This window comes from Schistosoma haematobium, chromosome 1 (assembly GCF_000699445.3).
Source record: "Schistosoma haematobium chromosome 1, whole genome shotgun sequence".
Taxonomy (NCBI): domain Eukaryota; kingdom Metazoa; phylum Platyhelminthes; class Trematoda; order Strigeidida; family Schistosomatidae; genus Schistosoma; species Schistosoma haematobium.
The window spans coordinates 55,201,665-55,345,843 of NC_067196.1; the positions used below are offsets into that span (position 1 = coordinate 55,201,665).

At 35.1% G+C, this 144,179-nt stretch overlaps 5 protein-coding genes across 8 annotated transcripts; 2 read left to right on the forward strand and 3 right to left on the reverse strand.

The window, feature by feature from the left end:
* Positions 1-3,034: 3,034 nt before the first annotated feature.
* Positions 3,035-14,118, forward strand: PSMC1_1 (26S proteasome regulatory subunit 4). Of its 2 annotated transcripts, XM_051209106.1 has the most exons (8): positions 3,035-3,172; positions 3,208-3,252; positions 3,284-3,502; positions 3,536-3,721; positions 3,761-3,986; positions 5,203-5,392; positions 11,863-12,169; positions 13,080-14,118. In XM_051209106.1, the coding sequence occupies exons 1-8, from the start codon at positions 3,170-3,172 to the stop codon at positions 13,212-13,214; spliced, it is 1,311 nt and encodes a 436-aa protein (XP_051074534.1). In that variant the 5' UTR covers positions 3,035-3,169; the 3' UTR covers positions 13,215-14,118. The 2 variants fall into 2 exon arrangements, with proteins under 2 accessions (XP_051074534.1, XP_051074533.1); XM_051209105.1 differs by having other exon boundaries at positions 3,035-3,252; positions 5,203-12,169.
* A 61-nt stretch (positions 14,119-14,179) lies between these two features.
* MS3_00001638 (uncharacterized protein) lies at positions 14,180-30,586 on the reverse strand. Its single transcript, XM_012942940.3, has 6 exons — positions 30,429-30,586; positions 22,341-22,525; positions 22,149-22,303; positions 19,091-22,114; positions 16,352-16,397; positions 14,180-16,214 (listed from the first exon to the last, which is right to left on the reverse strand). The coding sequence occupies exons 2-4, from the start codon at positions 22,519-22,521 to the stop codon at positions 19,106-19,108; spliced, it is 3,345 nt and encodes a 1,114-aa protein (XP_012798394.2). The 5' UTR covers positions 22,522-22,525; positions 30,429-30,586; the 3' UTR covers positions 14,180-16,214; positions 16,352-16,397; positions 19,091-19,105.
* A 299-nt stretch (positions 30,587-30,885) lies between these two features.
* On the forward strand, positions 30,886-33,514 carry MS3_00001639 (uncharacterized protein). Its single transcript, XM_051209107.1, has one exon. It carries the CDS (start codon positions 31,873-31,875, stop codon positions 32,401-32,403), a length of 531 nt encoding a protein of 176 aa, XP_051074535.1. The 5' UTR covers positions 30,886-31,872; the 3' UTR covers positions 32,404-33,514.
* A 4,462-nt stretch (positions 33,515-37,976) lies between these two features.
* MS3_00001640 (uncharacterized protein) lies at positions 37,977-107,361 on the reverse strand. The gene is made up of 4 exons (XM_051209108.1): positions 107,337-107,361; positions 106,640-106,749; positions 49,659-50,266; positions 37,977-40,318 (listed from the first exon to the last, which is right to left on the reverse strand). The coding sequence occupies exons 2-4, from the start codon at positions 106,743-106,745 to the stop codon at positions 39,101-39,103; spliced, it is 1,932 nt and encodes a 643-aa protein (XP_051074536.1). The 5' UTR covers positions 106,746-106,749; positions 107,337-107,361; the 3' UTR covers positions 37,977-39,100.
* A 6,012-nt stretch (positions 107,362-113,373) lies between these two features.
* AGO2_1 (Protein argonaute-2) lies at positions 113,374-128,243 on the reverse strand. Of its 3 annotated transcripts, XM_051209110.1 has the most exons (20): positions 128,149-128,243; positions 126,983-127,067; positions 125,795-125,869; positions 124,953-125,015; positions 122,227-122,289; positions 121,472-121,597; positions 121,356-121,382; positions 121,025-121,252; positions 119,433-119,658; positions 119,214-119,399; positions 119,029-119,176; positions 118,835-118,986; positions 118,635-118,804; positions 117,533-117,743; positions 115,006-115,149; positions 114,801-114,933; positions 114,429-114,721; positions 114,093-114,304; positions 113,876-113,969; positions 113,374-113,837 (listed from the first exon to the last, which is right to left on the reverse strand). In XM_051209110.1, the coding sequence occupies exons 2-20, from the start codon at positions 126,991-126,993 to the stop codon at positions 113,568-113,570; spliced, it is 2,832 nt and encodes a 943-aa protein (XP_051074538.1). In that variant the 5' UTR covers positions 126,994-127,067; positions 128,149-128,243; the 3' UTR covers positions 113,374-113,567. The 3 variants fall into 3 exon arrangements, with proteins under 3 accessions (XP_051074538.1, XP_051074537.1, XP_051074539.1); XM_051209111.1 differs by having other exon boundaries at positions 113,376-113,837; positions 118,635-118,986; XM_051209109.1 differs by lacking the exon at positions 125,795-125,869 and having other exon boundaries at positions 113,876-114,933; positions 117,533-118,804; positions 119,433-121,252; positions 121,722-125,015; positions 126,983-128,243.
* Positions 128,244-144,179: the final 15,936 nt, after the last annotated feature.

A 144,179-nucleotide genomic window follows, 5' to 3' on the forward strand; every position in this document is an offset into this window, starting at 1 on the left:
GTTCCGAATTTTTATTGTGAATGTTATTTTATGAGTTCGTCTAACCAAAGTTTGGAACTTGATCCGATTATAATTCTCACTTCAAACTTTAGGTTTCTTCGTAATTCGAATTTGCATTTCTCAACATTTGCTCTGAAACTGTAGACAATTAAGGTTTGCAATGAAAAAAGTTATCATAATTATTGTTTAAAACAATGTATGGTAAGTTGGTAATTTACGGGTGAATGTTTGAAGTTCGAAACTTGAAATTTTGATTTTATCGTCATTTGTTTGAAGCTGCGATCTTATCAATCTGTTTTTCCGCAAGAGAGGACCAGAATAAGAGTCGTGAATAAAATAAAGTGCTCCCTAGTCCGGTGTTATGTCAATCACACTAAAAATCTACTTGAACGAGAATTAACTGTATTTGAAAAACAATTGTTAATCCTTTCTTCCAATAATAAAAAATTCACTTCATGGTTCATTGGTAACCTCAGATCACATTTAGCACAAGTCTAAAAATTTCCGTTACGCCAATCACTTAAAATACCGTTGGCTATTTAAGAAAACTACTACTTGGGAGGTCGCCCATGAATTCATGGAGGTTTTTATTTAAAGCACAAAACCGTGGGCAACTTGTCGACAGAGAGTGAGACCTGGTCCCTAGACTGATATCTTGAGCTGAGTTTGACAGCACTAAAAGCAAAAAATCTTGTGGCGTGGTGTAGAACTATGGTCTACTATGATATTAGTACTGCTCTAATAATAGACCCAATCCTAAAATTGTAGATTTGTCATGATATAACTGCCTAATCTATAAGATCTTACGTGGAAGTCACACCATCGACTACACCAACTCACTGTATCGTATCAATTACCAATACATGATGTAGAACAAGGTTAGGCTAGAGAAGGAACAATATATTTAATATGAATAGAAGATATAAGGTAACATGCAGATGGACCACGCCTGAATGGCCGAGTCATGCCATCCGATCAACTCCAATTCATTCAATTCCTTGTTCGCGCCTCCTCCATCGTTGTGTATTTCTCCGCGTTAAATATTGAATACCTATTTTCCGAGTAATCTCGTATTCAACTTTGAGGATTGTGTGGTTATGGTCCAATGCCACTACAGTGTTTTCAAAAGTTGACTAGCATTTAGCAGCGCGGATACAACCATCGATATTGGGGTGTGGATAATACGTTTAATCAGCCCAAACTTGTGATACAGCTCAGTTGATAGACTACAAATCTTTATTCTGTCAGGAACGCTAACCGATGATAATAACTGATAACCAGGCCATACAATATAAATTTCGCCTTAACGGCTATAATGTGAGTCTTGGAAATGAGAAAACAATTAATGGAACATTGAATTCCATCACTGTCCTTGTATTCCGCTTCAGTAGCTGTTGAGTTGGCTTTCCAAGAACTGCAACGGAGCCTCCAGAGGCCCTAAAGGAGCCGAAGAGTCCTAGCCAACCAGAGCATGATGAAGCTTCCTAGAATATCAACATGGCGTGCTACTATTGGTCAGTAGCATAATATGTCTTCTAGCGCACTGGACAAAATATGATGTTGATTTAACAAATGTTAACATTTATAAATACCCGTGTTTTTCTATACAAAAATGAACCTTTGGAGTAAAGTGTTTTTCGCTTATTTTGCGCTTTTTCTCTTGAATTCAGGTCACTGAGTAGTTCTAGCTTGCGGGTTACCAGAATAGCTTAGGAACCGAATAAAGCGTTCAGATTAACAAGACTTATCAGTAACTATGCAAGCGTCAACTGTTAATTAAATTACAAGCGTCAAATTACTAAGAAGTGTCCGCGCCAACTAATGGTAACTGCACGCGACCAAATTATAGTCAGTGATTTCAATATTCATCTTTCTTTAATCAAAAGGACGGTTGGAAACATTAAAATGATCGTCTTCTAAATTATGAAGACGTGAATTTGGGAAGTAACTCGCTAATTTCTACCCCTAGTTCCTACAAACATCATTTATCCACTTACTGGAAAACAAAACAAAAGAATACTACATTGATCGATGGTACATTCATGTAGCTGTTTGTGAAGTGAGGAAGTGGAACGACTTTTCATGAACCCTGAGAATTTGTATGCTATTCATCAGATGAAAGTCGGAAATCTGTCGACGAAGTATAGGAGCAGATGCGCCCCCATCATACAGTCACTTGTTCTATTTGCTGTTATGGTTGTACAATACGACATAGCAGATAGCACAGAGATTCTTAAGGCCGAGAAAACGGCTATAGAATTTTCTGTCGTTGGCTGATTTTAAAGTATTCAAGACCATGTACAGTTATAGGTGTTGTGAACAGGGAAAAATATAACGATACCATCATCGGTATCTTTAGGTATGGTAGTCATATGTTTGGACCGCCAATATTCTTAGCTTCACATGGTATAAACAAGCATATTTTTCGAACTTGGGCTTGGGTAACCAACGGAGTCGTTTCAAAAATACTTACCATAAAGCCTAATACAAGTCACCCGACCTAATGTACTTGTAGATCTTCAACGTTGGTGATCTCTGTCGAATGATTGAGGGCCTACTACAGTAAGACGGGAACCAGCTAACTTCGAAGTCGCCTCGCGGTCAGCACCTAACGTAGATTAACCTTTCAATGCATCAAAGTGCTAAGTCTGCTCTGAAGATCGTATAGCATAAAGGACGTTATTATGGAAATGTATTAGTAAGAATGCGTACAGAAAAGAAAGTGAGACCACCACCTCATGGGCCAGTCCATGGTATACGATCAACTGATGAGCGTCGGCTGTCCTGGACGGGGATCGATAAACTGTTAGATATTCATTGACCCAACTGCTAAATTATTTGGTTAGGGCTCAGTGAAATTTCACTGGCCCCACTTACTCATCACAAAAAATGAACTGACTTTTCCCTAATTGACCTCACGGTTGTTTCATTTTCTCATTTCATTCGGAAATTAATTATTTATTTATCAATTCTAGGCGCAAAACTATTAGGGGTAATGAGTGTTCTCTTTGGTAGGCGACAGTTCGGACATAATGTAACATTGAATGTAGGCGCCCAGTACAAAAAGTTTTCTTAGTGTGTCAGGTTGCTTCGATTAACAGTTGACTGTTCATTCTTCCCCATACCAAGGCTCGCGGAAACGTTTTTCTCCAGACATTTTGCGTTCTCAATGGTTTGTGAATACTTCCTTCATAATTCTGTATCCAGGGTCAGAAGCAATCTAGTCAAGAAGGAAATAAGAAAGATGATAAGGTATGAGACACTATTGACTTTTTATTCCCAGACTAAACGAAGAGAATTCGATCCGCCAGTACCTACTAGAATGGGTAAACACAAACGATCTAAAGGGCCAGATAGTGCCAACAAATTACCTCAAGTCACACCTCATACACGTTGTAAACTTCGTTTATTAAAAATGGAGAGAATTAAGGATTTTCTGCTTATGGAAGAAGAGTTTATCAAAAATCAGGAGCGTCTTAAAACAGATGAAGAGCGTCACGAGGTATTCCTAATCTTATTTTTAAACTGGTCTTAGGAGGAACGGTCAAAAGTTGATGATTTGCGTGGCACTCCAATGTCCGTGGGGACCTTGGAAGAAATTATCGACGACAATCACGTTGTAGTATCTACCTCTGTTGGTAGCGAGCACTATGTTAGCATTCTTTCTTTCGTCGATAAGGGTATGCTTGAACCTGGGTGTTCTGTCTTGTTAAACCATAAAGTATCCGTCGTATTTATTGCCGTTACCTGGATTATTTAGGTTCATGCTGTTGTTGGTGTCTTGACAGACGAAACCGATCCTATGGTTACAGTTATGAAGTTAGAAAAGGCTCCACAAGAAACATACGCTGATATTGGCGGACTCGATGTACAAATCCAGGAGATTAAAGAATCAGTTGAACTACCTTTAACTCATCCAGAACTTTATGAAGAAATGGGTATTAAACCCCCTAAAGGCGTAATCTTGTACGGTGCACCAGGGACAGGTAGGATTGTTTTCTATTTTTGCATATTTATTGTTCTGTACTAAGTGGACAGCACATTAGGTTGCCTGTCTTTCACCTCAAGCCTTTCCAAGGCGTCTGTTAGCATATATCTCCCCCTCCCCGCTTAAATCTAACTACCAGTTTGAAATTATTAAGACAATGCAAACTTTATGATCGAGATGCTCGAAAGCTTTAGTTATAAACTATGTGACGCTTTAAAACTAAGTTCTAATAGATCAGGCTCATTTATTCTTCATTTCTAGTGAACCTGGCGAATAGTGACTCATAGTTTTTGGTTTCTTCTACTTTTCCATTGCTGTCGGTATCACCATTTTTACTCATTTCATTTTGCTATTGTGAATTGCTTTATCTGCTTCAATCACCCACAAAAGTCCTCCACCTTAGGTGACCTAGTCCCCATAATTAACAGTAATTCAACCTACTAGTTAGGTATGGTTCCCATCTTATGTGTAGAGTCGTTCCCGAATTAGGGCTTATGAGTCGCAGTTCCAGTAAAAATGATTAGGGAGACCATAATTTATGACGACCTTTTAAACGACACCAAACTGGTCTTTTGGAAATCACCTAATCACTAGGGTTTAAGGAGTGTTATAAATTAGTATGAGAAATCATAACCTGGATTTAGAGTTAGAAGTTACTATCATGAATTAGAGTTGTGCTCTCATTGTGAACCGATATCATCCCAAAATGCCATTTAATCATATAAATGAATGAATTTCGCTCCAAAATTCAGGGCTCGCCCTAGATCTGATTGATTCGTCTACAAATTATAGCCCTGCTGAATAATTTTTACTGAATTGTGATTCTTCTGACTTGTTATTAATGTGTGGTATGTAGGTAGTGCGTGTGTACACTTGTATTTGTGTAAATTAATGAATCGATAGTCCAAGCACCTATCTAAAAACAGATGGCAGATGAAAGTTTCATTCTGTATAATTTGGTCAGTCCAACTGAAATTTGAATTCCTCTCTCAAGCTGATAGACCTGGAGATTGCTTTTTTCCTGCCTCTGAAATAGACACTACAGTTCCGCTTAATTCAGTGCTCAACTCCAAAATTCTTTTAAATTCTAACTGCGATATTTATGTAACAAGTTGCTCAATAAAGGGATTTGTCCACTAAATAATTTACCGCTAGTTTATATTATTAATGGGTTAAATATTCTCTCGCGTTGGCACAAATATTTCTTTTTACAGGCAAAACATTGCTAGCTAAGGCTGTTGCTAACCAAACATCAGCTACCTTCCTTCGGGTTGTCGGGTCAGAATTAATTCAAAAGTATTTGGGTGATGGTCCAAAATTGGTTCGTGAGTTGTTCCGGTTGGCAGAGGAAAATGCACCTAGTATCGTATTTATTGATGAGATCGATGCGGTGGGGACAAAAAGGTTTGTGGTGTTTTCAAGTACTGTATATGCGGTTGGGTAACTCCTAGCAAATGTAAATGCATAAACATTAGAGATACGTTTCTCCTCTAAATTCAAAGTGTTCCAAGAATAGTTCGCGTTAATCCTAGTTCGACGATAGAGTAAAATAATTAGATGCTTTGGTAATTTCACTTAAAAATCTTAGTCCTTCTACATGTCGGTGGAAAACGAAGTTTTCATACTGGTATAGCAATAGCTCTTAGCTTTTACTCATTTGGTGGGTTGAGGTTAATTATTCTGCTTTGCTTTTCATCTTTTTAATTTACTGTATTGTATAATTCACTGCATAAATAGATTAATTTGGTGCTACTGAGCTGATTATTTGTCCACATTTTTGTGTTTGGGGCTACAGTGGGTTAAAAATACAGCTACGAAAAGAAAAGGACTCAATATTTGTGTAGTTAATAAGGGCGGATTGTATGTCTTAAACATCATTGATATAAAAGCACAACAAAAGGTCTCCAGATTGCATTCTGGAAATTCGAGACACTCGTTTGTGTAGGAGATTCCCAGCTGACATCCTCATAAACTGGTGAATAGAAATGTCTAGCACTGCCATATATATATATATATATATATATATTTATATATATATATTTATATATATACTATTTTTCAGTGATTGGTTTTCCCCCTTTGTCCTTGACCAGCCTCTCTGGTTTACTATGTTTCCTTGCCAGTTTCTTCGTCGTGTCATATAGTTGTTTGATATTTCCTTCTTTTATAGCATTTTCCTCTACCTTTGCTAGCAGGATAATGATAATTTTCCATTTACCTAAAATTTGTCAAAGAAAAAAAGGCGTCAGTATAGAAATTCAGTTCTCGACGTAGTGAAAACATTAAAGATTTCAGTGATGCATTTTAAACATTATCCTAAGTTTCCGTGGAAAGGAGTTCGACATCTTTATGCAGAAATAAAGACGCCATTTGAAGTTGTCTAGTTGGTATCAAGTAATAAAAACCTTCTAGAAGCACTCTAAAATTTCAAAGGCTTGGGCTTTCAAATCACTAGACCGATGGGACACGGTTTCTGACATTTTCGCGAAATTAAATTTAAAAAAATAAAGACCTAATATTGATAGCAACAAAACTCAGAATTATATTCTGTTTTATATTTCCAAGGGACGAAAGGGAAATTTGTGAAGGAAAAATCGCCATATATTATAGTCACTAGTGAGGATTGACTTTACAACCGTTACATATTCAAGCCAGTGATTTGTGAGAAAGTCAGTTGTATAACACTTCTCAGGACTTTGGAGATAAAGAAAAAGGGAATGAAAACAAATAAATAAAAACGTGTTATTTAGTCATTCATTCATAAAGTAGAACCTGTATGCATGTATCCCATTAGCACACCGAAATGAAATTGTCAGACAAAACCCCAGACCAGTAGAAGTAGTAACAGTATCAGTGGTAATAGGAAAGATTAAACACAGAAGATGCAACTCGAAAAATATATATAAATTAACGGGATAAGAACGAATAAAGTTATGAGGAACTTAGAATCTCAGAATTTGGGTGAAGACTAAAAGTAGATGAGCCTGCGCCATTGCAAACGATATTGAACCATGTCATCCAAAGTCTCTAATTATTGGTTACGATAATCAAGTGGACCCCAACCACGTAGTCTGTCAGTCATCTACAACGTAGGACCAGGCACATATGTGCATCGGTCCAAATTTCCATACTGCATTAGCACAACAAGATTCACTGGATTCATAGAAGTAGTTAATTCAATGGTGGTAATATATAAAAGGAAGATTGGATATAAGGATATAGTACAAGAAGAGAGAAATAGTTAGTAGAAAGAAAGATATGGAGCGATTTTACTCTCTTAGTTTAAGGGAAGACAGAGTGTATACACCAATGCCATTGTGATCGACTCTGAGCCATGTCACCAAGAATCTCCAACCATTAGTTACGATAGTCACGCACACCCTAACCAAGTAGTCTGCATCTACCAACGTGGCTCAGACTAGAAGTTAGTAGTTTCAAGGACTGATGCCACGTTTTGGTTTGACCGCCCCTAACTTTCTTCCAACCGTCTCCAACACCACTCAGCATTGCGCGTCGTGGTAAACGGTGTTCAGGCATACGAAACACACGGCCCAACCATCTCATTCAACGAAGATTTACAACCTCATCAACTGATTTACCATCGTTTCCCAATACCCTGTGTCTAACCTCACTATTACTTACCCGGTGATCCCAGAAAATGCGAGCGATATTTCTAAGACATATTTGATTAAATACTAGTACCTTACGAGAATCTTCTACTCGTAATGGCCACGTTCCGCAGCCGTAAAGTAAAACAGAACGGACTGCCGCGCAGTATACTCGTCCTTTTATTGATAGACGGATATCTCGCCTTCGCCACAGGTGACGTAAGTCGGCAAAAGCCAAGCGAGCTTTTCGAATCCGTGCTGAGATTTCGTCAGACACCAACGCATTAGGGCTGATCAGACTTCCAAGATAAGTGAAGTTGTCAACGCGTCCGACTACTTCACGCCCTATCCTTAGTTCAGGTATTAACGCAGGTCAGTCCTGAAGCAATAACTTGCATTTAGATGGGGAGAAACGGGTCCAAAACACCCTGGCATTGTTGCTCAGTGCTACCAAAAGACCTCTGCATTTTATCAGCGTCTTCGAAAAACAGGACTATATCAGCTGCGTATTCTAAGTCGATAAGTGGACCTCCTGGAGGGAGATCAATGCCCAAGAATTCAGTCGACGGGAACGTTATTTCCATCAATATACCTATGATGAAGTTGAACAAAAATTGAGATAGTGGACAGCCTTGACGGACAACACTTGAGGTTGAAAAATCAAATGACAACTTTCCATAAGCTCTGATCCGACTGGTAGTGTTCGAGTAAAGAGCCTTCACAAGGTTTATGTACTTCTGAGGTACGCTTTTCAATAACAGACACTGACACAGAACCTCCCGGTCTACAGAATCAAATGCTGCTTTTAAGTCAAGATAAACTGTCATTGTCGGACGCCGATAAGTATGCTTGTGTTCTAGAACCTGACGAATGGTGAATATGTGGTCGATGCAGCCACAACCAGGTCTGAAACCAACCTGATTTCCTCGTGTTTGCAGCTTACGAGTCTTTGTTAAGCGTACGACAATTATTGAGGCTAGTATTTTAGGTTCTATACTAGTCGAACTAATCCCGCTATGGTTATCACAGGATGATTTTGACCCCTTCTTACATATTGGGACGATCAGTGATTGCGACCAGTCAGATGGAATTATATCCGACTCCCAGATTTTAGCTAAAATATTAGTCAACCCAATCATTAAAACTGGACCACCAGACCTAAAGACCGCTGGAGCAAATCCATCTGAACCAGCTGCCCTTCCTCGTTTCGGATTAGCTATAGCTTTCTCCACTTCAATTCGAGTTGAAGGACCTACTTCAATGTTCCATTCAGGCTTTCTGGGAATGGTAAGTAGTTTTAGAGTAGCTGAAGGCCAGCTACACTGCTCTCTAAAGTGTTCTGCCCATCGTCCTAAACGTCTGGACTGAGAGCAGCCTCGTTTTCAGAACTATTTAAGTGTGACCTCAGTTGTTCCTGGAACCTACTTTTGGTTTTCTCGTTACTCAATTCAGTTCTAATGGGTCTTCTTAGTGTGGCTTTTCTGCATCCAGTGAGGCGCAAGCAGATGCGTGCTCGTATTAGAGTATGGTCGGAGTCCAAGCAGGTACTCCAGAATGAACGACAATCTTCTATCGAACCTCTCCAACGATGACTAATGCCAATATGGTCTATTTGAGTCCATCGTTGGTTTGGTGCAGGAAGTCGCCATGTTAGACGATGTCTCTCCTAATGCTTAAAATTTGTGTTTGCTAAAAATAAACGATTGTCTGAGCACAGTTGCAGCAGACGATCACCATTATCTGTTCGCTGTGTCGGAATACTAAAATACACACTCAAATGCCTTTCTGTCTGGTTTAAGCTACCTATCTGGGTATTAAAGTCATCTCCCACGTGTACTATGTCTGAACGTTTAGCTTTCTGAAGAAGTTCAGAGAGCTTTCTGTAGAATTCATATTTCACTTCATCCGAGCTGCAGTCAGTGGAAACGTAGACAGAAACGACAAAAAGGCAACCACGTGTGTCCCTATCCTTCCGATTTCTTACGGAACCGTTTAGCCGAACAACACATAGACGACTGTTAACGGGGATCCACTTTAATAATACTTGTTCCGCCCTCATGCCTAGTGCTACGCCTACACCTGCCAGTACACGAGGACTAGCCATCGGGTCGCCAGATACACTGGGGTGTATCTCGTTAGCTCTCCGTCTTGCCGAGGCGGGGTCAAGTGAATGACCACACTAGGATCCTGTATGCGTGTTTCGGAGACGCAGCATACATCAATCGTACGGGATTCTAGGGTTTTAGCCAAGGAGGCCTGCTGACCGACTTGACATAGTATGTGTACGTTGGAGGCTCTAATGTGTAGTTTGGAGCGAGGTTTCAGTGGACCTGGGACAGTGTTTTGCACACTAGAATCGTTGGCTATGGTGACACTCGAGGACGAAGCCGAAACAGGAAGTTTAGAGTTGAAAGTCGATGTAGGAGGAATTATAGGAATTGAAGAGGGAGTTTGATTATGAATACAGTGGTCCTTGAGTGCTGTTAGATATATGAGGGCGGTTATCACTTCCCGGTCATCCACACCGTGGAAGGGTTTTTCTGGAGGTACCTGAAAAGGAAATTGTGTTAGGGGTGGTCTCAGTGACCTTTTTGTGTTAGCTCCGTACTTGTTGAGACCTTGCCGCCGGAGACGGATATTCGTGAGATAATGCGAGGTGTGCATTTCTAGGGTTGACCTTTGCTAACTCCACCCCTCCTTGTGGGAAGGCAGCATCGCTGTCATGCTGGTTGTCTGAAGGAAACACCGTACTGCTGTCACACCTCTGTACAGTCATCAGTACGACTTCGCCTTCGGACCTTGGGTTTGTCGCTTTTAGTCTTGCCGCTCCTCAACCGACATGTCTGGCATGGTAGGACCTTGAGGAACGGTTGTTTCAGCCAGTATAGCTCGGTTGCTTCATCACGATAGGCAAGCCCGACCACCATGTCATGGTAGCAACAACGGTCGGGTAGATGGTGATCTGAAGTTATATCAACTCCTCTCTTGGTTCTCACGTCTTCCATTGTCCTTGTGAATGTTTCAGTGATACAAATATAATCGATCTGGTTTTCCGTGGTGTGGTCCATTGAGATTCATGTAGCTTTGTGTACGCGTCTGTGTGGAAGTATTGTGCCGCCTATAACCAATTTGTTGAATGCACATAGATTTGCAACTTCCTCGCCATTCCCGTTCCTGTCTCTCAGTCAGTTCATGTCGTCTCATGATATCTTCATAACCGTTGTTGTCCACTCCAACTTTTGCGTTTAAATCTCCCATCACGATGGTTAGGTTCTTTCCTGGGCATTTCTCTATGATCGATTGCAGCCTCTCGTAGGACTGATCTTTGTCGTCGTCATTGCTATCATCGGTGGGTGCATAACATTGGATAATATTCATTGTGATTCCCTCCTCCTTTGTTTTGAATGATGCTTTGATGATCCATGAGATTCCCATTCTATAAGTGCATTTCGTGCTAGTTTAAACAGCACCAGAGCAACTCCCTGAATGTGTGGAGTATTTTTCTCTTCGTAACCAGAGTTATTCTGGTTAGCGTTTCTTAGCAATATTTGTTACGGGACTGGGATGCTGACTCTATACTCCAACCTTCTTTACCTGGGCTTGGGACCGGCAGTAGCCCTAGAAGAGCTACAAGCGGAGATCCTTGTGAAATAACTGTTCAGTAAAACGAACATATATATGTACTAAGTTTAAATTCGGGGAGAATACTGTATCTGTGAATAAGTATTTCGGGATGTTAAGTTCATGTTTTGTATTTTTTGGGATTGGAAAATTATAATTCCAAGCAAAACCAAGTGTTCGGTAACCGAATTAGGAATACCAGTAAGATACACGGCGTTCAATGCAGGATGGTGTCTATTCAAGTGACCAAACCCAGTCAACTAAGGAAGCAGTCATGTTTTGCCACCCATTTAGTTCAGTAGTTAGAACAAGGCATCTAAAAGTTCACTGATGGGTCCTAATTAAACTTTTATGTTAAGTGATTATGCCTTTGCTGGCTGATATAATTTCCGCAAATTTAATCTATAAAAGTATTGTACTCTAAGTAGTATGCTTGTTGTAGAAAGGATGCAATGATGTGACTTTATTTCTTGTTGATATTTCTATACCAGCTTGGTTACTTTCACTACGTTTGCTTCTTTGATTGATATTATCTTATTGCCAATAAGGTTAGATTTATGAATCTTCCGAATAACACTGAGTTCGTATGCCGTACATGTGATGTAGGCTAGGTTTGTCTCAATAAATCAGTTTTGATTATTTTAGGTATGAATCAAATTCAGGTGGTGAACGCGAAATACAGAGGACAATGTTAGAATTACTTAATCAACTGGATGGTTTTGATTCTCGTGGAGACGTGAAAGTTATTATGGCCACTAACAGAATTGAAACGTTGGACCCTGCGCTAATCAGACCTGGTCGAATCGATCGTAAAATCGAATTTCCCTTACCTGATGAAAAAACAAAACGTCGTATTTTCAGTATTCATACAAGTCGCATGACTTTAGCTGAAGATGTAAATTTGGAGGAATATGTTTCTTCTAAAGATGAACTTTCAGGTGCTGACATCAAGGTGAGATGATATTTAATTTATGCAAGCACACCAAACCGTTGCTTACCCCAAATTGGGCGTATTGAAAAGTATGATGAGCAAAAATAGGCCTGAGGAAAACCAGGAGCAGTGTGACCGAGACGTTAAAAGAATTTATGAAGCGCCTGACTCAATTGACCTAGGTCTTCCAAGTCATTTGATTAGGGATTTCAAAATAAGCAATCTGTTGTTTGCTACCGAAACCGGCCTACACGCAAACCTATGTTACGTGGCTCATATCATTCCTGCTTCCCAGTTATACTAGATTTTATGTGGAATTAAATAAACTGCTTCACCATTTCAGTATATCTTTTCTAAAATGTTATTCATTTACTTATGAAATAAAGAAGTGCTGAAGTCATCTAAAAACGACTGGGAATCATCAAGTTTAGCTGGCAGAATGCATTCTGAAATCCTGAATTTCAGATTAAATCAGATCGGTTCACTAACAAGTAGCGTGTCTGCAAATTTCATGTCAGGCTTACTCATCGTTGTTGCACTATATTTCTTCATATATCGCCTAAACGTTTTCGAATAAAAGTTATGTGACGTCCTTAAAACCAACATCGTGCAAGTGTTCGGTTCATATGTAGTGTTTTTGTAAAAACCCCATACGAAACAATTATCCTTTGAAAACTCATAGGTGTGGGTTTCATCAAAAATTTCCACCGTTTTTTACATGATCGTTGCTAGGATATCAACTTTTTCTGTATGTGTTTATGTTGAATGGAGTAAGAAGAGCCCTCATGCGTTCGGGCTAAAATCAACGCTGTGCCATGGAATTCACAAACTGAGTCATGTTATAAAGACCAAGCTATAAAAGATTAGGAAGTGTAATGTTTATTTTTAACTGCGCACTAATAAAAGTGAGTTTCGATTTTCTTTTTTTCAGGCTATTTGTACTGAAGCTGGGTTGTTGGCTCTACGAGAAAGAAGAATGAAAGTCACTGACGAAGATTTCAAAAAGGCGAGAGAGAATGTACTTTATCGGAAAAGTGAAGGGACACCTGAAGGACTTTATCTGTAACTTGACTCACTTCTGCACTCTGTAAAATATATGTACGCAAACATGTTTTACTTACTAGTATCTTGTTTATTTCACAGTATATCTTCTTACTGAATTATTTTAATGCACGTATTCAAGTATTTTGAGCGGCCTTGTATTTGTTATCGGATCCATACTCCTGTAAATCTGTTTCCAATTTTGTTGAATATAACTCGTCCACTTTTACCCAGAGGACTGACGAAAGTTGTTTTATATCGAATGTTCGCAATTCTCATGTATCATAACACTTAGCCGCATATTAATGTTACTATATCACTCATACAAACCTTTGATACTGCTTAATCAAAGATTTTAGTTTGAAACTATTTGGTATCCATTTAATTAGGTGTCCACTTTACAAGGTTCGAAGGTGAAGGAATCGGATACAAAATATATAGTCGTTCATGCTGTGGCTTAAAACCACAAATGACTGGTCTTCAGTTGGATAGAATTGAGGGATTGGAGCCAGTAGTTAGAGCAAACACCATGTTGTGGGTTCGAACCTAGACCTACCAACACCGATTCGGGAATACTAGTATCATGTGCCCTCACACTAAATGTTTTTTGATTCCGAGCATATTAATCTGTCTAGCTACTCGACTGAACCGCATCCCACCTTTAAGTCGGACGTCATACTCGTCTTGATTTGTTCTTCTAAGATTCGGTAGCAAAACGCTACTATCGATTGTCAAAAGCATCAAATGACGTCGCATAATTATAGCGTTTATGGTCTCGTTGTACTGAAGTAGTATTCTGCTAAAAAGCCAACTGCCTAGTTCCACGAAAGGTACAGTTAGTTGAGTATATGTGGGTCTTCAGTCTGATAACCTGGTTTTCTAAAACCACACGACACGTCCTATCACAAAGCTAGGTTGCTCAGTGGACTGGAGATTTTTAATACATATATTCGAAGTTGTTTGTTTCTAGAATGGTTGTCAGTCTATCATACTCATTTACAGTTTAATGACTACAAAGGTAATTTGTTTTTGGAAACTGCACTCAAACTTGATACTGATTCAAATTTCCAGTGAATACTTTAGGAACTCCACTACGTTATTTTTATTGAGCAGTTCAATATTTAGCATGTGCTGTGGGATGTAAATTTATATATATGTATAATTCTTACGGCTATTAACTACCCTATATTGTTTTTTTGAAAAAAAAACTACTTGTTTTTGGTTTCTAAAGATGATCCAGAAACAAGTTTAGGATCCGATGCTTTTCTAAAATCTAGAACCCGTTCACTCGGATAATAGCTATTTGGAAGGTTTTATTTAAACCATTTTTTGTAAAGGTTATAATGCTACTTATCTACTACACATGAATAGGATTCAATTGCTAGATAGTAAGTGGACACCAGTTGATTTTTTTAACTTCAAGCATTCAAGAAAAACGTTTATCTAGCGATCGCTGAATTTACTCCCAAAAAGGTATCCTATCCATTACTGCTATTAATTAAGTGACATCGTCACAAGTAGTAGAATACCCTGACCTTTTTTACATTAATGTAAGTCTTGTTAACAGCTGAAGTAGAGTTCTTATAGTAGATTTACGTACTCAGCGTCATGCTTATTGTGATAAAACAGACCGTTATCAAGATGACCTTAATATTTTCCAGTATTTTCATCTGCAAAAGCCGTTTAATAGTATTTATGTGAAGTAAATAATGTACTACACATGTTAAAATACCCCCCAACCTCGAGTGCCGTCAGGATTAGTTGATGAAACAAAAAATAATGTCGGTTGAGACGAGGTGTAGACTAACAATCGTCCCACAATATTTAACATCTTAATAATGAATTGTCACATTCTGCTCACTAAACATATCCGCTTCTTTAGGAACAAACCATATGTTGAAATAGTGTTGACTTGTTTGTTATACTTAGCTAACTGGATAGAATTTTTAAAGTAGAAAGTAATTTATAGCTATAATTTATTACAATAACAATTTAGGCATTAGAAATATGGTAATAAACGTGCAGATTATAGTTCATTGAACACCAAATATGTCAGCGTCCTAACGGGAAATTGACAAATATTTAGGTACTTTAAAGATATCACAATTGACCAACCTATGAGACGAAGTGCTACAGGGACATAAATATAGTTAGGACAAAACTCATATGTTTTGATTTTGCTCAATCTACCAAAGTTGGGTATTTAACTGGATCAATAACTGTTATGTAATAAGCGCGGATCGCTGTCTACTACTGATATTTAGCCACCTCATTTCAAACTAATGCGAATCGAAGGTTGGACAAGTTCGTCCCGACATTGTTAGCAAATCTAGAAAACTGATGAGCGCAAGTGTAAGATTGATATTTGAAATTCACTACACTACAATCAATTTTATTGTCTTATCTCTAATTTGCTCTCATCGCCTGAGAATGATCATAATCTTACCGAACAGCGTACACAATACACAGGGGGCATTGATGCGAGTTCGTCAAGTTAAATGGTTGGAAACAGTCAACATGAAGTCTTAGACTTAGCTTCCCTGCTAGTTGGAACTCGTCAACAAGGCGTATTTGTAATCTTGGGGAAAATAGTGTTCCGTGTGAGATATGAACCCGCTTTTGCCAGTATCACCCAGTCAGAGACGTTATAACCCATCTATTCTGACAGCAATTCTATTTAAATAAACTGAATTTTTGTAATTAGGAAATCCTGTTAAAAATCTGTAAAGTTGGTCACGTATTTTCACGTCACTTTATTAATGGGACTCGTGTGAAAGTTAGTTCAAACCAATATTATCATTTTTAAGTTTATTCATCTTAAGGACAAAAACGAACATGGCACTTCATTGTGAAAATTGAGAACAAGACTTTGAGTAATTGTTTACAAATGGAACTTTATTTACATATATAAATTAATATACAATTTGTGACCGAAAGTGATCTTCATACTGGTCTATCGGACTCTACAGATAGCACTTACCAGAACAAAATTTTCGCAGCATTAATATTTGTGTATGTGACTCTCCTGAAAATTTATACAGAACAATGACTAAATGAAAAATAACCTTTGTAATGCTATAATATCACTATGAACACAATAACTACAAAAGAAATAACAATAACACCGTCATCATCAATAAAGTTGAGTAAAGCTATACTTACTTAAAATAACTTGGCTGGAAAAAATTTTGTAATGATGATTGAATGCCTAAAATTAACGAAGGAAATTTTAGTTACGGTCATAGAATCTGAGCAAAATTAATAACTATACTTCACTTGTTACTACCGATTATGAAAGCATAAAATAGATCTTCCTTATTCCAGTTTTCTTCTTTTAAATTATCAATAAAAACAAATGACCTATCCCAGAAAATGTCGAAACGTTTTGTGCTCATGAGATATATGTACACCTGAAGTGTTCAGCTTGTCCCATTACGTTGCAACTGCTTGGATTGTGAGGACAGATATGTTTTGGCAGTATGTGAGAAACCCAAAACTATGACACTAAATACCCGGTCCCATACACAGAACGCAGAGCTAATCAGACAATCTTCAAGAACAACTATCTATTAAACAATCCCGAATCTAAAGTTTAACTAGAAAAGCATAGACTAGAAGTTCAAGTGTAATAATCCAGGAACATGCATAGTTTCTGATCGGAGTGTGTGACATAAACATTTAATGGTCGTAGTCACCTTCAGTGTAGGAATTGACACGAAAACTTACCGGTTCGAAGTTGTCACACCATAGCACAGAGGGAGAGGAAATTACCATGATGATAAGTAAAGACATTATAAGTCGCAGTGATGGAAATGCATTTATCAACTGAATCTTGAGGGTCAACATTACACTTTACTTGCCGATTTCATTCGTTGCTTCCGGAACAACCTAGATGTTCCGTCTCTTATTATTATCGATATCATTATTTCGAAATCTTAAATTTCTACCTTGTGAATAAAAATAGACAGCTATTTGTCGCTCTAGACTATTATGGCAATGTGTAATGTATTTCTCTTTAGTGAGGTGATGTGTGGGCGAGAATGATAATGATTGGTTGTCTGCTTAGTCTGACAGTTGTCAGATGAGTTATATATTCCCCTATCCTTATTATTATTACTCACTTATTATTGATTGTTCATTGTTGTTTGATTGTGTCGGGTTTCGGTGTGGAAATACATTACGTTGTGGTCAGGCTAATCATGTGTTCTTGATCTGAGTTGCGTTGAAGTCCTGTAGAATAGACACTGGGAGGGAATCTAGTGTAGATATTCGTCTAAGGTAAATTAACGTTCCATACGTGTAAACCCAACCGTTATAACATTAGACAAAGTAAGACCGAGCGTTATAACATGAGGAATCCTCCTATCAGTTATAAATTCACTTGATGTTGCTAACTTGTATCTTCCCATTGTTATTTAAGACTGCAATTAATCAGTCGCACATTGGCATACGTGCATCCTGTGCGGACTGCCTCGATACTGCCTTAGATCACAAGCTTTGTTAGGACGAAACTCACGTCCTGGATTCCACTGCTAGCTACTATCCATCTGTTCTATCAGTTAGCTTCAAAATGGAATTCGTTAGGAAAGTAACCTAGATGGAATTTATGAACAGACTACTTGATGCCAATACATAGATGAAATCCTAAAGTGGTTGGAAAACAATAACAGAAGACATAGAAAGGTACGCAAAAACATTCGACTAACTATAAACTGTCGAAAACAACAATTTGGAGTTGGGGAGCACATAAAAATTTTAGGATTAGGTGTTTACTGTTTTGCAGCACTGTCTTTATCTCTTATAAACGTCACCACTGCAATATGTACGCATTCAAGATACATGAAAATGTATGAAAGTAGACAGGTCTAATCAAAGGTAGGTTGAAATTATGTGATGTTGCTATTAAATCGGCTTAAACACGTGCAGACAAAAATATGCAGTCACATTTAGCCAGACAGCAATGAATTACAAAAACGGGATAAATAAGTTTGAACATACAAAAACGATCTGTCCCAGTAATTGTCAACCAGACAGAAGCAAAGAGTACTGGATTCCGAGAATATTTCAGAAAACTAATCCAATACTTATATTGTGTTCATCAACTGACATTATTTATCAAGCACTAATAGTGAGTTTGTGTTGAGCAATGTGCTTAAATTCACTGTAATTAACATGCTGTTTGTAGCGAATCTCAGGAAATTTGTAACAATTCAGTAAGCATAAACTGAAGATTCTGGAGAAGCACTCCATAAAAAGTCTATACTATCTAATGGATATAAAAAAATCCCATTTCTCCAGAAGCAACAAATTAGGTTGGTATTACTCTAATTGACAGATAGAAGTAAAAAGAGTGTGTAATTCGGCAAAAATTTATGTCAGTCTAAATCCTCAAAAATTACATTTACTAAGATAAGACCAGAGAAGTAAAAATTAAAATACTTATCTTTGCAGAAAACTACACATATTAGACAGTTTAAAAGGGACGATTGAAATTTGGGGATGGGAAGTATGTGATAGTGTTTTTCTCGGGATTAAAGAAAATAAAAGAATAAATGTACCTGAGCTAGTGACAGGTTTCAAACTAGTTTAACTAAGTCCTCTAGTGATAGGTTACGTTTGTTATTCAATGCTGTATCAACAAATGTTCACCAAACCAAACATTAGACTACTTTTCCAGAAATTAACAATGGTTGGCTCTCTATTAAACTTGACAAAATGGCCTGCAGTGAGTTCTAGAAAAATAAACGTTGTAAACTACCAAAGAGCAGATAAATAAACGGTTAGTTGAACAAATACAATAAATAAAATGAGAACCATTTTATTAAAAGACTGGATATAAAAGTATCAAAGTGAACTTTGAAAATAAGGATGTTACACTATTACTTTTCTAAACTAACTTACTTTTATGGTTTAATTCTAACATTTTCTGTCCATAGATCTTTCATCACAGAGGAGTCCAATTTCTGATAAAAATTTCGTAGGATTGTCATCGTTCAGACTACTAGAAATGAGATCATACATTCCAACAGACTTTGCACGGCTCGTTATTTGTTCTACTGATACCTTGGCAATGCGAACAGCAAGTGCATAATATTTCCAAAGTCGAGAACTTGAAGTCACCGCAGAAGTTGCATTTATTAGAATTTCTAGAAGAGTTGATAACTGTTCAGATGATCGTATATGTGAAAGAGTTTTAAATGTTGTCGAAGCATACAAAAGCCAGAAGTCTTCATTATCAGGTCTATCTAAACATCCGATTGCACACAGACTTTGAGCTAAAAAGTGGTCACCTAGAGCACACAAAGTCCGACACAAAGAGGGAACCAGAGAAGCACCATATATTTCAACAAGTTGTACACATATATCGTGGCGAATTCCAGAAGGAAGAAGACCTAAGTTAATTTGTTGAATCAACTCAAGAAAGTACGCTGGAAGTAACTTACGATCCAACTTGAAAGGGTTATCGATGAACAGTAACTTTATGACAGTAGGATAAGTTGAACTATCTAACTGATTCACATGACTTGCTAATAATAGACTCATTAGGGCTAAAAGACGAATGAAAACATAATTTGGATCTTCGTTTGCACAACTCATGATGCATGACTTATAGTGACTAATTAAGTGGTCTAAAACTTCACCGTAATTTAGGCAATGGATAGTGGTATACAGACAATAACTGAGCCATAAATATGTGGAACTTCGTGGACACAATTTAAAGTTAACAAGACTGCTATTACTGGACTTTATATTCAACAAATTTTCATACGCTGAAATAACACTTTCGTAATCATCTTTTGGAAGAAAGATTAAATTGCCTAAACACTCAATAAGATGAAACTCCGTAGAATTTAATGTTTTTCTACGCCAATTTAAACATGTTATCAAGAATCCAAATTCAATTCGATGGGCTAAATTAAGGTTGACTCGTAATTTGTCAGACACATTACTAATCAAGCTTGTCCAGTCAAGAGATGAATCTAAGGAAAATAAAGAATATACTGCAGATGGGAAAAATAAATCATCTACAAACTCAGGGGAATGTAATGATACTGTCAGTGCTATATCTGCTGCACTTTTAAATTTGGAATCTGCATTAAGAGTTTGAATGTATAAATGAGTGATATACAGAAAGCAAGTGAAGCTAATATCATTTTTAATTGTTTCAAATGATTCCAGTAATTGAGATAAATTTTTAGAAATACCAGTTTCAGTGGCTGCCATTTCAATAATTTCCAGGTTAGATAAGAGGACTGGTTTGGAGAAGCATGGTGAATTGGCGGTAGAAAATAGGTTTTCATGGGGTAAAGTACCATTTAGTTGGTGATATAATCGTAACCACCACAAGAAATAAATTAGCTTGTTCTCCGTAGGTAATGATTTGAGAGTATGTTTTAGGATGGTAATTACCTTGTTATGTAAACCAAGTTCTTGTTCAAGCAAACACCACTGATAAACGAAGTACGCGAAAGATGACTCAAACTTTGATTCTTGACTTGCTTGTGCATCTTGCTGGAATTGAAGAGTTATATATTCAAGAGACAATTTAATTATTGATCTGCGGATTGGTATGCTTAAATTGGGATGTCGTAATGCTAATCTACAAGCATTCAATGGAAAACTGGAGGCTTTTAGGCAATCAAAAAGCTTTTGCTTAACTGTTATTGGATCCATATTAGAACATAACAAAAGTCCGAATACTAGATGGGCACATAAATCTGCAGGGAATGAGGAATTTTCGAGGTCGCTTGAGAATTTATGAAGGAAGGCCGAGCTTTTTGGTTCTGAACGTAAATATGCAAGATAAGCTGTATGCCAGCGTTGTATTGCTGATGACTGAGAGAAATCTGATGCAGACATGACCAAATTTTCTTTGCACACTTCACAATACACGTCATCATATCTCCCTTTATTTTCCTCACCAAGCAGAGACACAACATTTGTGCTAACCATGAATAAAGGGGAAAAAGTTTTCGATTTTGCTTTTATAACAGTTGAATTTTTGGGATGCTGAAATATACATGTTTTGTCTAGACATTCACCATCGAGAAAAAATGGGCAAATCGGGCGGAATGGATCGAATTCCAGCAAGGTTTCTGAACTTGGTTTTACTGTTGCCACCGGCTTCACACTTTTCATGTTAAACTTTGATGTAGTTGGGTTAAAATGATAGTGAACAAGAAACCACGTAACCACTTTCGCTCTTTGTAGAACATCTAGAGACAAAATAATAAGATCTCTGCGTAGATTTACAGATGATAAAGCAAAACCTGTTTGTATTATGTCCGCAGTGGAGCGGTTTACAGAATTAAGCACATCTGAATATAATTTTTGGGCTGAAGCAAGTTTTCGCTGATAAGTAGCATTTGTACGTTGGGCCTTGACAAGAGACTTACTAGCTTCTTTATACAACAAAGCTGTATGCTTACTGCGCCTACGAAGTTCTGATAACGTGGTCGATAACTTCCGAACGATTTTACGTCGTTCATCTATCAAGTGTTGTTGACGTTTAACAGTTAGTTTCAGTCGGAGAAGCTCCATTTTTCTTTGCAACAACATTTTTTCTTCTTGATGAAAACGACTGATTTTCTTTGACTGATTAGGAATATCCATGTTAATAGGAGGCTTAGAAGCGCATCTTTTTGCTGTTGAACCCTTGAAAACAGCACCAACAGGTTGACTAAGTGAGTCATCGCTATCTGATGATTCATGTAACGTAATTATAAATTTCTGCTTATGTTTTAGAGTTGATGAATCACATGATGCCTTGACTTTTGAAAACGAATTCCTGACTTCAGGTAAGTTATGGAGCAGTGTGAGATCAGTTTTCGGTTGAGTTCTATTCCCTGAAGCGGTTTTTTTCTGGAGCAGCATACTCCTTAGTGCACGACTTCTGAGTTCAATTTCATCTAATTCTGCTGAGCACTTCAGAAATAAATAACAAATGAGGTAAACCTACGTTCTGAACAACTGGATCCTCGGACTCTGTGTATGCGGAGAGGAAAGCATCAGCATATTCTGATCCCGAGTCTTCCTCGGAAGTAACAATTTCCATCGGGACATCATCCAAATTTACTTCACATAATGACGTTTGTATGATACCATTTGAAGGACCTAATAAACACACTTTATGTAAATGAACTCGATATACTGCTTGTTGGTGGATTGAAGGTTGTAGATGGATCTTGAAGAAGCGGCCCCCGTTTGGGTTGAGACGATAAGGGCACAGGGACACTGAAAAAGGAACTTTCGTTTCCTTGTGGAAGGGGTATGATACATGAGAAAGGGTTATGAACAAAAATATTTTGCAGAGGATAATGATAATTTTCCATTTACCTAAAATTTGTCAAAGAAAAAAAGGCGTCAGTATAGAAATTCAGTTCTCGACGTAGTGAAAACATTAAAGATTTCAGTGATGCATTTTAAACATTATCCTAAGTTTCCGTGGAAAGGAGTTCGACATCTTTATGCAGAAATAAAGACGCCATTTGAAGTTGTCTAGTTGGTATCAAGTAATAAAAACCTTCTAGAAGCACTCTAAAATTTCAAAGGCTTGGGCTTTCAAATCACTAGACCGATGGGACACGGTTTCTGACATTTTCGCGAAATTAAATTTAAAAAAATAAAGACCTAATATTGATAGCAACAAAACTCAGAATTATATTCTGTTTTATATTTCAAGGGACGAAAGGGAAATTTGTGAAGGAAAAATCGCCATATATTATAGTCACTAGTGAGGATTGACTTTACAACCGTTACATATTCAAGCCAGTGATTTGTGAGAAAGTCAGTTGTATAACACTTCTCAGGACTTTGGAGATAAAGAAAAAGGGAATGAAAACAAATAAATAAAAACGTGTTATTTAGTCATTCATTCATAAAGTAGAACCTGTATGCATGTATCCCATTAGCACACCGAAATGAAATTGTCAGACAAAACCCCAGACCAGTAGAAGTAGTAACAGTATCAGTGGTAATAGGAAAGATTAAACACAGAAGATGCAACTCGAAAAATATATATAAATTAACGGGATAAGAACGAATAAAGTTATGAGGAACTTAGAATCTCAGAATTTGGGTGAAGACTAAAAGTAGATGAGCCTGCGCCATTGCAAACGATATTGAACCATGTCATCCAAAGTCTCTAATTATTGGTTACGATAATCAAGTGGACCCCAACCACGTAGTCTGTCAGTCATCTACAACGTAGGACCAGGCACATATGTGCATCGGTCCAAATTTCCATACTGCATTAGCACAACAAGATTCACTGGATTCATAGAAGTAGTTAATTCAATGGTGGTAATATATAAAAGGAAGATTGGATATAAGGATATAGTACAAGAAGAGAGAAATAGTTAGTAGAAAGAAAGATATGGAGCGATTTTACTCTCTTAGTTTAAGGGAAGACAGAGTGTATACACCAATGCCATTGTGATCGACTCTGAGCCATGTCACCAAGAATCTCCAACCATTAGTTACGATAGTCACGCACACCCTAACCAAGTAGTCTGCATCTACCAACGTGGCTCAGACTAGAAGTTAGTAGTTTCAAGGACTGATGCCACGTTTTGGTTTGACCGCCCCTAACTTTCTTCCAACCGTCTCCAACACCACTCAGCATTGCGCGTCGTGGTAAACGGTGTTCAGGCATACGAAACACACGGCCCAACCATCTCATTCAACGAAGATTTACAACCTCATCAACTGATTTACCATCGTTTCCCAATACCCTGTGTCTAACCTCACTATTACTTACCCGGTGATCCCAGAAAATGCGAGCGATATTTCTAAGACATATTTGATTAAATACTAGTACCTTACGAGAATCTTCTACTCGTAATGGCCACGTTCCGCAGCCGTAAAGTAAAACAGAACGGACTGCCGCGCAGTATACCCGTCCTTTTATTGATAGACGGATATCTCGCCTTCGCCACAGGTGACGTAAGTCGGCAAAAGCCAAGCGAGCTTTTCGAATCCGTGCTGAGATTTCGTCAGACACCAACGCATTAGGGCTGATCAGACTTCCAAGATAAGTGAAGTTGTCAACGCGTCCGACTACTTCACGCCCTATCCTTAGTTCAGGTGTTAACGCAGGTCAGTCCTGAAGCAATAACTTGCATTTAGATGGGGAGAAACGGGTCCAAAACACCCTGGCATTGTTGCTCAGTGCTACCAAAAGACCTCTGCATTTTATCAGCGTCTTCGAAAAACAGGACTATATCAGCTGCGTATTCTAAGTCGATAAGTGGACCTCCTGGAGGGAGATCAATGCCCAAGAATTCAGTCGACGGGAACGTTATTTCCATCAATATACCGATGATGAAGTTGAACAAAAATTGAGATAGTGGACAGCCTTGACGGACAACACTTGAGGTTGAAAAATCAAATGACAACTTTCCATAAGCTCTGATCCGACTGGTAGTGTTCGAGTAAAGAGCCTTCACAAGGTTTATGTACTTCTGAGGTACGCTTTTCAATAACAGACACTGACACAGAACCTCCCGGTCTACAGAATCAAATGCTGCTTTTAAGTCAAGATAAACTGTCATTGTCGGACGCCGATAAGTATGCTTGTGTTCTAGAACCTGACGAATGGTGAATATGTGGTCGATGCAGCCACAACCAGGTCTGAAACCAACCTGATTTCCTCGTGTTTGCAGCTTACGAGTCTTTGTTAAGCGTACGACAATTATTGAGGCTAGTATTTTAGGTTCTATACTAGTCGAACTAATCCCGCTATGGTTATCACAGGATGATTTTGACCCCTTCTTACATATTGGGACGATCAGTGATTGCGACCAGTCAGATGGAATTATATCCGACTCCCAGATTTTAGCTAAAATATTAGTCAACCCAATCATTAAAACTGGACCACCAGACCTAAAGACCGCTGGAGCAAATCCATCTGAACCAGCTGCCCTTCCTCGTTTCGGATTAGCTATAGCTTTCTCCACTTCAATTCGAGTTGAAGGACCTACTTCAATGTTCCATTCAGGCTTTCTGGGAATGGTAAGTAGTTTTAGAGTAGCTGAAGGCCAGCTACACTGCTCTCTAAAGTGTTCTGCCCATCGTCCTAAACGTCTGGACTGAGAGCAGCCTCGTTTTCAGAACTATTTAAGTGTGACCTCAGTTGTTCCTGGAACCTACTTTTGGTTTTCTCGTTACTCAATTCAGTTCTAATGGGTCTTCTTAGTGTGGCTTTTCTGCATCCAGTGAGGCGCAAGCAGATGCGTGCTCGTATTAGAGTATGGTCGGAGTCCAAGCAGGTACTCCAGAATGAACGACAATCTTCTATCGAACCTCTCCAACGATGACTAATGCCAATATGGTCTATTTGAGTCCATCGTTGGTTTGGTGCAGGAAGTCGCCATGTTAGACGATGTCTCTCCTAATGCTTAAAATTTGTGTTTGCTAAAAATAAACGATTGTCTGAGCACAGTTGCAGCAGACGATCACCATTATCTGTTCGCTGTGTCGAAATACTAAAATACACACTCAAATGCCTTTCTGTCTGGTTTAAGCTACCTATCTGGGTATTAAAGTCATCTCCCACGTGTACTATGTCTGAACGTTTAGCTTTCTGAAGAAGTTCAGAGAGCTTTCTGTAGAATTCATATTTCACTTCATCCGAGCTGCAGTCAGTGGAAACGTAGACAGAAACGACAAAAAGGCAACCACGTGTGTCCCTATCCTTCCGATTTCTTACGGACCCGTTTAGCCGAACAACACATAGACGACTGTTAACGGGGATCCACTTTAATAATACTTGTTCCGCCCTCATGCCTAGTGCTACGCCTACACCTGCCAGTACACGAGGACTAGCCATCGGGTCGCCAGATACACTGGGGGTGTATCTCGTTAGCTCTCCGTCTTGCCGAGGCGGGGTCAAGTGAATGACCACACTAGGATCCTGTATGCGTGTTTCGGAGACGCAGCATACATCAATCGTACGGGATTCTAGGGTTTTAGCCAAGGAGGCCTGCTGACCGACTTGACATAGTATGTGTACGTTGGAGGCTCTAATGTGTAGTTTGGAGCGAGGTTTCAGTGGACCTGGGACAGTGTTTTGCACACTAGAATCGTTGGCTATGGTGACACTCGAGGACGAAGCCGAAACAGGAAGTTTAGAGTTGAAAGTCGATGTAGGAGGAATTATAGGAATTGAAGAGGGAGTTTGATTATGAATACAGTGGTCCTTGAGTGCTGTTAGATATATGAGGGCGGTTATCACTTCCCGGTTATCCACACCGTGGAAGGGTTTTTCTGGAGGTACCTGAAAAGGAAATTGTGTTAGGGGTGGTCTCAGTGACCTTTTTGTGTTAGCTCCGTACTTGTTGAGACCTTGCCGCCGGAGACGGATATTCGTGAGATAATGCGAGGTGTGCATTTCTAGGGTTGACCTTTGCTAACTCCACCCCTCCTTGTGGGAAGGCAGCATCGCTGTCATGCTGGTTGTCTGAAGGAAACACCGTACTGCTGTCACACCTCTGTACAGTCATCAGTACGACTTCGCCTTCGGACCTTGGGTTTGTCGCTTTTAGTCTTGCCGCTCCTCAACCGACATGTCTGGCATGGTAGGACCTTGAGGAACGGTTGTTTCAGCCAGTATAGCTCGGTTGCTTCATCACGATAGGCAAGCCCGACCACCACGTCAGCAACGGTTGGGACGTAGTCCGTACCCATTACCATGGCTGAGTCCGATTGCTAGTGACTTTATGGACTGATGCCATGTGTTAGTTTGGCCGCCTCTAACTTCCTTTCAGCCTACTTCTGCACCAGAAAACATCGCTTGTTGAGGTAGGCGATAGTTGGGTATAAGTAACACATGTCTCAACCACCTCAGTTGATGAAGATTTACTACCTTATCGATCGATTTCCCATCTTTACCTAGTACTCTATTCCTAACTCTGGCATTGCTTACTCTGTGATCTCAAAATGCTTTGAAGACACCCATGATAGAACACTAGTAACCAACGAATATCCTTTACTCTTAATAGCCATGTTTCATATCCATAAAATAGAATAGAGCGAACTTCTGCGCAGTAAACTCTCCCTTTAGTTGAAGAACAGTTATCTCGCCTACTCCATATGCGATGCAAGTTAGCAAAAGCCAATGGAACCTTCTTACTCAGTGCACAGATTTTGTCAGACGCTAGAGCATCGGTAATGATGAGACTCCCAAGATAGGTGAAGCGGTCAGTGGGTTTAACTGCTTCAACACCTATCACTAATTCAGAGGATGACCCATGCCAATCCTGAAGTATCATTTTATATTTGGTGGGGCATAATCCCATCACAAAAATACTCGCATTGTTGCTTAAAGTGGTCAGAAGACTTCACTTTGTCAACATCTTCGCCAAACAGAACTATATCATCTACGTATCCCAAGTCAACAAGTGAATCTCCTGGTCGAAGATCAACTGAAAAGTCAGACTACGAAAATGTTATTTCTAAAAGCATGCCTATGACAAAGTTAAGTAAAAATGAATAAAGCGGACATCCCTGAAGGACATCACTTGAAGTAGACAAGCCGACGACAGTTCACAATAAGCTCTGACTCGACCAGAAGTGTTCGAGTAGAGATCCTGTACAAGGTTAACGTACTTCTTTGGGATGCCTATCAATGGCAGACACTGACAAAGAGCCTCACGATCAAGAGTCGAATGCTGCCTTAAGGTCAAGGAAAACAACTATAGTAGGACGTCAAAACGTATGTCCATGTTTCAGAATCTACCGAAGGCTGAATATTTGGTTCATACATCCACGTCCAGGTCTGACACCAGACTGGTTTTCTCGGATTCGCTCTTCGTAAGCTCTAGTTAGACGTTAAGGTATTATCCAGGTTAATATTTCAGGCAATAAATGGGTTAAACTTATTTCTTTATGGTTGTCTTTTCTTATAAGCTGGGACAATCAGCGATCGAGACTAGTCGGATGAGATTACATTCAGTTTCCAGATTTTAGTTAATCCAACTGCAAAAACCGGACCATTAGTTCATCAGTTTTTGCTGCTCGCCCTCGCTAGAGATTACTTATAGCCTTTTCAACCTGACTAAGAGTTGGAGGACTTTAGTTCCCCATTCAGGTTCCTTGAAGATAGTGGGTAACTAAAATGTCGCTGAAGGCAGGTTGAACTGTCCTCTAGTCTTCTGCTCATCGCTCCCAAATGCCCTGATACGGTCGATGGTAGGAAGAATCCATCCTCCCTCTTGAAATGTTCTCATATGGCCACTCGTATACAGCCACCGCTAGTGAAGTTCTACTCACTGCGGAGTGTTGTTTACGAAATTGAGAGGATGAAAAGCGAATGTCTGTCACTCTAACTGGGTCGGTGGATATGGAGGATCTACCCCGAGGAGTTGGAAAACCTTGATTCCCAACCACTGGTGCATCCTTGTACCTATGTTTATCTTAAAATAAATAAGTTCTCATCGGTTCAATGTCTTGAACTGAGAGTGAATAATAGTCCCGTCTTTTTGCGAGATAGTTTCACTAATAGCCCTATTTTTAATACCTGTTTCCTTGATAACTCTGAACAGTTATGCTCAAATAAATGAATGAATAAAATCACTACTGCCCTTTTCGCTACCCACCACTGCTCACGATCATTACGTAGGCTTTTGATCAACCTACGTTTAAGCTGCCTCCACTCCTTATCGTGTTCTGAGCCAGACAGGATGAGTTTTCCGGCATCTATCAGTTCTGTAGACCCCACAGAAATCTACTGATTTCTCCTAACCTTATGGTTTAATTTACGTGGGATTAGATTTAGTTGTAAACCAGTTCCGAAAAATCCGTGCAGGGATTACACAAAAAGATGGCTCAGTCAGTCAGTTGCAACAGGAAGGTTATTAGTCTAGGGTGTCGATCGCGAGACGCATTCTCCTTGTGATATAAGAAGTAACTGGGACACACGGTTCGAAACTCTCGGTGTCAGCATTCGAAATTACTCGCCACATCACAAATATATTTGACCTTATTCACTCTACCAATCTTCAACTTAGTAATATTAAATACTACTCATTTCTCGGCATTATTTGTTCTTTCTGAACTTTGTCATATGTTTAGCTTTCGAAAATGATATATTATGATTTATACCTGTTTGCTTCTATTTTATTGATTCCTTCTTACTAAGATGTCGAGTGCAGAACTTGAATGGGGGATATATTTATGCTAAATTCAGTACATGCGTGTAAAAAACCCTCAGTGACAAAGTGAGAGAACCAAGCTTACATCACAATAGAATTTCGGTGTTCAACATTCAAGCATTTGGGATAAAATGGAGAAAGACATAACTTCGTTGAAAACGAGATGTTATTACTGACTCACTTGACAATAGGGAATCTTGTGATGCTTAAAACGCTTGAATATGTCAGGAAATCGATTTGTATGGTTCTAAACTCAACTCGAAACATCATTTCACACTGATGGATTTTTATGGAAGCATTGTAATAGTAATATACTAACTGGGTGAGACTAAAATTTATGGACGACTTTTGAGCGACGCTAGAATGACCTTGGGAGTGTCCACATAATTTGCAAAAGCACTTATGATCCAATTAAAGATAAAAACGGGGAGCCTACAATTTATGGACGAACCGATCAGATCAAATTCATCCACCGATATATCCAAATAAAATTCTGTGTTACGATTGATATTAGTTCGTGCAGAAAACCCTTTAATTAATCTCATAATAATTAACAGCCCTCTTTGGGCCCTAGTAATTTGGATATTTCTAGGTCACTGATGTCAAAGTTCGTTCGAGAATTATAGTCTCACAATACGACTATACTGCTCTCTCGAACTAAAGATGGCGAATTTTTGATCATTTTTCACTTGGCAGCTAAAGAAACTTATGTTTCTTCATGCGACAACCAATATCCGAACATAAAAATGGCAGTACAAATGACTCGTTTACTGAAACGTAATTTAAGATTACAGTCCAATGCATGAGTTCAGGTATGAACGATATCTATATGACAATAAACCAGTGTAAGACTAACTAAAACAGAAAGCTAAGCAAAACAACAATGTAGGAATGGAAACTAAATAAATGGACAAACTAGATATTGGGTCATCTGACGAACATATATATTCGTCATGGGTTGTTCTTGATACTTTTGCTGTTTAGAAACTGAGATCTTAATAAAAAATAGTGTCGATAGATTTGAAAATGGATCACAAAACATGCCAGAAGATAGTCCGTTTAAAAAGAGGAAAGTAAACAGTACGTACTGCATGGTGGAGACGAAATAGGCTGCGAAGCGAATACACTTAAGGTCAGCGCGAGTAGAGCAACCCATTGTTATTTGAAACTGCGCAACCCGAATATGAGCATTCGATTAGCGATTCTCGGTTTGTAATAGCGAAAATATCTGAAGTGTAACAACATCAAAATAAGACGAAACGATATGATGAACCAGGGTCATATACCACGAAAAGTTCTGCACCTCATAGGTTGCAAATTTAGAGCTTCCAGAATAGCTAAGAAGAGTTTGATTTTTAACTATTACTAATTAAACACGTCTCAAGAGAGCATCATGCCTATTCAGGTGTGAGGATATGATGCATGGGTTACTTTTCAGATGAAGTCTCAAGTGAGAGCTCAAAATATATTGAATCGGTAAATAAATCCCAAAAATCAATATCTCTGTAAGTCTTCGACAATTGATGCTGACCTCATTAGTTTTGTAGTGACTCACATTTATCACGAGAACACGACTGGTTTAATAAAAACAATTATTATTATAACCAACTGTACCAGTGTTTGTTTTAACGTGCTTTTGTTTGACTGTGCTAATGACAGCTATTTTGTGCTTCCATTCTTATACTTACTTACACCTCGATTGTAACTTCGCGCGAATTCGGTTACGTTCTGTAACCAAGCTTGTATCCTGGCACGATCTCGGTATCCATTCAATGCCACGAGATCGCCAGCTAATAAACCTCGACTTGGTCCATTAATTGCCTTCTGGTATTCGGCTTCTCGGGGATTTTATGGAGTCATTTTAACGAGCTTCTTACGCCTTCTGATCTACTTGGCACGTGTTTCTTGGTAGCGGTGTTCATAGTTAATCTCAACTCGACGCCACGCTACAATTGGTGATCCTAAAGTTTGGAACACGCCTCAACTTCTGGTCAAATCTTCCAAAGAAGCCAATTCGGTGAGTCTATGATTTATCTATCCACGTCTGTCGTATATTTTCATATTTTTTAATATATAATATACTCGACATGACGGATAACGATAAGAATAGTATTAATATAATAGACTCATATGTATGTGTACCGAATCCTTGTCACTTTATTCGCGTGACGTTAAATTCCACGCTTTATTCGAGAAATTTTCCCCTATTAACTATTCTCCTCGCTGACCCGGCTGTTTGGTACGGAATGCATTCGCATACGCATTAACGTCTACCTCCCAGCATCAAATGGTCAAGTTGAAAGGTTTCACTGCCAACTTAAAAGTGCTCTATGAGCACACGAGAACGACAACTGGTACGAAACCTTATCGCTCGTCCTCTTAGATATTCGAACGAGCTTGAAGGCAGATATCCAATGTTCCGCCGCTGAACTTGTATACGGCACGACATTGCGTCTGCCCGGAGAATTCTTCACACCACGGAGCAGACCTGATTTCGGTAAATCAGACTACGTCCATCGACTGTCTGCATTTATGCGAACGCTGCCTCCGGTGTCAACTCGAATACAACATCGACAGGTCGCTCTTCCTCGAGAGTTATCTACCTGTTCACATGTTTTCATACGAGTGGATTCGGTACGCAAACCTTGGCAACAACCTTACGAAGGCCCTTTTCACGTGATCGCTCGTCACGAAAAGACCTTCAAGGTTGATCGATATGGCCGCGTCGAGATCGTCAGCATTGATCGTCTCAAACCAGCACACGTCGATGACAGTGCCCTATCTGATAACCTGAGATTCAATGCTAGACCTATCAAACCTAGCGGGATCCTTAAATCTTCTTCAGGTCCCACGCTAGATACATCTGAGACCTCATTCTCACGTCCCGGTCAACAGCACGCGTCATCTGCACCGTCTACGGACGAGACGACAGTCTCACGTCCAGATCAGCAGACCACGCCGCCTCTGACCTCGGATGAGATTGCAGGCTCACGAGATACGAACGAGACTGCTGTCTCACGTTCCGGTCGCCGAGTACGGTTACCCGTACACTTCCGCGACTAATCGCACAGTGAACAACCGATACGGTGTAGGGTTATTCCTATACTACACGCACGCCACACTCTTCTCTTTTTTGATTTTCTTTTTGTTTCCTGAGCCCACGCCTTCGACCACCTCCGTTTGGTTCCGTCGACTTCAGTCAACTTTGGCGAAAGCTGGCCTGATCACCCATGCTCTTGTCAACGCACTCAGTCGATATATTGGTTTCGAATGCTTGGCATACGCTTGGTCTCGAACTTGGTCGTTACGGTCGCTTCTGGTCTTTTGGCTCAACGTGGTTTCGTCCTTCGTCTGCAGCGTTTATGGTCCCTACCCGTACGAACGCCCTCTTCAGATTCTGGATACAAACCACTCTCGTGTAGCATGCCAACTCAAGCAATACATACAGCACACCGCTCCTGGTACCGTTCTCCGAAAACGAACTTCGTTGGCAACTCGACGATCGACGATCGCTTTCCTGTTCGCCAATCTTTCCGTCCTACAATTGCTCGTCAGCCGATCAGTCCCACGATATAAACCGCTACTTATCGAAAGTGTAAACCCTTTCTAGCGGGGGGCTCCTGTAGTGACTCACATTTATCACGAGAACACGACTGGTTTAATAAAAACAATTATTATTATAACCAACTGTACCAGTGTTTGTTTTAACGTGCTTTTGTTTGACTGTGCTAATGACAGCTATTTTGTGCTTCCATTCTTATACTTACTTACACCTCGATTGTAACTTCGCGCGAATTCGGTTACGTTCTGTAACCAAGCTTGTATCCTGGCACGATCTCGGTATCCATTCAATGCCACGAGATCGCCAGCTAATAAACCTCGACTTGGTCCATTAATTGCCTTCTGGTATTCGGCTTCTCGGGGATTTTATGGAGTCATTTTAACGAGCTTCTTACGCCTTCTGATCTACTTGGCACGTGTTTCTTGGTAGCGGTGTTCATAGTTAATCTCAACTCGACGCCACGCTACAGTTTCAATGAATATATCTCTTGCATTCTCACCATATCAAGAGTGAACATACTGTGAAACACATTTGCTACGATCGTTAGCTGGATTAGATCAAACACTTATCGAGATATCGACAGCTTGTCAAATACATCTTTGAACCTCCTTGTTTCTGACTTCTGATTTGACCAGGTCGTCATACTTCAATTACACAAGTGTTGCATGTAAAGGCGTTGTCGAATTCCGAAAAATTGTGGCATCCGCAGAGCACTTGAGAATTCAGATTTGAAGTAGGCTCTGTGGTATTGTATTTTATTACTATTATCTTCACTGTACACTTTGACAAAACATAAAATAGTTAGTCGGGCCGCAACTTTAATACAAATTCACATATAAGGTATACTTTAAGAGGTAATGTATTGAAATCGTACTACCATATCTGACTCCGAACGTAATATAACAATCCCTTAGCATAGGGACCTGTTTAGTTTGTAGCGGTAACTAAATTTCCAAAATAAATAGCTCTGTAAGTTTTCAACATTGGATGCTGACCACATTAGTTTCAATGGACTCACCTAGCTGAAGACGCTCGGTCATGCATCCGCACAAGATCACGAGTGGGAACGCTGTGCTCAACATCCCCTGCAATCGCTAGCCAGATTAGATCAGACGATCCTCGATATATTGATAACCTATCAAATATATCTTCGAACCTCCTCCCTTATGTCTTTTCATCTCACTTGGTGGGTACGCTTCATATTAGAAAGTGTTACTGGTCAAAGCGTTGTCAAACTCAGAATAGCTGTGGCATCTTCAAGTTAGACAAATATACAGTATGCAGTAACAAAAGTTTAGGTTTTGGTATCACTAGAAACTGTTAATTGTATTTTCAAACGAAGTACGAATTTAAATAATGAGCACAAACAAATCAAAAATGAAGTCAAGTGAGTTAGAACATCCTAAATAGTCCATAGTACACATAAACAGTAACAGCATAAACTAAAATGTCAAACATGCATCTAACAATACGCAAAATAAAGCTACTTTATGTGCCTTATAGGTTAGCTAGCAAATTGTTGTGGCCGACATTGGATAGCTAGCTAACAGCCATTTTATCTTATGATAGTCAGAACCAAAAACCACTGCTATTTCCACGACGTAATTGGGGACGTAATGTTAGTACAAACATAGATTTATTCCCGCCTCTCCCCTCAAAACAAGTTGACATTTACTGAATATACTTTCACTTATATAACCCTTTTACACAATTCATAAATAATTAACGGATATCACACAGCGGACATGCACGAAAATACCTCTGGAACGTTGCGCTACTTTTTAAACACATTAGTCATTCCACTATTTTTCCATTATACCGTACTCTTGTGTTCTCAGCAATGGTAAAAACGTTACTAAGCAAATGCTTTGTTGTTTGCTGTATAATTATTATTTCATCAGTTAGTTTTTACACTCTCTTGCAAATAACTATGGATTTTCGTCCCTGTACACATAGACTGGAGTGAATGTCCATGTATTATCGTCTAATTGCTTCGTCAAATTGAAGATGGATTGTGAGGGCGGTTACCATGTCAAGTTCACATAGGTTATTCTAGCCTCTGGGCAGATCAATCTATTGATTCTTCTCGAGCCACGTTTTTGCCGTGTCAGTTATTCGTCGTGATTGTTTTCTATTTGACCGTTTATGTGCCAATTACCTACCTTACTCATCACATTTGTGTAAGTTATTTCTGGTATGATCATAAATATTGATTCACACTTGGCTAAAGTGAATTGATTCGCTCGCTTTCTACATTGCGTCACTTGGTTTTGCTTTGCTTTCGGATCAAAGGTTGTATGAAATATAGGTATCCAAAAATCCATTCCTGTATTTTGATTGGTTAATTCCGCTATTCAGGAACGCGATTTAAGTCGATGATTATATACGAAGATTAACGATATGTATATTTCGATAACAAGCAGCAAACGATCAATTCGGTGTCAGATATAGGGTCACAAAAGGATACTTCATTTATGACATATATCTTATATACTGTTATTCGTTCATACACAATTCACTCCCGTAGTCCGTCCAAACGCTTTTGACTGTCGAATAAGCTTGTTTGAAATAAATCTCATTTGACAACACTTTGTGTCAGGACTTAGTCATTACTACATTGGTGGGTGGGGGTGCAAACGAAAACACGATATTTTAGATGAGTGACAGTTTGAAGTAATACAGATAAGTTAGAGATAAAAATTTCTTGGCTGAAAACATCTAAACTACTACAAGAAGTCCATGTTACATGAGACGCCGAGTGGATTTCAGGAAGTGTATAAAGCACATGAAAAATATTACCCTGAGTGAACTCCACACATAAAAAATTCAGGTGTTTCCATAAGAAAACAAATATTTCGCTGAGCTGTACCTCTTGTGAATTAAAACAGGAATCATATTGAACAGAAACCGCTTGTTAGAAAACCTGATCTAGCCATTCTATCCTTTCTTAGCATTTCTTAAGCAAAGTGCAGTTACTTTGAAAAATGCGAACTCAGAAAGTATTCGTAGAATAACCATACGATTATTTGACAGTATCTGCATCAATGAACCGTAAAACAATCAGGTTATAGTCAAAAGTATATTTTAAGAACTTAAAACGGTGAGAAAAAATGTTCTTTAGGAAATGTGGTAGTATCATGTCCCCAGGAAACAAGAGAAGTAACCACAGATGAATGCAAACAACTAGCCACATCAAATTAATAATGTGATCTTGATTTACGCAGGAAATTGAGATTGAAGATTTTCAGAAATGAACTACTGAAATCACAAAGGCTTTGTCTTATGTACCTGTGAACGTATAGAAATAACATTTGATGAATGTGCGTTTTGTTTTTTTAGCCATTCCACTGAAGACTGATTAGCTTTTTGCGTATTTTGGGTGCTGTGGTGCTTTGATAATTTGGCTATTGTCTTCAAATTTCCTAGTTGTTAAAAATATACAGTCTTGCAGATCTTCATAATAAACATTTTGTTTAATTCCCTTTAACAAAAGATGTGTTAGGAGTGTCTGGGCGATTTGTGAATGCACAATGATCTCGAATTTTGTATTTCAGAGTCAGATAAATCAATGCATGTTGAACGGCCTCCCTAATATAGTCTTCTTACCACACCTTGACATTACTAGTAAGTAGAACCTGAGGGTTATATCCTCGAATTTCGTCTGACCTAATTTTAGCTTATAATGGATGACTTGGACTGTTGGGATACTCAGAAAAATATCCCAAAAACAGTTATCCGGTTAAGTCTAACGCTACCCTTGAACGTCAAATGGTGTCATTTCCCTATTGGTCGTTTCCCTACTGATCAATATTTATTTCACGTGTCATTTTCCTATTGGTCAATATTATTTAATGTGTCATCTTTCTGTTGGTCAATATTTATAGTAATCCTAACTGTATAAATATGCATTTGTTTGTAAATCATTATTCTGCTGCTCCTGACCCCATAAACGATTTTTCATCTACGGTTCGTGTTCTGATATACTGGAGATTGGGAACAGTATTGGGGTCGAACTGGGATATCTGAAGCTTGTCAATCGGTAGAATTTAGAGTAGCCAACTCGCGATTCACAATATGGACACAAGAACGTATTAGTTTAATATATTTTTGCTATACTCGAACACCTTCACATTGCTGTGACGGTGCCCCTGGATGCTGTGCAGGGATACGAATGCGGAATCCGGGATAACACATTATGGGTTTTAAAAACTTTGGAAAGCGATAAGTCAACAAATAAACTACCGCCAATAACATAAGCAATAAAGTTATTACGGGAAAAGTTAGATGCACGTTATATTAAATATTTCCTGCCAAATTGTTAGCTGAGTGAATCTGTTCAGTATCGAACACTAGCGTCCACATTGTGGCCAGAGTTTAACATCTATTAACTGCAATTTCGTATTACATTTTGTTTATCCACTATCTCATATAACCTCAAGTTTCATATCGTTTTTATATTAAGCCTTATGATGAAGAATGTTGGTGTTTGTAAGTGTTACTCTTTTATATGTATCTGCGTATAAAAAATAATACAATTATTACAATTATCATTACCGTTTTGAAAATAAAACCTTATGCTCTCTTATATTACTAGGACGGGATTTTGACCAAGATGATTCTTTAATCATATCGGATAAGATTTACTAGGTTAATTGAGTTACCGAGATTTATTTTTAATCAAATAAAAAACTAACCATTGATAATGAGATCCAAGTACTAATAAGTTTATTTACCTTGTCAAGGTTTATCTTCCAGTTGTGCTTTATACGAGTTATCCAATATACCCATCTTTGCACATGATATAAGTAGTCTTATTTACAATTCTCAGCTGTCTATGCCTTTTGTCCTTTTTCTCTTGGACTGGGTTGTCCAAGAGTTAAAGGAGTAAATTCAAGACCTATTTAGATCGCAGATCATATCAGGATTCAACTGTGGTAATGAACAGGCCAAACATGTAAGGATGGTCGCACCTGAAACATCAATCTAATTTTCCCCATCACTTGGTTGCAGATGCTTAGTAGTTTTTTTTACATATCTTTGAACTATAAAATTTAAAAAAATTATCGTTTCAACCTAACGAGTAAATCAGTCAAAGATATAGTGAAAGTGCTTCTAGTGGTACCATTTTATTGCAATTTACTACATTTGCTAAGATATCAATAACTAAACGTAGGATTCTGATAGGATTAAAAGTCTTCTGAAAGAAACCCCGATGTTTCCCCTACTAAACATTACTGGTAAATTTCAGCTACAGACAGAGGTTAACATCATGTCTTATCCCGTAATATTTGTTAAAACTTAGCGATCAGCAGATGTGATTAGGCATTTATTCAGGTATCATAGTATTCAGACCATAACCCACGCAAAATTAGTCAGCTGGTCAAAGCTTTCTAACCTCAAAGGCTTATAAATTGTACAGTCGAACCCCGTAACAATAAGCGAGTCATTCTCCTTTAGTTTTTCCCGTCTTCACACTATTCATATAAAATAGCAGAAAGCCACAAACCAACCCCACCAAAAAAAGCAAATGAGACAACAGAGTTAGATTCTATTGACAATAGAAAGTAAAAGTGAACAAAATATATTAAGACTATCAAGTAGAGTAATAGTCATTTTACCGAATTTATCAAAAAGAAATAAAATACTATTAGAGATGATGCTTCTTGGACCGCATGCAGATTGAACCATTTAAAGAAGATAATTCATTTGATGCTGTAATAAACCTTCGTTTAAATATATGCTGTAAATAAACAACATGGGAACGAGAGAGAGTGTGATGTATTTTTCATGACATTTTGTTGTTTATCTTAATTTTTCAACAATGTTTTCATCAACTATTATTAGTTATAGTTATATCATCCCAAAGCTTTCTTCATTTTACAATCAGGTTAGCTGTATGTGGAAGTTAAATAATGTAGGCAAGCAAATGTATCCGAAGCGGTTAACAGTTTCTCTTATCATGTCGGAATAAATGTAAAGGGATTAAGCAGACACTTGTATATTCATAAAATACACGATTTGTGATGCAATATTGTTGAAGTGCCGCATTTCGTGAACCTATAAAGTACCGGTTGTGAAATCTTACTGTAACCTCCATAGCCCAGACTGATTCCAACATTTTCAGTCCATGAATTGTTCTTTATTATAGAGGATACTACTGAAATGTTTCAAAGTAGGTTGGAAATGTTAGCAACGTTTTCAGAATTTACGACAATATATTTGTGAAAATGTAGCTCTACATAACTGTGAATCAACCAGTAAAAATCCAACAGGATAAACTACAGAACTCATGTAAGCTAACCATTTAAAATGTATCAAAGTTCCAATGGACAATAGATGAAAATAATTCGAGTTACTCAACAGCAAATGACTAAGAGATGCAGTAATAAATGGTGACCACATGGCTATAGTTATCGCACATAAAATCATGTTAAGCTTTATTGCTTTCTGTTCAGGAAAGCGTTTACAGGTTTCATTTGACCATGAATTACTGTTCCGCCGATTCAGTGACTCTTTATGTTGCTGTTGTTGCTTTTGGTCATTTGATCGAGACTGTGATAAAGTATTGTTTTGCTTACATGTTTCAGATAATAAATCGTTATCTTTATCTAGATCACTTAACTTGTTAAAAATAATATGACTAGTGAACGATGATGCATAAGTTACATTTGTTGACTGTGGCAATCTAACATTCCTTATATTCAATGAATTATTTTTTTTCTGTCCACTTTGTGGAATTACTTCATTATTTTGTAGTGTGAATTCATGTGTTCGTTGGTCATCGTATTGACCTGGTTCAATTTCTTCAATGACTGATAATAAGGGGTTATAAAAACACTCTGGTATTATTACTTGACCATGTTGAGGACAAAAATGTTTGATGATTTTTTGGAAACTATTATCATTTACTTTTTCAATTTGATGATTATTGTTTAATACTTCCTGTGGACAAACATTATCATCATTGTTACTGACAAAATTGTTAATAGGATTGGGTGAATGAGTGCTAATAATATCATAATTATTTATTTTTGGCGTAAACCAGCTATACTGTATGATTTCGTCCGTCTCTTCAGTTGTTTGACTTGAAATTCCAGCATCAGAAGAACTTGATCCATGTTGATATTGAGATGTCGTTGTTAGTGTTGTTGGTAGGGATGATACTGGTGTCATATGTAACAAGACAGGTGAATGTAAATGTTTTTGAGATAGAGATTTGGAATATTTTCTTATACAAGTTCGATTATCAATAGCTTCACCGATAATTAGATTCGAATTCAATATATCCTCATCTGCATTTAGATTTGTTTCTATCCATGAATGTCGATTTTCAATGAATTTATTATTTTGAATTCTGTGAAACGTTTTATATTCAGGTTGAAAATTCTTCAATCTGCTTAAAGAATTACAGTTTTTCTGTTGTGTAGATAAATAAGATAACATTTAAAAATATCCACAATAATAATTCACATAATTTTTATTGAAAAATACCATGTAACAGTATTAGATACCATAAATCAGCGTTAGTGATGTATAGTTTATTAATTTGAAGACAATCATAAATTCGTAAATAGCAACTAAAAAAAAGTGAGTAACATTGAATAGCCAATAAATTTCAGGCTGAATAACTGCCCAGAAGATGTTCTGAATCATTATCTTGTATTATACTATGAATATGTGTGGAACACTGACAACCAATAAAATATAACGAAGATCTATTACCAAACTTTAGTGGATACGGAAACCTATTGAACTTTAGTTTATCAAACAGTAGGCAATAAAGAGTTAAATTTTATTTGAAAATAGTGTCATAATTTAACACAAGAAATTACTTCTTTGTCATCGAAGGATTTTTATTTCAACTGAGCAAATATTTATCATCACTTTTTGATTGTACGGAAAATATGATTGGGACTTGCTAAAAAATTATAAAATTGAGAGAACGCTCCAAACACTGACCTACAATTCGAAACACCGTTTATATTATCGTTTAAAAAATAATACAAGAAAATGGCATACGAGTTACTTTTCTAGAATCACCTCTGTTGCCTAATGAATAAAGTAATGCTAAACAAACAGAATGTAGCTGTTATACATTGCATAATCATCTGAACCGATTAAATTAAATGAACGTACAGTAATCTGTTAGTACCTCCATCACTATTTTTATATCCTATTAGGATAAGAAAAAACTAATCTGTTTTAGTTACTGACAGAATTTTAAAATCAATAAGAGAACCTTTGTTGTCTACCCAATAAAAATTATCAGACTTCATGATTGAATAAGTTCATCGTTGTATATAAAAGTAGTTATTAATAGAAGGAACTAAAGTACGTGTTTGTCATACAATTTGTCAATAATTCATTGTCTCTTTCAAACTACTGATCAAACTACTGTTTAAATATGTTTTATCCTAAAGTTTTCTTCTAATAATTCTGTTTAGTTTTTGCAACAGATTTATAAATCATTGTAACAAATATATGTATACTGAATCAGGTTATCCACACGAATCTATCATCTTCAGAGCAACAATAAAAAATAATTAATTAGTGAATTTTTCCTGGACAATGAGTGGGAATTCAAATAACACTATAAACTGGAGGATTTAAATATACGGTTTATCACAAACTGAAAATATTTAACAACGAGTGCAGTACATCTACCTATTTAGTTTCAATGTATTCTTTAATCATCATAGAATCTGGGCACTAGAGTATATTCACAGTTATTATTCTTTGGTTAGTATCTGTAAACGTATCATTTGTAAAGATAGATTATTCGATTAAAGATTTAATTTGATGGCTCATTCAAGTGCTCCCTTACTTTTGAACAAATCTGAAGCTGTTACCCATATATATATAGTCTCTTCATCATTGACTTATTAATTAATGAATAATATTTAAAAAAGAGAAATAACATAGGAGTACATGTTTTGTCAGCGAATCTATTAATTGCCTGGATTTCCAAAACAATTTATAAATTTCAAATGAAGCTAGAAATCATTTTTTACAAAGCAGTTTCAGTTTTTATTATTTTTTCTGTCTTCAGAACTTTTCAGCTTAAAGCCTTACATATCTGATATGGTAAATTATTAATGAGTGAAAAATCATTCCAACATAATTGACCAGTAAATAAAACATAATACTCATTTTACTTGATACAAAAATAACTTTTATAACAGACAAATATGAACTATAGAATCATTTAAAACTTAGAGAGTTCTGGGTAAGTGGTTTGAGATTACACAACAATGAACAACTGTAACTATACACTATAAGACATACGTATCTGGCAACAAACATAATACTTTAAGACTATTGAGTTAGAATCTAAAAGCTTGCATTTCAAAATTTGTTCATTCATGTATGTAATATATTGGCTACCTGATATCATTAGAGGTAAAGGGAAATAGCTAATTTTAACTTAGATGACTCCATCAATAGCAATTTGACATGTAAAGTTTGTAATACTATTTTGAAACTAACCACTAATTTACACATGATGATTATCATATTCAAATGATTTCATTAAAACAAATAAGATATGTTACATTTCCGAAATTGAAATGTTATTGAATAACAAAGTTATACATATAGAACTGAAACAGACTTTGATCACTATTATTATTATTTCATTGAAAATTTGGTTAGATATTGTAAAATCACATCATAGTTGTTTTCTTTTTTCAAATTTATTCATTCTGCTAGTTAGTATTTTAATCTCGCGAGCGGGATAGTGGATGCTCACTGTTGAGGAGTCCCATAATAGAACGAAACGGCTGTCCAGTGCTTCCAGGTCTTCAATGATGGTCTAATATCAATCGGTTCATGATCTCAATCAGATATTTTATCAATGGTCATGTAATTCCATGAAAATAAAATTCTCTCCTTTGTCAAAAACTTTCATTTCTATTCTTATTTTATTTTTATTAGAATATTTATTCAATTATTTTATGAACAGATGATTTCATTGTTATGTCTTGCTCATTGGACGCTATATTCTTTCCTAAACTATTCTGATACTCCGCACGCTAGAATTATACAGCGACCTGAACACCAGAAAGAAGACTCGAAGTATGAGAGAAACACTTTACTTCAAGGTTCGTTTTTTGTACAGAAAACATGGGTATTTATAGACGTTATCATTCGTTAAATCAACATCATATTTCGACCAATCCGTTGGCGACATATTATACTACTGAACAATAGTAGCGCGCCACGTTGGAATTCTAGAATGCTCCATCATGCTCTGATTGGCTAGGACTCTTCGGCTCCTTTTAGGCCTCTGGAGGCTCCATTGAAGTTCTCCGAAAACCGACTTAACATTCATTTTAATAGACTAAAGATTATTTTTGATACTGTTGTCAATTTAGTTTGATTGTTGATTTTTAATCGATTACGTAAGGTTTTGACAACGCGACAAAATTGCATATCATTTATTGCTTTTTGTATGCTTTAACAATAATGAACAGTTGGTGAGAAAAAAATAAGTGAATTAAGAAAAGAAAATTGCATTGATGTTATATTACTTCTATTGATAATCCCCTCTCCTTTTCTGTCTCTCTCTTTACAAAAAACCAGTCAAGCGAAATCGTTTTGGAGACAGTTATATATATATATATTTCAATATCTTTTGTGACTATCAGTCTAAACTGTATAGAAAAAGCCTGTGTTTCTTCTGATTATTGATTAAAATGGTTGATAAACTGATGTGATAACTATGAATTATTACGAATTTTTAAATAGTATGTACATGATAATATTTTAGTTTGAACATTTACATAATCAAACATGCATTTCCTATTGACTTTTAAAATTTTCTCCTTCAGTGTAAGTAAATTACGAAGGATAGCCCTCTAGTAACTCACTCATATACTTTATTGATCTCTTTATAAACTCTCAATTTTTTTAGTAAATCAATAACCACTAAAAGTAGTAATACTGACCAGTTTCACAAATACAATGAAGAATATAGATATCAATACCAAAGTTTGACTTGATAATTTCGAATAAATTGACCATTGGGTAGATTTTTATAAATAAATTAGTATATTTGTAATATCCTAATGAGTAGAAAAATGAGATTTTCTGACATTTTGTGACTTGGTGTAAGCTACTTCTTCAGAGAATAAATAATAGTGTAATTTTTGTCAAATCCTCACTAAGCAAAGAGATATACTTCATACAATAACGACATCAAACTTGAATATCCGTAAAACCGATCAAAGTGTTCAACTCTTTGGGAAATATTAAATAGAGAAAGCGGAACATTTTTTATTACAAATCACTTGGTCTCTAAGCATGGAGTCTTGTGTTAATCATGTGAATGCTTTTGTGAGATGTATTTATCCACAAACTCATTACGGATTGATGATTGACACACGTACAAGTGAAAATAATAAAAGAGATAGCCTTTAAGGCACATACGTTAATTAAATGATGATCTTTGGCGGGATGGAAAACACCCTTTCAAAAAAGACGAATTATTATAAAAATGACTGTTTCTCTTCCAACTTTTTTCTCCTTACACTTATTACAAATCAAACGGACATAAATTTCTTTCGGTTGATAAGACAAAGGACAATAGCTCACTTCTTCACTCGTCTATGAAAAGTCTTGGAAGAAAATATCCAGGACTTATCTTTAATAAAAAGATTAACAATCAAACTACTGGATTTAGTTGCAGAAACGTAAGTTAAAAATCGAGAGCGGTATTGTTTCATTTAACAATAAGATTTGTTTGACCAAGTTTACAATGATGCTTCTTAAGCTGGATGGTACTCTGATTCCAATAAAAATTAACTAATTAGAAATGTATCGATCATTTAGATTAATTTGACAATTTTTGGAATACTGTGCTAGTGAACAAACAAACGATTATTAAATCACCCTATGGAGTTATTATAAAGATCAGGAAATACACAAAATATTTGTCTATAGGGAGAGAAATAAAGAAAACAATGACATATTTTAAAACTATCATTTTAAGCACATTTTAAACAACATCAACAGAATATGAAAACCATTTAGATGAAGCATTTAGGTTTCAGTGGTGATGAGTAGTAAAATACCCTATGAAATGTGCAGGGAAGGAATATGGCCCTCTAACTATAAAGTGAGAGCAAAACTGAAAATTCATAGACTCAATAAGAAACTCCAACTAACGCATCACCCGAAGCAGCAATTCAAAAAATAATTCCGTGATAAGTTATTTGTTTTCCACAAATTTGAGAGATCTGGAGATCGGGAATAGTGAACTTACTGTGAACACATTGTTAGTGATATCTAAAGTCTTCTGCATAAACTGATTCTCACAGATCTATAAAAGAATTATCTTATTTAAAACGTAGCTACTGTGAAATAGAAAACCAGATCTAAATTGGTAAAAGGTATTTATACCTGTGTTTCAGTCTATGGAAAAGTAGCTTACAACTTACATTTACTGGTAAATAATTTTGATGAACCTTATTTGTATCCATTTATCATTTTCCTAAAAGCACGAAGACAACCAAAATGTCTGAAACAGGTTGAAAAAGCGATCCGGATTTTGCTTTATTTGCATCCTATTTATAGTATTATTTTGTGATTCAAAATGTAAAGAGCTAAGTTGTGGGGTGTTATTCGGACCACAAACTGACAAGTGGTGGGCAACTATTGAAAAAATGAAAGCACCGAATAGCCATTTCACCCCTATTATGGTACTCTTCGGAAGTGCGTATTCACGACGCGCCCCCGAATACCGAACTCAAGCTTTCAATGACTCTAATTTACTTCGATTCCTGACCTCAACAAAATTTTAAAATCTTTCCAACTCCATACTGATAATTATCATGCGCTCAGTAGTGATTAACTTTGAGAGGACATTCCTTGGGTTTTTGTAAGAAGCCGTGACCAGTGGATTTAAACCATATCAGTTGTGAAGCAGTTATCCACTGAAAAGTTTTCGGTTGTTATGTGATATAAGTATATGTCTTAACAATAAATATGTATTTTCATAACGATGACCTTCTTCTGAATGCTTCGCTTCAAACGTTACAGTTATGAACTATCTCACTAAAAATACTTGAATAAAATAATTTATAAAGTATAGACTATTTTCCTCATCCTGAATTGGTCACAAATGTACCACATTCTTTAAAATTCGGATTCTATAAAAATTTAGGAATGCTACAACCACTCTTAATAAATAAAATTAACATACAAATTATTTATTCAAATTTATTCTTGTGGTCTTTAACTGGGTCAGAAATTTTATTGACAGATAAGATTAATTTTAATAGTTGATATCATGAGTTGGTTAAAGCTAGATCATCACGGAAAACCTGATAGCACTGGACAGCCGTTTCTTTCTATTGTGGGACTCCTCAGAAGTGTGCGTTCACTATCCCGCCTCGTGAGATTCGAACCTAGGACCTATCGATCTCGCGCGCGAACACTTAACCTCTAGACCACTGAGCCGGCATCCAACAGTGTTAAGATTAAAACAAGAGTTTAAAATTAAATATAACGTTAATCATTTCTTTCTAAAGTAATAAATGCCAATCAACTTGATTTTGTCAAACAAAATTAAATTGAATGTAAATTCAAATTTAACTTTCCTAAGTCATAAAATAACTGAAAGTATCCACCATATTATGACCTACAATTTGATTACACTAACAACTAAGTTTCTAATTTGGAATTAATTGTTATTCGGTATAGAAAAAAATGAATTAGTTTTCAGTTGAAAAAAAATTAAATGAGAGACATCTGCCTAGAATAATTATTGTATCGTTTTGGCACACACTGTATTTGACCTGAATTTGATTAGATAATGTTGACTTTAAAGTAACAAAACGTCACTTGTTAAAGCAGCCAATTTGTATTTATCACTTACTTATTCATAAATATAGTGTCATAGGTATTACTGTACTGTATAGTATGATTAGCGAAATTAGAATAATACTAGTTATAAAAAAGGTATAATGATTCCGGGTAACTATCTTTGATTAGAATGAGATCATAGTAAGCAATCAAAGTTTTGTAAAATTACTCTATTGTTTAGTAATTTATGACTTTCAAAGGTTGAATTATGTATTCTTGAATTTTGAATACTGTATTCAAATTATTTCTATCAAATTTCACATTGTAGAATCACTTATTTTTGTACCGTATTAGTGGTTAAGAGAAGATTCAAAAAACATTGACCATTAATAATACACTTTTTCATTCGAAGACTGAATTTTGTTAACACTGAATGTAAGAAACAATTAATATAAGTCATTTATCAAGTCTGTATTCACAAACAGGGCTTTACAGTATAATTTAGACTGAACAGCTGATGATACTTCCTTATGGAGAGAAATTTAAACTTGTAACTCATTAATTAAGTTTCTGGTGTTTTATTCAGTAAGTCGTTGTTTCCGTTTAGATTAAGAGGTGTGTGATATTGCATAAAAAAAGAATGGGCAGAAGGAAATATAGCTATGGATATAGAATAAAAATCATTTTCAAACTAATGGTTTCACATTTTTACTAATGTTTCAAAAAATACTGATTATGAAACATAAATTCGATCGGAGAACAGAGAGAGAAATTCAACACTCAACTCTATACATATTGTCTTTTATTGAGTCTCTCTCATTATTCTGATGCTATAACTAATTTCTTTGTTTAAATGAAATGCTATGAAAACCAGAGGGTTTGTTCAATTTTCCTAATTCACATGTCATTAAAAAAAATTTTGGTTAATATAATTGCATTGCCAAAGTAAGCCATTTTCAGGTGAATATATTCAAACAGTAACTTACAAAATTACAAATATGTAAACTTGATACAGTATAAGTTCATTGCTTACAGTATCGAAAGCATATCTATAACTTAAGAAGTTTCCATTGATAAAATTTCACTTAAATATAGTCAGATTTTCAATTAATTCATCAACACACCTTAACAATCGAGTAAAGTTTATATTCAGCTTTTGAGCTATTGCCTTTTTTAGCAAGAAGGTTAATGACGCAACTTCGATACCCATGAGCAAAATAATTATTAGTAAGCTCATTACTATTATTATTATCATCAAAAAACGTACCCAGTAGAAAACATTACTAAAATTTCTTATTCCCTTAAAACAAAAAATACAACTAAATCTTTTAAACACAAAACACTTAACTATTCATTCATACAATATGCCTTGTAATGAAATCTGTTAAAATTCGATGAAGCAAATATTTCTGTAAACTGTGTTGACAAATAACTAGCAAGTTAAGTTAAGACAACCATATTCTTCATTTCGAACCGGTAATCTATTTACCGATAAGTGTAGACGTCCGAAGTAGATCAGGTTACTACTTATTACTTGTCCATGTGACAGGAGTAATTAATTTCTAAGTAGCATGAAACCAACATGTTTTCTATAACTGTGACTAGAATAATAAAGCCTCCTGAATAGCTAATGTTGGGACCTATAAATAACATATGACATCATTCAAAACAATTTATAATAATCCAAAGGCATCGTCTCAGAATATACGTACACCATCAAAGACTCATCAAAATTTAGTCCTTTTTATCAACAATAGGATAATACAAACCGTTAGAAATGCCTTCTAATTCTCCTAACAAGTTAGTGGGTATATAGTCTAGGTAGAGTAATTTATGACACGCTGACCTAAAAAACGATAGAAACTTGGTTCTAGTTTCAATGTGAATATCAATACAATCATGGAAGTATACCTAGCTGATGCATCAAAAATAAGCTAAGACATGCAGCCTGTATATCATTATAGACTTAAAAACGGAACTGAAAAGATATTATCGAAGGAATTCATTCAGAATGCACATATGGTAATATAGACTGATCAGTTACGAACTTGAATACCATAACAAACAATTATTTACATATTTATGGCAAGCTTTTTTGTGATCATAAAGTTGTATAAGAATTTATTTTGTTCAATCTTCTTGAAGTTATGTACTAGTAAAAAATGGACTATTGAAAACTTTAAGCGCAAACTCTCCAAGTACTTACCAATATGAGGTTGTGGAGATTGTTATGTTTTTTTTTATTGAGAACATGAATCGATCGATGTTAGACCATCATTAAAAACCTGGAAGCATCGGACGGCCGTTTCATCCTAATATGGGACATTAACACCGTTGGATGCCGGCTCAGTGGTCTAGAGGTTAGGCGTTCACGCACGAGACCGAAGGTCCTGGGTTTGATTCCCGCGTGCGCACTTCTGAGGAGTCCCAAAATAGGACGAAATGGCAGTCCACTGCTTCCAGGTTTTCAATGGTGGTCTAACATCTATCGATTTACGATCTCAATAAAAAAATCTCCAAATACTATTAAAAGCAGCCGAAAATAATCTAGTCCTGTCAATATTTATAACCTGGTTAACTCCATAATTTACGCCTTCTCAAAATCAGTTTCAAGAAATCCATTTTAAATTACGTTAATATTAGGAAAATTTACGTCCAATTCAGAAATGTTTACAATTAGAACTAAATACTGTTGAAAAACTGTTAGAAACAATTGTTTATTGAACACAAATTCTCATTAGTCTACAAAGTGATTTTTAATCGTTATTAAAATTTTCTTTGTAGAAATTACTTAATTTGTAATTTACGTCACAAATTAACTTCAGCTAGACAATCACTGAAAACTAAGATACTCTGGAAAGTTATTCTGTTCTAGTATAAGACACCTCAACACTATGCAAACAATAATAATAATAATTTTTAAAAAAATTGCAATAATCACTTGTTTACTTACCTTATGATCGTAAGAACAATGATGATTGGAATAAGATAAGGGGATTAATTCCACTTTATGTTTACGTGATTGACAGTATTTATTTATACAAGAAGTAATAAGACAGCAAGTTGATTGCTTTTTCACTTGAGAGCTAATTGTATCATTAAGTTTCTTCTGTTGAATATTAAAAGAATTCATGTTTGTTTTATTCTGTTTTTGTTGACATTGTAACGTTTGTATTCGATGCGCAGTCATAAATAGAATTATTATACTAGTTAATAAAGGTAGCAGAAATGCAACTAATGTACGTAATATTAAAAAATTAATATCAGGCGATGTACACAATCTGCCTTCTTCCAAATAAGCAGGTGGGAATGAATCACTTAGTAAAATTTGTGCACCGGTCTGTAATATACTCACTATCCATGGTGCAGCTATTTTCAAGCGTATAGCCAGTAAATATTTTCTACTTGATACATCTGTCGTATTAGAAAACCATTTTGGTTTAGTTAGTCGAAAATGGGTATCTAAACTTGATCCTAAAAGGTGTAATAAAATTGCATGGCAAACGATTGTCTCGGAAGCAATTGATATACAACAGAAATGTTGAATATATTCATTTTCACCTATAAAGGAAAGCAAAATATACATATGTATAAAATCACGATAATATTTATAAGTTTTATTCATACAAAATGAAGAAGAAAGTAGAGTTAATAGTAATTTAATCGACAGCGTTTGATCAACACAAAGGAATAAACAAACATCAGACTGACTAATCCTCAGCATACAATCAATGTAAGTATTAGATTACTTTAAGATATCTCTTAAGACCTGACTAGCTCAATGAAAACATCTCTTACTGTGACTTTAGATGATCAAGGTCCACATACCACAGGGAATATTACTTCACTACAAATTGCAGATAAATCTTACTAGTGAATTCGAACTAATATGAAACCTAGTTCTAGGACTTGGTACAGATCTCCTTCAAACACTCTTTGTAGTTTTAATAGTAAAAGAAGAGCTCCGTAGTAATTTTCAACTGGATTATTTATGGAGACCAGTTTAATTTGAAGATAGCTATCACTGAGTAATAATATCAGTTGGTGAACTGCTAAGAATCGAGACAGTCTGAAAACTTTTATTTTAGATGCACTTTGAAAATTGTTAGCTTGTAACTTCTAAATAATCTTCCACGTAAAACTTTCTGCTATTCACTATTACATGAATATACACTTGCTCGAATAAAAGCTTAGTCCAATCCAAAACTTGCTTTCTTTAAACAAAGATAATTTCGAATATTGATTTCACTCTTGATTCATGTTGTTAGCTGTTAACCTAGTTTAGTGAGATCACCTTAATCACTAACATGATTTAAGTTACCTGCATACATGGAAGTTTTCTTAACTTCTGTTTCAAGTGAGCTACTAAACAGTAGGCTAAATATTGTTGAAAGACGTAAGGAAGAACATGTAATGAAACACTTCATTGTGAAGTAGCTTTAGGATAGTTTAACAAACCATCTTAAGCCCACAGTTTAAATTAGGGGTTGACATAGAATACTCAAAAGCTAAGAAAGCTGGAATCGGCCACTAATACGAGCATACAAATTGATAGATAACTCCATTCAAATAGCCTGAACAAAATATCACACTAAACTGTACCAGTAGAAAATTTTTATCATCAAAAGACATCAAACAACTGCCCAATCTTACCTACGTATTTTACACAACACCTCATAGCTGAAACAAGTATATGACAAATTATGATTATCTGAAAAATGTTGAAACAGACCTAATCATCTATTTACTTTGTATTCGATGTTAAAGAGGATGGGTATGGAACAGTATTCTACCGCATGTGTCCTTAAGGTATTTCTTTTACATGCTATAATTATCAGACAGGCAATCTTAACTTTCAATATAGAGTACAAAGTAAAGGTGGAAAATCTCTGAATGATTTTGTGAACATGCATCATATATGATTATCTCAGTGTCCTATACTGAATGGTTCGAAGATGAAATGAACAATGCAAATGTGGGCATATTAGGTATCATGACACTGATTCCTCAAAAATCAACTATTGAATTGAACTATATAGCATGACTTGAGTAAGCGTAATTTTGAATGTCTTATCATTAACATATTTATTTGGTTTGTTCTAGATATTGAATTAAACTTTTTTGTCATCAGTTGCATATTTTGATAAAATTTTAATTTTCAATTATATAAATAAAACAACCAGTAATTTTTGACACGTATACACATTTTTTAGTTTCAACTAATCTATTTAATTTATCTGCTAGTTATATTCTTTCAGTTAATATGTAGACTTGTAGCAGCTTAGAACTGTAATGAATGGTAACAAATTTACTGAATTCACAAGACATTTTTACACTGAGTGTCAGTACTAAAGTTTTGACTGAGACAAAAAATACCAAATACCTGTCAATGGAAATGTCAAAACTTTATTTATTACTCTACCAAGTTACATTCACTGTTTTACTTGTAAAAAGGTTTTGAACCATCTTATATATAATGCAATAAATATCTAGTCACCTATCATTATTATTTCGAATCCCGATGAAAACTGATCAACAGATCACGAAAACTTACTGTTTTACATCGTATTGAAAATAAATTAAAAAATCTGTGTTTTTTAAAAAAAAAAAGAAATGCGAATCAACTGTTTAGTTAAATAAAGATTGCTTGGTCTTTTTTTGTTGCTAGAGTTAAGTATGTTTTTATTTCTTTCAGATGGTTTAACTGTCAATTACGTTAGCTTTTAAAAATAATTACTTCTATAAATATCTTCGTAATGTGTAGAATATTATCATTATACTATGTCATTAGATTACATTATGTTTCCAACATAAAAGTGATGTAAAAAGTAAACCATCATCCTTTGAATAACTTATTACATAATGTGAATCTATCAAATAAATAAATATATAAACGAAGCAACAAAAAAAAATAAGTAACATCAGAGTTGATATTTATTTCTGTTAAGAAATCATTGTGTTTTGAACAAATGTTATGAAAGCATCAACATGATTTGCTATTTGAATGTTACCCCATCAATGATATTGATGATAAATTTAATTTTTATACATGCTGGTTTTATTTCATTCATAAGAATAAGTATTGACTTATTCTATTATGTTAAACATAATCACACATTTGTTCAGACATTAGTTATCGCTTGAAATGTCGTAGAAAGTTATCAAAAACATTTTTCTTTAAGATTGAATGCAAAGACATGTATACGTATAGGTATAGTGTGAACAGACATTACTATAGTGAAATAAAATGGATTTTACAGTGGGAAAAACGTTTAGATGAATAATTGATTCACCTAAAATAATATATATGTATGGTAAAATTAGAATTTATTTTATAAAATTAAAAGTTTGTTTTAATGTAAATTATTAAAGAATATAATGTAAAAATGAAGCGAACGGTACTGAGTTCGAGTCCCAGAGTGAACATCAAGTCTGAGATGCAGGTACATACAGCTGACGAGTCCCAAACAGGACGAAACGCGCGTCCTGGATTCCACTGCTAGCCACTATCCATCTTTGCTTATAAAAATAAGTTAGTTGGTTTATCAAAGTACTTAATAGATAATCGATAAAATTAGTGTTTTTTTTTTTCAGTTTAAGTGAACAAAAGTTTTTGTAATCCGTTAAAAACTTCAACAAACAAACCATTTTTAGTTAATATTCAAAATATTATGCTTCAAAAATAATATCCTACACTTGATTTTGCACTTCATAAGGATTGATGAATATGGTACAACTATTATGTACAAACTTGAATGTGCATTAAAAATACCGATTATTAAGATTATTACTATTAAAAATCACTATATGAATAACTCAAATTATTTCATTTTAGATTACACTGTCTATACACTACTAATTCTTCTAATATAAGTAACATATTTGAAGTCATTTAAAAAATTGATACCTGTAAAATAGTTATTTATGTTTAGTTCTAATTCATGCAGTAAACAAATATGTCTTAATTGTTTTCCAATGATTCTCCAACAAGAGTATGGATGGTATATGTTCACTATGATTGGAATAATAAACGCCTCGTAGCTAACTGTGTAGAAAAGGTAAAATCTCAGAAAACGGTCTGGTAAAAGAAATAAGAAGAAAAAATTCCAATGCTTTCAGAAATAATACTCCTTTTGGTTGTAGTTTTCACCGTGAATCACTACAGTTACAAACAATATGGGATTAAGCCCGAATTTTCCAGATTTCTCATCAACCAAGACTTTATTTAGCCAGCGAATTATCATCCAGTGGTCTGAGTCTTTAAATTCAATCAGAATGTAATACACTGAGATTTTTACGCAATACTATTAGTGTATTATTGCCTTGTCACATATTTAGTCGACTCTATCAAAATTTCAGGAAGTTAATCTATCACATGATTGCCAGTAGATATGACTATTATTTATTACAGTGGCTGCCTATTTCGTTTCAAAATAATTTTCATAAAAGACCAAAACCAAATGAATTATCCACTGTGATAACTATATTAAAATTCTACACAGTCTACATACAGAAACTCAATTATAACTTCACAGTTAGCATGACACACTGGTCTTAATTTTACGGCTATTGAAGTACAGAAACCACTGCAAAACTGTATTGACTTGGTGTGGAGATTCTTAGTGATACTCCATTGTGACCCCATCAGACATCAAACAGAAAACCTTCACATCTCGTGTTGAGCGCTTAACCATCCGACCAATAATTTGGTATCCAACGATTTATGCGTAGACGTTCAGTCAATTAGCGATAATACTCAACCATTTTTTAATACCGTTGATTGGTGGCTGCCTCACATACGACATGCTTGAACTTCACTCATCAATGATATTGAAAGATAGTTGCGCAATATCGTGAGCTCATAAAAAATGAAAATACAAACCACTGGATCTCAACTCTGTCGTCTAAAGGATAAAATTTCTACTTGGTTCAAACACAAATGAAGTGTGGGATGCTCACTGCTACGGAACCCTATACAAGGTTGAAACAGCTCTCTAGTGCTTCCTAATTTTTAGTGGCTCTCTAACTAAGATTAGTTGATGATTTAAACTGTAAAACTTGACAGTCAACAATCCCTCACTCTATTAATATTAACTTTTTAGAGTTCAGAGAAAACTATCAAAATTCATATGTATATTGTAATTTATAATGTGTTGTTTTCTGTCAGCTAAGATTGTTATCTAAAGCAAGTTATCAAAAACTAGAAACATACTTTGAATTCTTTGAATTATAATCGCCACTAAAGAACTTGATAGATAATTGGTTGTTCATAGTCCCATTTTGTCTCATAGTACTTATCCACATATTATTTTAAAGAGAAGCATGAATTATTATCTCTGTATCACTTAATTGTTAGGTTAAATCTTAAATTTTTACACACACTTCAACTAACTTCTGTTGAATGAATTCGATTATATATTTCAACAGAAATTATCTACTCGCTTGGTATAGATACCAAGTTTGTAGTTTCTAGCTTGTTAATAAGATTTCATATTGATATCAAGTCTCAGAGCTTTCCAAACTAAAATTCATTAATGAATGACATTTAATAGCTAACAACTACATCTACAGTAGTATATTAGTTTATTTATAACAATCTACAAAATTCTCAATTTATTCAAAATTATCAAATCCAATCTTGGTAATGATATATATTATACATTATTTGTTAGAGTTTTGTTCTCTGAACTGGATGGTCCCATATATCTACTTTTAATGCTTATAAAAATAAATGCTTTTAAATGATGATGATACTCAGTGTTGATTCATGTCAGTTAGCAGATAATCTACATCGACTAAGTCATATATTTTATGAAACAATGAATTAAAGCAAACGAACTATTGAATTCATAAATACAATGTAATTTGATTAGCAAGATAAATTATTAAAAGGATGTTAAAAACTCCTAATTAGAAAACTGATTCATTATTCGTCACGGAATTCACAAAATCACAGACTTAATAAATGTGGACATGAATTGGGATAATGGTTTTTAATTAGAAAAAAAACCCCACTTTTTCAGTAAAAATGTGGATTGTATCCCCCTCTCAAAAAACATTTTTTAAATAGTTTTGCAGTAATAAAGGAATATTGTTTTTTTTTCTTTACGCCTGTTACTCCTAATGGAGCACAGGCCGCCGACCAGCATTCTCCAACCCACTCTGTCCTGGGCCTTCCCTTCTAGTTCCATCCAATTCTTGTTCATTTTTCTCATGTCTATTTCCATTTCTCGGCGTAATGTGTTCTTTGGTCTTCCTCTCCTCCTTTGGCCTTGAGGATTCCATGTGAGGGCTTGTCTTGTGACGCAGTTGGGTGCTTTCCTCAATGTGTGTCCTATCCACTTCCAGCGCTTCTTCCTAATTTCTTCCTCCGCTGGGATGTGGTTTGTTCTCTCCCACAGCAGGTTGTTGCTAATAATGTCCGGTCAACGGATCTGAAGTATTTTGCGTAGACAACTGTTAATAAACACCTGTATTTTCTGGATGATGGCTTTCGTAGTTCTCCAGGTTTTCACCCCATACAAAGGAACTGTCTTGACATTTTTGTTGAAAATCCTGACCTTGGTGTTGGTTGACAGTTGCTTTGAGTTCCAGATGTCCTTCAGTTCTAAATATGTTGCTTTTGCTTTACTGATCCGCGCCTTCACATCTGCATCAGATCCACCATGTTCATCAATGATGCTGCCCAGATATGTAAAGGTTTTTACATCTTCCAAATCTTCTCCGTCAAGTGTGACTGGATTGGTGCATGCTGTGTTGTATCGGAGAATCTTGCTTTTCCCTTTGTGTATATTGATATCTACTGCTGCTGAGGCTGCTGCTACACTGGTCGTCTTCCCCTGCATTTGTTGTTGCGTTTGGAATAGAAGGGCCAGGTCATCTGTGAAGTCTAGATCGTCCTGCTGCATCCTAGATGTCCACTGTATCCCGCGCTTCCCTTCAGATGTTGACGTCTTCATGATCCAGTCGATCACCAGGAGAAAGAGAAAGGGTGAGAGTAAGCAACTTTGCCTGACACCGGTCTTTACCTCGAACGAGTTTGTCAATTGTCCTCCATGCACGATTTTGCAGTTTAATCCATCATAGGAATTCTGTATGATATTGACTATCTTCTGAGGCACGCCGTAGTGTCGAAGAAGTTTCCATAGTGTTGTTCTGTCCACGCTATCAAATGCCTTTTCGTAGTCAATGAAGTTGGTGTAGAGTGATGAATTCCATTCAATTAATTGTTCCACAATGATTCGTAGAGTTGCGATTTGGTCTGTACATGATCTACCCTTACGGAATCCTGCCTGTTGGTCTCGAAGTTGGGCGTCTACGCAATCCTTCATCCTGTTTAACAATACCCTGTTGAAGACTTTTCCCGGTATTGAGAGAAGAGTGATGCTTCTGTAGTTCTCATACTTTCTGGGATCGCCTTTCTTTGGTATTTTGACCAGAAGTCCTTCTTTCCAGTCTGTCGATACTTGTTCCTCATCCAAAATCTTATTGAAGAGAATGTGGAGTATCCTTGCAGTTGCCGCTACGTCTGCCTTCATTGCCCCTGCTGGAATGTTTTCCGGTCCTGCTGCTTTGCCACTCTTGATTTGTCTGATGGTCATGCTGATTTCTTCAATTGTTGGTGGGCCAACATCGATTGGGAGGTCCGTGGGTGCTGCTTTGATGTTGGGTGGGTTCAGTGGGGCTGGTAGATTCAAGAGTTCTTTGAAGTGTTCTACCCACCTGTTTTGTTGATCTTCAATGTTGGTAATTACCTCGCCTTCCTTGCTTTTCACTGGTTGCTCCGGTTTACGTTGATTTCCAGAGAGTTTCTTTGTCGTGTCATACAATTGTCTCATGTTTCCTTCTCTTGCAGCCTTTTCCGCCGTCATTGCTAGATCTTCCACATATTTACGTTTGTCAGTTCTGATGCTCCTCTTCACTTGCTTGTTTACTTCTGTGTATTCAGCTTGTGCCTTGGCTTTTTCTGCTCTTGTTCGGCTGGTATTGATTGCTGCCTTCTTGTTCCTCCTTTCTTGAATCTTATCCAGTGTATCGACAGTGATCCATTCCTTGTGATGGTGCTTCTTGTGGCCCAGAACCTCATGGCATGTTGAAGTGATTGCTTCTTTGATCAATAAAGGAACATAAAAATATTAATAAGAATTCACCCGATCTTCAATTTAACCTGATCAAAATCTCATTCAAAACTTGATTTTTTTAAAAAGAAATTAAAACGTGCATCATAAACACTGAACTACTTTATATACTGCAAAAAGTCATTTAATTTTTCAATATCATGACTGAATGGTTCTATTAAGTTATTTAATCTTTAAGTGATAAAAGAACAAACAAAGAAATGATAGGAACAAATAGATCGATATGAAGAAAAGTTTGAAAGGATACATCATTATCACTGATTATTGTCTATACTTTTGACAATGTTTAGCCAAATATTCACTCTGCTTGTCTGATTAGTACATATATACTCCAAATTTATTGATATATATCATTATAACAAAGTTGAAGACTTTATTTTATTAAAAAAATAACCAGATTTATCAATATTATACCATACTAATTTAAATAAAGATAAGTATAAAAGAATTATGATCAGTTCAAATACTATATATTTAAACAGAGACAAATATTTGAAGTACAGAAATTGAAAAAAAGAAAAAAAGTGGTTTATGATTTTAGTACGGACTAACTAGTAGCTGAATCAGTGGTCTATAGGTTAAGTATTAGTGCTCGACATTGAATGTCTTGGGTTTTATTTCTTGTAGAACAGTCATGGATGGGTATTACTGAAGTTTACCACATTAGGTTGAAACAGCCATCTAGTGATTCTAGGTTTTCAGTGGTGTTCTAGTCAACATCAATTCATGACATAAACTCTGGAAAATTCTATAATCTCGACAACTCCTCCTACACTAATAACACATCCAACCGACCTGTAATTTGATTTATCGATTGAAATTATTCAAGTTTACTTGAATACTATTGAACCAGTATGAATGGGACATTTTTCGGTGTTCAGTAAATTTGCGAAAATCGATTTAAAAAATTTTCAGTAGAAATGTTTAACAAAGGATACTAAGTGTTTCAGATCAATCTAAAAGATAATTAAAAATTTAAGCTTTTATTTAAGCTAGCGGAAACATTTACCAAAAATGAGGTGACAGTAGAAGGCATTCTGAAATTAAATGATCTAGTCAATTAAAATTAAAACTAAACTTTGAAATGAATAAAATCCCAAGAATGTTTGGATTTTAATTATGATAATTTTCCGTTATCCTATGCAGGTTTGAAATGAACAGTCAATATGAACTCAATGTTAATAAGAAATCCTGATTTTCAGACCTAAGTTTCAGGAGTAAATCCTGTAGCCAAGACTTCTCCGTTTGAATTTTAAGGAAGATAAAAACTATGCAGTTATTTAAACAGATGTAGGTCATCTTATAGAGTAAACATTAACTAAGCATATTGATTAAAAAAACTAATAAAGAGTAAAAAAAGAACATAGTTTTTCTAGATAAAATATACGTGGTAAATGAAAATCGTTTAGTTCATTTAAACTAATAATTGATGTTAATGTAGAAAAAAATCCATTCTCAGTGCATACTGCTAATAATGTATTTCTAGTGGAGTCTATATTTCTATTTCTTTGTCATTTTAGAGCATAAATAGTATAATCAATCTCTCACTCTCTCTGCTAAAACAACCAGTAAATGACTAAACTAAAAACCAAATAATTTTTCATTAAATCCTCTTCTTTCCCTTTTACAAACTTAATAAATAGAAATTGTTTGACTGCAAAAATTACCAGCAGAAAATTTCACAAAATACTACTAAACATTAGTTTAAGTAAAACAAAAAAAGACTGAGATGATGACGTGCATGTGTGATGCATGCTACTTATATCTGTCAACATAAGTAGTATGTAACACTAATCAGAAGTAGAATGCTTGACAAATAAAAATTGAGTAGATTAAACTGAAGAAAACGGAAAGGAATTGAGAATTGGAAGAATCATGAATAATGTAAAAAAAATACAATCGATGGAATATTTGCAAGTGAAGTATTTCATGTATGGCTGTTACATTTTACCAAAGAACCCTGTAATTTTATATTAAACAACAAAGTCTTTATTCACTACAGATGGACAACAATAATAATGATAATGACAATAAACACAAACAAATGAATAAAAGTACATTATTGATTCATATTACATACACACGTAGTTTACTAAGTTCAATAAGAAAATTGAAAAACAAATAACAAATTGTTAAGTTATTTCTACACGTTCCACTTGATTAAATAAAACTCATAAAATATGCGTTGTTTAGTTACAAAACAAAATAAAATTGGTCAATGCAAAAATTACAAAAGATTGATAAAATATATTAGTTAGTTAAAAAGAAAAAAACGAACCAAAAAGACATAACTGACTGTATTATTTTTTTTATAGAAAAGAAGTTTAGATCCTGTCAATGAATCTAATGGTGTGATTTTTCATATTAATAACATTGCTTCATTGTAATTATGTGATGAATATATGAAAAAGTTCACTTCATGATACGATCATTGATTTAAAAAAATAAATCTAGATTCTAAGTACATTGAATGGATTGAAGCAGCTCATTTCACCAGTACGGTTACTCTTCTTATGAATTAAATGGATTTTATCAGAAGGGGTTTTGTGGAGAGTTTTTTTTAGAAATTTCACTGATTGAAGTCATGAGTCAATCGAAGTTAGACCACCATGAAAAACCTGGAAGCACTGGACGGCCGTTTCATCCCAATATGGGACTCCTCAGCAGTGCGCATCCACGATCCCGCATTCCGCGAGATTCGAACCCAGGACCTATCAGTCTCGGTGTCGCAACTTCGTGGATTGGTTGATGTTAGACATTAACACCATCGGATGCCGGCTCAGTGGTCTAGTTGGTTAAGCGCTTAGCGCGAGACTGATAGGTCCTGGGTCCGAATCTTGCGAAATGCGGGATCGTGAGTGCGCATAGCTGAGGAGTCCCATACTAGGATGAAACGGCCGTCCAGTGCTTCCAGGTTTTCCATGGTGGTCTAGCTTCAATTGACTCATGATTTCAATCAGTTAAATGAATCTATTGATAAGACACTTAGATTTTGTGGTTACAATTGTAATTGAGGTTAGTTTGAATAGCTTACCACAGTACAGAGATAATTAGTTGTTCTGGCACTTCATCACACGTATTTAAATGGTTATAATCAATCTTTATAAATGTGAATCTCATAACTATGTAGTAGATCAAAGTCTGAATACATTACTGACAAATATCGATGACTGAAATAGGCTTTAGGACTTCTGTCACATAACATGTACTTTGATAATTAATTATTTAATAGATATTTAGTTATAATCAAAAATAACTCAAATCTACATAAAAAATCTTTTTCTGTTTCGTTGCTTAAGCAAGAATGTGTTTCTTCTGTATTTTGGTAAACATACTTACTGTGGTCTAAATACGGCCATAAGCACATAGATACTGTAATGGAAAATTATTTGCGAATAATCAATATTTCTCTTGAATGAATTGCTTAACGCAACTTTATTGGAAACAATGATTGAACTAATTTGTAGTTCAATTGTAATAAGTCTGTCAAATGATAACATTGATTATCTCGACATTTAAATGAGTCATGCTAAAAGTTTCAGTATAATATCTATTTGTACTTCTTGGTATTTATGTTCTCTGAAATCAGAGCAAAGTAATACTTGTATCTAAAGTGAATTTAAAATGATACTGGTGAAATAAACCAAGTTAAACATGAAAAAAATAGCTTGACAATAAGCTAAATTTTGTGTTTTGTGTTCTAAGCAAAATGTTAATATTATTATTCAGAGTCAAGTTTTTTGGAGATTTACTGCACTCTGAAAATTGAATTATGAGCAAAGTTTATCCGGACAGAAACATTAGAGTAATAATTATCTATTTATTAAAACGTAATGTCAGTTTACATTAGCATGAATCATGATAAACTCAGTATAGCAGGTTGGTAGACAAATAATTAGTCAATGCTGATAAATATTGATGAAATCCTTGTATTTTGTAATGATTTATGAAATATTTGAAGACTTCTCTGTGTTACGAAATTAACTATATCAGATTTCTATAAGGTGACAGATATTACTGAAACGTAAACGTGTACCATATATATAGGATAGTTGGCCTAGACATTTGTTTTATTACATATCTTGTTCAATAGTATATCTTAAAATTTTTTATAACTTGTGCCCTGTGTCCTATTAATGTATAACGTAATGATATCGCCAATTAGAGAACAGCAATTTATCGTTCGGACCAATGACGCATAAAACAAGTACGAGCAGTCTAGAGTACTTATCGGTCCTGCTTCCCGCTTAACCTAGCCTGTGAAGTCCAGAAGACAAATCTCAGACTCTACTATATGAATCACTTATTCCAAACATACTGGGTTTATATACCAAACAAACAGACCACATCGAACCATAAAATAGGAAACAACATTTGTACAAGATTTAGCCAAATGTGGCTGTGAATAAGAGAAATATTAATTGATAGACAGGGCATAACTGAAGAATGGTAAATCGTATAATAATAGTCTATGGGTCAAAATAAAGCTTATAATAGGAGAAACATGAATATACACAGTTTAGATACTTAATAATTATACAATAAAAATATACGTATATTATTATCAGAATGGGTTTTGTGGAGAGTTTTAGAAATTTCACAGGTTGAAATCATGAGTCGATTGAAGCTAGACCACCATGGAAAACCTGGAAGCACTGTATGTTATAAGTCCAAAAATAAATTCCAACAGGTACCATTCATTATTCTCATAAGGATATAACAAAATTGCTTTTGAATATTATGAATTTTAGTTGAATTATGTACAACCAATATGTAAATGAATACTTCATGACTATACTACAACAAAATCTTTACTTTCTTAAGATGCATGTGATGCTTTTTAACAGGAAATAAATATAATCTAAACTAAATTGTTACTTTCATACTAGACGTTAATTCGGTAATTAGTGTATTCATTTATACTAGTTCAATTCAATTATGACTTGTAGTGAATTGAATAACCTATTGAAAATGTACTTAGGAAATTAGTTACTTACTGAATGATTGTATATTAGTATACCTGTACATGTTTATATTAAAGAAACTTTACACGATATATATATATATATATATATATATATATATATATATATATGTAGCTAGATAAAGAGAAATGCAAAGATTAGTTCAACCCATAAACGTTATATAAGTGATCACAAATAAAAATATTTATCAATATTATACAAATAGTAGAAAGAAAAATCGATCAATAAAAATTGACATGATTTGTTAGCTTTATACTGTATATTTTCGAAAGGAAACAAATATATAATTAGTTTTAGGAACTGTCTTAACTCTATTCAAAATCAACATATAACATGCATACAATCAAATTAGTAAGAAAACAATTTAGTTAACTGAATTGTTATTCGTCTATTTTACTAATGTTCATTAACTGAACAAAGAAGTTTGTCCTCAAATAAAGCAAAACAAAATTTAGAAAGAAAAAATCCTGATGTTAATATCTTTACAATATTTTCGTTACATATGCTGTGAAAATCTTGTATTCTGCTGGATACAAACCGCTTTTCTAAGTTTTTTTCATAAAATGCGAATGTAACCATTTAGAACTTAGTGACGTCAATAAAATGTTACCGAGAAAATTTAATTAAATGATCGTAGAAATAACAATAATAATGTATTACAAACATGGCATTTGATTAAATTATCACAACGGATTTATACTGAAAATGCATGAATCTATAGTAAATCTAATGTCTAACCCCAAGAACCTTATTTTTCACTAAAGCCAATCAATCTCAAAAGATAAAGCCTGGCATACAATAAAACAATAGTTCTGCACAAAAATATTACTCATTATCCACCTTCTTAAGCAGTATTAAATTACTGTTAAAAAAAAGTGTCCAAATGGTTTGTTCTGATTTATTAAGCAACAATAGAATAACCTAATAAAATTGTTCTGACAATGTAGCACAAGAAACCGGAATCTGAAGTTATATATATATATATATATATATATATATATATATATATATATATATATTACTGACCAATATTAATCAATACTTCAGTGGCCTTCTGTCATGTATATAACATCTTCACATTAAAATTGCTAGTACTTATATTATATTTATATAAGATTTTCTCTTATTTTGATTATTTTACAGAAGAAGAAGAGAAAACTTGCTTTTATGTGTATAAATTCACAATGCGATAAGTTCAGAAAATAAAAGTTACTACTTCTTTTTGTTTGTTTTCTTTTTAATTAAAAAAAATATTCTCATTGTATTATACTTGTGATAACAAAAGAGAAAAAGAGAAAGAACTATTGACATTCGGCTTTTTTACGATAGTACATATCTCATACAACAAACAAACAATAGGCTTTATTAAATAAATAATGAAAAAATCAATTTTAGCCATAGTATCTAGTATATGGTAATTTATTTATTGTAGAGTAAATATTTTAACTGAACGATAGTGATCTTAATGAGATATTGTTTTGTTTTCTATGGTATCATTCTGTTGTATAATTTGTGTTGTTTCCATTTTCGCTGTAGGTTCCCTCAATCTTAACAAATATGTTCACAATAGAAAGAAAGTATCTTAATGTGATTAAAAATATAACAATTTCAAACTATCTGACTATAATAATTCATATAAAATAGTATTAATTGTATTTGGTAAAGATCAAAACAATTGAAATAATCGTTATATATTTCTTTTTCAGTGAATGACAAAATATATTACTTAATTAAACAATGCTATATTAGTTAATTAGTATAATAAAACGTGTTTAATAAAATATTTATTATCTTTCCTACTTTATGTTAACGTTAACTGGTAATGGATTAATGGTAAACGTTTTTGATTTTCAATGGATAAATCGAAAGTTTATACTAACCAAACAAGTATTATTACTGTTGTGAACAGAACACCACTAGGGACAATCGAAGATATGTGACACGAAATTACAGAGCAACTCAATAAAATCTGAGAACCATATACTAAATCGTTAATTTGTAAAATATCGATCCATCGTCTCAAACTTCACTGTTCCTTTGCAAATATCAGTCCATTGTCTCAGATTTCATTGTTCATTTGTTTTCATACCAATTACGTTCTGTTCCCTTTCTTTCCTCATAGACCTTCTACTGAAATACATTCTATGCCTGACCACCATTATATACTACTTATGTGGATATAAGTAACCCACATCACATGACTAGCTACTACATAAACAATATGGTTTTAAAACAGAGTACATAATCATGTAATTAATAAATGTATTGCTTCATGAAAAATGAAATTAAATGTAATAATTTCGAAAATTTATAATTTTCATTTCCATGTGATGTTCTTTGAGATACGTGACAGATTATGAAATTATTCATCTGTTTGAATCGACTGAAACGAAATCGGTTTGGACTTATCAAATTGTTTTTAAAATTCATTTACGTCCAAAAATGAAACGTTGCTTCTTATATTTACATCTACAACACTACATAAGATAAAATTCAAGATGAATACTTTTATGCCACCGAGTCATTACATAATAATAACTCATTTATTCAAACTTTTGAGTCACAAATTCCTAAAATTACTTATTTATGTATATCTGTTGATGAGGATGTATGAGTTAGAAAGGCGAGAGAAAGAATGACATCAAAATAATTTCCTTTTCAACAGCAATAAGTGTAATTAAGTCAAGAAAAATGTTATATCTAGAGCTTAGATTTTTCTTATACCGCGTACTACTCGAGCCCTTGAACGTTAGAACTAACTTAGTTGCAAGTTAGAAGGGCTGGACATGAGTGAGAAAGAATGTCACTCCAAATAGTGCTAAATATAGTAATAAAATCTCAGGTATTGATATTGTTTAGTATAACAAAATCACCATTACAGTCATCCAATCCGCATATAGTAGTTTTTAGCATTTGTCCAATAGAGAAGCTACACGTCGATATTTTGAAATTTTCTTCAAAAAGATTATTGGATAGAATGTTTTCGGCTCTTCCTGAACTTCTAAGAGCTTCATTGAGTTTACACCGAGTTGTCCTCACAAAACATAAAAACAACTAGTGAAAAAATCTATTTAAATTATGTATTCCTTTTTTTAAACAGTCTGCTGAAATTATAATAAATAATTCCTTAATATTATATGGATTCAGCGTCATAGTGTTTCTTTGAATGTTTAATGTATAATTAATTATCAGTCTATGACTAATAACATTATGAATATTAAAGTGAACTCACTCATTTAAAAAAATGTCATTAAGTTAATCCAATGTTCAGAAAACGAATCATTAAAACTTATGGTGTATTATGCATAGATATTTGAAAAAAACAGTCCAAATGACTTGGATTAACTAGAGAGTATGTATTAAGTAAAAAATCAAAGAATCCAAGGAACCATAAAACCTAATCAAGATACTCCGTACTTCACATACTCATCTGCTAATATTCATGCAATCTACCGACTCTGTAACCTAGCATGAATCACTCCTAGGTGTATATATGACATTGACCATGCTGATAAGTGGAAACATGTATAGAGTAACCAATTAAACTGCCTTGCAAACAAAAGCTAATTTTTATTAAAGTACTAAAAAATATATTTTCTCTTTACATAAAGATGCAATAGATTTTAGATTGATTTCATTTTGTTATTAACTTAGTATGTTTGAAATCTTTTTCAGTTTGATACCACCCTAGGGAGTTATTTTCTTCATTTAGATATAAAGCACGGTAAGTTAATGAGATTATGAAAGTACGAATGAAACTACTGGACAGCCTTAATACCAAAACGTAAATAAGCGAAATGATTATTAAGATTTGTACCTGAAATAGATGCTTTTAACAGTGTTCTCTTAACTAGACGGTTAATAGCATCACTCTCTCTCTCTCTCTCTCTCTCTCTCTCTCTATGTTGTTCTAGACTACACCATTATGACCCACTTCACAGAACGTTTCAGTTATTACATCAGTTTGCTCTTATGGCCTCGTTTATTTTGACTATTTTTGAAAGTTTTATGGTTTTCATATGACATTGCATTATTTTTTCCAGTCGACCTCTGATCATATGACTGAATGACCTACTCGCTTAGTTTTGCAGATTAAAATGATGTCGATGTGCATGAATAGCATGTGAATACAGTAAACTAATTATTTAACAAATACATATTGGCAATATATACCCTGATCCAAAGCAGAATCGTTTACAAAGTTTTCCCTTTTTCATCAATTTATTTATCTGCGACACTGTGTCACATCAACATCAGTCTAGATTTTTCTAGTGCAAAAATTATATAAATATGCATATTACAGATATTTCATAGTAATTACATTGGGTCATATACAAAACAGACTAATTGGATCACGACAACATGCCGTTCTAGTGCTGAAACAAAAGTTTTAAAAGAGTAGGATAACATGTTGGATACAAAAACCAACAGTACGTGAAACGAGTAAACAAGTTAACAAACAAAGAAACTTTATTTGTTTGATTTATTATTTGATATGGGTAAGCACACTTTGTTTTTCAAATGTCCACCGGCCACCTTTAATACAATTATGCTTATACTTAGGTTCTGTGAACATATATATATATATATATATATCTTTCAATAGTTGAAATTATGAATCAATTGAGGCTAGACCATCATAGAAAACCTGGAAGCACTGGACGGTCATCTTGTCCTAGTATGGGACTCCTCAGCAGTGCGCATCCACGATCCCGCCCCCCGCGAGATTCGAACCCAGGACTTATATGTCTCGCGCGCGAACGCTTAACCTCTAGACCACTGCGCCGCCATACAATGGTGTTAATGCCTAACTTCAAATAATCCACGAATTTGAGCGACACATTCACCACTGTCTTCAGTGAGTTACTATCTCACAACAGCCCCGTTTGAACTCCACTGGCCACTGTCTCTCACTAAACCTCTAAGAAACACCTCTTGAAGCCAGTCATAAATGAGCATATGCTGATTAGTATATATCTACTCCAAATAACTTTATTCATTTATCGTGCTTTAGTAATGGATTAATACCGTATTCGTTACATTTGTTATTTACACATTCATCAAATTAACCAATTGTATGAATCAAATAGAACAAAGTATTATAAAGTAAATATTTTATTCGATAATGTAAACGATTTTGAGTCATGAAGTATAATTTATGTCAGTCGTGGTTTACTTAATGGGAATTAATCTCATAATGTAATGCTTCTATTTGCATGACAGATTGATCATGAATCAAAAAGTTATTACGTGAAATTAACGTAATTTACTGATTCATTGGTTTAATTTGGGCAATAAAAAAATACCTCAACGAGTTCTTTCACCTTAAGAGACGAACAATATGTCTCAATATTATGTTGTCCCACTCTTACAATTAAGTTTGTTTACGATTAGTTTTGTCAAGCCCTTCAATTAACTTATTTAACAGACATGTCATCAGAACGGTAACAATTTGTCTATTTTTTTGTATTATTTTTCTTACTGTCTTATCTGTATGATCATGAATGCTTAATCACATGTTACTGCCTACGCACATAGTCTTCACCCTACCTTACGTGTTAGTTGCTAAAATAATGCTCGATGAATCATTATCATTCCCGTATATATGTGTGATTAAATCTTATTGATTGCCACGCTTCGGTTCTATTTAACTCGGAGTTCGCCTCTGTATTCGTTTGCTTACACGCATTAGCCTTTCTACTCAAATTCGCCTGTTGTGCTTGTAAATTTGTTATCTGCTCTATCCAGTAATAAACTGTAGTTGGTGCTTCGTGTTGCCTCCCGAATTCATACACTGTTGAGATTTCTTTAATAACAGTTATCAAGGTGATTGATAAACAAAACCTAAGAAATTATCTCGAAGCCAAGCCACTGCAATATGTCCAAACAAAAAAGTATTTAAGTTTCCAAATTGAGTTGGTAAAATTAAACTTATTTAACGCGTTTATTGTATTGAATTTTAGGACGAAGGATAATAATAAGATCTTTTGAATAGTTATGATATTTCACATGAGATGTTTTTAAAAATAACTTGAATGAGAGAAATAGTATATTGAATACAGTCAAGTATACTTTCGAATATACAGACACAGAAATTTCATCAATGATTACAGCAGAGGCGTAAACACAAATCTTATTATCAGTCGATATACAATGACTATCAATCAAACAATATGTTAAGGAACAATTTATTACATCACCTGTAACTTTTGATAAGTAAACATAACTTAACGGACCAGTAAACATAGTTAGATTTCACCACTAAATAACGTTATAAAATTTGAATAAATTGGAAATATATGCATTTACTATGTATAAGCTCATCAAATAAGGAAGTGCAAGGGCGTAGAGCGTTTTAGAAACCTGATTATTGAAAATGAAACAGAACTATAGATAAAAGCATTTTAAAAGTTTTCTGTCTGCTTCAGGCGCTCATACATGGATGGGCTGTTTCCTTGAGTATGTAAATATATAATTACAAACGTCGTATCGGTTGAACAAATTAGTGACTGTTTCGAACTTAGTAGCCCAGAGGAGAATGTTTTAGGCGTTTGAAGCAAAAGGTACTTGATTTGTGTCGTATGGTGTGAACATCAACGTTGGGTCCCAGGGAAGTCTAGCTGACGAGTGCTGAATAGAGCAAAGTGAAAGTTCTGAATTACACTTCAACCAGAAATCTAATCATTCTGTTGAGTAAGAGTTCGATTCAGTAATTAGGTTATTTGTTTTGCTAGAAAATAAAACTAAGCGAATGGATTCAACATAGAGTTATAATTAAATTAACGGTGGCAAAGACTTTTAAGGATGTCTTTGGCGAGACTAATTTATGGACGAACCAATCAGGTATAAGATAACAGGTTTCGGATTTTAGCGCGAAGTTCATCCATCCATTTGACCAAATAGAGTTTTGGCATTATAGCTGATGTCAGTTCGTGACGAAAGCTCTAAATCTAATTCCTAACCCTAACCATCAACTGAAAGTCATAACTCGAATTCCTCACGCTGGTTTATAACCCTCATTTGGTCCAAGTTATTAGGCGAAGACTCTCAAGGTCAGTCTAGCGTCGCTCAAAGGTCGTCTATAAATTATAGTCTCACCATAAAGCTTTATAAAAAAATATCTATTTTCCGACCTTCCATCTTCATCCTCTTTTTGCCTAATTGTGACGTAAGAATTCATTTCCGATTATGAAGATTAGTACAACAGAATTAGAGAGCATTCTTTTGAATTAACCCCAAATGATTTTGAATATATATGGTGTGTGCCCAGTAACATTAAATACAATGTGCCACTGAGTATAAACTGACAAACACTTAGTTTACTGACTTTAACTATTGATTTCTTTCCCACTCTTGATTTTTACTCTGGACTCATTGTAGACTGCTTGTAACTGTATTTAATAAAATACTCCCTAGTTTACACTCTGGTCCCCTATATTTAGTCGTGGATCGTATATCTCGTATAACGTAATTCATTGTGTGTAACATATCAATTTAGTATCTAGTTCAGTGGTCACGTGATTTCGTGACAAACGAAAAATAATTGTATTCTAGTGATAATTTCAACATAGAAATTAGAAATGAGTAGTAATCAATCTGATAATGTTCATAGGGTATTTTATTGACCATATTTTTATAAGAAATATTAAGAAATTTTGGTTATTGTGTATGCGCTTAGAATATTTTAACTTGAATAATTTAATTGATCTACCAATATGTATATCTACAATAATTTAAACATAACACAATATTAGTTCAAACTCCAGATGAGTAAGATAAAGTTACGTATATGATCTAAGTATTTCCAATGATTTACGAAATTCTTACTAGTTTGCCATTCATGACAAATTTTGTCAGAAGATCATGCATCACAGACAAATCAACATAAACTTATAAATCATTTAAATTTTAACTGGCATGATAAAAGCTCTAACGAGTGAATTAATACTAAAGGGAAGATCTGTTATTGGAAAACCATTAAGAAATAATGCAGATTTACATTTCAGATGGATATTTTTGGTAGTAATATGTCCTGTGAGCTAGATGGCTCAGTAGTAGACCTTTCATTGTCTTCTGATCAACACCATTAGAGCATACTTCATGTAGATCTGAGCATCCTATTTTCTACTAGCTGTGAAAGGACACGATTTGCTATCACTTATGTTGATGCATAGAGACAATTACGAACATAAATTCGATTAAGACTATATCAAACATCTTTGTTAAGGAGATTCCAAGAATCCCTGAGAATTTCTAGGAGCACAGGATACAGGTTAACCTGGAATCAATAAGCACGTCGATATGGATCCATATTATCGATGAATATGAAAAAGGAAAACCTATCACATCCTCATAGAACAACCTAAAGAAACAGACAACGAGGACTCAGGCATCTGAAGTCGACAAGTTGCAAACTAAGTCAACTGAAATAAGTGACCTGATGTTTATGGAGTAATTAGAAAGCTTGCTTCTAAATGAAGTAGGCAAATGTTGCTCAGAATTAAAATGAAGACCCAGTAATTAAAATGTTTCGTTCAGAGAACATGAAACCAGTATAAGTAAGTTTAATAACTTTTTGTGTCATTAACCAAAATCACACAGAAGACTATCGAAAATAGGGGTGTACCTCATAGATGTTTAGTCGCACAAATTAGAAATATGGATAACATTTTACAAAATTAGTAGCACGAGGCCATCGTGTCAGTCGTAAGATTCAAGGTCCCTACAGTAAATTAAATGTGGCTTGAAACTGTCCACTACTGTGAGATGATATTCTAAAAGTTGGTTTTTGATAGTTTTCTAACGAGTGTTAACGAACGTTTTCGGAAATTATAACACAAACTCCATACAACCAACAAAATAAGCGATCGTATTCACTTTTAATCACATGATGTAAGTATAACATAAATTATATTAACACGTCATATAAAAAAATATCATAACAACAAGATGAGTTCATAAGATAAGTCATGAAATAAAATTTAGATAAGTATATCAGCTGACATTGAGTTGAACTCAATGTAGATCGCTTTTAATTATCTTAAAACAAGATAATTGAGTCAACCATTTTAAAACCTATAAGTAAAATATTCCGACTTAACTTATAATAACAAATACTTTAGAAAGAGTAAAACACCTGATTTCTCTTCTTATCTGTTACCTCAGTATATTAATGGTAATTATTATGAAATTTTAGATCATTTTCACTGAATAATTAATCTCACTCGAAAATTGATTTTTTTGGTAATAATTATAACCAACCTAGTGAAATGCTACTCGAAGTCATCGGATTTGCTTTCTTATTTAAAAGCGTTTAATACAATCTGGTATTGTGGAATTATTGTTGAATATGTGTTCCGACTGAATGAATATTTTTCGTGCCCTACACAAAGTCAAAGTACAAAATTAAACAAAAACAGTTCTCATTAACAGTTAGGATCAGTTGGTGAATCATTAGAAGCCGCAAAAAGTGGTAGAAACATTTTTATTCCATTTTGGAATGCATTAACAAAGTACAGTTACTATCCGTCTGCCAAATTCAAATCTGAGTCCTCTAAACTAATAAATACAAAATTCAGTGATCGTTATTATACAATTTAATTTATAATCTTCTGATATAGTACTGTCGTGTTCTGACTTTCAGATCCAGGATAACACCTTTAACTTCAAAAAGTCTGAATTATTTAAAATAAAATTAATTTTATCGATTAGTATATAAATAGGTGATAAGTTAGAGCATTTTTGTTATTTCTATGAAAATATAATCACTAACAGTGAAATTTCTGTCGACATTCCTGTGTACAGAAAAAAAAGCGAATTTTCAAATCTAAAAGTCCTACACTATTCCAATTTGGTATTATTGTGAAAAATTGGAGTTATTCCACTCCACCATATAAATATTCACGCTAAAGGCATAAAAATAGAATATTTTAAGAAAACTATCATTTCTCCTTAATGAATTTTAAAAAATAGTTTCATTTTGACTTTAGGCGTTTCTATATCAAACTGGACTATCCACCGAACATGATGGACAATCAAATAGTGGGAGTTGGGTGGGTACTGGAAGAGTAATAGTTCAAGGCGAAAATCCATTTCAGAAAAGTGTGATCTAACTGTTTTGTTCATTTTTATTTGTAGTATATATGTCCTTGATAATTTATTTACTGTGTACACACGTGTAGGTACTTGTGTAGAAAACATGTTGAAACTATCTATAATCTTGAATTCAACAGTTAATTAATAAATTCACCTCCATAGATTTGCCTTAACATCAGTAATTTCAATCTTTCAATCTTTTTTCTAACGTGAATTGAACATTTTCTCAACAAGTCTCAGTAAGTTGCTAGATTAGCATGTAAAAAAACCAAACTAATGACATTTATGATCATAATCATTTCTACACTTCAATGCATGGGAGTAAGTGTGCATACTTGTAAGATAAGGATAGTTAAATATAGTTATGAAATGCAAAATCTTGCATTTAAAAAAGAAGATATTCAAAACAAAGATGTATAAACAAATAAATATATATTCTAAATGAGAATATTTAGAAAACCTGTTCCTCATGAGATAGAACCTGGAAATTACCTTGAACGAATTTATTTCTGAAGAAAAAAGCATCAAACATCCAATTTAATGATTCTTTACCTTGTTTGTTTATCTGAGAATTAGATATAGGATATTTCAGAGTGGGGTAAAACAAATTATCAAAGTGCATTAGGATATAATAATAATCTGTTCGTAACTGAAAAATATAACGGCGTTTCTTTAAATGGTATCCAGTTATATAAACAAAGCTACACCCATGGTAAAAAATATTTTCATTACATCTCTACAACGTTCTTTTTTTAATTAGAAAAATGATGGGGGAAATCAGAGCTTTTATCCGTTAAGATGATCACGACAATAGAGAGCTAAGTTAATTGTCCCTCAAATATATGTTATTAGGTTGTAAAACAAAACTTATGACTCATATCAGGTAAGATATCTCCGAACCTAAATGACTTTCAATGAAGTTGAATATCTGAAGAGAAAACTACCTAATAATCATGTTATATCATTCACTAGTTAGATGCGAAAAAACCCATTAATACTGTACATCAACTTAAAAAGATTAGATTCATTTACTTATTCATAATCTTAGAACTTGTCAGCTTTGTGTATTTAATTTTTGTATTAGTGACTACATAATAACCCTTCAAATAAATACCACTCTTAAAAAACCCAATGTCCATAACAAGTGTAAAATAATATTACGGAAACGATGTTTTTTAGTGGCTTCGCTTTGTTAATTCATCACCTCGATTACCGTTATGATATAAATCTATTGGTGTTTGAAATCAGAAGGCCATTAGAAGTGGAAACTATAGCTTATTAACGGACAGTGCAGATCACAAAGCTATAAGCACATCAGGCGAATTCGAAGCAGAAGTGAATAATTATATGCAAGCAAATACATAGGCAAATTGCATAAGGGCGCGGAAAGACAAGGCCAAGTTCAATAATAGAATTTGAGTGCATACATACATGGGGAGGAGGATGAACCATCGAGTGATATTTAGGCAATCAACATTTTAGTTAGTCTGTCACGCGATCTAGTGATCATAACAGAACAAAGAAACATGCGGACTGTTACTGCTTAAACGACATTGTCTGTTAAGTAAGTTGATAAAAGGGCTTAACCTAAATTAACCATAATCGAAATTGGTTATAAGATAGTTGCTATATTTTCAAACTTGTCTAGATAAATAGATTATAGGTTAATCATACTGGCTACAAATAATTTGGTAGTTCTAAAAATGTTATAAATTATGTATGAGTTTGATTAATCAGGTTATAGTGAACTATACTTATGAATGTTTTGAGAACTTTTGATTTCATTAAGTTTTCATCATTGAATATCCAAACCTTCAAATAAAATTAACATTAGGTAGCTACTGTTAATAACTAATGAAACTCCTCTGATTATTGCCACTTGGTATACGACGGAGCTCAAAACAATTTCATGTAATGTATGAAACCATTTTCACATTTTTTTGGTGGAGTTTTGTTCTCTGAGCTGGATGGTTTGGTCGTGGAGATTTCATCATCAGCTGCTGATGTTGTCGTTCAGAAGAGCGATGAAAGCTCTACGACCAAACCATCCAGCTCAGAGAACAAAGCTCCACCAAAATGATTTACATGAGCTACGAATCTTCTCCATCATCTCAAAACCATATGATTGTAGTTAATTGTGTTAGACAAAAAGTGATGTAACTGGTCAGACCTGTTTAAAATTTTGTGATTTTTCAGCCTGTTATCAACATTGTTTTGATACCATACATAATTTATGTACAAACAATTTAAGTTAAACATTTAAATAATATTTGTATCAATTATAACGTTAATCATGTGTCCTCGTATGACATCTTGTTACAAAAAAAGGAATAACGTATCGTATAAGTAGTTTTGAAAATACCAATTGCTATAACAGTCCAACTACTCGCTGAAAATCAGAATGACTAGATTGGACTAACTTGTAACTTGCTTTTAAGAAGGCATCTTCAGATTCTATCTGGATGATTATCGATAAAAGAGAGTTTACAGATTTGTTAATGATATATTTCTTCAATAAAAGTGGACTTGATATAATTAATTGCAAAATGTAGACCTAAAACTATGTCATTATTCTGATCGGTATAAACCTCAAGGGTACTGCATACAATTAATTAATTAATTTTTTTGTTATTCATGTACACTACATAGTAACGAATTGATATTTTGGAATATACGCTTGTAAATGAAATTTACATGAGCTCCTAATTCAAATGAATAAAGATGCGCTCGTTTTTTAAATCAGTGTCATGTTGAACACATTCCTATTTTTACAGACAATTTTTAGCAGTAATTGAAATTAGTCAAGGAACCACTGGAAATCAAAACGTACTGAACAGAACTAATTTAAAAGAATGCCAAACATTCGTCTCCATGTATTTCAGCAACGACGGGATCGTTTTACTGAAATGTAGTGACCATGTACTTCCAACTTCATTTTATTCACTACATATAGTCGGACATTTATTAAATTTCATTAGCTGGTTCTGTCTCCCTCCACTTTTGAGTAACGACACGACTCATGGCTTTTCAGTGGAACAAAGTCATCAGTAGGTACCAAATACCGAGCAGTAATAAACATTTTTCGTTGACTGAATGGATCTGAGCAAATAATTTAACTAGGTGGACTTCGAAGATATCTAGAAATAAACCAAATGTTATTAATCTTCATTGATTAACTTTAAAAAAAGTTGTTTTAAAATTGAATTTAATAATATAATAATATTATATATAGCAAGAAAACTCGAATTCATACACATAACATCATAGTGATTGACTCAACCCAGTAGCTAAAAAAATAATACCAAGGGTATGAAATGATAGGTACTGAATTTAAGTCTCAGTGTGGACATTAACACTGGATTCAGATGGACGCAGCTGAAGCATCACAAATAGAATGAAATGAACATTCTGGATCTTATTGCCAATCATAAATCTATTCATTTTGCACATTTTTTTCTTTAAAAAAATAGCGCTTAATTATAAATAATTTGAAGGTATCCAAATGTAAATGAAAATTTTGTTTCACTTTTCTACTTATCGAATAAGCAAACCCCGTATAATTTTATTGATATCAAGGAAAGGAAATTTATATAAGCAGTCAGTTACATAGACGTAAACGAATATTAGGTCCAGATACACGATAAATGAATGGAAGAAACAAGTTGAAAAAGAGGGTTTGGATTCAAATTAACTTTTTTCAAATGGTTGGCGATGAACACTAAATAATTATGTTCTGTTTTTCAGTTCATTCTATATACTTTGTAGGAAAGCCACAAAATAAGTAAGTGGTTTCATTGAAATTCAACAATATTACTTGAGATCGGCATCTTTCTATACATACGTAATATCTGTTTTAAGGTTACAAGGATTATAGAGGTTTATTTGCTCATTGTGGCTACTTTACGACAACAATTTTTTACACCTATTGTGGTAAAGATGAACTAATCAGGCAGAAAATAAACATGAGTTCTTTACGGAGCATTTATAATTTGTAGTTCACATAACAGATTGAATAACCAAACAAAGCTTTAAAACCAGGGACAACTAATTCATACTACTATAAAACTTCCCTATACTGCGTAGCTAAAACCCTGGTAAGGGACGAATCTAAGACCTCCTGATCTTGTAAGGGGTGCACTAATTTTAGACCGTCAACTTGCCATTTAAAGGTTAGTAGTTTTAAAGTTAGTCAGTTCGTGATATTGAGCAACTAAAACACAACAGTTAGGAGTTTAACAAAAACAACAGCAACTTCCTAACCTATAGAAAGTCCTCACAGTTTATACCACGTACTGATCCTAGTCAGACAACCGTTGGAAACCAAGAAGCAGGAATCGTGTACTCACTAGTGACTTACTTCAAGAGGTAAACCCCTGAGTTCCATTTAGAAACCATCACTAGTAGAATTCAACCATGTCAAGAGTGAGACAATTATCCACCGAAGACATCTAAGATTGCTGTTAATTACTGTAAACTGTCTGAAGTTGGAATTGCAAATTGTTGAATGACGGTCCAGCGGTTCAAAAAATGACCGTTCGCTACGAGATCTGAAGATCTTGGATTCAACATCCATTGGTGGGGTTGTGGGTCCACACCGTTGAGAGATTCTGTACTGAGACAGAACAGCCATCCAATGCCTTTTGATTTTCAGTGGTTGTCTAAGGTTAATCCGCTATGTAAACTATGAAAGTCAACAACTTCCACAAAATCTTTCAAGATATATGAAATCACTTTATTTTTGACAATCATCTTCAAAATGTATAATCAACTTCACTCATTTTCTGCATGTCACCAAATTAGGCTAGTCTCACAATCTGAAAAAGATGAAAGGTGTGTTTTTTAGGTGTTTTAAAAAAGTAATGTTATGAATGTGAAATTTTTAAGTTATGACGATAAAAATTAAAGGAAATCATTGTTTAGTGAAAACAAATAAATCCGAGAAACACGTTAATAATTTTATGATGGTTTTTTACACCTCGTCTAATCAACCAAAAACATAGTCGTTTTCTCCCATGATAAACAGATCAGAAAACATTTCAAATAAAACTTCAAGTGCTTGGATAAGATATGGAAGCCCCTTCAGACAGCTCAAATTAGAAGCCAGTTAAATTCACATTTCTATTAAATCCCTTACGAATCATATGATGGATTTATCAACAATATAGTACCTGAAATGGCTGTGTTTTCACTTTACATTCGCTTATTTTGTTATCTAGAAAAGATCCTTATATTCATCTGTTATTGAGGTAAAAATCGAACTCTATTACAATGTAAAAGTTGAACAATAACCTTCAACAAATAATTTTAAATAGGTTTATTCTAATAACTTAATATTTTTCAAATTATCAGTAAGTGTATTATAATCAGTCAAAGTTATTTACTGATTGTATGACTGAATAGTACTAACTAGATGATACCTATAACAAACGTTGTTAAGGAAAAGTTACTGAAATTTAAACCTACTATTTACAGTCTACAGAGTTAGCTTCATTAATTTACCATATACAAATGACTGGCTGGTTTATTTTCAAGCGAGAAAAAAATATATTAATTTAGTATTCCTGAAATTAAATATTAAATAATATATTAATCTGATGAACACGGATAATTTAATGAATTATGCAATAGGTCGTGGTACAGAACTAAAGAAAATATTCATAATTAACGATTTATCTCATTGAACATTTATGATACAACCATAATGACATCATTGAAGTGGGGTGACTACTGTTTAAACTGCTTTTTTATGATTAAGATCGAGTGGTGATTTGGGAATTTTTAATTTCAAGTTAGTTTACTTCATGTACTGAATTTAACCAGTTAGAAAAAGAAAATTATTAAGAACGAGAACGTTGTTTTCAGTGTTACTAAATGACCAACACTCTATATCACTAATTCACAGAAATTGGAAATATTTACTACTGCAAAAAATGATTTATGAATGAATGTAAATAGAGTATTATGTAATATGTATTATAACCAACGCTTAAATCTATATAATACCGAACACTAGACAAATATTTCAAAAAACAGATCTATGGAAAAATATGCAGTCTACTACTATTGACTTTAGAATAATGTAAAAAGATTTATTTCATTTTACTTAGATACTAATCAGAACCATACATGAATGAACAAACATTATTTACAACAAATGAAAAAAGCATCAACATTTTGTACTTCAGAATTACTGATTACAGACATAGTAATTACAGAAGGAGCAGTAGTGATTGAGCGAGAAGAAGGAAAAGGAATAGAAATAGATGGAATGGATTCTTTCCAATTTAAATATGGTTGACGATTGACATAGACACTTTGTATTTTAATGTTATTATCAAGCTACAACAATTTCATATTTCAAAGTTGAAGCATTATAGTGAAATAGATTTTTCAACTGTTAATACATTCACAAACACGTTATTATACAGAGAAATCAATCGGCAATAAAATAAGAGAACTGGTCCGCTTTAATAATACTGAATGTTAGGTTCTGTATTAGAACTAATATACATTGATCCTGATTGTTTTACTACATTCAACTGAGTGGATTACAGTCAGATTGTGAGAGATCGAAGTGCAAACACATGAATGAAATATTTAACTTAATAAACTATAAAAAAGGTCAAACAAAATCTGTTAACAGATAAAAGTCATTAAAGAATGGATGGTGACGTTAGAAGTTTGTTAAATACTAAGAAGTAGAGTCTTTACTGAATAGCAGTACTGATAGATGTATCATACATTAGCGTATACTAGTCCATATAAATATGAGTCCAATGGTGATAATAATTTTGAAACCATCGGAATTTTGCAAATAACTGATTACTTATTAGTTATTACATTCAGTAAAGAAACAAAGCACTTTAACAGGAAGTCCAAGTTCCTGAAGTCGTTTGAAAAACAAATAAAAAAGTCATTCTGACTTCGAATTTTAAATAAGTAAACATCCAGCTAATCAAAATTATTATACTGACTTTAGAATTTTCTACATAGCTAATTTGATTTAGAGATTTAAATCGGATACATTTACTTTAAAATTTCCGCAAGTGAGAGGTATTTAAAAAGTCAGATAACTGTCGAAAAAACCAGACTGTCTCTACATAAACTACTTAATTACTTAATTCAATTAAATAAAAGATTGTAATTGACTATTGGTACCTAGAAGATAAATTGAATTCATGTCATATATCACAATGTCATTGAATTTAGCTGTTGTATCGCTCAGTTTTCAGTGAATCAATGATCTACTCATAATCAAGTTACTTAAAAGTCGTGTTTTATTCTAAGATATCAATTCTATTATAGACAGCATGCATCATAATGATTTACTTTATTCTCAAACATGTTTATTATACATTAATTGGTTTGCTTGAATAAACAACTATCCATGATATATATAAACACGTGTAAACAAAAATATGCAAGTGTGAATAGTTTATACTTTTCATGTATTGTTGCATTATTTCTGTTCAATAATTAATGAGGCGAATAAACGTCTTACGAATAAAAAACAATTAATGAGATAAATTAATAATATTTGATCGAAAATTCAACTTATGCTAACATTAATAATATAAGCAAAGATGGATAGTGGCTAACAGTGGAATCCAAGACGCTCGTTTCGTCCTATTTGGGGCTCGTCAGCCGGATGTACCTGGATCTCAGACTTGATGTTCACTCTGGGACTCGAACCCAGTATCATTCGCTTCAAACGCCGTCGCGTTATCCTTTGGTGGCCCATTGATCTGACTCCAATTAGAGCGTACGAATAATTGTATGGATGTTTGTTATCGCGTTTTCTCGTATATCATCGTCGACTTAAATTGCGTTATCCAATAACGGAATTAAATAAGTCGAATAACGAGAATTGACTTGAGAATACATGTATTTCGTACATGAAGCGAATGAAGCATAGCAAAGCAAAATGACACGTATGGAAGATTGCTGGGAAGCCAACTCCATTTTATTCAAGCGTTACTCAATATTTATATGCAGACAAAATAAACTACAGACATGTGATGAGTCAGTCATGGGACATGAAGTGTACACACATATACGCTCATGTGAAAACAGTCAAGGCTAATAAGCGAATAATTAACAAGGTCAAACATGACTCAAGTAGAACGAATAGAATGGAATGTCCGGAAACTAGAATAAGATATATTATGGGCTAAAACTAATGACTAACACTACAATCCACTTAGTTACTGAGTCCTGATGGCCACTTGCTTGTGCAATCGGGTGAATTTAAATTCACTTGATATTGTTTTGCTTGTATCTTCCTATTGAGGTTTAAGACTGCAATTGATCAGTCTGTTATTGGCATATGTGCATACTGTGCGTATGCTTCGATATTGCCTTAATTCACAAGCTTTTATAAGCAAAGATGGATGGTGGCTAGCAGTGTAATCCAGGACGCGCGTTTCTTCTTATTTGGGACTCGTCAGCTGGATGTACCCGCATCTCAGAGTTGATGTTCACTCTGGGACTTATAAAAGCTCTACTTGCAACTACAAAAGTAGACTAATTCAAAATGATTTACACAATGATACTCTGACTAACATCATTTCATGATGTACAATGTAAATGCATAGGAAATAGTCTACATTTAGTCGAAATTGTTGAAAATTTCATTTCAAATCAAATAATTGTACCGTTCAATTTATAATTATAACTTAGTCTCAAACTATTCACATTACCTGCAATAAGGAATATTTTGGTTAAATATTTGTTTATTAATATTTGAACATAACATTCCATTCATCTAGCTCAATCAGAAAAAGAACGGCAGTTTTTTTTTTATTAACCTACCACAGTGATAACTATTTTAAACTATTTTTTTCATAAATTAACATTTCTGTAATATAATAAAATGAGTATGCACCCAAACAAACACATCCGTATTTAGTCTTGCTTTTTTAAACTTGTGTGGACCATACTGTAAGTTAAATTTACTGCTATAGAAAGAAAAAGAGATTGAAACAAAAGGTACTGCATACAGCAGAAAAATTCTATCAATTTGTATATAGATGAAGTAATTCATTATTAAAGTGTAACAAAAAATCCCAACCAAGTAAACTAAAATGATCATAGCGTAAACTATGAACAGTATACAACCATATATACATGAAGTCAGAAGCCCCGTATCGTAGAAAAAATTTTCTAAAAAGTGTAAACCATAAAAAATCATTTAAATCAGCCAGTGTTCTAGAATTTGAAGTGTCTTTATTCAGAAGAGTTGTGACGCCTGATGGTAGGAACCAAGACTCTTCGGAAGTCACGAGGCCGATGCCCCCTTCTATCAAAAAGAACAACACAGACACGTGGAACCTCCGAAAAATGTGAGAAACCATTCAAATAGCCTAATAAGTGAAAGGTTACAACCTAATGGTGCTCAAAATAGGTGAATCTCATCGGATGCAAGCTGGACAGAAAAGGTTGGCTTTGGGAGAGGTGATATTGCACGGTGATCATGAAGAAGGAAATACCACACACACACAAGGAGTTGCGTTGATGCCGTCCAAAGAAACACGAAGAGCACTTTCAGGATAGGAATCTCATGGATCCAGAATTATCGAATTACCCTTCAAAATAAAGAACGAGGTGATTACAATAAATGTTATGCAGTACGAGGAGTCCACCAATGAAAGCAAGGAAGATGATAAAGACCAGTTTTATGAGAGGCTACAATCAATCTTCAAGAAGTGCTCAGGGAATAATCTGACCATCCTGATGAGAGACCTAAACGCCAAGGTCGAAATGGACAACATCGGGTGCGAAGATATCATAGGACGACACGGACTAACTGAGAGACGGGAAGGAGGATGACGAGAGATTTGAAAATGTGAATGCATTCAACAAATTAGTAATAAGTGGCACAATATACCTCACAAACGCATACGCAAAGCCACATGGGTTTCACTCGATCACACTACATAGAACCAGATTGATCATATTTGCACCAGTAAAAAGTTCACAAGGTCAATAGAAGACGTGAGAACCAGAAGAAAAGCTGACATGGCTTCAGATCACCACCTGATTGCGGTCATGATGAGACTGAATCTAGAGCAGCACTGGACAACTGGAGAAACAGAGTTTCAAAATTTTAACACTGCCTCTCTTTGAGATACTGACAAACTCAACGAGTCCAAGATAGCTCTCATCAATTAGCTCCAGACCATACAAAATCGACTGGGAGAATGAACTAATACAGTGAAGGAACCAGCAGGGAAATGTAGCAAACCAGAGAGACCAGTCACCACAGAGAATGCAAACCAGTTACTGGGATTCGAAAACAGCGAAACAGGTGGGCAGGGCATCGTGAAGATTTATTAAATAGACCAGCTTCAGTGAACCCTCCTGACATCACAGCAGCACCCATAGACCTTCCGATTGTTGTTACTTCACCAATAATCGGAGAAATCAGAATGATCATCGGACAAATCAACAGTGAGAAAGCACTAGAACCTGACAATACATCAGCTGAAGCACTGAAGTCAAACATAGATGTAACTTTAAAGTTACTCCACGTTATCTTCAGAAGGAATTGGGAAGAACAAATACCAACAGATTGGAAAGAAGGTTACCATATCAAGATACTAAAGAAAGGAAATCAGAGCTAGTGAAGGTAATACAGCGATATCCCACTACTATCGGTACCGGGAACAGGTCTCAACAGAGTGTTGCTGAACCGGATGAAGGATTTAGTAGACGCCAAACTTGATAATCAACAGGCTGGATTCTGTAGTGATCGATTATACACAGACCAAATCGCGACACTATCGATCATTGTTGAACGATCGATTGAACTAACTCGTTACTGTACATCAAAATTCCTGACTATGGGAAATTGTTGGATAGTGTGGATAGGAGAACCTTATGTAACCCTCCTCGACAATATGGTGTATATGAAAAGATCGTCAACATCATACAGAATTCCTACGGTGAACTACCCTGCAAGTTCCTGCATGAAGGACAGGTAATAGATGCATTTCGAGCGAGGACTGGTGTCAGACAAGGCTGCTTACATTAGCCCTTTCTCTTTCTTCTGGTGATTGACTGGATTATGAAGACCTCCACACCTGACAGGAAGCACGGAATAAAATGGACAGGTTGGATGCAACTAGACTATTCGGACTTTGCAAATGATCTGACTCTTCTATCCCATACACAGCAAATGAAGGTCAAGACAAACAGTGTATCAGAAGCCTTTGAAGCAGTGAACCGCATCATACACAAAGAAAAAGCAAGATCCTGAAATATAACACAGAGAACACCAACCCAATCACATTTGATGGAGAAACTCTGAAAAAGGTGGAGAGTGTCACGTACCTAGGTAGCATCATCGATGAACAAGGAGGATCGGATGCAGATGTAAAGACAGGGATTGGTAAAGCAAAGACAGCATTCCTACAGTTGAGGAACATATGGGACTCAAAACAACTGTCAACCAATATCAAAGTCAGAATGTTCAATGTGAAACGTTAAGACAGTTCTATTGTCTGGAGCTGAAATTTGATGAACTACCACAACCATCATCAAAAAGGTACAAGTATTGATAATAAATTATCTACGCAGGATACTCAATGTCCCTTGGTCAGACACCATCAGCAATATCCTACTGTGGGAGAGAACAAACCAGCTATCGTCTGAAGAGGAAATTAAGAGAAGATGCTAGAAGTGTTCAATATTAAATATACTTTTTGTCTAATTGACTTTCATTAAATTACATAAATGTCTCAACAATTGTGTGACCAGACTGTTTAAAATGTGGTGAGCAACTAAATCACCTTTTTGAGATTAATCCAGTCTTCTTATTACTCTGTCAAAACAAATGTACCATTTAAAGATTATTTAAAGGGTAGACTAGCTTCAGTTAAACTACCAGTGAACACCAAGTAGAACTTGACGGGTGTCACACCTTAGTATATGGTTCTCCAACAGTACATATCTGCAACCTCTAGAAGGATGAAACCTAGGAATTTCAGGTTTTAGGGCGAGAATATTGTCATCAAACTCGAAGAAAGGCCCATTCAGAGGTCTCTAGTTTTCGATGGTTTTCTAATTATAGTCAGTTCGTGATGTAAGCTATTTTCAAGTCACACAGTTTTCATGGGCTTCCAACGATGAAAAAATATATTATTTTCATTGAATAAATTCCCTTTACTGTAGCTGAAGTAAATTCTAAGAAATATTGCTTCAGACGTTTAAAAAACACTATCTCCGTAGTTGGTTTTACTAACACAGACTTTCGATGAATTAACGAACCTCTTCAGTTTACTCTGGGTAACCATATTCCATAATCAAGAGAGGCAAGATCAAATGTCTTAAGTTCGGGCCTCAAATGCTGGCTCGTGGACGCGCACTGTCGAGGAGTCACATACTAGAACGAAACAGCCGTCCGGTGCCACCAGCTACCCCCTGGTGGTTTAACTAAAACCACTAAATGAGTTAAACTATGAAAATTCTACAATCTTCACAAATTCTCTTATACGTAATAAAGAAGCAATCTCAAAAAGCGAAAATGAATAAAGCGAATCATGAAAATTTAATGATGAATAAAATAAACTTAGATATTCCTCTTGACAAACGCATCAAATTTAGGACTGGAAATTTAACTGCCTAAAATTATTAGCATAGGAGTTTATTGAAAGTTCTGAAATCAAGGTTACATTGATTACTGATTTCACCTACAAGCGGACTAAACACCAGGAACTACTGATCACCACTTGTCCCAAGTTTGGAACTCTTTGGTCGTGTATACTGATGACTTTATACAGAGCTGAAGCCGTAGCATACACGCCCCACGGAGAACAAAATATATTTAGACCAAACTGTCGGAACATAAAAGGTAATATTATTATCACCAGCCATTTGGGAGATCAAACAAACATCATCTATCAAAATTGATTATTTATGTTTCATTGTGGACTTGTCTGGTAACCAAACACATCAGCGTCCAAACCTAACTTATCGGTTGTGTCACCAATGAAAATATGTTTGACTGTGTTTTTACAGTATTAAGTATATACGTTTTTAAATTTACAAAATAAACCCAAAATTTCTGTAAATCCTTAAATTCACTAACTTTCATCAGTTTTTTAAACATATTGAAGTTGGCATTACAGACATACTATAAATAAGTATTTAATTGTTATGCATACTTGTAAAAATTGTATCCATGTATGTCTATTTTTTTGTTGTTATTCAATTAGCACATTTTTTCCCAGGAATTTATTTAGCCTCAAAACTTCTGCATAAAGCAAACTTTGATGATATTATCCAGAATGATAAAAAGAAAACTCCTCAATTATTCCATTCATCTCAAATCATACAGTATCATTAAATGATTACAAATTTTCATTTTATATAAAAATACATTGCTTACTCATGAATTATATTGATACTTTTAAATTTAATCAAATGTTTTTATGATTGAATGAATTCAACTTTTTTCTTCTTTAAGAAAGTCGAGAATTAGTTAACAAGGTTATTATTGATTCTTATGAATATCCTTAAATGAGACTTTCTTTTAAAATTTGACTGAAAATAATTGATTAGCAAAAGTCGATGTGAAAAACAATCTTTTTCCGTATACATCAAAAAAAAAAATTTTTTATGATCGATGAAAATTAAGATGCAACTAAAACTATTTACAGATTGAAATCATGATTCAATTGAAGTTAGACCACCATGGAAAACCTGGAAGCACTGGACGGCCGTTTCGTCCTAGTATGGGAATCCTCAGCAGAGCGCACCCACGATCCCGCCCCCGGAGAGATCTGAACCCAGGACCTATTAGTCTCGCGCCAAGCGCCTAACCAACTAGACCACTGAGACGGCATCCAATGGTGTTAATATCTAACTTCAACCAATCCACGAAGTTGCGCTACCGTATACCGTTGTCTTCAGTGAGCTGATATCCATGGTGGTCTTACTTCAATTGACTCATGATTTCAATCTGTGAAATTTCTAAAATCTCCACAAACCCCTTCTGATAAAACTATTTAGTTTATTTACATCATGTAAACAAATTGTATTGAGCAAACTAATATCCATTAAAATATTCTAATAGTGAAAAGAAACACTAAGTATCTATTTCTCACTGTTATTCTATGTAGACAATAATCAATAATTAATGTTGAACTAGAAGTTAAAGAAAGAAGAGTAAAGGAAAAAGCAAAAGCAATAGAGTAGAAAATTTTAGTAATAAATAAATAACCTCATTTTCTTCAAAAATAAGCAATAGAATAATGTCATTTGAAAGAAAATTAATTTACAATGAGGAAAAATTAAATCTTTCTTATAAATGAAAAGGTTAATGCGTACTAGAATGATAACAATCTACATTAATTTTCTTGGTATACTGAAGTTTGCTTGTAAAGAAGATTGAGGCATTTCATTTTAAAAAAGTTAAAAATTCAAAGGTAAACTTCAGAGTAGATAAAAAAAAACTTATTACAACACAAAAGAATAAAATTTTCTTGTTCATTATTGACTCACCAATATCAATCAATTATGTAATATTTTCCTGGAAAGATAAATTTTATTAGTTATAAGTTAAGTGAATATAAATAGTGGCTGGCAGTGGAATTCGGAACACTAGACTAGTACTACTTGAAACTTATCAGCTGAATATATCTGTACCCCAATGTTGATGTTACTACTTGGATTCCACTATTAATCCTTATCCATCTTTACGTAAATACTTGTGGGTTGACAGTAACATAAAGGTAATATGCTAAGGATAAATATCTGCCAGAAGATATTGATCAAAACCCAGAGTCTAACATCAACAACCGAGCGATTTAAACACTTACGAATAAACTATGGAAATATATATACTAACTTTTATTTAATTCCCACATTGATACTTTGAATGGACTTTTACTTTTCCGATTGACAGGTTTATATATTTTTAAAAAGTTAAATGAAACAGATATAATGCTCACTGGTAATTTTAGACTATTCCTTCCGATGGAAAGCACTATTCGACCAAACGTTTTGTTGTTCAGTTAAGAAAGGAATCCTCTTGTCTTAATTATATTTTAATCATACAAAACAAATAGTTCAACATACTAACATATTTATTTACTTAAGAGGTTTCTCCGTTAATCTCTGTTTGTGATGTAAAGTCTTGCTAAATTGTGAAAAGTGCCCAGTATACCACCTCAATTACTTATAATCACTAGCTTAACAATGACCAGTTTTAAGATGAGTTTTCTAAACTTTTATTAGCTAACTACTAGTCATGGATCCAGCCCAGTTCATACTTAGACCAATCACATCGACTAATCATTCTATTATATGAGAATATGAATTCAGTTGGAGATTTAGAATAATGGAAATAGATTCAATAGTTAGATACAAGTCATTTTTGTTAATGCGAATGGAAGATTATGTGCTCAATCACATATCGGATCATAAGTGTCTAGAACATCTTAGTTTCCAAACCTCCTCAAATATTTCAAGACCAGTAAATATGTTACAATAGCTAACTAAAAAATCTAAAAGTGAATATATATCATAAGAAGTTGCATTATGTTGAATATTTACTTCAAAGAATGTGTCAGTTTATCATGATGATAATTTATGAAAGGAAAATTAAGTGTCAAAATGAAATAAAAACATAATTTATCTACAGAAGTATTGTTCTCATAACTAAAAATTCTTCTGTATGATTAGATTTTCCTTTTTATATGATAAATTTAGACCAGATGGTGGTTGGAGGTAGTCGACAGGAAACCCTGGACCCGGGTTTCGTGTTACTTGACACTCGTCAGCAAGGTGTACCTGTAATCTTGAGAGAAGTGATGCTCCCTGGTGGATTCGATCTCGTGTCACCCAGCTTCACAGTCAGAGACGTTACCAGTGAGCTATCCGGGCCGCGACTGACCTCCTGTAGGACTGAGATGTAATCACAATTGATCGACCACCTCCAACCACCATCTAATCTCAATATATAGTGCCCGCAGTGTCGAGTCACCTAGACTAGTGGCCACATTGCATCATGATCGATAGCATTCGGTCTGCACTAAATAAGGACTTGACACACATTACATTGATCACCACACAGTGATCAATCAATTGTGATAAATTTAGACAGTAACATTAGAGAAACTACAATAAAATGCAAGTTTTCGTCATTTACAAATTTATTTTTAATAATAAATGAAGGACAGGTTAAGTTGTTTATTTTGCTTGTGTAACTGAGAAGATTAATATAAAATTTCTCTTATAGAGAAATACCTCATCACAATTTAATTACACGATTTTTGTGATATACTAGTACTTGTAAAATGAAATAGAGTAAAACAAACAAGATCGAAGTGGGAACAAATATGTGTAAAGAACAACATCGTTCAAAATGAGAACAGTTCAGCCGATTGCATTTGATCTCTTTTGTTTTAACAGCAATGTTAAAAGTGGAGATTTGTAGCTCAGGTAGATGATTTTGATGGAGTTTTGTTCTCTGATCTGGATAGTTTGGTCGTGGAGCTTTCATTGTTCTTCTGAACGACATCATTAGCACAAACTTCAACTCAGAGAACAAAACTCCATCGAAATGTTAAAAGTCTCATATGTCACTAATTTTTGATTATTTTTCCATTTTAGACAAAAACTAATTGTTTTCATTTATTTGTCTCGGGAATCATTATTTGATTATCTTTCAATATTTTCCCTAAACAAAATAGTATTATATATCAGAATAAATGTTGAATAAATATACAAATACATCTTTCGTACTAAATAAAACTAACTCCAATTCATTATAACTAATTACTTTTTAATTTAATAGTTCAATTCAGGAGTTGATTAAAGCTAGATCATCATGGAAAATCTGGAAGCACTGGACGGCCGTTTCGTCCTGTTGTGGGGCTCCTCAGAAGCACGCACCCACTATGTCGCCCGCAGGATCCGAACCCAGGACCCATTGGTCTCGCGCGCGAACACTTAGCCTCTAGACCACTGAGCCAGTATCCAATGGTGTTAATGTCGAATTTGAACCAACCCACTTTCTTAATGTTTAAAGATCCCCATCATTGGTCTTGTAATTACTTCTTTACGATTTCAACTTATTAAAATAAAGCATTTATTAAAAGATAATGGAATAAATGTACTTATAAGAGGACAAACCAACATAAGTTGAACGATCATTAAAAACAAGGAAACACTGGAAAGCTATTAAGTCCTAGTACGAACATCCTGAGTAATTCCCATTCATGACCCAGCCTGAAATCAGATCCAGAACTAACAGGTCTCACTGAGAGTGCCTAACGTTTAAGCCATTGATCCAGTAGAGCTCAACTATGTTACGTGTGAGGAAGTTACTCACTTAAGACAGTGGAATATGGTTTCGTATTATCATCGGTTGGTTTTAGCTAGACATATATTCCTGTGGAGTCTGGTTAGCTAGTCAGAAGTTTAATGCTTGCAGTGAGGGTTTAAGAATACCATATTGCGGGAAGGTGGCTGAGTAGTGGTCCCTAGTTCACAGTCATTATCAAACTTAGATTGAGGTTTGATCTCTGAAGCACTCAACAATCACCACAAACTCACACACTGATCTTATTTCGTAGTTTTTTTCACATGCAAAAACACGTAAGAAATATAGGTGTTCGAGTAAACTGATACACTTGAATAATTCAAACTAAAGGATTCTTGAGTGAAATTCGGCTGAATTATTCAATGGTAAATAAAAACTGATCATTGTGTCCTTTCCCAGCTTGTATTTTCTAACAACAGAAAATTAGCACAACCCATATAAGTCAGTAATATTTTTTTCCTTTGACTGGAAACAATTACAAATTAGGACTTTGTTAGTTCCATGGAAATCGCTATCCAATCTCGTATTTCAAAGTAGATAGTGATGCGGCAATTTTATCGTTTTATGATTTTATTATTATACAGAATGATTTTTTCCTTACTAGACTCGATGTCATTGACAAATGAACGTCAAAATGGAATATTTGTCATTTCCGCTTTATAGAACTTTCCTATTAAAATAAAGCTATCGATGGTATACCATATTCTTTACAAATAAAAGTCATTTTTTGACCAATCACATTCACCTATCATATTATCGATTTCTGATTGGTGCAATGTATCAAAGACATAATTTTATGTATTGGAAAGATTTGTTAATTTGGGACAGTGCATCTTATTCTATGTAGACATAATAGAATATAATAATATATATAAAAATACAACTATATTTCCCAGTCCTATTTTATCATTATCACGTATTATAATTAATCAATTGTAAATACATTTTCTTCTATTCAAGAAATATTGGCTTGCATTGTCTTATAAATGCAATTAGTAAATGATCAGTTTAACCATTCAATGAAATAATTGTGTTAGAGACTCAGCTAACGGCAAATTATACTCGTTCTTTTAAAATTCCTATCTAATTCATTACATATCTTATACTCTCCATAATTTCCTGCTTTCACACTATTGACTTATTGATTGACATTTTCAGCATGATATATTGTATGACTAAAATATTCATATAAATTTTACTGAACTCTGCTTAGTATAAAGTTTTTATACAAACACTGTGACATCAGTTTATTATTTATTGACGTGAAGTAGATTGGGAAATTCTCACTGGAATCATAAACGGATCAAGGTTAGACTACTATTGGAAACCTGGGAGCACTGGACGGCCATACCGTCCTAGTAAGGGACTACACGGCAGTGCTCATCCACGACCCCATATGCATGAGTCGAACACAGCACCTTCGGTCTCGTACTCCAATAGTAATCCACTAAATAACTGAGCCGGCATCCAACGGTGTTAGGCCTAACTTCAATCAATCCACGATGTTGTGCGACCAACTCCCATTGTCTTCGGTGGGTATCTGCCTCATAATCGACACGGTTAAACTCCACTGGTCATGGCTTCTCACTAGAACTTCGAGAATTCCCTCTCGAAGCTAGTCACTAACGACCACATGATGATTATCAGCATGAGTTTGTGGAGATTAGTGAGTTTCACTGAAATCATGAATTGATCAATGTTAGTGGATCAATTAAGATTAGAAGTAAACATAGATGGATTTTCATTATTTAAAAGGAACTCAACAACCTGCAAAACCCCATACTGATTGTTAAGAAAATTTGTTGTAAAAACACTATTGAAGGTTATAAGTAAAGATGGATAGTGGCTAGGAGTGGAATCCAAGACGCACGTCTCATCCTATTTAAGACACGTGGGCCAGGTGTACCTGGATCTCAGACTTGATGTTCACTCCGGGACTCGAACCCAGTACCATTCGCTTCAAACGCCATTGCGGTATCCACTTAGTTACTGAGTCCTGTTGGCCACTTGCTTGTGCAATGGGGTGAAGTTTAAATTCCCTTGGTACTGTTTAAATGAATCTCCCGAATAATGTTCAGGACTGCAATTGATCAGTCTCTTATTGGCATACGTGCGTATTACTTCGATATTAACGAGTCCCAATTAAAACGAAACGCGCGTCCTGGATTCCACTGCTAGCCACTATCAATTATTGCTTATAATGCTTGTGAATTAAGGCAATATCGAGGCAATACTCACAGTATGCACATATTCCAATAAGAAACTGATCAGTTGCAGTCCTAAACATCAATGGGAAGATTCAAATAAACAATAACAAGTGAACGTTTTCGAAAAAATGATTTTCAAATCATAAATATCATGAAAATTCCACACCCAAAAAGAAGTTAATGCTCCCCATTGGATTCGACCAATCGGACCACACGGAAATGATATACAATCAATTGAATTACAATTTAATGGAAAATAGTGTGCCACTGGACGAAATAAGCATATATTTCACTTAAACAAATCACTATTTCTTAAATAGTTGAGGTTGTACCCTTCAAATTTCTCCTTAGGAATCCAAAAAACCGATAGCCAGTTCAATGTCAGCCAAGCTATATATATATCGAGGCTATTAACAGGTTTTACACAAAAAGCTCTGTTCATATGCTGCTAATCACTAATAATTTATAAATGATCGAGAATAGAAAAGATCCAATGAAATTGAAAAAGTTATCCATAAATGTTTTTCAGTTAATGACCAAGTAAACGAAGACTTTAACCTCAAAAAATATCATTAAACCGGCGAGACTATAATTTATGGACTAACCAATCAGATTTACAACAGGTCTTGAATTTTGGCGCGAAGTTATTTCATTCATTTGGCTAAACGGTGTTTTGGGATTATAGCTGATGTCAGTTCGTGATGAAAACTTATATCTAATTCCTAACCCTAACTATCAACTGTGAATATTAACCCTAAATCCGCACACTGGCTTATAACCCTCATTTAGTTGTAGCATGTAGGTGGATATTCTCAAGGTCTTTCTAGAGTCGCTCAAGGGTCGTCCATAAATTATGGTCTCACCAGTAAACCTAATAATTAATGTTATTACATAAAAATGTACGTAACTAACTACACAGTCATCTTAATCACGACAATGTCTCAAACAGTAATTTCAATGTTCAACGCTATTATAGGTTTAAAAACGTCAGAATCAATTAGAGTATATTCTGATTTTGAAAGTGCAACTAATTTTCACTTGTAAAATGTGGTCGATAAACGAACTCACCAATAGTAAAGTGAAACACTCACCACCGCACTAACTTTTCTTGACCTTGTATGACTGTGTCTTATTTATCCATCAATCACAATTCGATGTTTATTGTAAAACAATATTTGCTCTGTTGACTCATTTCTCCTACTCTCTAGCTACTGTTCGGTACGTTAGAGTTGAGCCTGCAGGAAATCGCTTCCTATATCACTCTTAAAATATACATTTGATTATGGAAATTAAAACATTAACTTTATTGATTATTAGTAAGGGAAACATTTTTATACCGATTTATTTCAGAATTGTTGCAAAAAACGTGTACTGGATGAAATATCCTAACTACTTGACGGAATACGGTTGACTAAACAAAATGGATTTCTATGATAATTATATGTTGCAATATAGAACAAAGAAATATCATCTTTTCATTAGCCATGGTAACTAATTTACGGAAGACATATATTTTGCACAACCCAACTAATAATGAAGAGAAACACAAATCCTCAAAAAAATCTACAGACAGTCAAGAGATTTTAGTAAATTGTTGACTGTCTTCACTGATCGGGTAAATGATTAACATCGGAGTTGCATTTTGTTATTGACTGGAGAAGGTAAAATTTTATGTTTCTATAAATCGGATTCAAGAAAGTTATTTCATGTTTTAAGATAATAACATATTTGCATTCATCACTTGTAACCGAGTTTGAGTTTATTTTATTACATACTTCCTTTCGATGAGATTAAAAGAGTTCGAAACAATATTTCGGGGTCGGTAAACTTCTCAACACTCACACTCGTGATGACTTTCAAATTAGGACTAAGTAGCTATTCACATCCACTCTTATTTTTCCAGTTGGTGCTCCAACTGATGTCTGTAAGTAACACAAAATACCTTCAGACTGAATTAATCGTCATAACTCAATCCACTTAATAATAATAATAATAATGATTTTATGCTTACTAGCAGTCAACATGTTGTTATGTTACTCTATTAAAAGGTTGTGACTAGCATAATTCAATTATGTTGTGAATGAAACACTTACTGCTGATTCCCTTAAATACTTCTAGTGTTTTAACATGAACTATCATATAAAAATTCCTAATTTGAAGAAAACAACATAATAAAATAATTATGGAATTTATGAGTAGCAAGACAAAATTTAAACAAAGGTTTCAGCTCTCACCAATTCCATAACGTAATTTAGTCTCACCAGGTTCGACAGTATATAATACATTTGTTGTAAAACAAGTTTAGATATATTCCTATTTTGATTTAAAACAAATCAATCATCTACCTGAACATTAGTAATGACTCAAATTTATCGATCATTATGTCAGTGAATAACATTGGTTACTAATGATGAAAAACATGTCTAGTGAGTTAACTAAACAGAATTATTAGCTACCTATGAAAGAAAATTAGTCGTGGAAATTTAAATAATAACGTTTATATTTCCATGCATATTCATCACTGTAGTACTCTGTTTCATAAGAAGCCGATAAGAACTTTCTCAAGACCACTGATAAAGTGAACTAATAAACCTTGTGATTTTTAATTTCATCATCTACAACGTTTGACCGCTGAGTAGTAATCAATGTCTTGTTTAATCGTCCTCATCTACGATCTCGTTCTAGTTCTAAACAAATATGTCAATGCTTGTTACTTAGTGGTAAATCAACGTAAATATCCCAGTCCTACTGGAAGTCATTCGCGTTTTGTATAGCTTGACGGGGAAATCCTTAAATGAAACTGAATGATCTGAGCTAGAATCTATTATGGAGCATCATTTCATGCAAGATAACAGGGTCACCTAAGTGATGAATGTGGAATAGCACGAAATCTTGGTATAGAATTTCCTACTGACTAATTTCAATTGCCTAAAAATCTTATCACCACAAAATTATCGCAGACGTTTTTCTTAAAATTATTTTTCGGCAATTCATATCAAATATATAAAATGGGTTTAAAAAAACTACATACGACTTCTAGAATTCAGCTTCATTGTAGTTTATTTCGTTTTGCATAGTTACAAATCGATTCATTTGTTTTAGCTTTTCATCTTAAATACATAAATCAATTATGTGGATAATCTTTCACATTTTATGAGTTACACAAATCAAAGTTGTACTTTATGCTAACTACATACACAAAATGAAGGACATTTCAGATTTTGAAACCAGTGAAAATGTCATCTATCTTTATTTGAATCTTGACACTGATCTTCTTTTAACTGATAATTAACAGTAGGATGTATTTATATAATATTTTTTGTTTTGTGACAAGATTTCTAAATAAAAATGAAATCAGATCAACAATTTGTTTGTTATTCTTTTTATTGTTGTACTATAGTCAGTAATGTGGTAATTTATCACTATAACTGTCACTTAAGTAATAATTATATTTCAATTCAATCACTAATTGTGTCATGATAAATAGGTATATTTCAGTCCTTGGCTTTCCACTTTCTTTCCAAAGTATTTCCATATGACTATCTGTAGATTTCTTCCCATTCTATTCTCATGCTACCCCATCCATGAAAAAAACTTCATTTTCTAAGTGTCTTCACAAGTAATTTGTTGATTATCGTTTGTTTATCTCAATTTAACTAATATTCATTTATTCTTTAATTATTGTATTAGGTGTTTTTAGTTTTCACGTCAGTTCTCATATTATTCATTCATTTGAAACAATTGAGTTTTATCATTTATAAAGAGTAATTAAAAAATATTGTTATTTCGACAAGCAAATGTCACATATCGTTGGATTTTCAGTGAACTAAAGTTATTAACTAATTATTCTTGTTATTTAGATGGCAACTATTAGTGCTACTAAAATATTAGTAATAAAGCTGAAACAGTTTCACAGTTGATCACATCCACAATATGACTATTTATGTTCTGTTTGGTTCTAATTAACTTTGAGTGTTAAATAATCAGCAGTGCGCATCCAGTACCCAACACGCGAGATTCAAACCCAGGACTTTCGGACTCGCACGTGCACGCTTAACCTCTAGACCAATGAGCCGGCATTCAATGGTTTGAGGACTGATTTTTCTTTGTTACGTAGAAGCACCGCACAACTGCTTAACTAAAAGACACTCAATCAAATGTTTCTGGTTATTAATATATGATCAATTAGTAAATAAAGGACTCATTCTTGCAAGCAATCAGTTAGCAATAATAAATCAACCTCATAGATAAAAGTTTGTGAATATCTTGTTCTCCGAAATATTCGTTGAAATTGTTTTCGTATAACACATATATGAGTGTGAAACACGGGATTGTTTTCCGCTTATCAATCGTGCTAGCAGTCGATTTGCATCTTATCAGTATCGAAGCTTGTGACTTAATGACAATATCAAGGTAAGCCGCACAGGATTCACATATGCTAAGTAAGACTGATCAAAATCCACTCAAAATATGAGTAGCAGAATAATCCAAACCATTTCAAGCAAAATTAATAACATCGAATGTAATTAAGATTATGAACCAACCCAAGTTAATCATTGAAACCCTGGAAACATTTGACAGTCATTTCCTCCTAAAATGGGGACTCCTCAACAACGCTCAAACACACTCAACAGACTTCAAAACCCCAAGGTGAGAATTATCATACATTCATCAGTGACTAGCTTCGAAAAAAAGTACCGGAGTTCTGGGGAGAAGCCGTAACCAGTGGAGTCCAGCTGTGTTGGGTGTGAGATGGTTATCCACCGACGACAATGGAACAATCACGCAACATCGTGAATCTACTGAGTTTAGACTCACATTATTAGATCTCAGATGATTGGTTTGGAGGCGGGACATTTGAGTGTGAGACTTAAGATTATGGGTTTGATCCTCAGTGATGGGGTCGTAGATCTGGACTGAAGGCGAGGCTCGGTCTAGAACGAAATGTCTGTTCATTCCTTCAAGGTTTTCAATTATCGGCTAACTTGGATCTATATATGATCTGAGTAACCCTCGACAATATTTACAATCCTACACTGGTAATAATATCTAAAATGAAACAGAATATGACCGTTTATTTAGTAAGTAGGAACTAATTAATATTGCTTATATGTATATTATCAAAGGAGTAGTTTACAGTATTTTTATATGACCTCATTCGTAAGCTTCCGTTTCAATTTATTACTAGTCATTATGTTTTTTATATATTGAAGATAGATGTAGATTTCCTTGAAATATGATGCTCAGTTTGTATTTTAAAATATCCAATGGAGTTGTGTACACAACGAGATAAAAAAAGTTGTGATTTGTAATACTCCAATCATCTTACAGATTGATTAAAAACCATTAGCGAACATGTTATTACGTAATCTCAAACAAAATAAACAGAATAGTTCAAAGTACCTAAGTGAATACAAACACAGTTGAAAATTGATTGGCACTTATACTAACTGTTTCAAAACCAATAGTAACCTCCCATATGCAACAATGATAACTAAGAAAATAATCAATGCATAAAACATACACACTATCATAACAACGCATTGCTTCACATGATTAACTGAGGACAAAACACCTAAAGTGCAATCACATAGTTATTAACCAATAATCATTCACAAATTCATAAAAGATTAAAACTATCATAACGACCCTATGAATAACACGAGATGTCAACAAACATAAATTGACACGAATAAAATAATTTTACATTCGATAGCACCTAATTATAGGTGATGTTACTTAAACATAAGTAACAGTAGGTTGAAACGTCATTTAACCTCAGAAAATATGTCAATGGGTGAATATGATCGCGAAGTTTTAAATGATCACATAATTTATCTCACTGAAAACAAAACATTCTATAACAACCCTTAAATTTCTTACTCTTCTTTACAAAGTGAATCCACGAAAGCTTCAGTGGGGCTCTTCATTTTGACGTCAATTAGATCAGACGATGTAATCGACGGACTCACCCCTTTTGTGGGACATATTTGTCTCCACTTGGATCGTACGAATGATTGATATTGAGATCAACACATCGTCAATCCTCGTATATTATCATGGAATTAACTCACGTTAGTGAATATTGGAATTAAAATAAGTCAAATACGAGAGAGGATTTCGAATACGTATATTTTGTACAATCATTAATCCAGGCAGATGATCAAAGGAACGGAGCAAAACGGAATGATGGGCGGTGGGAAAAGCATGTGAGCCAACTCTTTTTCAACCAAGCATTAATCGATATTTATAGTCACACAAAAGTACGTTACAGACATGTGATGAATGGGATAATAAACGCACACACATGTGCTTGCGTTAAAACAGTCAAGGTTCATAAGCGAACAATTAGCAAGGTCAAAATTATGACTCATCAAGAATTGATAAATTGACCTGTCCAGAAGCTAGAATAAGTTATGTGGGCTTAACATAGTAATCGACAATACAAAGTATATGGAAGACATTCCAAAAATGTTTGGAAGAATAACAACGTCACAAATGCTGTCGTCATCACTTTCAATCACCACGTCAAACACTACCAGATATGAGATAACCACATAACAAATAAATTGCATACAGTAACATGGTGAGAAGTTATGCACACTCATCCGATTCATCTCATTGTGTTGATTGCAACCAATGAGAATTGTGTCTTCAATTTATTTGAATACATCTTGGTCATGAATTCTGTTTGTCCGAATGATTTTATGCACATCGTGAGATTATGGATTACCATCACGACCAACTAGTATAAACTGCATCTATTCTTTTTATGCAAACACGTTGCTGATGGTGATTACTTTCTATGGTCTAGTGAATTAAAAATGTGAATGTCATGAAGCAAGTCCATTCAGGAATTGTGTTTGGTGATTGTTAAGTCAGATGTATCGAGACTGAATTGTTTGATGATTTTCCTGAGAGTTCTAAATGGGCGATAACCCACCGAGGAATCAATTTGGAATAATTTCACTTCTCCTTCTATCAGTATGTTCACTACATAGTTAGTTCAATGAAATATTGATTTATTCATATCATGGTAAATCTCGTTGACCAATAATGCTTTAGTTGTATTCTCAGGCGTGATGCAATTAGTGTGAACTTCTGTTATTCGTGTTATGTATATATTCTGATAGAACAGTGAGGAGATGGAGTTGATCAGATAAAATATGCGTTGTGTTTGCGTCTAATATCTGGAACGATCTGCCACACATATACTTATCATGGAATTTTAAATGAAAATGAATAAAGGTCAATTTAATAAGAGTTCAAATAAACAAAACTGTTATTTAATAGAAGAGTCAATTGAAACTAGACCACCATGAAAAATCTAGAAGCACTGGACGGTCGTTTCATTCTAGTATGGGACTCCTCAGCAGTGCGCATCCACGATGCCACTCCACGAGGTTCGAACCCAGGACCTATCGGTCCAACGGTGTTAATGTAAATAAAGAAGAGATTAAATTAACATAGTACAGATTATATTTTCCACAAAAGTCACCGATTTAATGACTGTGAATATCAAAATAATTACCATCATTCAATGTTCGGTTAATTTGAAAAATGAACATAGAATCATGTACAATACTGTAATGACCTGTTTTGAGAAGAGAAAATATAATTATTCCTAACAATTTAAATTCTAGCTTTAAAATGTATTAATTTCTTTAGGTAGAAACTAAAAATATATCTATTTGTTGACATTTCCAAATGTCTCTCCTTTAATCTAGTTGGAATGTTTGTATTAACCAATGACTAGAAATTCATGTGAATGTAAATAAATTCGTGGATAATGTAAATAAAACAACATGAATTGTAAGTACAGAGACATTTATTAATGTACAACAGTAATTTATGAAATAAGACCACAGCTACATGTTCTTTCTTATTAACTAAATGTTTAATACCCGATTCCACAACTCCTTTTTACAATCTTTTTAAACACTTATTATTCCTAACTTCACGATTAAATCACGTTTCTTTTCGAATTATAGAAGTATTCGCTATACAAATTAAGAACTATTACAGACAACAATTTATTATATCAAGGGATACCCGAATGATTTTATCTCAATGTCACTATTGTAAATGTTTGTCTCAAAGAAATAAAAGCACGGAATATATCAAACTTATTATCAGAGTTAACCAGTTGCAGTAAATTAAAGTGATTTTTCCTGCTTTCGATATTTCACTTCTTTTTCCATTTCAATGCATGCAAAGATACAAATGTCGATAACATTGAGGTAAGCATTGGAATAGATTAAAGTCCATTTGTATTCTACTTGTCACGTTTCTTCTGAAATTCCATTTTTATTATCTTTTTTAAAAAGTTAAAGGGATTCGTTTATTAAATGAAATAAACCACATAGTTTTCTTTGTGCCTATTTGATTCACTTTGGTAATTATGTACGTGTGTACCCTATATAAAGTTAATTCATTTCAAAATATGAAAAATAAGTAAATAGTAAGTAAACTGAAATTTAAAATATGTTATAATGATTCTTTTCTCCACCTACACGAATTGAGCGTTAATTTACCTTAGACGAATATCCACACTAGTTACCCTCCTAATGTCTATTTTACAGGACTTCAACAAAACTTAGATCAAGAACACGTGACTAGCCCGATTAGAACGCAATTATATTTCCACACCAAAAACCGTAAACAATCACAATTATGATAAGGGTAAGAATATATGTAACTAAACAAACAACCAATCATTATTTTCCTTGTTCACACATCAATAAAATAGTCTTGTTTATAATTGATTTTTTTTGTAAAATGAGTGTTTTACTGAAAGTGTACTTCAGTTTTGCTAGGTTTGAAGCTATCACGAGTTCACTTAATCTGCGAACGAGAACAAGACTCGGTGACCAAAGACCAGTAAGCTAGCTAGTGATGCGTCCCAGCCCCGCTAACTAGAGGGAGAAGTCCAAGCTTGGAATGGGAAGTATATTCTGCAAACAGACAGGAATGAGTGATAACAACAAACACAATTCAAAACGTGTATATACAGTGCAAACTCGTCCTTGGAGAGAGTTGCCAAATAGTATACTAAAAGAGGCAACGGACCAGTAGCATTTAAGATATTTTCCAGTGGGAAATACAACATGAAGGTGACAAGAGTGCCTTTGGCGCGAAAACAAAGAAATTCAAATTTCCTAAATATAATTGCAAAATTAGGTCCTTTCCCAAGTGAGTTCTGGGGATCTAACGTCCCAAAAAGTTTGACTCCATTTTATCTGTTAGTATTACTACCATCAGTATTATTATTTATCTTACTTTCGACGTCATTTGTTGGTTTGACGATGAAAAATCTAACAGATAATTTTAGGTATTTTCATTTTTGTTCGTCACATCTTCCATTTCTCCAATGAATGATTCTTTTTTTCATGCTACCGTTTTATGCATTAAGACAAATTTTATGTAATACTGTTATTTAGAAAAACAACATAAGTTTACGCAATCATTTCATGAATCACAGGACCTTATAATTTTTTTACAATTCATAAGGAAATTTCGTTTGCGACAAACTTGTTCGCAGAAAAACAATAATTACAAGACGGATGTTACTTGGCATTTTTGTTCAGTGCTTCCTCAAAAACTACTTTCAAAGAAACATTAACCCACTGTAACAATACTGGCGAGACTCTAATTTAGGGACGAGCCAATCAGAAGCGTTTGAGCAATTTCAATTATTAACCAATCAGAAGACAATATAAAGTAAAAATATATTATAAAAAAGTAATGAAGTACAGCAGACATTCTTCTTTTACATGATTTAAAAACTTGTTAAGGTTTGATAAAGGTTCAGAAGTTCTGAATTCATAATGCACATGGTATAGAAACTCGTCCATAGGGTTAGGTTTGTAGCCTAGGGTTAGGGTTGTAGCCTCTCAATAAACACCTCTTCTCTAAAATCCGTTGTAAACCGATCGTATGTTAGCACCCTAACCCTAACCTAACCCTAGTCTAACCCTAACCTTAACCCTAACGCTAAACTAACCCTAAACCGTAACCCTATGGACGAGTTTCTATACCATATGCATTATGAATTCAGAACCTCTGAACCTCTATCAAAACTTAACAAGTTTTTAAATCATGTAAAAGAAGAATATCCACCGTAATCCATTACTTTCTTATATTTTCACTTTACACTGTCTTCTGATTGGCTAGTAACTGTCAAGGTCATTTAAGATTCGTTCAAAGGTCGTCCCTAAATTAGAGTTTCGCCACAATACTATATCTAAATTCCCTTGATATTGTTTACTTGAATCTTCCCATTGATGTTTAGGACTACAATTGATCAGTTTCTTATTGGCATATGTGCATACATACTGTGAGTATGCCTCGATATTGCCTTAATTCACAAGCATTATAAGCAATGATGGATAGTGGCTAGCAGTGGAACCCAGGACGCGCGTTTCGTCCTAGTTGGGACTTGTCAGCTGAACGTACATGCATCTCAGAGTTGATGTTCACTCTAGGACATTGCAATCAACACAATGAGATGAATCGGATGAGTGTGCATAACTTCTCACCATGTTACTGTATGCAATTTATTTGTTATGTGGTTATCTCATATCTGGTAGTGTTTGACGTGGTGATTGAAAGTGATGACGACAGCATTTGTGACGTTGTTATTCTTCCAAACATTTTTGGAATGTCTTCCATATACTTTGTATTGTCGATTACTATGTTAAGCCCACATAACTTATTCTAGCTTCTGGACAGGTCAATTTATCAATTCTTGATGAGTCATAATTTTGACCTTGCTAATTGTTCGCTTATGAACCTTGACTGTTTTAACGCAAGCACATGTGTGTGCGTTTATTATCCCATTCATCACATGTCTGTAACGTACTTTTGTGTGACTATAAATATCGATTAATGCTTGGTTGAAAAAGAGTTGGCTCACATGCTTTTCCCACCGCCCATCATTCCGTTTTGCTCCGTTCCTTTGATCATCTGCCTGGATTAATGATTGTACAAAATATACGTATTCGAAATCCTCTCTCGTATTTGACTTATTTTAATTCCAATATTCACTAACGTGAGTTAATTCCATGATAATATACGAGGATTGACGATGTGTTGATCTCAATATCAATCATTCGTACGATCCAAGTGGAGACAAATATGTCCCACAAAAGGGGTGAGTCCGTCGATTACATCGTCTGATCTAATTGACGTCAAAATGAAGAGCCCCACTGAAGCTTTCGTGGATTCACTTTGTAAAGAAGAGTAAGAAATTTAAGGGTTGTTATAGAATGTTTTGTTTTCAGTGAGATAAATTATGTGATCATTTAAAACTTCGCGATCATATTCACCCATTGACATATTTTCTGAGGTTAAATGACGTTTCAACCTACTGTTACTTATGTTTAAATAACATCACTTATAATTAGGTTATTATTGATATTGCTATCGAATAAAAGGGATTTTATTAAGCTTCTTTAAAATAGTGTACAAGTGTACATTGACGAATATTCACATCATGTGTAAAAACTGTATTATAAGAAAATAATTATTATAATAATGTTTGTTTTACATCCGTGAACAAGAAATTGAACCTGTAACATTTTGCAGCTTAGTGTAAATTAACTTTTAGACAGTAAATAATAAAATCTAACTAAGGCAAGTCTAAATAGTACAAAACAGCAAATCAGAATACTTAATACAGTCGAAATAATGTTGATTATTGTGATTTTATATCATTTAGTTAAAAGTTCAGTCAGTCAGTTACAACGTAGGACCAGGCATACATGTGCGGCGGACCAAGTTGCCACACCTCATTGGCACAGCAAGACGAACAACGGACTCATAGAAGGAGTTTACTCAATGGTGTAATATATAAGGGTAAGATTGCATATAAGGATATAGTACAGGAAAAAAGAGTTAGTTCGTAGAAAGAAAGATATAAAATAATTTTCGTCTCATAGTTTAAGGGAAAAACAAAGAGTGTATACGCCTACGCCATTGTGATCGATTCTGAGCCATGTCACCAAGAATCTCCAACCATTGGTTAAGATAGTCACGTAGACCCCAACCAAGTAGTCTGCATCTACCAACGTGGTTCAGACTAGAAGTTAGTGACTTCAAGCACTGATACCATGTTTTGGTTTGTCCGCCCCTAGCTTTCTTCCAACTATCACCAACACTAAACAGCATCGCGCGTCGTGGTAAACGGTGTTCAGGCATACGCAACACGTAAGGTAACAATTATTGTATATATTCTGTTATGATGAACAGCCAACCTGACGCTCAATTTATTCGAAATTACCAAATCAATCCTTAGTAATGATATTTACTGATTCATTGTAGATACTGATGAATCGTGACACTTGAGATGGTGGAGAAGATTTGTAGCTCAGGTGGATGACACTTTATTACGATTATTAATCAATTATTATTTTTAGTTACAAAGTTATTCTGGTGTATAATAATTGTAGAACTGTTGAAAAGCCTAGTTCATTTTCACGAGTTTATATGACATTTTCTTATTTATGTACATTAATCTGAATAAGTACAAAATACTATTAAAACTATTTAAAGTACAATTATCATAATAAAATGTCAAATCAACAAATCTGATTTTTCAGTTTTATCACTGTATGAACAATTCAATAAGCATAAATTTCGATCAATTTAGAGTAAAATTCCGTCACATGGTAACTGATAGATTTTTGTCAGAAAAAATAATAGTTTTGTTGGTTTATTTATAAAACACAAACAAACAGTAAATTATATTTTACGGACATCAATAAAAAAATTATTCAGTTTAATGTTAGTTCTTATCATGGTCTAATATAAAATGAACTGTCATTAAAAATCAGAATGGACAAACATAGTGATCATTGTTTGTACGTAATTATGCTAAACATTTAATAGACTTAAAACTTTATTACATATATTAATCCAGTTTAAAAATCCTATCAACAAAATAAGTTCTCAATACAGTTTAGTCTTAAAATCCACAAGTTTTACAATCGGCAAACTAAAACACTTATTAGCGCTTAAAAATAAATGAACAATATATAAACTAAAGAACTTCTTTTTTTATCAATTCTCCATTTCTTATGGTAATTCACTAATGATTTGTAGCGTAAAACATATGTTGTGATTTGCCATGAGTTCATATAATTTCTTTAAAATTATCCCTGATTATTCAATATATATTCGGTGATTTTTAATTTATCTAACTCAATGTTCAATAAAAAGTTATGGTAATAAATATACTTACATAAATGATTTATTTTTTATGCAGATGTACATTTAATCATTATAATGAATGCAAATTAATTTCGAGATCAGAATATACAGTTTGATACAATGTGATTTTTTACAATCTAACTTAATGGGCATCATGTATCACCTGCATGATCTGTCTAATAATTTACCGAACAAAACAACTAAAGCTTTTGGTGAAAATTGATAAATCTCGGAAAATTAATGAATTACTAAGTACTGTAAAGATGATGTACTGATGAAAACAGATCTTTCAAGTAGATGAGTTTTGTTTAGGACTATAAAGATTGTAAAGATGCTCCAAGACTAGAACGACTATCAATACCTTGTACTAACGAAAACGCAGAATTTGTCTTATCTTTTGTAATTTCCGATCGCTGATTCATTGCATGAATGATTACTCTCAAACTAAATCTGAGAGAATGTTTTCTTCATTTAACTCTAACAAAATGTGAGTTGACAAGATAGATGAAAAATTTGACTTCTAAGAAATTCTAGGTATATTTTAGCCAATAGTATAAAGATCGAACAGATGTACGGCCACAAACAAGTAGTATTTTGAAGAGTTTAAGCTGAACTTTTCATTACTTCAGTTCGTGTAATTATTGGACAGTCTAGTGATAAAGTAGATTTCAATCAATTGTGATGTCTGGATAAACTATCATTGAATATTGCAGACTAATTAAGATTAGTATTTTTTCTGCAAAATATACCCAACTTGTTTATAAAAAGAACTTAAATCTAGATAACTACATCGATTCACATAAATTCGAAACTCTTAGAATAAAATGATTGAATGTCCCAGCTTAAATTATCACTAAAAGGAGAACACTTACTTTTCACGACAACTACATAATCCACAATCAACTTGTTCTCTCAAATATATACCTTAATTAAAATTACTCAAAAGCCAGATAATCAAATTACAAGCAACCTACCTATCAAGTCACTTATGATGTTCACTGGAAAATTTAACAATGAGTGTAACATCACAACAAATCCGATTGAAATGATATAATAATATGTGATGTGTTTCATAATCATATTTCTACAAACAGATATCATAATAGAAATATGTAACATCCATGTAACTATCATTGTAAGTAAAACAACTGTTATACCTAACCATAATGTCCAATTTGTACTTTCTAACTTATTAGCCATTACATAATTCGACAATTTTTGATCATTAATAATAAGAATTGGGTTCATTATATAACCATCATTTATACTGCTATAGTTATTATAAGTTTCTTTTTCAACAAAGATCATTTCATATTACAAATTATAAAAGGATAATGAAAATGTGAAAATTGTCAAATTTGACTGAATTATTTGATGACTATATTGTTTATATTTCAAAAAAGAGTCTGTATAATTCACTGATTCGTAACAAGGGGATAATAATCTTGACATCAGATTAAAACAAATGAATTTCTAAGTATTTTGTATTGAGTATTAACCAAATAAAAATTACACTTATTTTAATGGATGGAAAAACCTGAGAGTAGACCAATAGAAAACTGGCTTCAAGGTCACGTGTTAAACCCAATAGGAAAATTCTATTTGATTTTACGAGGAAGTAAAGTACCTACATGACACATAATGTAGTAGTTTCTAAAAAAAAGCACTTACCAACCACCATCATGTGAATAAATACCCTTGGACAATCTGTATAATGTATCTTAGAATCTAAACTGCGTAGAAATTTCCAATAATGAGCAGAGATTTTAATTACACATAAATGTTATATCTAAATTGTTTTGATGAAAAATTGTGCGTTGTCTATGTATCACGTATGTGTGTATGTACTACAAAATTTTTTTCCCACCAGTAAGCTAAAGACATTTATTCTCATAGAAAATATTGAACTTCCCAATAAATGGTTGCAGTATCGAAATACTGAATCTTATAGGTAAGTTGTCAAAACATAACTAAGTAGGTGATGACTGTAAATATTTTTTTCCAAAATTCATTTACTCATTATCAAAGTACCTATAGTATATTAATTCATTAACGCAATCCCATTTATCGATTATTTCAATTAGTGAAGGAGACAAAAGTCATTCAAATTGGTGATATTTCTGGGCACTAATCGTATGTTAAACGATTTTGTACCTACTATTCTGTTTAATAAATACTCAAAGTGAAGTGCAAAAAGGTTCATTTTGCAAACTTCCAATGTATACTGTTTTAATTCCTTCAGTATAATATTTATTTGTCTCGTTTCCCTTTAAATTATTCAACACCATTCTTAAAATCTTCAGGCGTCATAGTCTTCAGCTATTTCGTTCTACCACTTGCCATCATATCCGAATCATCCCAGTTCAACCATTACATGACTATTTTGCACTTTTGGGACAAAAATGAATGACGGAATGCTAGATCCAGTTTTAAAACTGTATAATCTATCGTAGTGATCGAAATATAGTAAAATTTGTATATATATATATATATATATATATATATATATATATATATAGTCTCTCCTGTATAATATTGTGTGGGCAGATCAAGAGAGTAATAAATGTCTAGCCTAGGTAAAGTTATCTGAAATCATTACTGTTCTGGAACAATAGATAGTTGCGCAGATAAACTGAAACTTCCTTTCCAGTCCTCTCCTTCGTTAAGTGTACACTGTTAAAGAACAGGGCAGTGTGTTTCAAGTTTTTGGAACAACCAGTCAGCTGAACTATCCACTATCCTAATCTAGTGTCCAAATTGTGCTAATGAAATAGTCTTTGACCCCAAAAATTGTATTACTGAAACCAGATTAGTGATAATAGCTCGGAATATTTGTTAGATGCATCTTATGCTTCCAACTCAATAGCAGTCCATATTCATCAGATTCTGCTGTTTAAACGTATGCTTTTAATATCTCACGTTTAAGCTACCTACTTTATTAATGGTACGCACAACCCATTGGGTAACAAGGGAATGTATAGAGACTAAATAAACCGTATTTATAAGCAAAACGATACAAAAAGATTGTAGAGAAATAGTGCGTGTTCTAAATGTGGGTAACTAACTTTGTAGAGCTAGTATCCTCTATATCTGACTCCTGTAAGTAGTATCCCGTTAACTGAGTATTTAATACAGGCTAAATCTCCTAGTAGAATTATGGACTTACTCGAGATTATTCAAAAGCCTGAACACCAGTTATAGAGATAGTTTATTGTTAAAGATTGGTAAAATCCACAAGCGTACAGGAAGCAAGCACACAGGGAAACCAAGAGTGTGTGTGTTAAAAATCCATATATATTTATGAGTGCTAATCAAGTATGGATAAATCATTGATTGTCTGTGTATTACGACCAATGGGAGAATAGATTAAAGATTGGTGTGCAGAAGTGTGCTCAATCAGATTCACACAGAAAACTACATGATGGATTAAGTGTTTAAATTACAGTGTGCAGATAAATAATACAGTAGTGGAATAGGCTTAATACAAGATGCATGTAACTGAACACGCATTTTTAAGTGTAACTACTGACCATTTATACTTTCAAGAGGATAGACACAGATAGTCTTGAACACAACGCCGTACCATATTTGGTTGCAATGGTAGCTGAAGTCGATTCGCTTACATCAACGTGTTAAGGGTGATTAGTTCCTAATTTGCATAATCCATGATGGGTTCGCCACTTACTACAAGATATTCAGAATCCAGATAGGTACCTGAAAGAGAGCAGCATTATCTCCCACAACCTCAACATCAACAACAGATTGCGGTATGATCTATTTGATTACAAGCTTGAGGGATGATTTTTGTACCTGTGGCCTGTTCAATCTGAGATCGGCAAGTTCTCATAGGTCATCCACACAATGAGCTTTCACTGAGGTCATTTAGTTGGCGACAGAAATAATTAAATGTTACATCTTTACGTCAGCCGGTTGAACCATAGGTATAAATAACGAAACGACAGCTTTCCCCACCCCACTTCAAACTTTGGAAAAACCTTACAATACAAAAGCATACATACGACAGTTCATGAAGATCTAATCGACTACTGTGTTGTCTCCATCCTGGCACTTGGCAGTTAGGTCAAGGACTGAGAATACACGGTCTTCGGTAAATATACGTGATGTATACATCCCGAACCAACATACTGGAGAAATATTTTCTTGTTCTTAGCTTTTTATAAATCCTGACACACTAGTAATTATCATGAAGTATGTAAAGGCTAAGATCACCTCATCCTCAAAACTGACAACTTTTATACCTAGTGAATAAACAATCAACTTGAATTGTACAGTTTATACTCTTCAGACCGTTTAGTCAATGAAATACATTCAATAGATAATAAGAATGTGAAGCGGTTAAGCAGTATCGTTAAATATTTTCCCTCTGTCAACCATTCTTTGAGGAATGTATCAGATAATTAATTTTTTAAACTTATAATCCCTTGTGTAATACACAAAAAACAGATGCACGTTATTCTGTTAAAGTTATTTTCGGAAAAGTCGGAAAGTCCAAAAGACATGTCAAAACTTTCAGTGAACTAATTATTTACCAGAAAGCATCGCTTAATTCTCATCATTACTTCTCGATACTCCTTTTCATTGTAATTCAGTTTACTTTCTTTAAAATTGTTTACTTTAAACTAATTTATAAGTAGAAAAATAAGCGGAACAAATTTAATTGTGTTCTAGAAAGGTTGAAGATTTTTGATGATGAACATATTTAGGGTTGTCAACATGATAATAAGGGGCGAAATGCTGATCGATAGACTAAAAGATCTTAGCTTATTTCACACCTACGTGTTTATCCTAACTTTTGGACAGATGAGTTATCATAATTTTCCAGTCATTCTGTCATTTATGCCCTTGAGCATGCGTGTATGGTAGTATGTATGTATCTATACTCCTGCTTGTGTCTTACAGTGAGCCACATGTTATGTTCAATTATATTGAATAGGAATTTTATTCCTTCTCTGATCCTTATAGCTTATCGTCCGTATGCATTAATGAACGTCGGAAATTACTTTCGTATTCGACTTTTAATTTAACGTTGTCCTAAGTGTTAAGTCGACAGAGCACATAAAAAGTCAACTAAGATAAATATTTCATTGGTGCCAATATCTTGTGTAGACAATTGTTTATAAATAATTGTACTTTTTGATGGTGGTTGTGGTAGTTCTCCAAGTTACACCTTCGCACAATAGAACTGTCTTGATATTCGTATTGACGATTCTGACAATAGATATTGGCTTTTGGATAATTGTTTTGAGTTCCATATGCTCTTCAACCGTACGAATGCTGCCCTTGCTTTGCCAATTCTTGCCCTTACGTCTGTATGAGATCCTCCTTATTCATCGATGTTGCTGCCCAGGTACGTGAAAGTTTCCACATCTTTTAGAGCTTCCTCGTCACATGAACTGATGGCAAAAGACAGACGCGACTGGGAAACATAAGTTTATATACTCTAGTGAAATGATAGGCTTATTATGTACAAAGCGACGAACGCGAAAACAAACACAATCAGTCCTTCGAAATCTGAATGATTTGAAAAGACGGGTTCTATTATAGATTACTCAAGTGGTAGTGAAATTAAGACCTGATTCTCCAACTTATTTCCACTGTATCAGTTAGTATTGTTTATTAATCCTTTTCCCACTACGCTCATAGAGACATAAATAAAATTTGTAAAATGTACTTTAACATCTATAAAATGAAAAAAACGATTTGTTTAATAAAAGGATAGAAATTCGTATAAGCTTGAGTTGGTTATATCATTTCTGTTGGTGTTCGACACAATGTTAGGATTTTGTAAATTGATATTATCAGAATTACTTTATATTTGTTTGCCTTCTTGTAGATTACTTATATGATAGGAATATACAAACATATTTGGTCAGTGAAGTACTCTTATTTTCATGTTTACTAAAATGTCATAGTTTGTGTATCCAGTTTAACCGTAGACCAATTTAGTAGTCCCATATTACCTACTCCAAAAGTGTGCTTTTCGGTTGTTTTAAAAAAGTATTTAAATATCCAATTGTAACTGACGCCAATGTTTTTTTTAACTAAATTAAATACAGGAAACTATCGGAGTTTGATTTAAAATCAAAGACGGGATGTAATGTAAGTCTGCTTACGGATTTAATATCACGACCCAACAAACATAGGTCTTCCATTATAAATTACCATTTTTCAAACAAAATATAGAAACTAATCATTTGAAAGTTTACCACTCGTTTGTCGTGAATCTGCTATACTACACAAAGTTATTCATCTATACAGATACATAAATAATGACCTACTGTTAATCAATAAAATAAGGTTAATAGTTCACTTTTTCACTTGTTCTGCAGTAAAATATAACAACTTATAAGTATACTATTGTGAACCGCGGGGTGTCTACTCTAAATTCTACCGATTGACCAACTTCAAATATCCCAGTACGACCCCAATACTGTTCCACGATCTCCAATATGTCAGAATACGAACCATTAAATGGAAATTGTTTGTGGTGTCAGGAGAAGAAGAATAAGAATTTACAGACATGCATATTTATACAGTTAGGACTACCGTGAATATTGACCAACAGGGAAATGACACGCGAAATAAATATTGACCAATAGGGAAATGACACGTGAAATAAATATTGATCAATAGGAAAATGACACGATTTCACGTTCAAGGATAGCATTAGACTTAACAGGATAATTTTGGGGATATTTTTCTGAATATTCCAACATATACCATCCTCGATACTGGTTTATTAGTATTTTACAAAATAGAAGCAAACAATATGACATGAAGTGAGCTTACTTTGATATGTTGTAAACTATATGAGAGTAGTTTAAACTCATTATGATGCATAACACTATCCAACATCTCGAGTGGAGTAGAACTGAGCAAACTGTTTGTAAATAATATAAGAACTATCTGAATCTGTTGAACAAACAAGTTTTCGGATGAATCTAGAAAAGTATTTGATGGAATTTTCTGATATTTATTTTTTTTTTAAAAAAAAACTAAATTTCAAAGCCTCATATCAAGATTGCAAATTTTATGATGATGCTTTTATCGTATGTGACAACTGGGACCACGAAGACTAATTTCTAATTTCAGTACAAATAAAAACATCATTTACAGGATAGAACAACTTTTGTGGATCACAAGAAATGAGGATGATTCACTTTAACGTCCTATTTACCATAAATCTTCCAAGGCTCATCATTATCTCCATTTCAATACTTTGGCCCAATCTCCTACAATACAAGTCTTATTAAAACATTGTTTTTATGAGCAACTAAACTACGCTCTAATACAAATACACTGATCAGCGTGTATACCGATCTCTCACAGCTAAAAACAAAAAAAAACTTTATCAGCTGCCTATTTTATTGCATTATTTGCCTTTTTTAGATCAACCATTTTTTACTCCTCAATATTTGTGAATAGTAAATTGTGTATATGTTCCCTATTGTTGTATTGTTAAGAAACTTTGTGACAATGCCTTCAACTACCTGACAATATCGTATGATATAATAAGTACACACCATAGAAAAACAAACCATATGTAGTTATGTAATCAGAAACTCGTAACCTTCACTGCATCAAGTAGTTGGACTAACAACAAATTTAAAGTCTATTATTGAGAGCCTAATTGAATGGGATAACGAGTTATAAAATATATTCAATCGCTCAAGTTAAAACCAACATAAACCATTATAAATGCAATTTATTTCGAATAAATGATGAAATGAGTAAATAAGAGAATTTAACGGGGAAAATTTCCTTTTCGACGACTTCATTAACAAGAACTGTACAATTATATTTATCGTTAATTTGTTTATTAAACGTAATGGTCTATATTAAAATAGAAAGTTTTCTCCGAAATAATAAATTAACGAAACTTTACAAGAAAAACATCCCATCAGTTTGTGATATGTGAACTTTGAAGCGATCATAACCATCAAGCAAAACACTTGCTTCGTTCGTGTTTGATAGCCAATCTCGTGCACGAAACGCAGCTAAATGAGAATAATACACCGGAGCAGGGTAAGAGACACTACGAGAGCACCGCATATAAGCATAACATAAGTGGTACGTAAACATTTGAAGAGCGTCTGATGTAAAGTTACTGTCATCATATAATACATGATAGTGGGACGGTTTTGATGTTCCCTGGAAGAAATAATCATCAACAAAGAGAAACCAGTTACCTGAATCCCTTCATGAGAACAAATATAGAAATCGAACTCTCTACGATGAGTAATATCTGTATCCACGACAGTCCCTGGTTCCACATTCCGTGCCCTGTCAAAATGAAAATGCGAGATATGGTCTTGAAGAAACATCTAACATGTCTGAAAATAAAAACTGTATCGAATATCTAAACATTTCATCATAGCTACGAGCAGTAAAATTTCGTCTAATTACCTGGGATCATGTGGTTTGAAACGGATATGGTGTCGCTTCTGGACAACGATAAATGTAATAGCAGGTTCTTCACCAGGACGAATATCAGTGCAAGCTTTTTGAATGGCAGACAACTCCTCGACCAAAACATTTTCAAACTGACCCTCTGAGACACCGTCGCGATAGAATATAATACGTTTAGGAAAACGTCCCTTCGTATTCCGCAAATACAGCTATAGTATAAATATAAATGTTCCCGAATTATAATGTTGTTGCGAAAGAAATAAAGAAGTAGAGAAAAATAATACTTCACAGTAGTAACAGAGAGTACATAGCATTGAATTTAAAGGGACTAACCGTGAGCAGTTCTCCAACTGACAGATGCAAGTTATCAATAATTTCTCTTGTTGTTTTGTTTCCTCGCTCAGTAGTTGCTTGTTGTCTAACTACAGCCCCGTATCGTATTAACTCAGGACTGACAGATCCAACAACAGCAGCAACTGACTTGAGAACCTGATGAGATTGTGTCGGTGCTGGATGAGTAACATCAGCACCGAAAACCATTATTAAATCCTGACTGTTCTCGATAAGATCTGGGACAATCCAATTAACACCACCAAGTTTCCCATTGAGTTTCAATAATAGGTTGGCTAAAACAAAACAGACTGAATTAGTCCATTCGTTTTAAAAATTGAAACAAACGAATATGAATGAATGAAAGATACTTACGAAACACATTAGGTTTGCGTAGAGTGCTACCACGAACACATTGTGTGCGGATACCCATTCTCAAGTCACTTAAACGTTTGATTGTTCCGTAAGCCAAATCATCGTACAGAATCAACAGAATGAAGTTACAACCCTGGAAAAATTCGAATTTGTTAGTAACTGCTACAGAAATCAAAACCAACTCCCTGAAATTAGGTTCACTTACTTGTCGATGAAATTCCTCAAACTTTTTTTCAAGTTGGTTAAGGGAGCATTGTGATATAAATGGTTTATTGCTGAAGGAAACACCGAAACGGTTAGCGGCCTTCGGTAATTCGTCTGTGACTTTTTCTACGTCGCCTTTAGATCGCTACAATAAAAATCAAGAACAAAATATTACAAAGAGATTGAAAAAAAGCATAAAAAGAATTACACACTGATGAAGTAAAGGGTCATATATACTTCAAGCAATAATGTTTTCTAGTCAGTTTCCATGTAACTGTCATCAAAACGACAAGGCAAGGCCATCGCTTTTTTAAAAGAGTTTCTTTCACATTTTGACGTGGTTAAATGAAAAATTCTCCCCTTAACAAACATTATTTCGCTGTTAATGAGAAGTGATTGTTTGATGTTCACATTTGTTTTACTTCAATAAGGAAACAACAATCCATATGTGTTTATAAGGTACTTTCTACGCACACTACTTGGTCGGAAAGTAGTCAGTCAGCTACAATGTAGAACCAGGCACATATATGCATCGGTCCAAGTTGCCATATCTCATTAGCACAACAAGATGAACATCGAATCCATAGAAGTTGTTAATTCAATGGCGGTAGTATATAAAAAAAAATTGCATATAAGGATATAGTACACGAAGAAAAAAAGATATAAAGCAATTTTAATACCATTGTGTCATGTCCCGATAAGCATAATGAATGGTAACTTTTGGGATCCATTTATGGACAAATACTATGCATATATTTTTATCGTATGATTGTTAAATAACTAAACTATATATATCCATGTCCCTCTTATTATGAGCCTTATTTGACCTATGAACTATTATTGTACAACTTACCATTCTTGAATTATGCCCTGTCTATTAATTACTACCTCCCACACTCACAGCCACTTTCAGCTAAATCTTGTACAAATGTTGTTTCCTATTTTATGGTACGATGTGGTCTGTCTGGTTGGTATATAAAACCAGTAAGTTTGAAATAAACGATTTATATTGCAGAGGCTGAGATTGGTGTTCTGGACCTAACTGGCTGGACTAGGCAGGAATCAGGACCGATAAGTACTCTAGACTGATCGTACGGGTTTAAGCGTCATTGGTCCGATCGATAATTCACTGCTCTCTAATTGGCGGTGTCGTTACGTTATACATTAACAGAGCGCACAGGTCACAAGTTATAACAAACAGTTAAAGGGAAGACAGAGTTTATACACCGACGCCATTGTGATCGATTCTGAGCCATGTCAACAAGAGGCTCCAACCATTGGTTACGATAGTCGCGCAGACCCAAACCAAGTAGTCTACATCTATCAACATGGCTAAGACTAGAAGTTAGTTACTTCAAGGACTGATGCCATGTTTTGGTTTGGCCGCTCCTAACTTTCTTCCAACACTAGTCAGCATTGCGCGTCGTGGTAAGCGGTGTTCATGCATACCTGACACGTGACCCAAAGATCTCAGTAGATGAAAATTCACAACCACGTCAATTGATTTACCATCATCCCCTAATACCCTGTGTCTAACCTCACTATTACTTACACGGTGATCCCAGCAGATGTGAGTAATATTTCTAAGTCGCTTACGGGTATCTTCTACTCTTAATGGCCACCTTTCGCAGCCGTAAAGTAGAACATAACGAAGTGCTGCGCAGTATACTCGTCCCTTAATTGATAGACGGATATCTCGCCTTCACTATAGGTGACGTAAGTTGGCAAAAGTCAAATGAGCATTTTGAATCCATGATGAGATTTTGTCAGACAACCCATTAGGGCTGATCAGACTTCCGAGATAAGTGAAGTTGTCGACGCGTTCGACCACTTTACTCCCTATCCTTAGTTGAAAAGTAGTAGTAAACAATGTCACGTTGTCTAGTCTTTAATAATTTCCCAGAATTCGACAGGTCGGTGACCGATCGAAATGCAATCCAACTACTAGGTTTCTATTTAACATTGCAATATGTTTATTTGATATTAAGCGGTTGAACTGAAAAGTAGTATAATATCATAGTTATCTTGATCGTTTCTATACAAGTGCTGTCAAGTGACTATTCCTTCATACATACATTCTCACTGTTGTTTTAAATCATATTCCCAAGCTTAAGTCTTTTTGCATTATTTTTACTACATTATTTCATTCGTCATGTCAATCAGGCATGGCAACATAGGCCAAAACACATCCATTCGAAACTCTATGTTCGAGATGTCCATCTATCTATTTTACAGTGATCCAATACTGATTCTTATTGGTTGGTGATATCTAATTTTGACAAGCTACTTGAGATCCTATACAATACTGTCATTTAGAATCTTACACTATCATCTAATGTTCATTATATCCGTGTTGGCCGTTTATTGTTATGAAGAAGATTCATTTATTTAGAAACCTAAACCTTGTAATCAGCAGTCGGCAATTATTTCAATACGTTACCGAACACCAATAGCATCAACAACGAACAAATCATCCATAAAACTTAAAAATATCACTACAATAAGGAAAACCAAAATCTCAAACATACTGGGTTGTTTGGAACACAAAGTATTCCCCATGGAATTGCAACACCACGTTTAGCCGGTTCATGAAAATCTGGAGTATTCCAACTTCCAGCCTTCAGTTGGATTTTATCTGGACGATTAAAAACTGCTTTAGGTGGCTGGAGTACACGTGACTTTACATCTACAGGTTTGTTTGCTATCTTTACTTGAAACAACTGGAATAGTCGATGTGCCCTTAAGATAGAAATAAATGGACATAATTAAGTTAATTTGAGAAACACCACTGTCAAGATTTATGGCACCCAGTGACTGATAAACAAAATTTTATTCGTCTACTCATTTGTGTTACTCAACGATCTTTTTCAAGTACTTTAAAAAATACACCGAAAGCAAACAACAACCCACATGAATTTCCATGAATATTTAGCTCATGCTACTTGTCTACGGGAAAATCTTTACAAAAGTCGACTATTTTTGGAACTCTTTAGATGCCCACATCCAAATTCGAATCACATACTTATGTAAATTACAAACTTGAAAAAGTAGCTAACAACACTGTATCCAAACAGCCAGCTAAGCACAGCACATACGACCCCCGAGTCATTTACACGAAGGCCTAGACTTAAACCTGGCCGATAGAATTCAGTCAGCACTAAACAGCTAGACAGAGATGACATTATTTAATACTCAGTGATAAGTCAGTATAAGTGTCTCAATCCAACAGAAAGTCAGTGGTAACGCACCAGAATGAGAATCACGTAGGACTGATTAATCTTCTCAAGATTGGAAGTAGGTCTTGATGATAAGCGCCGAAACACAAATCAAGGGTTTCATCTCCAGTAGACTAAACTTCGTAAATCACCTCCCAAAAGTTTTCATCTCCTCCCACATTACCCACATTTGGAATTCGCATTTCTGGAGAAGCACTACTAAGTTGTGTTGAATTGGAAAATGACTTTTTAATTAAGATATAATGGGGCCTACAATTCAGTTTGTTAGTAACCAATCGCACATCACATCTAACGCTTTAACTGATAAGGAAAACGAGATAGAACATATTCAAAACTTTAACGCATTATTATCATTTCCCGTGCAAATAAAATCGAAATACAGAAATACAGTTACTTTGAAATCGAATTAGTGAAATCCATAAGTTCTCGAAAACGTTCTTGAGGACGTACTGCTGCACAACGGATAACCTCACTAGCCACATCAGCCTTGCTCGCGTTAGGTGCTTGAAAAGGAAGAATATTTAGTAATTCCATTGGCATATAAACCTCTCGTTTTTGATCAACCTAAGGAATGAAACACTAAATGCACATTACCTTTATGCACGGAAGATCAGGATATTTTAACTTAATATGGTGATGTTCATCAAAGTACGCAGCAACAGACTGCTTTCTCTCCTCGATCATAAGCTTATCAGCTGGCACAGAAGATATTCCATGCACGGTGAAACGTCTAGAATACACATGTCCTTGAATAGTTTTTTATTAGAGTAAATAAAAAAGCCACATACCATTGTCACTTTTGTAAAACTTGTCAGTCTCAACACGTATTCTTCTTAAATCGTTAGCCATTTGTGAGCTACATCTGTACATGTTGTCTCCATACTTTTCGTACATAACATCTGCTAGGTTACCAGCTGTGAAAAAAGCCTTGTAGGTCTTCAAAAACAAGCAAATTAGAAATCTCAAGAAATACCATGTCTATATTCATACGGACCTTCCATTGAGGTCTAATGCTAGCGATAAAACCTCTGTGGATACTCAGTAGCTTATCTGCAACGACTTTCACTGGCTTTTCGTAAAATAAAGCAGATCTTCCAAGAGATATTAACGACTGCTTCGACACAGTTCTTAATATACAATCTAACAATCTTATGGATTCCTAGAAAGGATGATTATAAAACATGAACATTACTTGGGGAATGTTTAACGATGTTGCTTTTGGGTTTTCTACGTATTGTTGTACATCGTCAGTTGACACCGTCTGTACTTCCATCAAGTGATATTTTAGAATAAGATTATCTCGACCAAGTGGATCAACAATTTTCATTTCTGTCTCAGTAGGAACTTTTCCGATCCCTGGCAAACGATCTGCCGAGTATATGTCATGGCCACCATCGTAAATTATACAGTCGTGTAAACTATGTAAACATAGAGAGAGCAACCATATACTGTTGTCGTAAGTAGAAACACCAACAAAATCAAATTGTTACCAAGACCGATAATGAGACTGTCCACTAAGATTTCACAAATTAGAAAGTCAAAGAAAACCATCAATTTCAGAATTAGGCAACGCAGACATCAAAATTCCAAGAACCACCGGGAACAAAGTTTTCAGAAATCTTCCATGAATGTGAATATCAAATTTAAAGAAGAAATCCATAGACAAGTCATAAAGATTTGTCATAGGTTCACCTATAAAACGATACTGGATGATATTCTTCTTATCGGAGAGATTTACTTTTTGTTATTGGTACATGTACGATACCAAACGAAACATGCCTGACTATTATAGTAAAAATGTGTGAAGAGAAAAGTGAAGATAAATTACTTTTTCTGGAAATTCTATATAGACCGAACAGAAAGTACTTAAACACGACAATAGGACCGTTTTATAAGTTTTATACCATCTTAGTATAAACAAGTGACAGAAACACGTAGTTTAAGGATAATGCAATATGTGTTATAAAAAGTAGTTGAACATACTTTTTACATCATGCATAACGGTTCAACGACATCATTGCGATAAACAGGCAAATATTTTGAGCGCAAGTACAGAATATTTATACATATAAACCCACAGTTTAGATATGAAACATGGTGCTCATCAAGAAAATCTTCAAATTTAGTATGGGTGTTATCCGTCAAGCAAAAATAGTTTTATTGTCAATCTATATTAATGTGTTTCTTTTAAAATCCTTTATTTTGTTATGAAAATCAATCACAAACAGTCGGTTCAAGTTCAAGTGTTCTTTCATCACGTCATGCAACTGGTAAATCGAAATATTTGAAGTTGTTCACTTGTTCGAATCGGTCATTTTACACAGTAATCGATTATTGACAGTTTCCCTAGAATTTTACAAATATTAGGGTCATTTTCGTCACATCCGTCTTCGTTTAAACAATGAAAGAATTTAACCTAAAATGGTTGATAGCTCTTAGGCTTTCTCATGTGATTCTTTAGAGTCTAATTCAGGCATACCAATTTTACAAACGAGGAATAGTCATACATAGTTGGGAAATGCCACTCCACTCATTTTAATTAGTCAGCAAGGAAAGTTACAAATACTAGTTGGTAAAAAGAAAAGTTCCACTTCGAAAATGAGTGTATGTGTAAGCTAAAACATTCGTAGGTAATAAGGTTTGAAAGAGTATTAGTCACTCAAGTGTGATGTCCCCAGTCAAATTGTTCTTGCTCAAACAAATAAAATTCAATATACATGACCAATAAACTACAAAGTAAATGAAATGATAATATACCATGAAGTGTATCTGAAAAATACTTACCTATCAGCCACCTGTTTAATTAGAGCACGTTTATCCTTAGCAGACATTCGTATTTCAGTCCTGTTTCCTTCATCACCACGATATACAGCGAGAGCTTCTGCTCGATACATGTAAACAATTTTGGGCTTTATCGAAAAATCCCAACAATTAACAGTCACATACATTTCTTTGCCCGAATGTCCCCCTCCATCCGGTCGATTAGGTATTGAAAGTCTTTTGATATTCATTCTTAAAATACACAAGATAAGATAACGTGTTTCACGCAAGTAAAAACCGACCATACTTTTTCCAAATAAAACAAATATGGTGAATATTGATAAAAATAACTCACTTAGAGAAATCCTCAGAAAGATGAACACTGAAACGAAAAGTAAGAACCGATCAGAAATAGAAAGCAAGCTTGCGAATTACAACAAAAAGCGATCTACAGCAAACCACAGCACTTACGTTTCTATTACTTTTGGATGCTTCTTTTTCTGTCTCGCGGGTTTGGAAGGTGGACTTGTTAGTTTTGACGTCGAAGGAACATCAATTGCAGAAGATTCATCACTAAACAACGATGAAACAGGAGCCCTGAATAACAGAAAATCGAATCTTAAAACCAATTCAATAGATTCAAATCTTATATAAAAAGGTTTGCTAACTAACAAAGCAAAAATCAACATCATACAAATAATTCAACAGATAACGTACATACCTGATCAGAACTGTAACTCGATAGTTGGAGCGTGAAACGTAACTGGACAACAGATAAAATTTTCAAAATAGTCTCCCCATCATTCTGCAAATAATCCAGCACTTTCATCAAAAATATCCAAAACCACAACAATTTCTGCTTAATTTCTGTCGAAAACACCGGAGCAGTTAGCTAAAAATCAAACAGCCCGGATCCCTCTATCACACGTACATATTTATTCACCTACAACAACAATGCTTGCAGTCATTGCATATAAGGTTTTGAAAAATAAACACATAGATCCCTTATATTCTCTTTGTCTAGAAACGAATAAATAATCAGTCAGTGAGCATCTATTTACAACACAGATAGTCAATCAATATACCCTCCCAAAACTCCAATCAAATTATCTTCCTATCAGTTCCAAAGAACCTTCATTAACAGATTAGCACTAATTACAGCCACATAATCAAAAAACATATACTCACACATTTGCCCATTCATATCGGAATACTCAGGGACTTACTCTTGTACATTTGGTTGAATTGAAGATACTTGACGATCTCCACTCTCTTGAGTTTCTTGGGATCTACGAAAGTGATGAACAATATGAAAACGAAAAGTAACATGTACATATGGACGACGGCAAATAAAACGAGCAAAAACAAAGTTTCAAGTCAGCCATGATATACAAGGAAATATTTGCTCCCATAGAATTGATATAACGGACGGTTTACAATATTGTTTTCCTCTCGAACGTATATGACGATAATACATTAATAAGACTAATTACGTTATTTCAGAACCAGGATTCGCGACCCAAAATAAAATACCAGACAACACTAGAGAATACTTTATTCAATACAATTACAAGCAGTTACAGTGATTCTAGAGTAGAAATCGACAAGGACGAAAACCACATATTTTATAGTCCGTAGGTTATGGTTGTTTATCCACACTCAGCGACCAACCATACTAGACTTTCACTACCACACAAGAATACTAAAGATCCTCATTGTGAAAATTAAAACAAATCACATAAGCAAACAGTACTGTTGCAATTAGATCATTATTAGGTTTTATTCTAATATACAGAAATATTTATATTGATGCATATAAACATTACACCGATCACGACAGCTTATGAATCAATGATCATAATAAAACAGATAGCCTAACTACACCATAATAGGTAAGAAGTTCAGATTTATAGCAAGAAAGCAGGCGCACCAATAATGATAAGAGTGATAAGAGTAAAAGTTTCAGTCAATACTTTAACATGGATAAATAAACTTTAAAATAATAATCATAGAAAATTAAGAATTTATGTAATAAGAATTGTGTAAATATAATCATTTAGTGAATATAAAATGGAAGAGGTAAAGAACGACAGAATGTGAAGAAATTCGTAAAATCGTTTATCAAGTCACATCCAGCCAAGGAAGAGATAGGGATATTACGAGTTTCTCCTGAACACAAACTAGGGTTATAGGTTTGACAATCCATTTTCCTAAACAAATAACTTGCTCTCAACCTCACTAGAGGAGCTAGCTAGGTTTAAGACCACGGTAGTCGTTAATTGTCATCATTACAATCAGGCAGCATCGAGATGCTCTAACAAAGCAAAGATGATACCTTGATCAAAAGCACACTACATAAAGATATAATTTTAATAAATAAAACTCAATACATTGATAAATTGAATTCAATGCTCAGTGATCTTACCAAATTTCAAAAATTTACTGATAATAAAGACCAGTGAATAAGTAGAGAAACAGATTACTAATATTCTTAGATAACTAAAACGAAATCGAGTTATCTCGTCCGAACTTCATGATCCACTTACATCAATTGGATCAAACTATATTACGACAATCTGGTCTAACCGAAGTTCATAAGACGGGTTTTCTCCTTCGCCCAGTTTTAGAGAAGTATAATTCTCCATATCACAAAATTGCAATGTGGCTGGTTAGAATCTTAAAACCTATGTATAAATCATTCGTAAAAAGAAGCATCAAAAACGTTTTTGACTTCATTATCAAAGCTGAAAGGGGAGGATCTTGATGGAGGAGAACGGGATATTTTTAGACCTCTTATCTTTATTTACCAATGTAGCACCAGTTGAAACTGTCGGGTTTATATGCAAATAAATACTAGAAAACAAGTCAATTATGGTTTGCCTGAGAATAGTGTTAAAGAATAACTTCTAAGGTGTTCGATGAACGTTCATTATATATTCAAAAATATTTATTGTAGACAAGTTGGTGGAATAGCTACAAGATTACTTTAAAGCCTAAATTTAGCTGATTTCCTAAGAAAATTAGAAAACTGACCCCTCAATAAGGTTACCGAGAAATTAGATCGATAATAACTTTACTGATGATACATTCATCATCGTAGATCCAAATACTAAGAGAGAACTCCCAAATACGTTTAATAGTGTATACCTGGCAATCGATTTCACTCGTAAGGATGAGTGTGACAATCAACTAAATTTCCTTGACATTTCATCAGGTAGACAGTGTGACAGTTTATCAGAAGCGTGCATATGAAGAGTTCCTTTGCTTGTCAGTAAACCCATTTCTCGAGTTTTTCACCAATCCGCTACAAAAGGAATCTGATCAGATGCCTTACAAGCTGGGAAAAGAAAAGAACTGTTCCGATGATACTATTGTAGTGACCTGTTTTTATCACGAAAACACGATTGGTTTAATGAAAACAATTATTATTATAACCAATTGTACCAGTGCTTGATTTAATATGCTCTTTGTTTAGCTGTGCTAATGACAGCTATATTGTGCTTCCATTATTATTCTTACACTTTGATTGTGACCTCGCGCGAATTCGGTTACGCTCTGTAACCAAGTTTGTATCCTGGCACGAACTCAGTATTCTTTCGATACCACGAGATCGCCAGCAAATATATCTCGACTTGGTCCATTAACTGCCTTCTGATATTTGGCTTCCGGTAGATTTTATGCATATCCTGGCACGCGTTCCTTTGTAGTGGTGTTCATAGTCTACCGCGACTCGACGCCAAGATACACTATAAAGGAGCTACAGTTTATTAATAATATACTTCTCTGCGACACTGATAGTCAATCAATATACCCTCCCAAAACTCCAATCAAATTATCTTCCTATCAGTTCCAAAGAACCTTCATTAACAGATTAGCACTAATTACAGCCACATAATCAAAAAACATATACTCACACATTTGCCCATTCATATCGGAATACTCAGGGACTTACTCTTGTACATTTGGTTGAATTGAAGATACTTGACGATCTCCACTCTCTTGAGTTTCTTGGGATCTACGAAAGTGATGAACAATATGAAAACGAAAAGTAACATGTACATATGGACGACGGCAAATAAAACGAGCAAAAACAAAGTTTCAAGTCAGCCATGATATACCAGGAAATATATGCTCCTATGGAATACAAAAACTTCAAATATCATTCACATTGATAAGCTCTCTATAATCAAAGTTCTACCTGAAATACATCACCAAATGAATTGAGTCACATACGGAATATCAAGCAATAACATGGTAGTCAAGTCAAAATTAATTAGTAGATGATGGTCAATGATTTAAAGACATGCGTCATAAATGTGTTAAACTTATTTACTTCTACAATGGACTGACAATCACAGTCATATAATCATACACCTTGTATGCGTTTCAGGAACACATGCCAACTATTAGTGTGAATATTTGCAATGTGAAAAATAGAAATTTCTTTAGTACTTTCAGTATTTCTGCTTCTCATACTCTATCAATTACAAAAATGCAAATAGACATATAGTCAACCTGCGGTTCACATATTCTACGAAACGTGATTAAATATCTTAAATGATCTCCAGGTAAAGGATTTTTGTATTCATGTTGGAATTTCGCTAACCACTAATTCATAAGGGCTGACGAGCTTTCCATTAGTTGAAAATAACTTCTTAAAATTAAATACAAGAGTTTGGTTGCACTAAGCCGCATTAAAAACCATGTCATATTTTTAAAGGAAACAGTAACAAGACTTTTTAAGTCATGATAATCTGGTTCCTGAACAGTAAAAATTGAGGTACCTCAACTTACTCACTCATTGGCTGCCTCGAAGTTCGAGATTTCTTATTTTTACGCCTACCACCGTGAGAACTCTTAGCCGAACTACTGGAAATGGGACAGTAGATAAGGATTACCGATTAAAATACTGTGGATTCTGATACAAAATAATTGTAACACGTCAATTAATATTTTAAGAGTTAACATTCAGGATGTTATGCAACTATTTAAGAGAGTTTGAGTAAGACAAAAAAGATTGTAATGCTACTAAAAGTTTCCCAGTCACCCCGTCTTATTCAGTGGCTATTAACGTGGATGAGTACTTCTCTTAGAACCATCTTCTGTCAATCCGTACCAGTGGTAAATTCTAATTACACCTGTAACTGTAGTTCTCAATATAACAAATCAAATAATACATGCTCTTAGGTTGTATCCCGTGAAATTCAAAGTTCACCGACTGATTTCTGGAGTGAAACACTACTTTTCAAAAGCAGACAAAATATGTTCGAAAATACTAATTTCAACGTGAGTTTATTAGGAATTTGGCAATTAAAACCAAAGAAACGTAACTTGATTGAGATCATGAGTCGACCAATGTTAGACCACCACGTGCTCACTAGTGACTAGCTTCGAGCGGAAATTCTCGGAGTTCTAGTGAGAAACCGTGACTAATGGAGCTAACCTGTGTCGGGTATGAGGCAGTTACCCACCAAAGGCAATGGAAGATGGTCGCGCAATATCGTGGATTGGTTGAAATCAGACATTAATACAGTTGGATGCCAGCTCAGTAATCTAGAGATCAAGCGTCCCCATGAGAAACCAAAGGTCCTGGGTTCGGATCCCGCGAGTACGATAGTGGATGCACACTGCTGAGAAGTCTCATATTAAGACAAAACGGCCGTTCAGTGCTTCCAGTTTTTCATTGGTGATTTAACGTTGATCGATTCATGGTCTCAATCAAAAACTCAACAATAGCTACAACCCCATACTGACAATGTAATTTATTTAATGAGAACAAGTTTACATATTCAATTTTGAACCAGACTTTTGTGGAGAATACCTAGTTTCGAAACATTCCCATATTGTGATTTAGAACAACATATATATTAGAGTAAAACCTGATGAGGTTCTAATTGGAAACAGTGCTGTTCCCTTATAAATGCTGTTCTAAATAGCTAATTGTAACAACTGTAAAAAAGTAAAAAATCAATGATTACCTACCCTTCCTCCATAATGAATTCGGCGCAAAATCCTGGGAGGTATCGAACTGAATGGTAATCAAATAAATCTCACTGGCAGGTATAATCTACACGACATAAAACACAAACTCAATAATAAGCAAAATACTATGGAAAAAACCACTTCAAATATTTTATACTTTCTTGGCATTGTTAACAAAACACCTTTGAAGATGGCACAGGTATTCAGGTATTCAACTTTTACTCAAAGCATGAGACGAAACATAAATGAAAAGTCAAAATAACAGCGATTTTACGAGGATAATATACAGAAACCATGCATCATAGTTGAGAATACGAAATGCAGTTTGCTTTACACTGCAGTCGGTCTGCGTATGGTATATGACTAAACGCAATCACAGATGATCAAAACGCAATCAAGTCATCAGTAAAAAGTTTAGATAGATAATTAGCTTTACGGGTTAGTATCAGCCTCGACCATAACACTGCATAACGCAAATTGAAACGTTTGGTAGGAGTAACGTCTAGTATGAGACTTTCTTATGTATATTGATTTGAGGTCCATGGTTAACACACAAATCGTCCAAAAATCCTGCGAACAAACGCACAAACAGTATACAGATATATACAGAGAGGAGCATCATCTAAAATACAGAAAATCAGTCCAAGGTTTTCTCCCATCCGATGAAAGTGCGTGGAAGTAAGCATGAAAAAAATCTAGTTCTTGCTAATAAGCGACCAGAAGCTCTCAAACTATATGAGTACGTATTCTAAGGACCTATTCCACCATATTTGCCCATCATTTAAAATGACTTAGTGTAGTGACACAGCAAACTTTTGCTGTTGGTATTAACACCAACAGCAGTTTAGAAATTAACTCATCCATCTATTAGTTAACAAACTGAACTTCGTACAGTAATCTATCAACCACTAAAGTAAATTAACTAACGTTTGCTAGGTTGTTGAAACAACTTTAGCAATCTAGTCAACTTAAAAGTGATAAAACTATTAAGTGTCGTTTGAGTTCACAAGAAATATCAAAATCACTGCGTAATTTGTAAGACCCACCACTGGAAAGTCGATAACTATGATTTGCTCCAATGATATGCTAATTATGACACGGCGAAGAAACTAACTATTTAATGGTTACGCCTTTCCGACACTAAACATAAGCTTTAGTCCACTCACTGTTCTGACTAAAAGGTTCTGAAATATTCCAGCTAGCAAAGGACGGAAAACACCAATATTCTCATAACTAGCGCTAAATATATTCGATTACAGCTTTGATAATAGCTGACAAAAACAAAGATAAGGTGTCTTTCACACAAACCTACTAATTCAAAAGTAAAATTGTGGTAATATGCTTTCATTCAATACATATAGAGTTTTGGACCTTCCAAGCGTCAGTTTATCATTATACACAAGTTTCTCCATATCAGTGACAAAAAAAGCTGTGATAGATGAATAGGTTGTAATGACCTATTTTTATGTAGAGAACGCAATTGGTTTAATGGGAACAATTATTGTTATAACCACTTGTACCAGTGATTGTTTTACTGTCCTTGTTTGTTTAACTGTACTAAAACCATATTTTCTTCCATTAACCGTGACCTCGCACACTTTCGTTTTCGCTACATAGTCCCGCTCGTACTACTATGTACGATATCGGTATTATGTCGATACCACGAGATTGCCAACAAATATATTCTATTACGACAGTCAGTTGCCTTTTGGTCTAGAAAGAGATCAAACCTAATATCTGGTACGTAATCTCCCTGTAGTGGTGATCATAGTCAATCGCGACTCGACGCCTACCACAAAGTGTTACTTACATAGGCGAAAAGTTAAGACATAGCAAAACTATGTGTCTGATATAGATCAGTTTGTTGCTTCCTAAGACATTACTTTAACTGCCCTCACGGTTCAAAGACTCATGGAATAAAACTGAGCCTCAAACTTTGTGACAATCAACGTCACACTGAAGCTAAACCGTCTTATGGTAAACCTAACGGTCTTGATCAACTACGTTATCATTAGATATTGAAGCTGCTATTTTCAATTACCAATCTGCAAACGCAGGAGGTGATAAGCATTTGTCAAATCTGCATGAAAGTACTTTGTGGGAAAATCTTGGTTAATGTTTGTGATTTAAGTGTTTCCTAGACTTTCCTGTTCCATCAGTTTGTATTTGTCTACCCTATCTAAGCATTATCCCTCGGCGTCTATACTCATTAATTGTTGATTACTGTGCAAGGTATCAGCAAATCCGCCATCTCGTACATTATAGCAACAACGACGAGTGGTCGATATCCTACTCCAGCGGTTAATAATAAGCTAGGGATACCAATATATAACAAAAAGTTGAGAAACATTAAACCGAGACTAGAGGACGCATCACGTGGTAGTATCCATAGTACCAGTCACACGACTGAAGTAACTTATGAAGGTATATTATTAGGCGATGTGTATCTCGTGACTTCTTTCCTTAGTGCCGCATGTAAGCAACAAAAGAGCAGAGGTGTGACACGCCCCAGAGCTAGACCTTTGAAGGAACCGAATTCTTGGCCGAGAGAAAACGATACAACAGCAATGTCTACAAAACATCCTTTCCTTCTATCACAACGAGCGACTGAGTATTCGGATGCAACTGTTGAGGTAGTTGGACCCACTGTTGTTTTGAAACGGACCCAACCAAGTCCTCATACATAAAGCCGTCGTACGTGTGTCCGAGTGTGGGGAAGGTTCCCCAACCAAACTAATGAAAGTTCAATCCAAGACTTTATTAACAACATCGAAGACATCCATTCTCACCCCTCCCATCACAACACTTATGGGAACTGTATAACTTTGACGATGATAGTCAAGCCGGGAATATCGGCAACAGCTTAAGGAGAACACTAGAGGTTAATTGTCAGTATATCCACCTAAAAGTTTACCAAATGCTTCATGAACACCGGCGATGGAAATTAAACTGCAATGTACGGATGGCAGGAGAGACAACAGTAACAACAAAGCAATTACAGTGTAGTGGTATTGGATCCTAACCAAACGCGTTGTATTCTATCATCTTTCTACCGTTTGAACCGCCCCCAACATTTTCTACCAAACCCATCATAACCGCTCTTGCTACGCGTACTCTAGTTTATAAATTGGTCGATCGTATTAGTCGCCTAAAAAGACGTTTAACTTAGTATAGCGAATTCACCGCATTAAAATATTATCGTACTTCACTGGTATAATAACCAAACCATCACGTGGTTGTTAAACAAGCAGCCGTTTAAAATGAAGAATCTAGAGCCTACCATTAGAACTAACATCAGGTGAACAAATATTTCTAAATCGCAACTTAAGATATAATAAGGTAGATCGGATCGGTTTATGCCACGTGCTACTGGTATTTCAGAATCACCTAAAACAATAATACAGAATTCTTATTAGCTTATCTTCAACGAACATGATAAATAGTTATTCATAAAGGTTTCTGGATATTGTCATACAGCAGTATCACTGTGGTGTGTGATACTTATTTCGACAGGTATAGGTAGTATGTAACATAAATCGGAAGTGAAAACCCTGACGGCAGAAGATTGAGAAGATCAAGTTGAAGAGAAAATATAAGTGGAAATAGAAAGGAATTGTGACTTGGGAGAATCATACAGAATGTGAAGGGAAAATGGTGGAATTTCGCAAACGAAGTATTCAATACATGATCCTCATACTTTGCCAAGAGATTCTGTGATCCGGTACTAAAACACACTGGTCGTCCCCACATTTGTTCTCGTTCGTTGCCGCATGACTTGACGATAGCGTGATACGATTGATAAAACTGATGAAACTATTAACAAACCCGGTCGGAAAACTGGGCGGAGGCATAGTTGTAACAGCTTAGGTTGGTTGGTTAAGAGTTGAACTCAAACAACTAAGCATATGCCAAAACAGTACAGTTCAAGTATTCATTCACTTCCTTATTCTGCATAGGCGTTATATTTCCTATTATCTTATATTGAATGTTGGGAGGCTTTGTTTGTCTGAACAAATAATCCCACGCTCCAGCGTGACTGTGCTAAGATCGAAATAAAGACCTATTCACTACTTGTCTGGTTTCTTCTATCAATAGCACGAGGGTTACCTTAGGGCACGAAACTGGTGAGTCCTTTTGAACACAAAATTTAACTTCATTTCTGTTATTAACATTATTTTTTTTACTCAATCGTAAAAGTAGACCTGATTAACCGTAAACTAAGTTGGGTATATAAATAGTCTATTTTTTATTATCTTAAGTTATTCGTGTTATAGTAACCACTTTTCGTGCTAATTTTATTGCTATATTTGTCACATACCTCATGTCAGACCCAATAGAAACCCATAATCTGGAGGATTTATCACCAGTGGAGATAGACACTGTTATGACTACGAAATCCCGACTTCCAGAATTTGATCGTAGTGATCCTGAGTTGTGGTTTGCTCAACTAGAGCATTATTTCACGAGACACAATATAAAATCTGAAGGGATTCGCTATAGAGATTTATGTTCTGTCCTTCCTCCTTCAGTCACCAAAGAAGTCCGTGACTTGATTTTAAGTCCACCATCACCACAACCATACACCATCTTAAGACGAGAGATAATGAACCGTTTATCATTATCAGACAGTCAAAGAATCCAAAGACTTTTCCAGGGAGAAACACTAGGTGATCGGTCGCCGTCACAGTTTTTACGTCCCCTTCAAGTCTTAGTGGCTGATAACAGTGGGTGAAGCAGTCCTAAAACAAGGATGGACATAAGTTCTCCCAGCACTGTTTGGATGCACAAGATCCTAAAACCTCATTATCTCATTTAGCGCGTATAGATAATAGAATAATGGAAAGAGGTCCTCCAACTGGATCAGGCACAATAAATCACACACAAAAAGTAGAATCAGCGAAAGACCCAGTCATAGAAGGACTCATTGCGAGCGTTAAGAGTCTCACTGAGGCTGTCGCCAGAATGTAAGTGCGTCATAGAAACAGGAGCAGGTCACCACAACGACCACGATCCAAGTCACAAAACAGGTCACAAATGTCCAGACAATCTGGGCGGTTTTGTTGGTACCACTGGAAATTTGGTGTCAACTCAACCAAGTTCATGTAACAATGCGCCTGGCCTAAGCATAATTCCAAGACAGCGGGAAACGGGTAACCCCTCCCCAGGTCGCGACGACTGAGGAGGGGCGCCTAAACAGTCGCTTGTTTTATGTTAGAGACAGAAACTCTGGATTTCAAAAACGCTTTACAGGGCAGGAACATATTCACTAAAATTGAATTAGTCAGGGCATATCACAATATCCCAGTGGGTGATGAAGATATCCCCAAGACAGCTATTACAAGGCCCTTTGGCTTATTCGAGTTTGTACGCATGCCATTCGGCCTGAGAAATGCGGCACAGACATTTCAAAGATTCATAGATAACCTACTTCGAGATATGCCATTTGCACAGGGGTATATAGACGACTTGTTAATTGCCAGCCCCGATTTGCAATCACACGAACAGCATGTAAAAGCAGTGTTGAAAAGACTGGATGAACATGGAATAAACATACATCAAAGTAAGTGTGTTTTCGGTGTTCAAACTTTAGAATTTTTCGGTCACACAATAAGCCTAGAAGGGATTAAACCAATCAAAAAAGAAATAGACACCATCAAGCAATACCCCATACCTAGTTCTCTAAAACAACTGAGGAGTTTTCTAGGTCTAATTACCTTTTATCGCAGATTCATAACAGGTTGTGCACAATTAATGCAACATTTGACAGATTCACTCAAAGGAAAACCAAAAGAATTCAAACTGTCTTCTGACGCCGTCAAAGCTATTAAACAACCTAAAGATAAATTAGCTCAAGCAACTACGTTGATGTATCCGAATTCTCTTTCCCCACTTGTTTTGATGGTGGATGCTTCAGATAAAGTTGTAGGCGGTACCCATTAACCAACTAGTTAAAAACGCCTGGAAACCAATTGCTTTCTTCTCGAAAAGACTCGCCCCAGCTGAGACAAGGTATTCTACCTTCCGGTAAGAACTTCTTGCAATCTACCTGACCATTAAACACTTCCGACACATGTTAGAAGGCAGGTAATCTATAATCTTTACGAATCAAAAACTACTAACGAATGCACTAAAAGCGAGAGCCGATAAACACTCACCTCGAGAAGTCCGACACCTTGACTATATATCACAGTTCACAAGCGATATCCGACATGTCAAAGGTCAGGACAATCAGTCGGCAGATGCTTTATCTAGACTGGAAATGAACGTGCTACAACAGTCTACAGTAAATTTCGAGGCGTTAAGACACGAACAAGAGCAGGATCTAGAATTACAAAACCTACTCAAATCAAACAGTTTAAGTCTTAGTCTAAAACAGCTACCATCACGTATTGATGGTATTCTAATCTACCGTGACTGCGCGAAGATCGAAATAAAGACCTATTCACTACTTGTCTGGTTTCTTCTATCAATAGCACAAGGGTCACCTTGAGGGACGAACTAGTACAACATCATGTCACCTATATTTGTGGCACATAAGCCTTGTCAGTTTCATCAACTTGTGATCGCTCTACTTCAATGAATCGAGTTCTACCTTATGAAAAACTCGATTCTTGAAACTGAACTTCGACCCACCGATGAAGCACTTTATTATGAAACGCTAAATATCATGAATATAACGGACCTATATTGTCAATAATACAAATATAGCCAAATGACAAAACACAACAGACAGCTATGTTCGCCAGCTACGGTTGCCGTTAACGCGTGCCGGCTTGGAAGTTTCCCGAGTTGTTTTTCGAGTCGGTCGGTTTTGAGTTGGGAAAATTTCAGAGTTTTCTGAAATTTCTAGAGGAATTTCCATACTGGTTATGATACCAGCACCAGTCGGGGTTATCCGTCTCTCGTGATCTAGAGACAGATCGCTTACGTGAAATGCTTCTTCGTGGAGTATGTGACCGTTGGTGGTCATTACGACATCGAAGGTATCCGGTCAGCGTATGACATAACTCTGTTATATCATTCTGGGTTGTTTGAGGCTTTTCTTTGACTCAAAAAACCTCGGTAGTAGAAGATTTCGTTGTTTCTAAAATGCGGTCGGCAGATGCAGCCAGTTCGTCTACAGCGTTGTTTTGTAACGAGACCAGCACAACTTGCACCTGTTGAGGAAGTTTGAATAAGTAAATTTGTTTAAATAGGTCATCATCGAAGGTTCTTTGGCCGATAACCTCTCTCATGCGTTGCAACATGTCTGTCGCAGAACCGTGTTGCAGGTCGATGTTATTAAGGAGTTGGTCTGATCATTGTCGATCGGTTAGGTCTCCGCATTTAAGAATAGATGGTTTAAGTGTTTCGTAGGGTTCCGAAACATCACCAGTAGACATGCTGGATGTTACGTACCTGTTGAATTCGCTCTGTAGTGCCTTGACCACTGCGAAGAATTGTGCGCGTGTGTCCCTCACGCCGTGCTCGTGGAAGTCGGCTTCTGCGTAACAGAACCAGGCTTCGTTATTGTCGGGCCAGAAGGGCACGAGTTGGAACGAGGGTGGGGACATAGTCTTTAACTTAAGTACCTTGGTTGTCTGTTCCGTCATGGTGAAATATGAAGTACGAGAATGAACGAATGAAAAATATATATCCCAAACACACGGAAAAATATCACAATATATCAAAATTAAAATAAGGCAATGATATATAGAATCCCAAAGAGGAACAGTATAATATTTTGAATTATTTGAATTGTATTATGAACTAGGAATCCCAGAATTAACGCAATTGAATTAAGAAGTGAGACACAAGCACAAACGAATGTATTGTATTTGGAATTCGAAATCGAGCATTCAACAAATACAAAGGTATCATTAGTTCATTCAAACACCACAAACAGACAGTTTGAAATTTGGTGTACGAGATCACGTCAGGCTCACCAATGAAGATGCCACAGGTATTTGGATTTTGACAACGCTTTGACCAGTAACACCTTCTAATATGAAGCGTACTCACCAAGTGAAATCAAAAGGCAGAAGCGAGGGGTTCGAAGATATATTTGATAGGCTATCAATATACCGTGGATCGACTGATCTAGGCTGGCTAGCGATTGCAGCAGATGTTGAGCACAGCGTTCCCACTCGTGATCTGGTGCGGATGCATGACCGAGCGCCTTCAGTTAGGTGAGTCCATTAAACTAGTGTGGTCAGCATCCAATGTCGAAGACTTACAGAGCTATTTATCTTGGGATTTATTTACCGCTACAGGAACATAGACAGTCTTCAGTTACATTCTATTTGCGTTTTTAAATTCGTCTACAAAAAGAAGACAATACTCAAAACAATAGAAGTATGGGTATCTTGTAGAACTTAGTGTACTGGGTGTAAAGCAGTAATTAGATTCATATATAAGCGGAGCAAGTTTTGTAATTGGATAATATGATTCAGTTAATTATTATTCATGGAAAAATATATGACAAATAAGAAGTGATCTCTACCTTAGTTGCAATCTAATTTTGATCATGGGTCTGAAAACTTGAAATTTATTTTTATGGATCACCTTTCGTTTTCTAAATCTTACAAGTAAATAAAATAGGACAGCTTATTGACCAAACTACTGTCACTAGGTGGAGAAAATATTTTACAGAAGTTCAGCATTTATGAGCATTTAACTCCACCACAATACTACAATTAATACTTCAGTTGTTCTTTGAAAACCGAGATAAAAAACACCAACATTCGTCATAGAAACCCGTTTCATTAGACGCAGAGACAGTCGGTGCTGCGTAGCAGAAGCAGTCTCCGATATTGTCGGGCCAGAAGGGCATGAGTTGGAACGAGGTTGGGGACATGGTCTTAATCCTAAATACTTTAGGAATCTGTTCGATCATGGGGGAATATTAAGTCTAGTTTCTGACGACAAGTATCTTGTAAGATCACTATAGCCGGTAATATTTTTCGGGCTGCAAACCGAATTGGATCAAATATAGATGCTACGTACGATAAGGCATTCCTTCTGGTTGGGTTTCCGTGGAATTCATGAACTTTGAAACATTATTCGTCTGTTCGGACGTTCTACTCTATTCCCAGATTTCGTTTACTTGTCTCATTGAACTCGCAGACAATAATGTTCTTTTCAACACAGTCTTCTTCTGGAATGAACTCCAGCACTTCGACGCTATTACTAGTCCATTTAGCTAAGTTAAATCCTCCCAAACTTAGGAGTCTTTTAAGGTGTGAATATGTCAGTTTGGCTTCTTCTATAGTATCCACACTTATCAATAAATCATCCACATAGAACTTTTCTTTAGCTGCTTGCGTAACAACCCTGGGAAATTCATCTTGATTATCAGAAATCGTTTTCTGCAAAGCAAAGGTGGCGCAACATGGGGATGAAGTTGCCCCGAACAGGTGGACCTTCATTCTATAGATCTCGGGTTCCTTTTCTGAGTCTCCACTTGACCACCACAAATAGCTAAGAACTTCTCGATCATGCGGCGGAACTATAACTTGGTGGAACACGGCTTCAATGTCCGCCGGAAGACCTACTGGTCGTTGCCGGAACCTGGTGAAGACGTCCACTAGGTTATTGACTAAATCAGGCCCAGAATAAAGGTTCTTATCTAAAGACGTTCCATCATACTGAGCTGCACAATCAAACACTATTCTTAGCTTGTTAGGTTTCTTGGGGTGGAAGACTGGATGATGAGGAAGACACCAAATTCGCCCATCAGAGTGGTTATCGTTTACCTTTTCAGTGTAATCTCGTCCTACATACCGAGTCATGGAGTCTATATAGTTTTGGAACAACTTCTTATTCCGAATAAGTAGACCTTTCAAACAGCTAAGTCTACGTTCTGCTAATTCCCTGTTATTAGGTAACTTGCGTTTATGCCTCCAAGGTACAGCTAATTGATAGTGCCCGTTTAACCTTTGCACTGAATTTGATATAGCACCGAGTGCTATACGATCTTCTACAGACATTGATATAGTACGACTTAATGGATCTTTGAATTCAGTTGAGTACAATTGTTCGAACTTATCCTCTAATTCGTCTTTAGCTGAGAGGTGATTGAGTGCACGATTGCTTTTACAGGGTTCTCCATAGGAACCGAACAGCGTCAAACCTAACAGAGTCTTCACGGCGAATGGTTCATTCGGCTTTCCAGTTCTTATTTCGGTGCGTTGCACACGATCAACAGTTTGACATTCTCATTCTCTACTCTTGGGAAACTTGTCTTTTAAATGCGTCCAGGATGTCATTTGAGATGTTGTTGGTACCGTCCTGCGCAACATAGGTAATCTCCCGACTGTCCATACGTTTGGGACTCTAAATGATGAAGACGAGTCTAAGGAGGAAACCTCTAGTTGGACCTCTTTACACTGAAATGTGGACTGGTTATCCGACGTTTTCAGTAAAATCGTCTTAGACTTTCCTTCTAGCTAGACCTTTTGTAACAAGCGAAGCCTCCGACCCACTATCTCGGAAGGCGCAAGTCTGTATTACCTTTTCTCCATTTCTTACCAGTACAGGCACTATTATGAATGCTGCTTGTTTCTGTACACGCTCAACACTTTTCTCTGTACATAGCTAGGTATTAATGTGTGCATTATTATAATTATCTCCGTGCTCTTCCCGCTTCCTGTGTAACAACGTACGATGCCTCCAACCACATCCTTCGACGGCACATGACCTCGGTGCTCGACAGTTTCTTGCTATGCGGTTCGCTTTTAGACAGACATTACACAACTTCTTTGATACAAATTCTGTCCTTTCATTAACATTCTTGTCTCTGAACCTTTCATATTGATCCAAGGGGTGGTTTCAGTACATAATAAACACGACAACCCAAGAGTCCTTGGTCTTACATACGGAGTGACATCAGACTCACTCATGTTAGCGAACGACACTCTTGCCTTATATCCTGAATCGAAGTGTCCTTTAGAATCAGCCACAGATTGTCTTTGGTTGCGATTAGGAGGGTCACCGGTGACAAGTAATCCATATCTAGTATTAGCAATGCCAGCTTGCTTCTGTAGCGGTAAATAAATCCCCAAAATAAATAGCTCTGTAAGTTTTCAACATTGGATGCTGACCATATGTTTTAGTAGACTTATCTAGTTGAAGGCACTCGGTCATGCATCCGCACCAGATCACGTGTGGTAACGCTGTGCTGAACATCTACCGCAATCGCTAGCCCGATTAGATTGGAGAATTCCGATATATTGGTTATCACCAAATACACTCTTCCGATCCCCGTGTTTCACGATATCGATATTTTACCTCCTCGTACTTAATATTCCCCCATGATCGAACAGATTCCTAAAGTATTTAGGATTAAGACCATGTCCCCAACCTCGTTCCAACTCATGCCCTTCTGGCCCGACAATATCGGAGACTGCTTCTGCTACGCAGCACCGACTGTCTCTGCGTCTAATGAAACGGGTTTCTATGACGAATGTTGGTGTTTTTTATCTCGGTTTTCAAAGAACAACTGAAGTATTAATTGTAGTATTGTGGTGGAGTTAAATGCTCATAAATGCTGAACTTCTGTAAAATATTTTCTCCACCTAGTGACAGTAGTTTGGTCAATAAGCTGTCCTATTTTATTTACTTGTAAGATTTAGAAAACGAAAGGTGATCCATAAAAATAAATTTCAAGTTTTCAGACCCATGATCAAAATTAGATTGCAACTAAGGTAGAGATCACTTCTTATTTGTCATATATTTTTCCATGAATAATAATTAACTGAATCATATTATCCAATTACAAAACTTGCTCCGCTTATATATGAATCTAATTACTGCTTTACACCCAGTACACTAAGTTCTACAAGATACCCATACTTCTATTGTTTTGAGTATTGTCTTCTTTTTGTAGACGAATTTAAAAACGCAAATAGAATGTAACTGAAGACTGTCTATGTTCCTGTAGCGGTAAATAAATCCCAAGATAAATAGCTCTGTAAGTCTTCGACATTGGATGCTGACCACACTAGTTTAATGGACTCACCTAACTGAAGGCGCTCGGTCATGCATCCGCACCAGATCACGAGTGGGAACGCTGTGCTCAACATCTGCTGCAATCGCTAGCCAGCCTAGATCAGTCGATCCACGGTATATTGATAGCCTATCAAATATATCTTCGAACCCCTCGCTTCTGCCTTTTGATTTCACTTGGTGAGTACGCTTCATATTAGAAGGTGTTACTGGTCAAAGCGTTGTCAAAATCCAAATACCTGTGGCATCTTCATTGGTGAGCCTGACGTGATCTCGTACACCAAATTTCAAACTGTCTGTTTGTGGTGTTTGAATGAACTAATGATACCTTTGTATTTGTTGAATGCTCGATTTCGAATTCCAAATACAATACATTCGTTTGTGCTTGTGTCTCACTTCTTAATTCAATTGCGTTAATTCTGGGATTCCTAGTTCATAATACAATTCAAATAATTCAAAATATTATACTGTTCCTCTTTGGGATTCTATATATCATTGCCTTATTTTAATTTTGATATATTGTGATATTTTTCCGTGTGTTTGGGATATATATTTTTCATTCGTTCATTCTCGTACTTCATATTTCACCATGACGGAACAGACAACCAAGGTACTTAAGTTAAAGACTATGTCCCCACCCTCGTTCCAACTCGTGCCCTTCTGGCCCGACAATAACGAAGCCTGGTTCTGTTACGCAGAAGCCGACTTCCACGAGCACGGCGTGAGGGACACACGCGCACAATTCTTCGCAGTAGTCAAGGCACTACAGAGCGAATTCAACAGGTACGTAACATCCAGCATGTTTACTGGTGATGTTTCGGAACCCTACGAAACACTTAAACCATCTATTCTTAAATGCGGAGACCTAACCGATCGACAATGATCAGACCAACTCCTTAATAACATCGACCTGCAACACGGTTCTGCGACAGACATGTTGCAACGCATGAGAGAGGTTATCGGCCAAAGAACCTTCGATGATGACCTATTTAAACAAATTTACTTACTCAAACTTCCTCAACAGGTGCAAGTTGTGCTGGTCTCGTTACAAAACAACGCTGTAGACGAACTGGCTGCATCTGCCGACCGCATTTTAGAAACAACGAAATCTTCTACTACCGAGGTTTTTTGAGTCAAAGAAAAGCCTCAAACAACCCAGAATGATATAACAGAGTTATGTCATACGCTGACCGGATACCTTCGATGTCGTAATGACCACCAACGGTCACATACTCCACGAAGAAGCATTTCACGTAAGCGATCTGTCTCTAGATCACGAGAGACGGATAACCCCGACTGGTGCTGGTATCATAACCAGTATGGAAATTCCTCTAGAAATTTCAGAAAACTCTGAAATTTTCCCAACTCAAAACCGACCGACTCGAAAAACAACTCGGGAAACTTCCAAGCCGGCACGCGTTAACGGCAACCGTAGCTGGCGAACATAGCCGTTCGTTATACGTCACAGTTGTGACAACGAGAGTTCGCTACTCCTTCGACACTGGTGCAGAAGTTAGCGTTCTACCAGATAATCCCAGCGACCGGCTTCACAATTCGTCTCTACATTTACAGGCGGCAATGTGGAAACCTATTGCTACGTATGGGAAAATGTACATCTACCTTAACGTGGGTTTACGCAAACTCATTCACTGTATCTTCGTTGTTGCAGATGTTTCTACCCTTATCATTGGTATAGACCTCCTACAATACCACATTTTACTTATCGATACGCACAAACGGAGGCTAGTAGACGAAAACACTATTTTATCCGTTTGCGTAACTTCTTTTTCTGGTTGCAGATTATCCCCGGTCACAATTAAGCATACGATAGATCCACTTTATCAACCGCTACTCGATAAGTATTCTGGGGTACATTAAACGCAACCGAAACTACCGTGTGTAACCAGCAACGTTACACATTACATCACGACTACAGGACCATCTGTATTCGCGAAAGCACGCCAACTGGCCCTCGAAAAGCTAAGGCTGGAGAAAAACGAGTTCGATCACATGATAGACTTGGGGATCATACGACCGTCAAATAGCCCATATGCATCTCAGTTGTACATCGTCCCTGAAAAGTACAGCAACGATTGGCGTCCAACTGGAAATCATATGCGATTGAATGTGAAAATCATTACCGATCGTTACCCGTTGCCTTACATTCACGATTTGACAGCTACCTTGAAAGGTACAACTGTTTTTTCGAAAATCGATTAGGTTAAAGCGTATAACCAAATCCCCATGGCCACAGACGACATACCGAAAACCGCCATCATAACTCCCTTCGGACTCTATGAATTTTTGCGAATGCCTTTCGGTCTAAGAAACGCTGCTCAAACATTTCAAAGATTCATAGACGACGTTTTTAGAGGTTTCAACTTCGTACATGCGTGTGTTGACGGCTGCCTAGTTGCAAGTTCGGACAGAGCATCACATCTCAAGCATCTGGATCTTGTTTTCGAACGCCTACAAAAACATGGCATTACTGTAAACGTTCAGAAATGCCAAATCAGACCCGACTCGTTAGACTTCCTAGGACATACTATAGATGCTCAAGGCATTCGACCCCTTAGGACCAAAGTGGCGGCAATTCTGGAATACCCAGAATCGGCCACCATCAAGCAACTACGAACGTTTAACGTCCTTTTAAGTTTCTATAGACGGTACATACCGAAATGCGCGTCACTCATGAAACCGCTTACGGACAAACTTCGTGGAAATACGAAATCCATTAATTTGGACGACACCGCACGAAAAGCATTCTCCACAATTAAGGAGTTGATCGCTAGAGCAACAATGCCTGCACATCAGGACACTCAAGCACCCATAAGCATCTCAGTAGACGCATCCGATTCAGCAATCGGAGGAGTCTTACAATAATGGGTCAACAACTCCTGGAAACCTTTAGCATTTTTCTCTAGACGGTTGCTAGACACCGAATCGAGGTACAGCACATTCGGTAGGGAACTCCTAGCTATGTATTGTGCTGTACGGCATTTTCAACATTATATCGAAGGTCGTGAATTCACCCTTTTCACTGACCATAAACCTCTTACTTTCTCCTTAAACTCCTCTTTAGACAAGTACTCATCACGTGAGTCTCGACAACTGGACTACATTTCGCAGTTTACTTCGGATATTCAACACATTTCTGGAGCAAACAGTGTAGTTTCAGACGCCCTATCTCACACAACTTCCTTGAACAGTTTCCAAGTAATCGAGCTTCTTAAACTCGCCGAGCTTCAAAAAGAAGACAGTGATCTTCAGCACGAGTTATCGTCCACAACACTTAAACTACGCATCAAACAGATGGGAACAGGTAAGGAAACCTTACTGTGTGACACATCTACAGGTAAGGATCGTCCAATCGTGCCGAAACGTTATCGACGCAATGTCTTCAACACATTGCACAAACTTTCTCATCCAGGTGTTCGTGCAACCATCAAGCTTATAGCAGAACGGTTTTGCTGACCTGGCATGAATAAAGACGTGAGGGAGTGGGCACGCTCCTGTGTAAGCTGCCAAAAATCTAGGGTTATTAGACACAACAAATATCCCTCAGGCTCATTTAAAACTCCCGATGCTCGTTTCGACCACTTTCATCTGGATTTGGTAGGACCTTTACCAGATTCAAATGGATACTCTTACCTCTTAACCTGCGTAGACCGTTTCACCCGATGGCCAGAAGCAGTACATATCAAGGACATTACTGCTGAAACAGTGGCCCGCGCCTCCGTCAAACGATCGGTAGCAAACTTCGGCTGCCCTTCAACCATCACTACAGATCGTGGACGGCAGTTCGAATCTGAAATTTTCCGTTGTTTGACCACACTTTTAGGAATCACTCGATTCCGAACGACTGCCTACCATCCACAAGCAAACGGGTCGGTAGAACGTTTTCACCGACAACTAAAAGCTTCACTATCAGCTGCAAACGTTTCACAGTGGACCGACGCTCTTCCACTCGTCTTACTAGGTATTCGAAATGCAGTGAAAGCTGACATTGGATACACTGCGGTTCAACTCGTTTATGGAACGACACTTCGACTTCCAGGAGAATTCGTGGATCCTTCATCCTCTTCAATGAATATGGATCTAACCTCTTACACAAACAGGCTTACAAACGCAATGAGTTCAGTTAAACCTGCTTCCACTCGGCCTCAATCAACTGATGTTTTCGTTCAACCTGACTTACGATATAGTACACACGTCTTTGTTCGTCGAGACTCACATCGACGACCATTCGAATCAGCATACGAAGGACCTTTCAAAGTTCTTCAACGTGAATCTAAGTACTATATGGTCGATAAGAACGGAACAAACGATAGCATCAGCATCGATCGCTTAAAAGCAGCGTATTTAGGAGGAAATCCCATTCACGTCGACTTTCTTTCGGTACAATCGCACAACACGACTCCTACACTCATAATTCCTCCACCGACAACCAACACTGTCGATGATAGTCCGAATGCATCTGAAAATAAACTTAAGACGACGCGTTCTGGAAGAAGAGTAAGATTTAAAGAACATTTAAACGACTACTGCACGTAAGGCACTACTTGACATTTTATATTATCTCGATCTTTCTTTTTACGATATATAATATTAAAAAAACAATTTTAATATGCCTATATATTTTTATTTTTATTTAAAAAAAACAAAAACAAAATTTTTTTAACGCTATTACTTGTGCTTGAGTTTATTTTCATTTTTTTCGCCGACAATATGTTTTTACGCACATACGAGTGTATTTCGACATGCACTTACACTTTTTTTTCCAGGACGGCTGGAAAAGAACGATGCAGTTTACGAGGAGTCGAAATTTTCATTGTACTTTTTCTTTTTTTACTATGTTGTACCTCGGTCCCATGTAGTAAGGAAAGACGACCAGACGCTACTAAACCTAGCAAGCTGTCAGAAGAGTGTCTACCAACGACATACTCGTTGGGTTTAAACTTCTGGCTGGCCACGTCTTAGGGTCATCACTAACTCACTAGGGGGGTGATCTGTAGCGGTAAATAAATCCCAAAATAAATAGCTCTGTAAGTTTTCAACATTGGATGCTGACCATATGTTTTAGTAGACTTATCTAGTTGAAGGCACTCGGTCATGCATCCGCACCAGATCACGTGTGGTAACGCTGTGCTGAACATCTACCGCAATCGCTAGCCAGATTAGATTAGAGAATTCCGATATATTGGTTATCACC

What these genes read in the sequence shown, in the direction of transcription:
- PSMC1_1 (XM_051209106.1), top strand. An exon ending in CAGATGAAGAGCGTCACGAG is followed by an intron (nt 3,503 to 3,535) that starts GTATTCCTAATC and finishes AACTGGTCTTAG; the next exon opens with GAGGAACGGTCAAAAGTTGA. An exon ending in TTTCAGGTGCTGACATCAAG is followed by an intron (nt 12,170 to 13,079) that starts GTGAGATGATAT and finishes TCTTTTTTTCAG; the next exon opens with GCTATTTGTACTGAAGCTGG.
- MS3_00001638 (XM_012942940.3), bottom strand. Translation starts at nt 22,521, where the DNA reads ATGGAAAATTATCATTATCCTCTGCAAAATATTTTTGTTCATAACCCT. An exon ending in CTTCAATCCACCAACAAGCA is followed by an intron (nt 22,304 to 22,340) that starts GTATATCGAGTT and finishes TGTGTTTATTAG; the next exon opens with GTCCTTCAAATGGTATCATA. An exon ending in AGGATCCAGTTGTTCAGAAC is followed by an intron (nt 22,115 to 22,148) that starts GTAGGTTTACCT and finishes TTATTTCTGAAG; the next exon opens with TGCTCAGCAGAATTAGATGA.
- MS3_00001639 (XM_051209107.1), top strand. Translation starts at nt 31,873, where the DNA reads ATGCGAACGCTGCCTCCGGTGTCAACTCGAATACAACATCGACAGGTC.
- MS3_00001640 (XM_051209108.1), bottom strand. Translation starts at nt 106,745, where the DNA reads ATGATTATGAAACACATCACATATTATTATATCATTTCAATCGGATTT. An exon ending in CATCATAAGTGACTTGATAG is followed by an intron (nt 50,267 to 106,639) that starts GTAGGTTGCTTG and finishes TTTCCTTTATAG; the next exon opens with GTGAAAATGAATATATTCAA. An exon ending in ATTGTTCTTACGATCATAAG is followed by an intron (nt 40,319 to 49,658) that starts GTAAGTAAACAA and finishes TCTACACAACAG; the next exon opens with AAAAACTGTAATTCTTTAAG.
- AGO2_1 (XM_051209110.1), bottom strand. An exon ending in CATCGTTAAACATTCCCCAA is followed by an intron (nt 119,400 to 119,432) that starts GTAATGTTCATG and finishes CATCCTTTCTAG; the next exon opens with GAATCCATAAGATTGTTAGA. An exon ending in TTCAAACCACATGATCCCAG is followed by an intron (nt 113,970 to 114,092) that starts GTAATTAGACGA and finishes TCATTTTGACAG; the next exon opens with GGCACGGAATGTGGAACCAG.